The 121,896-nt window shown below is 45.8% G+C and overlaps 1 protein-coding gene and 1 long non-coding RNA gene across 3 annotated transcripts in view; one reads left to right on the forward strand and one right to left on the reverse strand.

Moving 5' to 3' along the window:
- Positions 1–40,244, reverse strand: part of KANSL1 (KAT8 regulatory NSL complex subunit 1) — a 225,147-nt gene extending 184,903 nt beyond the window's left edge. Inside the window, exon 1 of one of the 2 annotated variants that reach the window (XM_068263655.1) lies at positions 40,126–40,244. The gene's annotated coding sequence lies outside the window, so the exon portion shown is untranslated. Of the gene's footprint in view, positions 1–29,195; positions 29,301–40,125 lie in introns of those variants that run through there. The other variant, XM_068263656.1, reaches the window with a different exon arrangement.
- A 16,062-nt stretch (positions 40,245–56,306) lies between these two features.
- Positions 56,307–113,994, forward strand: LOC137542090 (uncharacterized). The gene is made up of 3 exons (XR_011025352.1): positions 56,307–56,679; positions 101,771–101,886; positions 113,775–113,994. It is a non-coding gene; the product is annotated as an uncharacterized lncRNA (long non-coding RNA).
- The last annotated feature ends 7,902 nt before the right edge of the window (positions 113,995–121,896 follow it).

Below are 121,896 nucleotides of genomic sequence, written 5' to 3' on the forward strand. Positions count from 1 at the left end.
TTGTGACTCCCCAGCGGTGCATGTTTTGCAGGCAACCTCACTTATGCACAGGTGGGGTAATTAGTGTCTCAGCTACATGGAATCCACCTAGCTGATACTAATGACCCCACCTGTGCATAGGGGAGGCTGCCTGCAAAACATGCACTGTTGGGAGTCACAAGGACAGGTGTTAGGAACACTGCCTTAAAGCAAACCTGAAGTGTAAATTAAAAGTCAAAACATACACACATCATACTTATCTCCCGTGCAGTCTACTCATCAATCTCTCCTCTCCTGGGTCTTGTTTGCCCACTGATCAACGGAATTCTCTGTCCTCCATTTTGAAAATGGTCAACAGCTTCCTGGTCAACAACACACGGTTAAACTGGAATATCGCCCACCTGAGCCATAGGGAAACATGGACATTACCTTGCTCATCAGTTCTTTCAGTTTATTCAGTGTTCCCCAACCCTGTGATCAAGATCCACCAACGCTACAGGTTTTGAATAAATCCACAGAGGTAGTTAATCAGCTCTGCTGCAACACTAATTACTACGCCTGTGATTGTGTGCTATTATCTTCAAAACATGTACTGTTGGTGGGCCTTGATGACAGGGTTGTGGAACTCAGAGTTATGACTGCTGGTGTTGTATAACTGGCATCAACTGATCTATTTCAGTTCTGACAAAATCTTGTCAGAACTGAAAGGGATCACTCTGTAAGAAGAAAATGTTGAGCTTCTGAGAGGAACTGACGGTGAGGTTAGTATGTAATATTCATTTGCAGCTACGTCATGTGTTTATTTTAAATTGAGCTCAACACAGGTTCACTTTAAAGTGAAGCTGAAATGTAAGGCCACATTCAACGCAGTTTTTTGCGGAGCAGTCTAATGGCCACTTTATAATGCGGCTTACTGCAACATTATGCAACATTCACATGGTGGCGGATGCTTTGCGTTACAACAGATAGCAGTATAGTAATGCACTGCATGCAATGAGTTACTGCTAAAAGTGAGGCCTATCGAGATGCAATGCGACCGCAACGTGCAGTACGACTCAGTTGCGTTCCTGTTACACAGGGAACATAGCGCAGTGTCCTACTGTGAATGTGGCCTTAGCAACTGATCTAGTGAAAAAGGGCCCTGTCAGAACTGAAAGGACAACTGATGTGCAAGGTAATGCCTATGTTTTCCTATGGCTTCAGCAATATTACTGTTTAACAAACTGCTGACCTGGAAGCGGTCACGGGTTCATGGCCATTTTTGAAATGGAGGATGGAGAATTCCACTGATCACAGTGGACAAACAGAACACGGGAAAGGAGAAAGATTAATAAGCAGGAGCAAAGTATGATGTGTTGATTTACAATTTTATTTTTCGGGTTCAGGTTTTCTTGCCCTATACACACAGGGATTGAATTGCAATTCACTTCATCTCCTATGTCAGGGGTGTCAAACACAAATACAAAGTGGGACAAAATTGTATGCTGGGACGGGCCTACCATAATATCTAGTGGCCACCTCACTCCCTTATACTGTAAAGTTACCAGGTGACTTAGCCGCCCCCACTCCTATCTCAATCCAGCTCCCTGGTGTCTAGAGACCCCCACCCTCCCCTATACAGTTTCCTGGTGTCTAGAGACTCCACCCTCCCCTATACAGTTCCCTGGTGTCTAGAGTTCCCCCCCCCCCCTCCCTCCCACATATGCCTTCCCTGATGATCAGGGGCTTCACCTCCAATATAGCTTCCCTGGAGGTCTAGAATGGGCCACACAATGCATAGTGGGAAAACCATTTGAGGGTCAAATTTAATGGCTCTAAGGGCCGGATTTGGGTTGTGGGCTGGAGTTTGACATGTATGTCCTAGGTGAGATTTAACTCGTTAATAAAATGCCCTTTGAATCAGCAACAAGCAGGAAAATAATTTAAAAAAAAAATAGTACTTTTTATCTAATTTTTGGTACTTTTTTGATTACAAAATGTTAAAAAAAAAAAAAAAAGTTATTTTAAAAAGTAGTGTTATCTCCTAGGAGAAAAAAAGTGAATTGCATATGGGCCTGGGTGCTGTATGCTTTGCAAGGCTACAGCTGTTGCTATGATGGGAAGAGGGACTGTGGTGCAGCACATGACAGACCAGCTTCCAGCAGGAAGGATGAGGAGAATAATGCTCTCAGCCGAGGAGTCAGAGCAGCAGTATACAATACATGCCAAGATTCTCGGATTAAATTGCATACAATGCTTTACTCCCCCCTCCTTGTATTGCAGTGAGAAGACAGCTAGCAGCATGGTCATGCGACTCCTAAATCAGAGGCATGCTTTCCAGTGGGCAGCTCAAATACGTGTACGTGAGTGAGTGAGTGAGTGGTGGCGCAGGATAGGTGGCACTAGTCTACTTTAGGGGACCCAGCAGAAAACCCTATAAGGTAATTTATCTAACGACTGGTTGGACAGCGCCCTCTCAAAACAGCTAGGTTTCAGATAGGTTGAAGTAAACTCCGCCCACACTATTTGTCCAATCACAATGCTTTGTGCAGTAGGAGGGTACTATGATTGGAGAAGTGTTCCCTATAAGGTTACCCACTGGGTCCCCTAAAGTAGACTAGAGCCAGATAGGTTTCGCTATTAGCTGCAGATTAAACGCACTTCAATAACTAGACTCCTACTGAAATATGCATTCACAACTGCATACAAAAAAAACAAAAAAAAAAAAACTTAAAGGACACCAGAGGCGAAAATAAACTAATGAAAAACAATTGTATACATCTCCCTTCTCCTAAAAATGACTAAGATATTCCACATTTTTATTTTCTATTTAAATCTACTTTTTAAGTTTTAACTGGTTTATTGTTTTTGCTCAATGACACATTCATTAAAATATGCCAGAGCTAAAATCATTAACTAGTGACCCTTTTAATCTCTTTCCTGCTCTCAGAAGCCATTTTCTGCTGGGAAAGTGTTTTATAGTTAGACAGGAAGTGACTATAGTGTGACCCTCACTGATAAGAAATTCCGAGTCAGGACTGAGTCAGCCACTTACATACCTGATATTTAACTTTCAGGCAGAGGGGGAAAAAAAAAAAAAGGAATACAGACATGTGTACTTACAGCACCTAGCACACTAATAACTATGCTATCTCATGTCACTTTGGGTATCCTTTAAAGTACTTTTACTGCATTCCCAAGGAATAAATCAAACATTTGAAAAAACGGTACTTATCCGTTAGCCGGGCGCATCCGGCAGGTGGCGCTGTTGATGATAATTCCAAATTACTTCACGTCAACCTGTGAATGTAACCGCCGGATGCGCCCGGCTTAACAGATCAAGCCGCCGGCTTGCTTCGTGTCTCACTCTTCTCCCCCTCTTGCCCTCTCTCCTATAGAACACTGGGGAGGGGACATGCGTGTCCCCCCAGAGTCGTTCGTAGCAATGCCGCGACGAACGACTCTGGGGGGACACGCATGTCCCCTCCCCAAGGCTCATACGAGAGAGGGCAAGAGGGGGAGGAGAGCGAGACACGAAGCAAGCCGGCGGCTTGATCTGTTAAGCCGGGCGCATCCGACGGTTACATTCACAGGTTGACGTGAAGTAATTTGGAATTATCAACAGCGCCACCTGCCGGATGCGCCCGGCTAACGGATAAGTACCGAAAAAACAGTTCATACAGGGATGGGGGAAGAACACAGAAAAAAACCACAACTTTTAAAAATGCCAGTTGCCGGGGTGACCTGTAGTGCTCTGTGCAAGCGCCACAGTATAAACATACGCTGCATTCATGCTGAGGTCGTATTTTATGTGTTATTTTCCAGGAAGCCATTGGAATTGAATAGAACATACAGCGTTCAGAAAAGTGCCACACATCCTCGACTACCAGCAGCCATCAGGGCATACAAGACTATACAAATAGTGGGAAGCCTCAGGCACAGTATACACAAGTCTATAGGAATAGTGCTTGGAATGTATTGGTAAGACTGTTGCCTTTGGTGCTCTTTGACCAGGGTTCGCATCCCGGCTCGAGCCAGTATGTAAAACAGTAAGGAGTCTATGGGCAAGGCTCAACAATGAACTTTGTAACACGTAGAGCACACCTTAAAGAGACACTGAAGTGAAAAAAAAAAATATGATATAATGAATTGGTTGTGTACTATGAATAATTACTAGAAGATTAGCAGCAAAGAAAATATTCTCATATTTTTATTTTCAGGTACATAGTGTGTTTTCTAACATTGCATCATTCTATAATATGTGCAGATTACACAATACTCTGCATTCAAAATGATTCTTTCAGAGCAGTATATGAACTAATGACCTCTCCTCTGGCAGAGAAAAAGAAAACTGTTCACTTATAGTTGAGATAATAAAAAAAGTCAGAAAACAGCCCGCTCCATGACTTTGAAAGTCATAGAGATTAATGGCTTTTTTGCATAGAGATAACTGGAGTTTCTTATCTCTTCCGGTACTGGAAACAATTACACTGATGTATCTGATCTTAATGTTTTATTTCTTAGCTGTACTACACATACAAATCATAACATATTTTTTTTTCGCTTCAGTGTCTCTTTAACTGGCTGCAGCCCTGGAGAAAAGCACAATATAAATGTTCAGCTTCCACAGGCAAATCTTGAATTATTGGATATTTTATGTATCCCCTCTGCTCAGAAGTATTTTTCTCAGCCACACAGGAGTTTTATGACCTGCGAGTAGTCACCAGTGAGAGAGAGTTATGTGAAGTCAGAAACAGCATTTAGAGCTCTGGACAATTATTACTTACAATAAGAAAAAAAAACAAACAAAGCCCAGACTAGTTCTAAGTAGCACTATACATCCACATGTACAGGTTTCTCATGTTATATAATGTGCTCAAAGGGACCCTGAAAATATATATATATATATGTAAACTGTATTACATGATAAAAGGCATTTCATTTCTGTTCCACCAACCCTGCAGTTCAGATATCTCATCCACAGAGCACACACCACACTGTTCAGTTCTCTGCAGCAAAGCAACAGCACCTGGGAAAAGGCTTTCACAGCATATGCTGTGTGTCCAAAATAAAGCTCGGCAAACCAATTGCCAACGCTCTCCACCACCACAACTCACAACTGAACCCACTAGCAGTGTTCCCCCAACCCTGTCCTCAAGGCCCACCAACAGTGCATGTTTTGTGGAAATCCACACAGCTAGGTAATCGGCTCTGCTGAGACACTAATTACCCCACCTGTGACTGTTTGAGGTTTTCTGCAAAACATGTACTGTTGGTGGGCCTGGAGGACAGGGATGGGGAACTCTGCACTACAGGACCAACTGACATTTACCAGCATGCCCAGTAAGGCCTCTTTTCCACGGACAGTTGGACTGTGTGCTCAGCAAGCAGTCACCAGGCAGCAGTGAGCAGTTGTGAGAGTTCGAGAGGCATTTCACTGCCTATCAACAGTCCGTGGAAAGGAGGCCTCACTCAACATAAAACATGGAACATCTGACCATTCAGATCAAACTGTCACTTGAGAGTGAATATTGGCATGTGTGCATTAGGCCTTATAGTGGACATGAACTCAGAACATCCTCTCTGCTCTATAAGATACAAAACAGCATAATAACCTTTAAGGAAAAACATTCCTTTGTTACAGCTGATACAAATCCTGAAATACATCTGCTGTTTGTCTACTTCCTGCTTTCATGGAAGCAGACATATTGTAAACATCCTGTGTTTACCTATTGTTTCTGCGCTGTGGCAGCCAGCTGACACAGCCGAGGGATCAAATTACAACTTGTGATTAGTCACAGGTAAGGGGAAATTAGACAGGCTAAACTTACTAAATACATACAGGGTGCATTTCTCTGTGGTTTCCTTCTGACCTCTGCAAGAGTTCAGGTCCACTTTAAAGGGAACCTGCAGCGAGTACAATTAATTAATTAAAATAAACACATGACGTAGCTGCAAATGATTACTACAAACTAACCTCACCGTCAGTTCCTCTCAGAAGCTCACCATTGACTTCTTACAGTGATTCCTTTCCTTTTCAGACAATATTTTGTCAGAACTGAAATATACCAGTTGCTGTCAGTTATATATCAGCAGCTGTCAGTTACAACTGAATATGCAAGGTAATGCCCATGTTTCCCTATGGCTCAAAGGGGTGATATTACAGTTTAACCTGCTGGGCATTCTGATTCCCGCGGCCGTGCGAGGGTTTTTTTTTTCCGCCCGACTTTTCTTTTTTATCATGTAGCTAGCCTAGCGCTCGCTACATGATTCTCCCCTTCCTGCTCCCTCCCTTCCGATCGCCACCAGCGATCATGCCCATAAGGAAATCCCGTTCTGAATGGGATTTCCTTTAGGGCTTGCCCCGTCGCCATGGCATTAACTGTTTTGTGTACGAGGCAGTAAGGTCATGTCACACAGACAAGTAGACCTTTATACACATTTAAAGTGGATCCGAGATAAACTTTTACTCATTGCATAATTGTGTTCCTTACATATAGTTTATAGGGCATTCCTCAAGCCAAATACTTTTTTGTTTTGTTTAAAAAATCTAATTCCCTATAAACTAAACAAGCCTCGCCCACAGCTCCTTTTGTGCCTTGGCACTGTAGCAAGGGCTTATGGGAGCTCAGTCTGGGCAGGAGGAGGAGGTCACTAGCCAGAGATTTCAGAGGCAGAGGGGAGGGGGGAGGAGGAGAGGGGAGTGAATTTACACACAGGCAAGCTGATAGCATCTCCAGCCCTCAGCCTGTGACAATGTGAAAAAACAGAACATGGCTGCCCTCATTGTATCACAGGAATAAATGATCAAACTGTTGAAGCAATTTGCAGCTAGATATGCTTTGTAAATGTGTAAAACTTTAGATATATAGACAAGTTATGCTGGGCATACACGGCTCGATATTGTGCCGATCGTTTTCCGCACTCGATTCTGCAGGCGATTCTATTTTCTTCTCGATTGTCTTATCTTTTCCCATTGTCCTCCATGCAGAATTGAGCGCGGAAACGATCAGGCCGGAGATCGGAAATTCTCTATTGAGCCGTCTAAATGGCTCAGAATCGAGCCGTGTATTTCCAGCATTACTTGTTAAAGTTAGTTTTTCATCTCAAAACCACTTCAAGACATTGCCAGAGACTGCAACTAGTTACTATAATTAGCGCCCAACTGCTACTGACTCTTGTGACATCGTTCTAGAAAAAAAAAAAAAAAAAAAAAAAAAATGGATTAGCTGTTCTGCGATAAATGCATTCTCCGTATCATTCAGTGTTCTGCCTGAATGGGCTTGTATACACATTAATATTAGCCACACTTCAGAGCTGGACAACTCCCAGGAGCCATGCAGCCAATGTGCCTTACAAATTACAACTGACACCCATCCTTTGAGCTTCTCGTTATCATAGCAACTGGCTCCAAAAATGTCTTACGGGTACCTAAAATCTCAGTACATCTCCCTGCTACACGTCGTCACACATCTGTTCTGTAATTTTATTTTAAATAATTGCGCCTGCTAATAAAACAAGATTAAAGATTGGCCTGTAATTAAACAGAATCTGACACCTGGGAGGATTTTATGACTTGTTTAAAGGTTGCCCCGTCAGGCCTAGTTTTTGGTTAGGAGTCTGTTGCGAGCCGCCCATGTACAGCAATGTACTGACTTCCTCTTTCTAGTGCCAACCACAATCTGTAGCTTGGGAAGGCTGGGAAGCGTTATAGCTTTTATTACAGTCTGTGCCTGCTGGATAACATTTTCATGTCTTAGCCCAGTTTGCTACAGATTAATATGAATGTGATCTTGAAGGGGACAAAGAATAATCCCCACTATGAATGTGATGTACCCAAATACATGAAGTGAAGTAAAGTAAAGAAAAAGACCAAGACATTAAAAGTTTGTAGGGGGGGGGGGGTGGCCATTTAATGTCCTGGAGTACTCTGCCAGCCAATAAGGAACAGGAATAGTCATTTTAACAGGACTGTACATCCACTTCCTGCTCTTCCCATTAGTCTTTCCAGGGTCATGCCCTTTCAGAGCAGCTGCAAATTGGCAGTTACCTACAGCAAAGAAGTCTGCTACCCTCTAGAGCAGTGGTCCTCAAATTAAGGCCCGCGGGCCGAATGTGGCCCCCAGAGGCTTTTTACCCCCCCCCCCCCCCCCCCCCCTTACACACACACAAAATGTATTATAGATGCGGTCAGCTACCTCTTTAAATATTGGTGGTCTGCTCATAGAATAGCAGTGCTGGCACCACCCATCCACATGGAAGCCAGAAAGCAGTAATTCGCTGGTTTCCAATCAAATTCCACATCAGGTGACACTGCTGTCCAATTGATCTTCAGGTTGTCGCCTGGGTATGCTTCAAAGACTTTTACATCATTACATCATTTACATCAGCACTCTGAAGTATGGTGACCCGGCCCTCGACCCAATATGTTTGGGGACCTCTGCTCTAGAGTGACCTTCTACAAGACATTCGGTTGATGATCATTGACTACTGAAAGTGCATACACACGCAAGATCACTGTCACCAGCAGGGATCGGTACCTTATGTACAGACAGACGTAATGCTAACCTACAAGCTAGCGATGCGTAATGTGTTCTGTTGCAGGGGGGCAGAGGATAGTGGCACAGCACACAATGAAACAGGGCGGATAAGGAGGACAATGCCACTCTCCACATATCGGAGCCACACCATACACAGAGTAGATTCTCAAGAACACCTTGAGAAAGTCTGTGCCAGTCACTATGGATTATCAGTGAGATGCAAATGGTTTTGAGTTGTTGCAGAATTACAGAATTTTTTAATAGAAATTTATTGAGCTTGAAAATAGACCAGTGTTCTCTCCAGAATTTTTTCCAGCCGGGTGGCATGAAAAAGTAGCTGGGTGGGGCGAGATGAGAGAATGCAGGGCAGGCGCTTCTCTACTGCATAGAAGGAGGTGAGCAGATGATAGCCGGGTGGTCACCAAAACTAGCTGGGTGGAGCACCTGGCTAAAAGAGCCTGGGGAGAATACTGTAGACTAATCGAATCCAACAGCTTAATTTAATTGGTCTATTTTCGAGCTGCAGAAAGGTGTATAAAAATGCATAGGATTCTGCATCAACTCATAATTGTTGGCATTGTATAACAATCGCCCAGCATTAGTGGGATACAGGCACAGAATAATTGATGAAAAGTGAATCAAAGGTTTCTATTGTTTCTTTCATGTACACATGGAGATATAGAATTCTAGGTAGATTTGATCATAAAAATCAAATGTTAGAATTAGTATTTATCATTTGGTTTTATGTAAATGTCAATTCTGATAGTCGCCAGTTAATGATAAAGGGACTCCCCTGTGCTTCCTGTGTCATCTCTGTCCCCTTCTCTGCCACAGTTAGTTATTTGGGTTGAAAAAAAAAACAGACATACGTCCATCGAGTTCAACCAGTATAAAGTAAAACACCAGCCTGCTCCCTCACATATCCCTGTTGATCCAGAGGGAGGCGAAAAAACCCTTACAAGGCATGGTCCAATTAGCCCCAAAAAGGGAAAACAATTCATTCCCGACTCCAGATGGCAATCAGATACAATCCCTGGATCAACATCACTGGGCATTACCATAGTCATGGACGTCTTCCAAGCTAGGAAAGTATCTAGGCTCCCCTTAAAGGGAACGTCCGAGCACTTCAAAAATCAAATATCCACTTACCTGGGGCTTCCTCCAGCCCCTGGCATCCATCCTGTGGCCTCGCCGTGGCTCCCGTTCCCCTCTGGTGCAGATGGCGACCTTGCCAGGTCAGCTTCTGGGTCTGCTCCTCCTGCGTTCCAGCACGCGGCTCACTAGTCTAATGCACCTGTGCAGTACGGATGAGGTCAGTGCCACTCATACAGGCGCTATGGACATCCGGCACCGGAGGGGACCCCGGGCCACAGACCGTGAATGGAGATGTGGCGAGGGCACAGGACGGATGGCAGGGGCTGGAGGAAGCCCCCAGGTAAGTGGATTTATTTATTTATTTTTACTTGCTCGGATGTGTCCTTTAAATGCAGATATAGAACTTGCCATAACTACTTCCTGTGGCAATACATTCCACATATTTGAATCACTCTTACTGTAAAGAACCCTTTCCTAAATAAAATGGCTAAAACTTTTTTTTTGCGACATACGCAGATCATGTCCCCAAGTCCTCTGCAAAAGCATAGGGACAAAAAGCTGTTCTACCAAGCTTTTATATTGCCTCCCGATGTACAGTATTTGTACATGTTAAATTAGATCTCTAAGGGAGTCTTTTCTCCAGGCTAAAAAAAGCCCAGTTTCTCTAACCTTTCTTGGTAAGCAAGACCTTCCATCCCTCAAGTCAATTTTGTTTGTCTGCACTGGTTCTAAAACTGCAATACCTTTTCTGTAATGCCACCTCTGAGCTCCCCCCCCCCCCCCCCTGCACCGTATTATCACAGCAAAATTACAGTACATTTTACCAGTTTAAAGAATTCAAAGCAAAAGTTTTTAAAGGGAACCTTAACTGAACGGGGAGTAAAGAGTTTCACTTACCTGGGGCTATTACCAGCCCCCTGCAGCAGTTCCCTACTGCAATTAGCGCTGTTGCGGACCGCAACACATACAAAAATATGCGTTGTCACATTCCACACGCGTAGATATGCGACAACGCGTCCGCAACAGTGCTAATTGCAGTAGGGAATGCGTCCAATAATACGCATGGCGGCCGGCCGACTGGTGAGTCGACAAAAACGAAACTAAGTGCCAGCGGGGGACCGGAGGATTCCAGAGCGGCTCCGAGGGCACAGGACTGCTGCAGGGGGCTAGTAATAGCCCCAGGTAAGTGAAACTCTTTACCCCCCGTTCAGTTAAGGTTCCCTTTAAGATTGGTAATTTAGAAAAAAGAAAAATACATTTTGATTTGGTACCGCAGACTTACATTTTCAAGCTGTTCTTATCGGCGGATCGCTGTAAGTCAGGGACTACCTGTACATTTTTGGGTTAAAAGTTAATATTTTGGAATAGCGAGCAAAATGCCAAATCTGTGCTTTGTGCTTGAATGATAGAAATTCCTGAAGACCTGCCACGTGTGCGGGTACAGTAACCATGCAGACTGCATCATGACTGCAGGCACAGAAGTTCCATAAACACCGGGTGAGCAGGGAATGCCCATAATAGCTGAAGCATCAAGGATAATAAAGATCAACTTTACTTCTGAGATACCCCAAGAAAAGACAATTCACCATTCAGGAAGTGTGACCGGCCTAATATGGCAGCTGCTTGCCACAAGGGAGCAGTGTTCACTGCTGGAGGATTGTAAACAGAGAACTGTCTGTTTGTAGTATACACACAGGCAAGACAATGGCACTGCCCTGGGTGTGGGACTCTACAAAGGCCACACACCTGTACAGCATTACAGCACACCCTGGGAATGCTAATCACCCTGGACTAACCCATAGTATATGGCTATGCATCACATAAAATACATGCCTGACAGCTAAACACACCTTAGACTTTCATTGGCGAATAGTAACTACAGCCTTCACTAGAGTGAAAAGATAACACATGCATTTAAAAAGGACCGCTATCACAAAAAAAAAAAAAAAAAATCACTTTTAAATACATGAACACACAAAAAAAAAAAAAAAAAAGAAAAAAAAAATGCATTACTCCCAGACTATAATATGCACTATAAATTACCTGTCTCTTATCTTGTCACTTACAGTAGGTAGTAGAAATCTGACGGAACTGACAGGTTTTAGACTAGCCCATCTCCTTATGGAGAATTCTCAGGATTTTACAGTGGCTTGCAAAAGGTATTCGACCCCCTTGAAGTTTTCCACATTTTGTCATATTCCTGCCACAAACATGTATCAATTTTATTGGAATTGCACATGGAAGACCAACACACATGAGTAGTGGAACGAAAATCATACATGATTCCAAACATTTTTTACAAATAAATAACTGCAAAGTGGTGTGTGCATAATTATTCAGGCCCCTTTGGTCTGAGTGCTATCAGTTGCCCATAGACATTGCCTGATGAGTGCTAATGACTAAATAGAGTGCACCTGTGTGTTATCTAATGTCAGTACAAATACAGCTGCTCTGTGATGGCCTCAGAGGTTGTCTAAGAGAATATTGGGAGCAACAACACCGTGAAGTCCAAAGAACACACAAGACAGGTCAGGGATCAAGTTATTGAGAAATTTAAAAGCAGGCTTAGGCTACAAAAAGATTTCCAAAGCCTTGAACATCCCACGGAGCACTGTTCAAGCGATCATTCAGAAATGGAAGGATAATGGCACAACTTTAAACCTACCAAGACAAGGCCATCCACCTAAACTCACAGGCCGAACAAGGAGAGTGCTGATCAGAAATGCAGTCAAGAGGCCCATGGTGACTGATCTACAGCTCAGGTGGGAGGCTCTGTCCATAGGACAACTATTAGTCATGCACTGTACAAAGTTGGCCTTTATGGAAGAGTGGCAAGAAGAAAGGCATTGTTAACAGAAAGCATAAGAAGTCCCGTTTGTAGTTTGCCACAAGCCATGTGGGGGACACAGCAACCATGTGGAATAAGGTGCTCTGGTCAGATGAGACCAAAATGGAACTTTTTGGCCAAAATGCAAAACGCTATGTGTGGCAGAAAACTAACACTGCACATCACTCTGAACACACCATCCCAACTGTCAAATATGGTTGTGGCAGCATCATGCTCTGGGGGTGCTTCTCTTCAGCAGGGACAGGGAAGCTGGTCAGAGTGGATGGGAAGATGGAGCCAAATACAGGGCAAACTTGGAAGAAAACCTCTTGGAGACTGCAAAAGACTTGAGACTGGGGCGGAGGTTCACCTTCCAGCAGGACAATGACCCTAAACATAAAGCCAGGGCAACAATGGAATGGTTAAAAACAAAACATATCTAGGTGTTAGAATGGCCCAGTCAAAGTCCAGATCTAAATCCAATCGAGAATCTGTGGCAAGATCTGAAAACTGCTGTTCACAAACGCTGTCCATCTATGCTGACTGAGCTGGAGCTGTTTTGCAAAGAAGAATGGGCAAGGATTTCAGTCTCTAGATGTGCAAAGCTGATAGAGACATACCCTAAGGGCTAGTTCACACTACAAGAACTTTTCTAAGCACTTTGTGATTTTAAAAGCTCGTTCCAATGTTATCCTATCTGTGTGTTCTCACTAGAGCAATGTGATTTTGTAAAAATCCCCCATAGTATTGCATTAGCAAGAGCTTTTCAACTCCACTAGCGCATAAAAAACCTCTTGTAGTGGGAACAAGCCCTAAAAGACTGACAGCTGTAATTGCAGCAAAAGGTGGTTCTACAAAGTATTGGCTCAGGGGGCCGAATAATTAAGCACACCCCACTTTGCAGTTATTTGTAAAAATGTTTGGAGTTATGTATGATTTTCGATCCACTTCTCACATGTACACCACTTTGTATTGGTCTTTCACGTGGAATTCCAATAAAATTGATGCATGTGTGTGGCAGTAACGTGACAAAATGTGGAAAACTTCAAGGGGGCCGAATACTTTTACAACCCACTGTATTTTCAAAAGGACTTGGTGAATGGCAGTTGCTCGGTCCAACTGCCAGAATAGTGTGCAAACAGGTAGAGAGGGCAGCCTTCACCTTTGTATAGATCATTTCCATGGAGTGTTTTTGTAAAGTTCCGTCAGATTTCTACTAACTACTATAAGTGACAACATAAGAAACAGAGAAAAGAAATTCATAGCTCAGTTTACTCTGGAAGAAACATTTGGTTTGTATGCATGGTGGGTGGTCAATTACATGCAAATAATTTGGAGTCTGTGGTCTCAAACTGAGGAGTTGGATAAATTTTGTTCCAACTCAACAGCCCTGGTAAGAATTGGTCTGAAGAGTTGGAGCAATTTTGGGTACCTGGAGTCGAAGTCGGTGGTTTCGTAAACTGAGGATGATTTCTGTACTGACTCCACAGCCCTGCAGGAAATGCTAGTGTTTTTACTACTAATAAAGGCCTACAAGATCAGATCCAGTTTGGAACAGATCAGGTTCAGGATGCTTACAATTTGCTTGCTAGAACTGCTACTTTCTTATTTACAAGCCGCATTAATAAAAAGGTCACAAGGATGGTAGTTCCTCCACATTGTGAGCGCCCACATCAATGTATTCCGTTGCTTCCACTGCAGACTGCTGACAGGAGCACTATGCTGGCCAAACATTTAATGTTCAGAGGGAAAGGCATGTTCAAGCAGCCAAATACCAAGGCAAAGGAGACTCCCTTGCAGTACCTTCAGTTGCACAAATTATTCAAGCTTAATTACAGTAAGTGAATAGGCATTTACAGCAAGACTGAGTGTGCAGATCTACATGCCCCCCCTGTCCCTGCACTCCCAATGCCTACATCTGCCCCCCCCCCGTCCCTGCCCTCCCAAGGCCTACATCTGCCCCCCCCCCCCGTCCCTGCCCTCCCAAGGCCTACATCTGCCCCCCCCCCCCCGTCCCTGCCCTGCCAACATCTGGCCCAGTCACTGCCCTGCCAAGGCCAACATTTGGCCCAGTCACTGCCCTGCCAAGGCCAACATTTGGCCCAGTCACTGCCCTGCCAAGGCCAACATTTGGCCCAGTCACTGCCCTGCCAAGGCCAACATTTGGCCCAGTCACTGCCCTCCCAAGGCCAACATTTGGCCCAGTCACTGCCCTCCCAAGGCCAACATCTGGCCCAGTCACTGCCCTCCCAAGGCCAACATCTGGCCCCGTCACTGCCCTCCCAAGGCCTACATCTGGCCCCGTCACTGCCCTCCCAAGGCCTACATCTGCCCCCCCCCCCCCGTCCCTGCCCTCCCAATGCCTACATCTGGCCCAGTCACTGCCCTGCCAAGGCCAACATTTGGCCCAGTCACTGCCCTCCCAAGGCCAACATCTGGCCCCGTCACTGCCCTCCCAAGGCCAACATCTGGCCCCGTCACTGCCCTCCCAAGGCCAACATCTGGCCCCGTCACTGCCCTCCCAAGGCCTACATCTGGCCCCGTCACTGCCCTCCCAAGGCCTACATCTGGCCCCGTCACTGCCCTCCCAATGCCTACATCTGGCCCCGTCACTGCCCTCCCAATGCCTACATCTGGCCCCGTCACTGCCCTCCCAATGCCTACATCTGGCCCCGTCACTGCCCTCCCAATGCCTACATCTGGCCCCGTCACTGCCCTCCCAATGCCTACATCTGGCCCCGTCACTGCCCTCCCAATGCCTACATCTGGCCCCGTCACTGCCCTCCCAATGCCTACATCTGGCCCCGTCACTGCCCTCCCAATGCCTACATCTGGCCCCGTCACTGCCCTCCCAATGCCTACATCTGGCCCCGTCACTGCCCTCCCAATGCCTACATCTGGCCCCGTCACTGCCCTCCCAATGCCTACATCTGGCCCCGTCACTGCCCTCCCAATGCCTACATCTGGCCCCGTCACTGCCCTCCCAATGCCTACATCTGGCCCCGTCACTGCCCTCCCAATGCCTACATCTGGCCCCGTCACTGCCCTCCCAATGCCTACATCTGGCCCCGTCACTGCCCTCCCAATGCCTACATCTGGCCCCGTCACTGCCCTCCCAATGCCTACATACCACAATTACTCTGTCTCCATCCTCTTCATTACAACAAAGCATGGGGCAAAGCTTCACTGGAGTCTAGTAGACTCGATGCACACGTACATTAGCCAGGATTATGATGCCAGGACAAGGGGGAGAGGAATGAGGTGCAAGTAGCAAGCCCCACATAGAGTGAAAAAAGCACATCATACACATTCAGGCTTTTTTTTGTTTTTTAATTACTGAGCCACATTGTTAGCATTCATATTAAGTGTGCTATTGAGATGCCCTGGGTGCTAAAAATGGTGTTTGGTTCATTTTAACCTGACATTGTGAACGTGCCATTACACTATTATTATTATTATTATTATTATGTATAAAGCGCCAACATATTCCGTGGCGCTGTACAAAGTAAGAAACAAACATGGGGTACATAATACAAACAAGGGTGTACACCAAAATACAAGATACACAATTAGTGACAAAATACAAAGAATGATACAAAAACAAATTATAGAATTGGTAATGACAGTGATAAAATTAACATGATGAATAAAATGTATAATGGTTACCAAGACACAAAAGGGGAGAGAACCCTGCCCTTGCAAGCTTATAATCTAAAGGAAATGGGGAGGGGGAACAGAAGGAGGGGTAGTATGCAGCAAATATAGAAAGGCTGTGTGTTTTAGGATACCTAGTAGGAGTGCAATTTGGTCTTAGGACAAAGGGAAATGGCCTACAGTAGCGCATATGCTTGTCGGAACAAGTGTGTTTTTAGAGAGCGTTTAAAGGCAACAAAGGTTGGCGAGTGACAGATGTGTTGTGGGAGGGCATTCCAGAGGAGGGGTGAAGCGCGTGCGAAGTCTTCTAAACGTGAATGTGAGAATTTAAATCTATAGGAGGACAACAGAAGATCATGTGCCGATCTGAGATTGCGATTGGTTTTGTATCTGAAAATTAGTGAGGATATGTACTGGGGGGGAGAGATTGTGGAGAGCTTTGTAGATTAGGGTTAGGAGTTTGAACTGAATCCTCTGGTTAATTTGCAGCCAGTGAAGAGCTTGACAAAGAGGGTCGGCAGAGGAAGATCGAGAAGAAAGATGAATGAGACGAACAGCTGAGTTCAGTACCGACTGGAGCGGGGCCAGTCTGTTAGAAGGTAGTCCACAGAGTAGTATGTTGCAGTAGTCCAGACGAGAAATTAAAAGAGCATGTATTAACATTTTAGTTGTGTCTTGAGTGAGAAAAGGATGGATGTGAGATAGGTTTTTGAGTTGGAGATGGCAGGAGCTGGTTATGGAGTGAACATGAGGAATAAAAGAGAGATAAGTCGAATATCACCCCCAAGCACCGAGCTTTGGGAATTGAAGTTATGGGAGTGTTATTAACATTTATTGTTACTTCAGGCAGGGAGGTGGACAGAGACAGTGGAAAAATTATTAGTTCAGTTTTACTCATTAAGTTTTACGAAGCGAGAGGACATGAAGGAGGATATAGCAGACAAGCAATCAGGAACACGTTTAAGGAGGGAGTTAAGGTCTGGGGCAGAGAGGTACAGTTGTGTATCGTCTGCATAGAGGTGGTATTGAAACCTGAAAGTTGATTACATCACCAAAACCGTGCATGTAGATGGAAAAGTGGAGAGGACCAAGGACAGAGCCTTGGGGAACCCCGACAGACAAAGCATTAGGAGAAGAGATTTTATCTGAGTAGGAGACTGTAAAGGACCTTCCAGAGAGGTAAGAAGATAACCATGTGAGAGCAAGGCCCTTTATTCATACATTTGAAAGTATTTGTAGGAGTAAGGTGTGGTCGACAGTATCAAATGCTGACGACAGGTCAAGAAGGACGAGTATGGAAAATCGACCTTTGGATTTGGCTGTAAGAAGTTCATTGGCCACTTTGGTAAGGGCTGTTTCCGTGGAGTGGTTAGAGCTAAAGCCAGACTGGAACTGATCAAGTAGGGAGTTAGCAGATAAATAATGGCTTCATTCTGCATGTATATGACGTTCAAGTAGTTTGGATGCAAATGGGAGACGTGACACTGGGCGGTAGTTGGCAAGTGTGGTAGGATCTAGAGAAGGTTTTTTAAGTAGTGGTGTCAACAGCTTTTTTGAGTGGGGATGGAAATATGCCAGTAGAGAGGGGCAGGTTAAATAGCGTTGTTAGTGCAGGCAAGAGAAATGAGGATAGCTGCGGAATGAAATGGGAGGGAATAGGATCCAAAGAACAGGTGGTTAGATTAGCTTTGGCAATTACAGAGGAGAGAGAGTGTTCGGAGAGTGGAGAGAAGGCAGTTAGAGGTCAATGAGAGGTGTGGAGGTGGGATTTGAGGGCTGCATGGAGAATTCACTTCTGATTTTGTCAATTTTATCAGTGAAGTATGTTGCAAATTCTTCAGCTGATAAGCAAGATGAAGGAGGAGGAGGAGGGGGATGGAGAACAGAGTTGAAGGTGCTGAACAAGCGTTTTGGATTGTGTAAATGGGCAGATATTAGAGAAGAAAAATAGGACTTTTTTGTCACAGAGTGCATTTCTGAAGTTGTTCAAGGCAATTTAATATGAGATGAAGTCCTCACTTGTGTCACTTTTCCTCCAGCGCCGTTCAGCTACTCTAGAGCATCTTTTTAACTGTTTAGTGGTTTTGGTCATCCAGGGTTGGCGACAGACACGGTGAGGGCGGGCATTGACGAGGGGGGGCGAAGTCATCCATGACTTTTGTAATGGAGCTGTTGAATAGAATTGCTTTGCATTTGTTATGCAGTTGTCTGAAGCAATGTGTCCTTATGAACTACCGTATATACTCGCATATAAGCCGACCCGCATATAAGCCGACCCCCCAACTTTTCCCTGAAAAAAACAGGGAAAAATGATTGACCCCCATATAAGCCGGGGGTAGGGAATTCTGGATTGGTGCAGCCCCCCAGTGTGTCCCAGTATAGCTAGTATAGTGCCCAGTATAGGTAGGTAGTGCCCAGTATAGCGCCCAGTATGGGTAGGTAGTGCCTCAGTTTGGCCAGTATAGTGCCCAGTTTAGCCAGTATAGTGCCCAGTATAGTGCCCAGTTTAGCCAGTATAGTGCCCAGTTTAGCCAGTATAGTGCCCAGTTTAGCCAGTATAGTGCCCAGTTTAGCCAGTATAGTGCCCAGTTTAGCCAGTATAGTGCCCAGTTTAGCCAGTATAGTGCCCAGTTTAGCCAGTATAGTGCCCAGTTTAGCGCCCAGTTTAGCCAGTATAGTGCCCAGTTTAGCCAGTATAGTGCCCAGTTTAGCCAGTATAGTGCCCAGCATAGGTAGGTAGTGCCCCCCCCCCCCCCCCCGCTATTACCTGCTTAGGCAGCGGCCGCTTCCTAATCCGCGTTCCTCTTCTGAACTTCCAGCGTGTATCACAGCAGCGCGCCCGGCGCTGCTGCTGTGACGATGCAGAGTACAGGAAAGAGCGTGGCTCCCTATAGCGGCGATCTGTATCGCCGTTACCAAGGGAACCGCTCTTTCCTGCCCCTGCATCGTCACAGCAGCAGCGCCGGGCGCGCTGCTGTGATACACGCTGAAAAGTTTCAGAAGAGGAACGCGGATTAGGAAGCGTCCGCTGCCTAAGCAGGTAATAGCAGCGGCGGCCGCGGGGGAAGCGGGGAGGGGGGGGGAGCGGGGCGCGGACCACCCACCACTAGACCACCAGGGAAGACTCGCATACAAGCCGACCCCCCAACTTTTGACCCCCTTTTTGGGGGTCAAAAATTCGGCTTGTATGTGAGTATATACGGTAAGCCTTAGGTCATACACACATCAGACCATAGTCTTTGGAAAATGAAAGATCACAGACCAATTTTACCCCCTTCCATGTAGTATGAGAGCGATACGCTACACAGTCTTTTCTATGGAGCTGAACTCCCCATCAGATTGAAATCTTTGCAATATGCTGCACACACAGATGTTGTAGACATGCAAAAGGATCCGTTCCTGCAAAAAGAATTCATAGTCTATATCTGCAGATCATCATACACACCTTGTTTAACAGACATTCATCTGCAGATCAGATCCACCAGGATGGATTTTCAGATCTGCAGATGATTGTCTGTTAAACAAGGTGTGTATGAGGTATGATGTGTAGATCTCAGACTATGAATGCATTTTGCAGGAGCGGATCCTTTTGCAGGAGCGGATCCTTTTGCAGGAGCGGATCCTTTTGTGTCTGTACAGCATCTGTGTGTGCAGCATCTTGCAAATATATTTTTATCTGATGGGCAGTTCGGCTCCATAGAATAGACTGTGTAGGTATGGCTCTCATACTACATGGAAGGGGGTAAAATTGGTCTGGGATCTTTCATTTTCAAAAGACTATGGTCTGATGTGTGTATGAGCCTTGAGGCCTGGAACCCACTAGCAGCACTTTTCTGAGTGTTTTGTGATTTGAAAAGCTCTTGCTAATGTAATGCTATGGGTGTGATCCCACTTGAGGGATGTGATTTTATAAAAATCCCCCATAGCATTGCATTAGCAAGAGCGTTTACAAATCACTAGCGATTAGAAATTGCTGTTGGTGGGTTTCAGCCCTAAGGGTGGATACACACAAGCGCTTGTGTTTGATTAGTGCTTGCTGAGAGCTTGGGAAAAAAAATAAATAAAAAAATAAAAAAAGAAGTACACGACTAGAGTATTAAAACAAAACAGAAAAACTATTTGGCTTGAGGAATGCCCTATAAACTATATGAAAGGAACACAATTATGCAATGAGTAAAAGTTTCTCAGATCCACTTTAATTTAAACACAGCCAGGAAGGTGGGCGGGGCTGTGACTACTGTATTTGGTTTGAACAAGTGTGAAAAACGGAAGGATGAAAGGCCTGTTCAGTGCTAGAGTAGTAATGTGATCTTGTTAGTAACCACCTCAGGCACAGATACTTAGATCTGTGTAGGCTCTCCGTTACTGCTAGTTCACACTGGGTGATTTTTCAGTGATTTGCTGATCACTGGCTATCAGGGCTCTTTCACATTAGGGCAGATTTTCTGCGTTTCAACGCAAAGGGTAAAGTTTGCATTACCCAAGGTGAAATGAAAGTCCATAAACTTTCATTTTAGCTTTCACATATAACGCAGCCATTTTGTGCGTTACGTTACACTGCACCCAGGCGCAGTTTTTCGGCCGACGCTAGCTTTATGCGTTACAATGTTAGTCAATGTAAAACGCACACTATGCGCGTTTTTAATCCGTTAACGCAGGCAATCAGTCCCAGAATGCAACAGAGGAACAATGTAGAAAGTTGAAAACTAAAAGAAAAAAAAAATTACCTGCGTTTTTCTATGTGCAGTAACGCATTGAAAACGGATTAAAAACGCACACTCACTGCAGTGCAACGCATATCAAAACGCAGTAAAAGGCATACAACAAAACGTATGCTTTGAGTGTTCTCCAACGCAAGCTCTGATGTGAAAGAGCCCTCAGCAAAATGCTGCTGCTAATGCAAGTCAATGGTAGTGTTCACACTGTAGCGATCGCCAGTGATTAGCGATTGACTGGTGCATGCAGCATTATTGTAATGATTGCATGTCAATGTTATAGAATCACAAAACTCAATCACTCCTAAATTGCTTTCCTGTACAGTGGGAAAAAAAAACTTTGTATCAAAAAGTTCTTTTGGAAAAACAAAATTCACAAATCTTCAAATAGATTCATCTTTGTAACATCCCATTATTGGATACAGAAAACATATGGTGAAGTATGCAATTCTTTAGAAAGGCCTTTCTAACTAAGATTTGTGAACTGTTTCTACAAAATAACCTTTTGATACATTATAGTTTAAGATCATCTTGAAACTGTCTCTTCAAAAATATTTTCTGCTATACATCCTTGTTCTTACATGGTTCCAACTCAGACTCCTCAGTTTATGAAACCACCAACTCCAGGTACCCAAAATTGCTCTGACTCCATAGCCCTGTTATCTACACCTAGCTTTAAAAGGATACCTAAAGTGACATATGACATGATGAGATAGACATGTGTATGTACAGTGCCTAGCACACTAATCACTATGCTGTGTTCCTTTTTTCCTTTCTCTGCAGAGTTAAAGAGACACTGAAGCGAAAAAAAAATATATGATATAGTGAATTGGTTGTGTGCTATGAATAATTACTAGAAGATTAGCAGCAAAGAAAATATTCTCATACTTTTATTTTCAGGTATATAGTGTTTTTTCTAACATTGCATCATTCTATAATATGTGCAGATTACACAACACTCAGCATTCAAAATGAGTCTTTCAGAGCAGTCTGTGAAGTAATGACCTCTCCTCTAGCAAAGCAAAAGTAAATAGTCCAGGAACAGTTGAGATAATAAAAGTCAGATAACAGCCCTCTCCACGACTAACTTAGTCGGAGAGCTTAATGGCATGTTTGCATAGAGATAACAACTGGAGTTTCTCAACTCTTCCTGTACTGGAAACAATTACACTGATGTATCTGATCTTAATGTTTTATTTCTTAGCTGTGCTACACATACAAATCATAATATCATCATTTTTTTTTCGCTTCAGTGTCTCTTTAAGCATCAGGTATGTAAGTGGCAGTTCCTGTCTGAGTCAGCTTACAGTGTGAACCTCACTGATAAGAAATTCCAACTATAAAACCCTTTCCTAGCAGAAAATGGCTTCTGAGAGCAGGAAAGAGATAAGAAAGGTCAAAAGATTTTAGCTCTGGCGTACTTCAATGAATGTGTCATTGAGCAAAAACAACAAAACAGTAAAAAAATATAAAATAAAACTGGAATATTTTAAAAAGTCATTTTTAGGAGAAGCAAAAATAAATGGTATCCTGATTTAAAACTTCTTGCTTTTACTGAAGGCTAACACGGTACAGTACCCTACTGCTACCACTATTTTTAGGAGAAAGAAGATAGATACAATTGTTTAGTTTATATTCACCTCGGGTGTCCTAAAACATTGGAGACTGAAGCAGATAAGACAATTGCAAAATCAAGCTGAAAAAAGGCCGCTTTTTTTAGTCGAGGCTCATTTACAATTATAAGTTGGAGCATACAGCATTGCTGTATATCAGCATTTTAGAAGGGATAATGAAAGCTTTTAAAAGGGGCCGTGTGGTGAATCCAAATTGACAAATCTACTACAAGATCCAGAAAGATTATGGTTTAAAGGGACTCCGAGCTAAAAAAAAAAAAAAAAATTAAAAAAAAAATAAATAAATGAAAATTGCACTCACCTTGGGCTTTCTGCAGCCCAGTGTAGGTCAGGAGGTCCCACGACGGCATCCTGGCTCTTCTCCCAGAGATGGCTGGCCGGCGGCTTCAGGCGACACTGGGCCGAGTGTCTGGCTCCTGCTTCTGCATACGACACGTGTGACAATCACGCCGGCCGCCTCGCGTCATCACGGCGCATGTGCGGTTTAATTGCGCATGTGCCGTATTGTCACGCCGCCCGCTGTGATGACGTCACACGTGTCGTATGCAGAAGCAGGAGCCCGACACTCGGCCCGGAAGCCGCCGGCCAGCCATCTCTGGAAGAAGAGCCAGGATGCCGTCGTGGGACCTCCCGTCCTACACAGGGCTGCAGAAAGCCCAAGGTGAGTGCAATTTTCTTTTTTTTTAAGCTCGGAGTCCCTTTAAAGGACATCTGTAATGAGTTATATGGAGGCTGCCATATTTATTTCCTTTTAAGCAATATCTGTTGCCTGGCCATCATGCTGATCCTCTGCCTCTAATACTTTTAGCCATAGCCCCAGCCCCTGAACAAGAATGCCGCAGATCAGGCGTTTCTGACATTATCGTCAAGTATGATAAGATTAGCTGCATGCTTGGTTCTAGTTTGATTCAGACACTACTTAAGGATATTAATTTTTCCTTTTAAAATACTACCAGTTGCCAGACTCTCCTGCTGATCTTGTGTCTAATACTTTTAGGCTGGTTTCACAGTGGGACATTGTGTTTTAGGGGACGTTATGGTCGCATAACGTGCCCCTAACGCAACGCCTGGTGGTGTTGGAGCAGGACGCTACCAAGAGCCGCGTTACAAGCAGCTCTTGGTGCGCCTGCTCTGTCGGAGGCACTGCGGAGACCACGTGAGCGGAGCTCTCCGCATCACGTGGTCCCGCCAGCCAATCCGCGGCCGCTCCAGGATGTAAACACTGCAAGTGCAGTGAATAATAAGTAGCCATGTGCCTCGCTACGTAGCGGCCTCTCCCCGCCTCCTCCACCCATGAAATGAAAAAAACAACCCCTACTGAGCATGTGCAAACCGTCTAAAGCGGCTTAGCCGCGTGTAAAGTACTGCATGCAGTACGTTATGTAGACGTGCTGCGTTACATCATAACGCAACGTGGGCACTGTGCATAGCCCATTGATTTTTCATTGCTGTGCGTTACAGGCTGCTCTAACATGCGCCTGTAACGCCCCACTGTGAAACCAGCCTTATGGTGTGTACACACTTGAAAGATGAAAGATATCAGACCAATTTTACCACCTTCCATGTAGTATGAGAGCCATACTCTACACAGTCTGTTCTATGGAGCTGAACTCCCCATCAGGTAAACAAGGTGTGTATGAGGATCTGCAGATATCAGACTATGAATGCATTTTGCAGGAATGGATCTTTTGCAGATAATGATCTTTTGAATGTGTACAGCGGTCTTTGTAAGCAGCATCTTGCAAAGATTTTTACCTGATGGGGAGTTCAGCTCCATAGAATAGACTGTGTAGACTTGAGTATGGCTCTCATACTACATGGAAGGGGGTAAAATTGGTCTGATAGCTTTCATTTATCTTTCAAGTGTGTATGTAGCATTAGCCACAGCCCCTAAACAAGCATGCAGATCAGATGCTCTGACTGAAGTCAGACTGGATTAGCTGCATGCTTGTTTCAGGTCTGTAATTCAACCACTACTGCAGTGAAAGATCAGCAGGACTGCCAGGCAACTGGTATGGTTTAAAAGGAAACATCCATATCCCTCTCAGTTTAGGTTAATATGGCTGCATCCATATTGCTCTCACTACAGTTGTCCTTTAAAAGTATTGTTACTGTTTATCATGTAAACCAGCCAGCTGAAAACTTAAAATTGGACCACAGCATGGCCCTCTGCCCTGAACCAACCGATTTGGGACCTTGCAGTGTCAGTTGGGCGCAGCACAAATTAGTTAAAAATAAATACAATACAATTTAGCCGCCTCGAGTTGCTACAACTTGAAGTGCGAAAAGTAATCAGCATGGGCCTGGAGTCTGTACCCTGGGCCGATAATGAATAAGACGCCTCTGACCAGCCCCCCCCCCAACTCCCTTATGCCTGGTACACACCATGCAATTTCCTGTCAATCGGGTCAAATCGATTTTGTAAACAAGTGATCAGAAAAATGAGTGGAAATCAGATCAGACCTATCGTGAAAATATTGATTTGCCCCATCCATCAGATGGGAAATTGCATGGCGTGCACCAGGCTTTACTTCAGATGAGTTACGCTGGTAGTGTATGAAGACAGCACTGAACTCACAAAGCAGCTGTCTTGTCTCCACATACATGCAAAAGCAGACAGTATAACTGATCAGCTGAAGGGGGAAAGAGGAGGGCAGAGCAGCAGATCAGAACATGCCGTGGTCTAACAACATTTTCCAGCTCTTTGGATTTGGAAGAGGTGTAAAGAGCAACAGTACTTACACGTCTTTCAGAACACAGCTACATTTTGCCCATGTACATGCATTTCCCTTACAAAACCACTCAGGTCAGTCGGACAATCTATGAATTAAAGAAATCCTGTACTAAAAAAAGACCTCCGCTGGGGATGTACTCACCTCAGGTGGGGGAAGCCTCCGGATCCCATTGAGGCTTCCCCCGTCCTCCTTGGTCCCACGGCGATCTCGATGTGCCCCTCCGAACAGCGGGATGTAAATATTAACCCTCCCGGCGCTACCGCAGGCACAACAACAAACTGCAGGGACAGCAAGGATGCATTCACACTGCCCATAAAACAGGCAGCATTGTCATGGACCGTATTTGACGAAATGCACACCCTACGGTACAGTGCGTTCCTGGATAAGGTGCATTAGCGAGCATGTTAACACACAGCAAACTTTGTGCTATGTAAAATTAAACTTTGACCTGAGGAAACGGAGGCTGATCCTCCTTGAAATGCTTTGTCTGTACCCTCCCCTTACCTTGTATGCCCAATAAATCTTTCCAAGCCACCTAGCATTTCCCGCTGTTTGAATATGTCAGTGGCGGCGGCACTGCCCAGTAACTGCATAATGCTCATCACCCTGCCTACAGCTGCTAACGGCTATAGCTTGGAGGACGCCGCTCCCCATTACTGACACACTTGGGTTGAGTCGGCGTCCCCTATACATACCTGGACCAACGCCATCCAACGAAGGAGTCTGTGCTGCCTCCCCTGGGAGACTCCACATCTGGCCACCTCCGTGAGAGCCTGGTCCCTGGCTGGCCTGAAAGGGACATATGCCTTCTCTGGCTGGTTTCTGCAAACAGCCACAATTGAATCAGGTGAGACCTGTCCTGGACAGGACAATATACAGATTGACATAGCTTTCATAGAGTGCTCTTTTTATGCCTTTTATCTACATAGCGGAATATAGAGCTGCCTATATTGGGACTGCCTGATCGCACCTCTAAAGGGGACCTTTCCAAAATCCCATCATTTAGGGCAGCACGGTGGCGTAGTGGTTAGCGCTCTCGCCTTGCAAGCACTGGGTTCCGGTACGAATCCCAGCCAGGGCACTATCTGCAAGGAGTTTGTAAGTTCTCCCCGTGTCTGCGTGGGTTTCCTCCGGGCATTCCAGTTTACGCCCACGTCCCAAAAAAAACAGATAAGTTAATTGGCTTCCCCCTAAAAAAATTGGCCCTAGACTACAATACATACACTGCACGAGACACACAGACATAGGACTATGGTAGGGATTAGATTGTGAGCCCCACTGAGGGACAATCAGTGACAAGACAATATATACTCTGTACAGTGCTGCGTAATATGTTGGCGCTATATAAATACATAAATAAATGTAAAGTAACAGGCACGTTATAACGTGAAGAGTGTTATCTGCATTATTCCTACACTATAGTGTTGACTTTCTGCATCACACTGTAAGCGTAACCTATGACTACATCCAAGTAGCCCAAGGCTTGGATCACACCAACACACCATTTTTGACCATTTCGGCAGATCGCAATCAACGCAGAAGTCAACAGACCCAATGTTATTAATAGGATTAGTTTATCAGTTTGCAATCGATCAGTTGCAGTCAGCGGAAATGCAAAGTCCTGACCTGCACAGGTGCATGCATTTCCCATAGAAGCCTATGGCAGAAACAGGTGCCTCCAATGGCCCACTGAAGCAGATACTGCAGTGTCTGCTCTGGCCAGCTGTTGGAGATTTGGCTAAAGCGTGTTGACCAGCTGACTTGGCCAAAATCAATCCAGCATGTATAAGAGGCTGCTGTACTTCTGTGAGTGTGCAGTCATTGCACAGAGCAGGTCAAGTAACAGCCTAGCTAAGCTTCTCCAGCACTTTTACCTCACGCTGCACTAATCAAAGAGCAAGAGAGCTCATAATATTGGAGGAGGCGGATTGTTGGGCCACAGCATTGAAGTAGGAGAGAAGACTGTGCTAGGAGACAGCAGCTTCCATGGTTTGCTCAGGCGAGTATGCTTCCTTCTCATTACTACCCCCCCCCCCCCCCCCCAATATCCCCCAATATCAGGCACATTGCATTGGACCTGTAAGTACTCAGTAAACAAAACACTTATAAGGACTGGAACCCACTTGAGCGATTTTGAGCATTTACGGAGCGATTAAAAACACTAGAGATTTCCCTAAACGCTCAGCTAATGTTAATGGATAAGCCAAATTCCAGTGGAGCAATTGCGATTACCAAAATCGCAAACGAAGGACATGCAGCATTTTTAGCATTTCTGCAATGTAAAGTTTATAAACGCTGGCATAAATCGCGCGTCAAAACCTACACAGAGCAATTTTGAAATGACCACCCACTGTAAAAAAAGAAAAAAAATTGAAAGGACCAATCAGACTTAAAAACGCTACTCGCTACACAATCGTTGGCAAAACGCTAACACTTTAAAATCGCTACCATAATCAACAGAAAATGCTCATTAAACGCTTTGTAGTGGGTTCCAGGCCTAACTCCAGTGTAACTTGGCTCTTAGATTGCAATAACGTCCTACTGTCGTCACCAATTCGGACACACATAAATCGCACTTAATAATTCCCTCCAAAGAGAGCGATACAAAATATTTATCAAAGACAAACAGGCTCGAATGCATGGCCACACACGTGCTGTCGAAACAAGTCTGGAAGCACATTGCAGTGGGTCCTGACGCTCCGGTGACTCATTCTAATACAGGCAGATGTCACACCGCCTGACAACCGAGGGGAGACATCTGTCCGTCTATACCCAGCCTCAGACTATGAACTAAACAGGCTGATTTGATCCTCTAGTCTGTCAGATCCCTTTACATCACTCAAGGCTGCTCTGATCATTTGCTGAAAATAATTATCTTTTCTAGGTGCGCGCCTAGGTGTCCTCGCACTCTGCGGGGGAAGATAAACATAAGCGCGCTGCCCCCAGCTCTGATCATTTGACATGGAAAGCCCAGTACAGTGTGCCACCCAAAACAGGCAGCCACGAGGTCACAGTGTAACAGGCACAGGCTCAGCCTTGCGCCACTGATCTGTAGTCAATATGTTAATTTATGCTACCAGGAAACTGCATGGCTACGTCTAATCCAACTGCTATTTATAACAAGCCAGGGGGAATAAAATAAAGAAAACCATGCTTCCAGTTATATTACAACTGGGTTACATAATACTTTCCCTGCTCTGTGACTGCAAATACTGCAGTCACAACACAGCATGTCCAAAATAAAAAGAGTCAGTCTGTAAAAAACTGATCTGTTACTATCTGGCATCTGTTGGAAAACCAAATCACAAACTATCACGCTATGCTATCTTTTTTTTTTTTTTTTTTTTTTTTTTTTTTTTAAATTGAAAAAAGATGACGATATTTGTACGACTCTCTGATCGGTTCACCTGCCAAAGCCATAAACAAGGGGCTCTCACGTGCCCCGTTCTAAAGAGTGCAGATGGGAAACTCCTCATTACTGCAGCAGGGGGAGTGAGACTGGAACGTGAGGACGAGCTTCAATTATGGCATGTGGAATCGGAACTGTTTACATCCACTCAGCTAACAAAATCAGTTTTAAAGTGAGCAAAAAAAAAAAAAAAATTAAACTCTGTAATAAAATTAAATATACCACAACAAAATAAAAAAAAAAAATATAAAAACCTGTCTTTCCTTGTGTTAGGCCAAAGCAAAGCATGTCATGCTGCTTTAATGTCAAACAAAATCAGACTACAAATCCCATAATGCTCTGGGAGTAAAGTTACATAAATCAATAGATTTGATTCTCTATAATTCATCCATTCCAAAATCACAGAGGGTGGGTGAGAAGGGAGACTTTATAGACAAAAGGAAGAAGGTGTAGACTGCAGAGCTAGCACTTTGCAGGAAAAGCATGGTTAAAAGAGGAGGGGGGGAAGGGGAGGGGGTGTATTTTGCATGGCAAGCTGACATGGAGGGAAATTCCAAAACAATAGGCAGTGGGGCAGCATGGCTGCAGAGGAGAGGGGGAGGCTTAAAGGACAAAGCATTGTACTCACAGTCAGCCAGTAATGAGATCCTGAGCAGAGAGGAGAGAGACGCTGCAGATCTCAGCATAGGCAGCTCACTGATCATTGCTGCTGCCTCTCAGCCATATTCCAGCCTTGTACTAACACAAGCTGCACTAATGTGAGCTCTGCAGCCCTCCCTGCCCGGGGATCAGTCCATTGCACACCTCGGAGAGGGGGGGGGGGACATCTCCAGCCCTGCAAGCCACACACACCACACGGCGGCGGTCACAGCTCAGGGCTCTCCGCACTCATCTACCTCCACCCGAACTGACGGCAAGCGGGAGGGGACGGAGAATGACGAGAAAACAAACCCTCAATTGAAGTTGGGCATTTCTCTCCCCCCCCCCCCCCCCTCTCCAGAGCGGAGGACTTGGTACGTCTAGCCGCTGCTTGTTTCAGGAACGCGCGGTAGCGGCGTGTGGCCACAAGAGGGCGACAGATGCAACACAACGTGTCATCGGCCGGATTTCACGGAACATCAGCCGTATATGCAACAGGCAGTGCTGAGCGAGCTGCTGCTGTACCCCGGCCAGCCACAGGCAGCGCAATGCTGCATATACAGCCCCTTCCATACCTCCTGTGCTGGCCAATCTCATTCCATGAGTTCAGTCACTACTCACTGACTACATGATGCAGGCACCTGACTTAAAAGGGGAACTGAACTGAAGTAAGAGGTATACGGAGGCTGCCATATTTATTTCCTTTTAATCAATACCAGTTGCCTGGCAGCCCTGCTGCTCTATTTCTCTGCAGTACTATCTGAATAACACCAGAAACAAGCATGCAGCTAGTCTTGTCATATCTGACTTTAAAGTCTGAAACACCTGATCTGCTGCATGCTTGTTCAGGGGCCATGGCTAATAGTATTAGAGGCAGAGGATCAGCAGGGCTGCCAGGCAACTGGTATTGCTTAAAAGGAAATACACATGGCAGCCTCCATATACCTCTCTCTTCAGTTCCCCTTTAATATCTAGAGTGGTCTGACTACACACAAGCCATTCAGCCAAAGTTACAAAACGTTAAAAAAAAAAATTTGCAAAACCCCCACCAAGGGGTTTTAAGGGGCGCTATTCCTGATACTACAGATCTCCTGTTAACCCCTTGTTTGCCTGATGAAGCAGGCTTGACCTGCGAAACGCGTTGCATTTCCTTTTGGGGTATCGTATAATAAATGTGTTTATTTATATATAAACAGGATGTCTGGTCTGCTTTTGGGAGGCAAGCCCACTACTTCCTCCTAGCAATCTTTTAAAATTTTTATGAATTTTTACCCTGCTGGCGCCTCTGTACAACATACAAATACATTGCGTCCACTCCTGGTGGATGGGAGTGCTATCTCCTTTTTCCCAATTCTACAGAGAGCGACTTCTTAGCCCTGAGTGAGGACAGGCTTTATCTCCTCACCTGCCTTTATAGTGGTTACCTGGACGGTAACCCATGTTTGTGAGTATAATCATTCTCACTTTATCATTTTATCAAACACTCTTGACATACTACACTATATTGGGCTCTCGGTTTTTCCTTTTCAAAACCCCCACCAAAGTCTACTTGTACTCTAGATAGATTTTTAAAAATAAAATGTATTTACACATTCTCTGAAGTACGATCAACTTCTACACACAATTTAAAGTGAACCTTAAAGGGGCCCATACACTTACCGATTTTCCCGCTGATACACAGCCGATTCGATCACTGTGATCGAATCGGCTGTGATATCGTCGCGCAAATGCTGACCGAATGATCGATTTCCGTCCAAAATCGATAATTCTCGTCGATTCTCATTGTTCCTGTCCGTGTAGAAGATTTTGCTCGAACGCCAAGGGGGTCGGGAGTGCGTCGATAGCTGCGGTCGAATGCCCGACGACCGATGCAATACAGCGGCAATACATTACCTGTTCCACCGGCGCGAGTCCCCGCTGTCACTGTTGTCTTCTCCGCTCTTGGCTCCAAGTCCGGCAGGCTTCACTTCTTCCTGTCCCGGCAGGAAGTTTAATCAGTAGAGCGCCCTCTACTGTTTAAACTTCCCCCGGCAGGAAGTAAAGTGAAGCTGGAGGAGGCCAGAGCGGAGAAGAAGACAGCGGAGACTGGGGGACTCGCGCCGGCCGGATCAGGTAATGTATAGCTGGCGGGGGGCGGCGGCAGCAGCAGCTCCACAGATGGTGAATCGATATCATGCTGAAATCGATTCACAATCTGTTTGCAGTAAAGGCAGCCATACGGTCCCTCTCTGATCAGATTCGATCAGAGAGGGATCAATCTGTTGGTCGATCTGCTGGCAAATCGACCAGTGTATGGCCACCTTAACTGAGTCTGGAAAAAAAAGTTTTACTAACCTGGTGCTTCCACGGGCCCCCTGCAGACCTTCCTACCAGCGCCAGGACAAACCGATCCTCGGGTCCCCCAAAGTGAGCCAGTTGTTGGGCCACTGCGCCTCTGCTGCCCTGGCCGCAAGCACCCTCAGTCGCTCTCCCATGCCGTGGCTGTCCTGCGCAATACAACCACGGTGATGGAAGCGTGATTGAGGACGTGCGCAATGGCCCGGCGACTGGCCGGTCGATGAAAACTGGCTCCCTGCTTGGGGTGGGGGGGGGGGGGGGGTGAGGATTAGTTTGTCTAGGCGCGGGCACGGGGTGTCTGCAGGGGTCGGAGGAAGCTCAAGGTAAAATGAATTTTTTTTTTTTTAGACTCAGTTAGGGCCCATTCACACTTAAAGAGAGTCTGAAGCGAGAATAGATCTCGCTTCAGACCTCATAGCTAGCAGGGGCATGCGTGCCCCTGCTAAAACGCCGCTATAGCGCGGCTTAACGGGGGTCCCTGTCCCCCCAAACCCCCTCCGTGCAGCGGGGGAGCGCTTCCTGGTTGGGGCAGGGCTAACCGCCGCAGCCCTGCCCCATGCGCGTCTGTCAGACGCGTATCTCCGCCTCTCCCCCGCCCCTCTCAGTCTTCCTTCACTGAGAGGGGCGGGGGAGAGGTGGCGATGCGCGTCTGATAGACGCGCTGGGAGGCAGGGCTGCAGCCGTTAGCCCTGCCTCCAGGAAGAAGAATACGAGCGACCATTTTCCGACCAACTTTTGCGGGGGGTGGGTTGGGGGTGAAGGGACCCCCGTTAAGCCGCGGGATAGCGGCGTTTTAGCAGGGGCACACGTGCCCCTGCTATATATAAGACCTGAAGCGAGATTTAGTCTCGCTTCAGTGTCTCTTTAAAAGTGTAAAACGCCAGCGTTTTGCAGGAGTGATTGTTCCGTGATTTCACACGGAAAAATCACTGGAAAGTGCAGCGATTTCTCCGCAATCGCGTTTAGCGCCTCTATAGCACTGAAACGCGATCGCTGGGAAATCGGCTGAAAATGGTGCAGGCTACGCGTTTGCATTCCGGATTAGCGCAAATCGCCCAAGTAAGAACGGGCCCACAGGGTTTTATTACACTAGTGCTTTCAAAAGCACTTGCGTTTCAGCGTTTTGCCGAAATCGCCGGCAAAACGCTCAAGTGTGAATGGGGCCTTAAGGTTTAATTTAACCTCCTTAGCGGTAACCCTGTGCTACATACGGGGTGGCCGCCGCAGAGGATCACATGGCCCCAGGACTTAAAAAAAAAAAAAAATGGTGCAATACGCTTTAGCTAGCGGTCCGCCAGCTAAGCATATGCACAAAGTTGCTCCGGTCCACCGCGATCGCCTGTAATAGCCACCGGTATACGTACCTACCAGCGTTCCCACGCCGACGCAGCGATGACAGCGATCGGGATTGCGGCTGACGTCATGACGTAATTTCCGATCATCGCCATGGCAACACCGGAAGCCGATCAGGAAACTGCGCTTTGCGTGGGATCGTGGCGAGGTATGTATAGCCGGCGGCGATCGGCGGGCATGGGGGGGGGGGACCGGAGCAACTTAATACATACGCTTAGCTAGCGAAATGCTAGCTAAAGCGTTCAAAAAAAATTTGGGGGGCAAAAAACCTCCTGGCGGACGCAGCGTCAAACTGCGTACCGCCAAGGGGTTAAAGAGACACTGTAGTGAAATAGACATAATGAATAAAATTGCTTATTGTTTACAGTATTCATTTAAAGATTATATAGTCAGTGTTTGCCCATTGTAAAATCTTTCCTCCTCCTGGTTTACATTCTGGAATGTATCACAGGCAGTGACATCTTTAGTTCTGCCAGGTGATCTGTATAGAATGTTTGTTACTGAGAGTTCTATGCACAGAGGGAGATGTTGCTTGCTTGCCCGTATAACGGGCCGACTGCGATCGGCTATTTCCGCCCATCTCCGAGCGGAGAGCCACTACTACGCCTGCGCTGGAGGCGGGAAGGTAAATATTTACATCCCCGCTGTTCTGAGGGGCACAGCGAGACCGCTGTGGGACACAGGAGAAGCCTTGATAGGATCCGGAGGCTTCCCCACCCGAGGTGAGTACACCCCAGGGGAACTTTCTGTTGTTACAGGTTTTCTTTAAAGCCACCGGGGATTTGAGCGGCAGCAGGGTGAGCGGTCATTCTGCTCACCCTGCTCCCTGCTCACCGGCTGTGCACCAATATGTATGCCTCTCTAGTACCAGGGAGAAATCTCATTGGTTCACGAGTGGGCCAATTAGACTCCAACCTGCTGATAGGTAGGATTCATTGATCTTTTACAATCTAATGGGAACCCTATGCTTTTGTCCCCAAGCCCAGCAGCCATGTCAGTAGCACGGAGGGCCCGAATGGCAATGGCAGGCCGGATACACAACAGGGGTGAGTGTGACCATCTCCCCGGATGCTGCAGCGGGGCACAGCGCATCCACTCATGCTGAAAACACATCATTGTGCATCCGGTGTACTGTGGACCTGGCCTGATTTAGCCATGAAGCTTTTGCATGCCAGTGAGAGGACAATGACCATGAGGGATGTATAGTTCATGCGGCTGAACCTCACACTCAGTGACGGGTCATCTCCAAGGCAAACCTAGGCAGCTGCCTAGGGCCTGGAGAGAGTCTAGGGGCATGGCAGATGCTAACTCCCACCAAATCTTACTAAAAAAGCCAGGTGATGAAACCACGTCCTGCTGGTGGCTCTGACAGGACATAGATGCCAACTGATCACCACGCCATCCTTGCCGCTGTTCTGTAGCAGCACCCGCAAGCTCTGCAGTCTAAGTGACAGCAGAGCCACTGCATCTCAGTTACTGGCTCCTGACCCCGTGATTACTGTGAACCAATCAGAGTAATCACATAGCGCAAAAGGGAAAGGTCAGGAAAGAAACTAATGCAAAAAAAAAAAATTAAACAAAAAAAAAAAAGGGGGAGTGGCCACAGGAATACAATGCTCGTCCTGCACACAGCCTTCAACAGAATGTGGCAAAATGTCTGCAATTTGCCCAAGTGTGCTCCTAGCTGGAGTCTTTAACCACTTTAGCCTACAGTGTTGTTTCACCTTATGCATCCGATCAACTTTCACCTCCCATTCATTCGCCAATAACTTTATCACTACTTATCACACTGAAATGATCTATATCTTGTGTTTTCCGCCACCATTTAGGCTTTCTTTGAGTGGTACATTTTGCTAAGAATTATTTTATTCTAAATCCATTTTAACAGGAAGATTAAGAAAGAAATGGAAAAAAATCATTATTTCTCAGTTTTTGGCCATTATAGTTTGAAATGAATGCATGCTACCATAATTAAAACCCATGTATTTTATTTTCCCATTTGTCCAGGTTATTACACTGTTTAAATTATGTCCCTATCACAATGTATAGCGCCGATATTTTATTTGGAAATAAAGGTGCATTTTTTGCAATTTGCGTCCATCACTATTTACAAGCTTATAATTTAAAAAAAAATATAGTAATATACCCTCTTCACATGCATATTAAAAAAGTTCAGACCCTTAGGTAACTATTTATGTTTTGTTTGATTGTAATTTTTTTTTTATTAAACATTTAATTTGGGTAATTTTTGGTAAATGTAATAAAATGTGTTTAAAGCAGTATCGTCAGCATAAAAATCAAATTTCAACAGCAACTGGTCTGAGTGTATTAAGTGATAAAGATGCTAATCCTGCATTCAAAATGTTCAAACGTTTTTCTGCTGTTAAGATTTGGAGTTATCACATACTTAAGGAACACTGGCCCTCTAGTAGTCGGTGCCAAAGAATTGCATGCTGGGGGTTCTTTTCATCTATAATCTATTCCTCCTCTTCCTTTTATTTCCCTGCTAGCTTCTTATCTGAAACCTGATCCCCTACTCACTTGTGTTTACAAGCAAGGCTGAGGCGACTCAGCGATTGGAGGAGACAAGAAAAAAAGTAAAGGGCAGAAATGACATCACGAGTTAGCCTTAACTGTGGGCAAAAGACATAGCCCCCACCAGGAACAGAATTCTCGTAATTTACTATATAACATTCACTGAAATCAAAATGTGGACAGTACAATACATGTGTTATGTAAGTAGATCAAGTATTTATCTACTTATATATGTGTTTTTTTCCCTGGCATAGTATGGCTAATCCTAATAAAAAATGTATGTGGATGTAGTTTTACTACTTGGCCACAAAATGGCCACAGTCAAAAACATTTTTTTTTAGTCCTGTTTTTTTCCGTGCTTCCAGGAAGCATAAGGAGGACAGGAAACTTTTTTTTTTGCTCAGAAAGACCGCTGCCTCTGATAATAAGCCGTCAGTTTTTCTGCCGGGGACTTAGATCAATGAATGGGAACAATGTTCCCATTCATTGATGTCGGGGCTAACAGAAGGCGGCAGGAGCAGTCGCGCGCCCGGGGCAGTGGCAGCAGGGCAGGCTATCTGGACGGATATATCCTTCCAGATAGACCTAAGTGATTAACCACTTCCCAACTGAGGGGTTTTACCCCTTCAGCATCCGAGCAATTTTCTCCTTTCAGCGCTCCTTACATTCATTCGCCTATAACTTTATCATTACTTATCGCAATGAAATTAACTATATCTTGTTTTTTTCGCCACCAATTAGGCTTTCTTTAGGTGGGACATTATGCCAAGAATAATTTTATTCTAAATCTGTTTTAATGGGAAAATAGGAAAACATATGGGAAAAAAAACATTATTTTTCAGTTTTCGGCCATTATAGTTTTTAAATAATGCATGCTACTGTAATTAAAACCCATGAAATGTATTTGCCCTTTTGTCCCGGTTATAAAACCATTTAAATTATGTCCCTATCACAATGTTTGGCGCCAATATTTTATTTGGAAATAAAGGTGCATTTTTTTCAGTTTTGCGTCCATCCCTAATTACAAGCCCATAGTTTATAAAGTAACAGTGTTGTACCCTCCTGATATAAATATTTAAAAAGTTCAGTCCCTAAGGTAACTATTTATGTATTTTTTTTAATTGTACATTTTTTATTTTTTTTTTAATTACAAAAAAAAAAAAAATGGGGAGTGTGGGAGGTAATGAGTTAATTTTTTTTGTATAAGTAATGTATGTGTGTGTGAAAAATAGTTTAGGGTGTAGTTTACTATTTGGCCACAAGATGGCAACAGTTTAATGCGACCTCCAAGCTTCCTTCCGGAAGCTTGGAGGAAGTACAAAGAGGCTGGTATTTTTTTTTTTTTTTTACAATGATCGAGCTGCTTAGCGAAAGCAGCAGATCATTGCGGGGGCAGAGATCAACGAACGGGAATGTATTTTCCCGTTCATTGATCTCCGGGCGAGCGGGCAGCGGCGTGCACAATCGCGGGAGTGCGAGCGGGAGAGCGGACATCGGCGGTAGCGGCGGTAGCGGCGGGGGGTGCGTATATCTACGCTCCGGGCGGGGAAGTGAAGTCCAAAGGAGCGTAGATATACTGTACGGCGGCGGGGAACCAGTTAAAATGGCATGTGTTATCGGGGTCTAAGGGATCCATGTGAGGTGTGTAATGTGCAGGGCTGCTGCAGATCTATCTAGTGGTATGATTTTTAGGGTCTAAAAGCGTGTGAAAACAATTGCACCGCTTTCAGACACTAAATTCCGTAAATAAACATAGCGCAAGAGAGGTTAAAAATGGCTTTTTTTTTTTTGCATTGCAAAAACGCAATCACTAAGCACTTAGCAATTGCATTTTGTAGTGTGAACTGAACTAAGCCTGTGAGTTCATGCTTGTTTGTTTTTTGTAAAAAGAAAAAAAAAAGGGGGGGAAATAAATATTGTTTAAAAAAAAATAAACTACTAACCACTAAACAGCGATGATGCAAACTTTGCTGTGCTTCTCATTGACCTACACTGTTTAGTTCTACATGTCATAAAGACTAGTGATGCTCAAATCCGGATCCGGGAGACACCCGGATAGTTGCTATCCGGATATCTCCCAGTAAACCTGTGCAGGGTGGGCGGGGGGTCAATCTTACCTGTCTGACATCTTCTTCGTCCGTCCCTCCGCCTCCCACGATGCGGTCCACACAGCGCATTGTGGGAAGGAGGAAGTGTTTGTAGTCACGTGACCGCCGCTTGGACCGCATCGTGGAAGGCGCCAGGGACGGATGAAGAAGATGTCAAACAGGTAAGCTTGACCCCCCCCCGCACAGGTTTACTGGGAGATTTCCGGATAGAAACTATCCGGGTGTCTCCCGGATCCGGATTTCAGCATCACTGATAAAGACAGCACGTCACTGGATCTCATCTGTTACCCCAACCAATACTGTAGATTGATTTCTATCTATAGGTGTGCAGCCAATCCCAATCAGGCATGCAGCCTTATGTGACACTGTAGAGCTTTGCTCCAACCCAAGATTTGCAAAATCGGTTAGTTTGGGTGCACAGCCCATTCCTTCAATTCGTTCCTTAAAATCCCCCACCGTTGCGTTTCAACCCTGTTTGACAACAGAATGCAACTCCTCAGTGTGAAAGTAGCCAAATGACCAAATATGTAAACAAATCTTACAGAAATATAGACCCACAAAAAGCTGTACATCCCTATGGATGAAACATAACACTAAAAAGAATCCATATAGTGAAAGACCTATACTCTGTACGATATGTCAATAAGAGTAATCTTTATTTGAAGACAAGCATGCTATTAAAATCGTTTAAAACCATCCATACAGCATGGGCATAAGATAAATAGCAATAATGGACAAGTTGTAAATGTATATCAGTAACACTAGAGTAAGCAAATACAGCAATGCAAACAGCCACCATACACGAACAGTCTAAACTTAGCCCAAAAATGTATGAAAACAAGCAGGAAGGCTGGTCCTGAAGTACAACACTGCCTCTAGCACTGGTCCCTAGATAGAGTTCCTATACAGTGACGCTGATCTTCCAAAGTCTATAGTCAATGTTGTAAAAATTCTTACCACAAGTGTACCGGACAATGCAACCCCACGCTGTACCTCACGTGTATTGCAGCCCCTGCTGCTTCATCAGATAATCATTTTAATGATTTTTAATAGCATGCTTGTGTTCAAATAAAGATTACTCTTTTGACATAACAGAGAGAGCATAGGCTTTTCAGGAACCTTTCACTACATGGATTTTTTTTTTTGAGAGTAAACATGTAAACAAACGCAAACAACACATTAAATTGTTATTTCAGAAATCGTTCAAAATACGCCTCCATTTTCTCCACCTGAGCAAAGCAGATAAATAGTGAGCCTTAGAATGGAATCACATGCGATTTCTCTGCATGTGAATGTACATTAAAGGGAATCTGAAGTGAGAGGAAGACGAAAAATGACATATTTATTTCCTTTTAAACAATGCAAATTGCCCGGCTGTACTGCTGATAGTCTTCCTCTAATTCTTTTTAGCAATGCTAATACTCTGCCTCTCAGGGCTTGTTTACACACCAGGCGTTCTCAGCTTTTTTTTCGCCCGCGTGCGATTTTTAAAAACTCCCCCTGACTACGTGGACAATGCTTGTCTATGAGAAGGTTCATATCAGCGCGGGTCGTGCACTGTGCGGCTAGCAAAGCGGTGCCTGGACCATTTTTTAGGCGATTCCGTCTCAATGGAAAGTACAGGAGAAGCGCAAAACGCTCACAAAACCGCTTTGTGTAGCGATTGCGTTTGCGTTTTTAAGAATAAATACATTGTATTTATTATTTTCCGGGTTAAAGAGTTCACTTCCTGACTTGCGTCAGGGAGTGAATTAAAAAAACACTCGGGAAAAAACGCTTAGAAAACCGCTAAGCACAAAAAACCGAATCGCCCACCCAAGCGCCGGGAATCGGAAAAAAAAGACTTCTCCAAAACAGCCCAATGCGGACGGACACGAGATGTGAACAAGGCCTACAGGTGCCCATACATCAGATTATTTATGGGCAGATCGACATCGACCAAGAGACAGATCTCTTCCTGATCTAATCTGATTAGAGAGAGATCTCTCGCCTGCCCATATACCGCAAGACGATTCCCGATCGTTTTCTGCATGAAATCTCTTGCAAATGGGGCTTGTGACGCCGCATCCGCTGCCTTGCTCCATAAAGGCGGAGGATCAGCAGGACAGCCAGGTAATATGCATGGTAAAAGGAAATATATATTACGGCCTCTATATCCCTCTCACTTTAGGTTTTACTTTAAAATAAGATATATCTCACTTGTATTAAACATTAATATTAAAAGTTGATTTGCTTTGCAGAGAGCAGGGTAAGAAAAACTCAAATGTAAACTCAACATTTCAGGCATTGCTCCCTGACTCCAATGCTATGGACTGGCCAGTAATGTACAGGTTGCAATATAGTCAGATTAACATGAGGGGAAGGGGGCAAGCGGCCAGTTCATAGGATCTCCGAGGGCCAGCAGATGCATCAAAGACCAAACAGAAGTGTCAGACTAGTAAGTGAGGCAGTGGGTTATTCAGCATGGCACTTGGTTTGGATGTTTTTGGCAGCCTACACATGCTTTGAAATTAACCTGAATACTCCCAAACACCAAATAGTCTTATACCAGATATAACATAATGCAACCTTTTCACATTTGGTTACCTGGATACAGAAGACCCCATGGAGGTGAGAAGATTGGTACATTCCAGCTGTAGTCCTATCATCCCAGCCATGACTGAAAGCAGTACAGAAAGGAAGATATTCATTCTGCAGTACATCCCCTGTGGACAAGCCAGAAAACCCAACTTAGTAAGAAACACAGTAACAGGTCTAAACATATATATATACCATAATAATTGTGATCAATTATAGATACAACTGAGGATATATATTTTAAAGCTTTTATAATTTAGTTCCCAGTGCCCAAAACTATTCCAAAACCGTAGAGTATACCTGGCTCAATGTGCTACCCTAGGTTCTCAACGCACCAGTAAACCCCAGATTTTCAAAAGAGTCGCAAATCTGAACCACTGATTCTCAAAAGAACTGCAAATTTGCTGGCATTGTGGAGTAGAGAACACTGACTGTTGGTACTGTGGAGTAGAGAACACTGACTGTTGGCACTGTGGAGTAAAGAACTGACTGTTGGCACTGCGGAGTAGAGAACAATGACTGTTGGCACTGTGGAGTAGAGAACAATCACTGTTGGCACTGCGGAGTAGAGAACAATGACTGTTGGCACTGTGGAGTAAAGAACAATCACTGTTGGCACTGCGGAGTAGAGAACAATGACTGTTGGCACTGTGGAGTAAAGAACAATGACTGTTGGCACTGCGGAGTAGAGAACAATGACTGTTGGCACTGTGGAGTAGAGAACAATCACTGTTGGCACTGCGGAGTAGAGAACATTGAGTCCCGTTTCTACTTGAGCCGCACAAATCTGTGAGACGCACGGAGGAACTTTTGGGCCTGCGGCTATGCAGACGAATCCCATCAGACGTGCCATGCACAGCTATAGGATTCGCAACCTTCCACACCATTTTGGATGGCAAGGTTGGCCGAATCGCTAGCGCAAGCGGTTCGGCCGGCGGTGACATTGTACCGTATGGCAGCGTTTCCCCGCACGATTTGCCTACGGGGAAACTGAGGATTCGGAAACAGGCCCTGACTGTTGGCACTGTGGAGTTGAGAACATTGACTGTTGGCACTGTGGAGTTGAGAACATTGTCTGTTGGCACTGTGGAGTTGAGAACATTGTCTGTTGGCACTGTGGAGTAGAGAACATTGACTGTTGGCACTGTGTTGTGGGCGGCAGTTTAGTTAGTGTGGTCTGCGACAGTTGTGTTGTGCACGCATGCAGGCTTTGGTGTGTGCGCGTAGGTGCATCCGTACATAATTACAGTACTTGTTTCGTATAAAGGATGGTGCATAATATTACATTCAGGGAGTACTTGAACTTGAATGGTCTATTACAGTAAGTCTGGATATTTAAATAATGATAAACCATTTATAAATATGAATGAATAACTATTTTTAGCCAATTAAAACCATAATGGATTGTTTGAAACACATTAATACACCCTTTATACAGCAGTCCTAATAAATACACACATATCAAGGGATACCTGATATAACATTTTTCACAAAAGGAGGTATTTGGCAAACACCAGCTTTCATAAGCTGGTGTTTGTCATCAGCTACCCTCCCTCCCAGGGGCGTGGTCTAAGTGAAATCTCACACAAGCTGAGATCACCTCCCCTGTGACATCATCAGCAGCAGCCTGTGTTTTGTTTTTTATCTCCTCCTCCAGTCTGCCGGGTTTCTCTCCCGGCAATATGAAAGGAAGGGAGGTTTTCCTTCAATAAATGTAAAATATTTTATATTTGTCATCATGCAGCTGAAAAAAGGCTGCTATTTATTATTATAAGTTAGAAAATAGATTTTATTTCTGAAATCTTGTATTTTTAATTTGGGCCCACTTTATGGGCTCTGCCTCTGACACAGGAGACCAAGGTTCAAATATCAGCTCTTCCTATTCAGTAAGGAGACCTTGGGCAAGACTCCCTAACAAGGTGCTTTGAGTCTTCCAGGAGAAAAGTGCAATATAAATGTTCAGTGGGGTTACATGCCATAATAATGCTGAGAAACTGCTAGGCCACCCTCTCATCCTGTGGTGCTGGGGATTATGGACACTAATAAAGACACAATTCAGCGATGTACTCCCTTTATTGAAAAGACATCTCTCCCCCCATTCTGAAGATGCTGCAATCTGTCTGTAATGCCTAACCTCTAGCTGTAATGCATTCTGAGTCATCCCCCTGCAACAAACAAGCAGGGGGGGGGGGAGCCAAACCACCTGATCTGCAGACGTTATATCCATGTGAGTCATTTTGTAAAGATTATTAACCAAGCAGAAGTATCTGTATCTATTTAACCACTTGAGGACCACAGGCTTACACCCCCCTAGTGACCAGGCTATTTTTTACAATTCTGCACTCTGCAGCTTTAACCTCCTTAGCGTTCTGGACGAGCCGAGCTCGTCCAGAGACGCCGGAGGCTGCCGCTCAGGCCCTGCTGGGCCGATTTTCACAAAATAAAAAGGAGCACACGCAGCCGGCACTTTGCCAGCCGCGTGTGCTACCTGATCGCCGCCGCAGCGCGGCGCTCCGCCGCGTGCACCGGCGAAAGAGGGTCCCCCCAGCCGCCCGAGCCCAGCGCAGCCGGACCAAACAGTTCCGGCCAGCGCTAAGGGCTGGATCGGAGGCGGCTGACGTCAGGACGTCGGCTGACGTCCATGACGTCACTCCGCTCGTTGCCATGGCGGCCCTTCTTGTTACTTTTGAAGTACGCATTAGGAGCGCCCTCTAGTGGGCTTTCATGCAGCCAACTTTCAGTTGGTTTATTGGTTTACTGATTCCCATTGGTCTATTGCAACCAATGGGAGCCTGAAATGCTTCTGTTGGGGTCTTGGATCGGTATACAGCACCGGCGTTTTCAGCTACAGAGATAACTGAACAAAGCAAATGTGCTCATTACGAGAGTCCTGTGACTGCAATAAAAGCGCTACAAGCATTGGAAGGGGACAAATGATTTTCAGTAGGGATGATCAATGGAATGCTCATTTTTCCAAAATTATGCAATTTTGTATGCAAATATATACAGTTTGAAAACGGACGAATCAATTAAAAAACCCAGGTTTAAATTGATTGGTCCATTTTCGAAGCTGCATATATTTGCATAAGAATTTGCATCAACTCGGAATAATTTGCCGAACTGTGATTATCCCTAATGTTCAGTGGGCACTGCTCATTTATAGTAATCTGTGCATAGGGAATGCACTGACACACCAAGCAGTATAAGGGCCCATCCACACTTAAAAGCGCAAAACCGTTTTGCGGGAGTGATTTTTCCGCGATTTCACACGGAAAAATAACTGGACACTGCAGCGATTTTTCCGCGATCGCGTTTAGCGCTTCTATACCACTGAGACGCGATTGCCGGGAAATCGCCTGAAAATGGTGCAGGCTACACGTTTGCGTTTGGCGATTTGCGTTAATCACCCATAGGTTATTATAGCACTGGCGCTTTCAAAAGCGCTAGAGCTTGAGCGTTTTGCCGAAATCGCCGGCAAAACGCTCTAGTGTGAGTGGGCCCTTAGCCTATAGAGAGGCACCCAGAGTCTCAGTGTAACAGAAGCCTAGCTCATATATTCTGTAGTACAAGTCACCAGCTAAACTAAGCAACTGAAGCAATCATATCCTATTACAAAATAAAGCTATAATGAAATACTTGTGAAATCATACTTACACTACATATAACAGCTACATACTGTGTTTTTCACACTTCCCAGAACATTTTAAATTCCTGGTTCTCCCTTACAGAGGTTTCATTATTAGTAAAGATAAACAGAGGCCTATGCCATTACTCACACAAGTTCAGAGATGGAGTAAGGCCTAGTGCACACCAGAGCGGTTCTGCTGCGGTTTGCGATCCGCTTGCGGGTGCGGATCCGCTTGGGTAATGTATTTCAATGGGCTGGTGCACACCAGATCGGGAGGCGTTTTGCAGAAACGCATACTCCCGGGCTGCGGCAGATTTTGGATTGCGGATGCTTTTCTGCCTCAATGTTAAGTATAGGAAAAACGCAAACCGCTCTGAAAAACAGCACTTCAGAGCGGTTTGCCAGGCGTTTTTTGTTACAGTAGCTGTCAGTACCAGCTTTACTGTAACAATACATGAAATCTACTACACCAAAAACGCTTCCCAAAACCGCAAAATTCTAGCTGAAACGCTACAGAAAAAGAAGAAAAAGCGTTTCAAAATCTGCTAGCATTTTGCGGATCTGCTAGCGGTTTTTGGTGTGCACTAGGCCTATGATGTAATCAGGCCCTAGCGCTGCTGGAGAGATACACAAACAGCGCACTTCTCCTGCGTAGACTTGAGCCGACTGACGGAAGTGCGGGGAGCCGGTTCCCGAAGCTGCGGGCAGCGGCGTGGGAGTGATTGGAGCGGAAGGCGCTGGAGGAAGCCCCAGGTATGTATATTTTTTTTACTTATTTGAGCTCTGGTACACTTTAAGGTTCCCTTTAGGCCTCTTTCACAGTGGGACGTTGCGTTTGATGCGACGTTAAAGTCGCATCAAACGCAGTAGGTTATGAAATTGGACATTATTTTGCACTGCACTGTCTCTCGGTGCGCCGTTTTCGTTGCATACTAATGGAACAAAACAGCGCATGCGTTACATTTTTTTGAACAAAAAAAAACCTTACTGAACACACATAAAGCAGCAAATGTATTGCTAAACGAACAGCATGCAGCACTTTCTAAATATTGCTACACGTTACACACAACGCAGCGTGTGCACTGTGAATGTCACACAGACTTTGTATTGCTGTGCGTTAGTCTGCGTTATAAAATTTTCTAACGTGCGACTTTAACGTCGCACTGTGTAAGATATACACTGTACAAGCAGCTATACACTACAAACTATTTTTAGTAAGTGTAAAACTCAATATTACTATTGAATGTAATGAAAATGAAAACATTGATATTATGATTGAGGGCTGTTTTCCACTGATAAACGCAATCGACATCTTTATTGTGCACGGATTTGATCATACTTCTATTTTCAACTGCAGAGATTGCGCTGTTATACCACCGCGATCCGAAAGGTCCACAGGCGCGATCAAGATGCATTTGTGATTTATGACAGGAGGGGGAAAATTGGGGTGGTAAAATATTTTGAAGTTCAAAATAACTAAAAAAAAAAAATCGCATAGTGGCGCGATAGCTATGCATGTATCCTGTGCTTCTGTACTTTGTATAGGAGGCCAATTGCATAAAAAATGCAGCAGGCACAACAATTGCGATCGGGGAAAATAGCATTGCAAACAAAGAACACTAATGAAAATATCCCTGCATGGTTTCCATAAAGCTGGGCCCATTTCAACTAGCCGCATTGCCGCGGTCATCGCAGCCCGCCACGAGTAGTTCCGGACGCGGTGCCTTTCGGCACGGCTCAATACTACCGCTATGGGACTTGGATGAGTGCTGCGGGAAATTGCAGCATGCTATCCATAATTTTAGCCGCATTGCATCGCAATGTAAAAAATTTGCGTCAATGGAAGCTATTCCATTGACTTGCGTGAGATGCAGTTTGCATGCAGTGAACATGTGTAGTGGAAACAGGCCCTAAAAGTGTACCTCACATTTTGTGATCCCATCACAAAACGCACTTAGTAAACTAATACTGGTCCGCCTTGCCCATTATTTGCCCAATTTAAAGATGGCAGGTAAAGGTGGCTAATGCAAATGAAAATTCAATGCAAGTTGGAACTGGGACAAGCAAATGCCCTTCCAGTCAATTTGCATTAGGAAAACATCAAACAGTTTCCATAGAAATGCTTAGATTTGTACTGCATCACACAGTACTAAGCTACCCGCTGCGGTGGGAAGGTTTCTGCTAATATACCAGTGTTTACAGTATATATATATATATATATATATATATATATATATATATATATATAAGCTTATGCCACTGGACATGTCTGGAGAAAGAGTGTGTGTGTGTGTGTGTGTGTCTGTGTGTGTGTCTGTGTGTGTCTGTGTGTGTGTGTGTGTGTGTGTCTGTGTGTGTGTGTGTGTGTGTGTGTCTGTGTGTGTGTCTGTCTGTGTGTGTCTGTCTGTGTGTGTATGTGTGTGTGTCTCTGTGTGTATGTGTCTCTGTGTGTGTGTGTGTGTGTCTGTGTGTGTGTGTGTCTGTGTGTGTGTCTCTATGTGTGTGTGTCTCTGTGTGTGTGTGTGTCTCTGTGTGTGTGTGTGTGTGTGTCTGTGTGTGTGTGTGTGTGTCTCTGTGTGTGTGTGTGTGTGTGTCTGTGTGTGTGTGTGTGTTGGTCTAACATCTCCACACTGGTCCATACATGCTGCATTGCAATTTAGTTTTTTTTCTGCTGGCGATCCCTCCACACTGAGCTTTTAAGCCCAATCTACACGATAGGATTCTTTGTACGATTCGATTAAATCCAACATGTCTGATCCTGATTCGATTCAATTTGATTTGCCATTACAAAACAATGGCAAATCAAATTGAATCAAATCTCGATCGGACATGTCGGATTTAAGCAGATCGTAAATAAAACCGTAATCGAACCGCACAAAGAATCGTATCGTGCAGATGGGGCTTAACTGAATCACTGATCTCGCCAGTGCTGTACTCCGCACTGCAATACAAATATGGCCACTGACCTTCGCTTACCCCCCCCCCCCCCCCAATCCAAGGCAGCCACAATGCTCTATTACCTATAAACTGTCTGGAATCAACTAGATATCTATGGACAGGATATGTTGGAGACATTAGATCACCGGCAGCTTCAATCACAGTGATTGAACCCAAAGAAATGTCAGCCTGTGTACTGACACTATATTCTGCTGCTTGGCCCCTCCTGCTTCCCCAGATTGACATGCTACCGATAGGCCCCTCCACCTTGACCAGACATAGGTCCTCTACACTAGTGCTGAGAACACTGTGGAAGTAGCAGTCCCAGACTATTCACCTGCGTACTGCAATGACATCATTACATACATAGGGCTTGATTCATACTACACCAGGTTCCTAACTTGGATGATCACAGCAAATTCAATGTACGCTGTGCCTGACCATCATTTTGTGCTATCCATTAAAAAGAACACTTGATATATACTATGCCATTACTTAAAGCGACATTGTCACCATAAAAATCAAATTACAACAGCAACTGGTCTGAGTGTATTAAGTGATAAAGATGCTAATCCTGCATTCAAAACTTTTTCTGCTGTTATGATTTGGAGTTATTACATAAGGAGCACTGGCCCTTTAGTAGTCAGTGCCAAACAGTTACATGCTGGGAGTTATTTTTATCTATAATATATTCCACCTCTTCTATTTATTTCCCTGTCTAGATGCTTATCTGAAACACGATCCTCTGCTCACTTGTGTTTACTAGCAAGGCTGAGGTGACTCAGCGATTGGAAGTGAAAAGAAAAAAAAGTAAAGGGCAGAAATGACATCAGGATTTAGCCTAAACTGTGGGCAAAAGACATGGTTTCCACCAGGAACAGAATTCTCTTCATTCACTGAAATCAAAACGTGGACAGTAAAATACATGTGTTATGTAAGTAGATCAAGTAGTTATCTACTTATATATGTTTTTATTTTCCCTGGCATAGTATGACTAATCCTACCACTTTAAATAATAGAAATCTACTTTAGAAGTCAGTCTCATGACCCAGAGATCATCATCTGACCCCACCTACCAGCTCTATCTGCCTCTTCCTGTGGAGTACAGGAAGGAGATGGGCAGGGCCAGCTTTGTGTTCTCAGGAAAAGGCTGGCGCCCCCTCAGCTCCTCCCCCACTACCTCCTCACGGTGTTGATGGGATATGGGGAGGGTATATGAACACAACACAGGAAGCAGTTCAGTCTAACCAATCCATATCTGACACAGCACAGGAAGTCAGCACTGCAAACATGTTTTTTGTACATTGTACAATGCACAAAACTTCATGCATTGCAAATAATACTGTATATTCCACACAATGGCGTATATGCACAAAAGGTTGGTAAACTTAACGTGTGAACACAGTGCACATTAAGCTTACTGGGATTTCACAACTAACATAGCTAGTTATGCAAAGGTTGCAACTGGCATTATACATGGAGCGCTTACATTACCTGTTATACAACCTGAGGCCTGGAACACACTAGAGCGATTTTTTGAGAGTTTAGGGAGCATGAGAAATCGCTAGCGATTTCCCTAAACGCTCTGCCAATGTAAATGGATGGTGCAAATTCCATAGAAGCGATTGCGATCAGCAGAATCGCAAACGCAGGACATGCAGCATTTTGTTAGCGGTTGCGCTTCAATGTAAAGTATATAATCGCTGGAGTAATCACTCATCAAAACTTGCACGGATCGATTTTGCTAGCGTTTTGAAGTTAACCTCCTTAGCGGTATGGACGAGCTCAGCTCGTCTATTACCGCCGGAGGGCGCCGCTCAGGCCCCGCTGGGCCGATTTTGCTAATTTTTTTTTTAATCACGCAGCTAGCACTTTGCTAGCTGCGTGGGGGATTCGATCGCTGCCGCTCGCCGCTGATCCGCCGCTACCTGACGCGAAAGGAGCCCCCCCGCATACTCCGTGCGCAGCCTGTCCAATCAGTGCCAGCCAGCGATGTGGGGTGGATCGGGACTCCGGATGACGTCACAGCGTCGATGACGTCATCACGATCATCGCCATGGCGACGGGGGAAGCCCTAAAGGAAATCCCGTTCAGAACGGGATTTCCGGACGGGCTAATGCGCCGGCGGCGATCGAAGGGTAGGGAGGGACGCCGCAGGGAGGGGGGAATCATGTAGCTAGCGCTAGGCTAGCTACATGATTTTAAAAAAAAAAAAAAAAAGCAAAAAATAGTGCTGCGCTGCCACCCTGGCGATGTTGATAAAACGCCAGGGTGGTTAATGCACACTGTAACAAAATTAAAATGAATAGAAAGGACCAATCAGACTTTAAAACGCTAATTGCTACACAGCCGCTGGCAAATTGATATACTTTTTAAAATCGCTCCCTAAAACGCTCACGGAATCGCTTACAAACTGCTCATACGAAATGCTAGCGATCGCGATTAGCGATTGCATTTTGCAGTGGGTTCCAGGCCTCAGTGTTGCATGTTAAGCGACATACGCCATTTCCATAATCTGCTATGAAATGGATGGCTGGATAGTGTAATGGTTAAGGGCTTTGCCTCTGACACAGGACACCTGGGTTCAAATTTTAGCTCTGCCTGTTCAGTAAGCCAGCACCTATTCAGTAGACCTTGGGCAAGTCTCCCTTACACTGCTACTGCCTACTAAGTGCACCCTAGTGGCTGCAGCTCTGCCGCTTTGAGTCCGCCAAGAGAAAAGCGCAATATTCTGTCTAGTCTTGTGTACATTTTAGCAATTCGGACATGCTGCATGATGTTATTTCGACACGCTCGATCAGGAGCGCGGCAGTAAGGGCATGCGATAATCAAACAACGAATGCAATGGAAATCTCTGGCCGCTGTCCTACCTAGCATACATGTACCCCCCCCCCCCCCCCCCCCCGGCCACATGCATCAATACCTTACCTGCCACACCATCCCGCCGCTCCACTTCTGGGTTAGGGCTCCCCATGGTTGCTGGCATTTGATCTGGCAACCATGTGGGGCACAAAACTGGAATAGGAGTCTGGGCACAGCGGCAGGCAGCATGACAGGTAAAGAATTAATGCAGGGGCACCAGGAGAGTACATGCACACTAGGAGGGACAGTGGTTGGGGGCATCGAGGCGACATCATGAGGCCGACTGCCAATAGATTTCATGCTGAAATTTGTGTCTCTCCAATCAGAGAAAGATCTGTCTATTGGTCAATCTGCCGCCAAAATCAGTAGATGTATGGGCACCTTAAAGAGAACCTGTAACAAAAAAAAGTTCCCCTGAAGGGTACTCACCTCGGGAGGAGGAAGCCTCCGGATCCCAATGAGGCTTCCCCCTCCCCTGTAGCTGCAGGCAGTCCAGCGCTGGCTCCCGCGAAGTGTCCAGCAATCCTCCCTTGACAAGCGCCGATTTATTTACCTTCCATGGCTCCAGCGGGGGGAGCTGTTGTGGCTCTCAGCTCGGATATAGGCGGAAATAGCCGATCTCTGTCGGCTATTTCCACCTATCTCTGAGCGAAGAGCCGATACTGCGCCTGCGCTGGAGCTGGGGAGGTAAATATTTACATCCCCACCGTTCCGGGAGCTGTATCGCCGCCGCCGTGGGACCGAGGAGGATGGAGGAAGCCTCAATAGGATCCGGAGGCTTCCCCCACCCTAGGTGAGTACCCCCCAGGGGAGGTTTTTTTTTTTGTTACAGGTTTTCTTTAAGTTAAATGACTTTTCATGCATATACCCAAACATGCATTCATAAAACACAAGCATGAACTACCTGTACCTGAAGCGAATTTTAAGATAAAAATTAGATACCTCAATAGAACTGTAGGAAGCTTCTGGACAGTCTGGAGGCTTCCACTATCATCCTTGAGACCACATTTCCAGCGCTCAGAACACAGTGTTCTCCCCAGAAATTTTTTCCAGCAGGGTGGCATGAAAAAGTAGCTGGGTGGGGCGTAACCAGGGGAATGCAAGGGCGGTGCTTCTCTGCGCAACTCTGCTTACAGCATAGGAGGTGGATTAGGAGGCAAGCAGATGACAGCCGGCTAGCCATCAAAATTGGATCACCCGGCTAAAAGAGCCTGGGGAGAACACTAGAGCATATTCAACAAAATCTTGTCAAATATGCACCTGTGGCCGCGCTCCCATCCATCTATGAGCGGCTCCATACCGTGCATGCGCAAGTATAGTCTGTGCAAGCCCAGTAGAAAAAAGCTGCTCATACACAGCCTTTTTTCTCTGTGCACCCGCCACTTCATTCTACTGGGCATGTGCAACACATATTTGTGCATGCCCAGTATGAAGAAGCTGATCCACGAGCAGGAGCAGAGCCAGGAAGCAGCGGAGGACTCGATAAGGATCTTCGAAGCCTCTGGGTCATACAGAGGTTTCCCACTACTTGGGTAAGTATCCATGTTTTAAAGTTTTAATCCTTACATGTTTTCCCCACGCTGAGCATGACTGCCATTTTAAAGAGAGTCTGAAGCGAGAATAAATCTCGCTTCAGACCTCATAAATAGCAGGGGCACGTGTGCCCCTGCTAAACCGCCGCTATAGCGCGGCTTAACGGGGGTCCCTTCACCCCCAAATCCCCCTCAATACACCCGGGGAGCGCTTCCTGGTTGGGGCAGGGCTAGCCGCCGCAGCCCTGCCCCACGCGCGTCTGTCAGCGCGTATCTCCGCCTCTCCCCCGCCCCTCTAAGTCTTCCTTCACTGAGAGGGGCGGGGGAGAGGCGGCGATGCGCCGCTGACAGACGCGACTGGAGGCAGGGCTGCAGCCGTTAGCCCTGCCTCCAGGAAGCAATAAATCACGACCAAATCTGCGACCAAGTGTCACAGTGGTCGCTTTGGGGGTGAAGGGACCCCGTTAAGCCGCGCTATAGCGGCGGTTTAGCAGGGGCACACGTGCCCCTGCTATTTATGAGCTCTGAAGCGAGATTTATTCTCGCTTCAGAGTCTCTTTAAAAAGGTGCTAATAGTCACTTTTTTTTCCCAATAACTGTCAGAAACAGTGTCAGTCATGGGACTCATCATAAGGGCTCGCTTGAACCTAAGCGGGAATTGTGCAATTCCCGCTAATCGCTAACGGTTTTTAAAAACGCTAGTGCTATTTTAGCCTGTGGCAGTGTTCACACCTGAGCGATTTGTGATAATCGTGGGCATTCCGCAATTATCGCTAATCGCAGGCGTTCCGCGGTTATCGCTAATCGCAAAAGTGTTACATGTAGCATTTTTCCAGCGATTTTGGAGCAATCACCATTAGTTTATATGTCATCGCTAATCGCGTTTGCTCCAAAAACACGAATTAGTCCAGTGATTTTTCTGCGTTAAATCGCGGAAAAATCCAGGGCTGTGGAGTCGGTACAAAAATCTTCCGACTCCAACTCCGACTCCTCAGTTTATGAAACCACGTGTCCGACTCCAACTCCGGGTAACCAAAATGGCCCGACTCCGACTCCTTAGTCTAATATTTAACAGGGCTGTGCATTTTGTACAAAAAAAAATAATCACCCGACTCCGACTCCTCAGTTTATGAAACCACGACTCCGACTCCAACTCCGACTCCGGGTGCCCAAAATTGCCCCAACTCCTCAGCCCTGGAAAAATCACCTGCGGAAAACGCGACCGCAAATCGCTAGTGGTTAGCGATTTTAGGTGTGAACGAGCACGAAGGGTTCTTTGCTGGCATTAAACGAAAGCCGCATCGTTACTTGCTTAAGCGCTTTCCATTCAAATTAATGGACAGCGCCGCTACTGTTGTATACCATCCTCTGCGCAAACGATGCGCTCGATCCCTTCGCTTACCATCATCTCATTTTATCCTGGACTCGCCTAAAGCGCCGTGCTTCTGTACCCCCCAGCGGGGGTTAAAAACGACAGAGAACAAGAAGCGCTGTTGCTTGCTGACGCCCATTTGAACCAGTCCTAAAAGTGACAATCGCATAAGCTAAATGACACTTTTACAAATGTGGTTACCGGCTGATCTTGAGAAAAGTGCTGTTATTTTTGCAGAAATTATGTCACTTTCTGGGAATCAGCTAATCACCTGCTTTGTAAATAAGCCCCTAAATGTATTTGCCATTCTAAAAAATACAGTAAAAAAACAACCCTGTTACATATTAACACTTACCTCCCCATGATAAAGAGAACTGGTCTCCCTCCAACTATATAGGGCAACGCCTTCATTTTCTTTACCTCCAGTTCCACACATCGGGTCCTCCTGCAAATCTGACATTGAGCATCGCCTACTCAGCATGGCGTTGTTATTTCCCCTTTACCGATTCCAGCCCCTCCCATAAACTGACCTCCATTTTGAACAACAATGTGGCGTATTCTTTCATTTAGTCGTTAATTGTTACAAAAACTTCTATAGGATTTTATCCATATTTGTCCTGCTCCATCTTAAAAGGATCGCTCTTTAATTATCCTCCTTTTTGATTTACAGGAACATTCATTAAACCTATTCATTACATTTTTTTCGGCAAAACGTAAAATTAGATACATAGAAAATTAACATATGTTATGCAATGGGCTTGAAAACCAACACAGTATTCAATAATAATAATAATAATACATGAAAAACTAGAAACTTTTTCAATCGATTTTAACCAAACGAATCGACTGAACATTGTGGGGTAAAAAAAAATTTCCTTTATCAATTGAGCACAAACAGGTGCCAATCGATGCCCATGTAATTCTTTACTGAATAATGCATCTTCCATCGTTTTTTTCGACCATTTTTGTTGAAATCTTAAAAAATATTGAGTGTTGGCACGCAGTGAAATGCTCGATACTCCCCAGTCAGAGAAATATCAATCATTTCCTGCATCTAGTATATACATTGTATAATGCAGGGGTGCCCATTAGGTAGATCACAAAGCACTTCATGGTGGATCCCGACCAGACTACAGTTTCCATTCTGTATATGCAAATGTGCTTCTTAAATTGTACAGAGGTAGATCATTTTGACTTGCTAATTTTTTTAAGTAGTTCAGAAGCCGAAAAAGTGTGGGCACCTCTGGTATAATGCATGCCTCAACCCTAACCAGAGGCGTAGCAATAAGGGTTGTAGAGGTTGCAACCGCATTGGAGCCCTTGGGCCAGAGGGGCCCCGAAGGGCCCTCCCTGAACTTCAGTATTAGCTTTCTATTGGTCCTCTGCTCATAATAATCCCTTCTATAGATAATTTGACTGATAGTAATCATTAACAAGCTGTTCCCCATCCCCTTCTTGCATCTCTGACACTGTAGTTGCCATTGGCAGGTTTTGGTGCGCCGTATCAATTGTTATGTATAGAGTGCTTGGGGGGTCCCAATGTAAAACTTGCATTGGGGCCCACCGCTCCATAGCTACGCCACTGACCCTAACCTCTGATCAAAAATAAATAAATAAATATCCCTTTAAGTGATCAGGATTTTCTGCACGAGTGTCATTGCCCTGAAATGTAGAATTCTTTGCAAGTTAAAGGATACCTGAAGTGACATGTGACATGATGAGATAGACATGTGTATGTACAGTGCCTAGCACACAAATAACTATGCTGTGTTCCTTTTTTTCTTTCTCTGCCTGAAAGAGTTAAATATCAGGTATGTAAGTGGCTGACTCAGTCCTGACTCAGACAGGAAGTGACTACAGTGTGACCCTTACTGATAAGAAATTCCAACTATAAAACACTTTCCTAGCAGAAAATGGCTTCTGAGAGCAAGAAAGAGGTAAAAAGGGGAATTTCTTATCAGTGAGGGTCACACTGTAGTCACTTCCTGTCTGAGTCAGGACTGCGTCAGCCATTTACATACCTGATATTCACTTTCAGGCAGAGAAAGAAAAAAAAAAGGAACACAGCATAGCTATTTGTGTGTAAGGCACTGTCTATATACCCATGTCTATCTCATCATGTTACGTCAGTTCAGGTATCCTTTAACCCCTTAACCTCTGATCAAAAATAACTATCCCTTTAAGTGATGAGGATTTTCTGCACAAGTGGCAATGCCCTGAAATGTAAAAATCATTTTTGCAAGTTAACCCCTTAACCTCTGATCAAAAATAAATAAATAAATAACTATCCCTTTAAGTGATGAGGATTTTCTGCACAAGTGTCATTGCCCTGAAACGTAAAAATCATTTTTTGCCAGTTAACCCCTTGGTGGCCAGTGAGTGCCCTGCAGTCCAGCTGAGGGGGGGGCTGCAGGAGGGCACTGGTGCTGCCCCAGGATCACAGCCCAGCTGATCATACAAAGTTCCTCCAGTATCTGGCCTGTGTCTGGCTGCGGAGCGAGAGAAGGGACCGGGCTGCAGCCCTTCTCCACTTCCAGCCTCCCCCCCCCTCCCCCAGTGCCCCCCTGCATGCCCAGGCTGCACCCCCTGTGCCCCCAGCCATTGCCACCTGGTGCATGCACCCCACTTCCCAGCACCCCCTCAGCCTGCACCTACCTGCACAGCTCAACCAGGGCTGCTGGCTACGGCCTCACCCATCTCCCTCCCCCGGAGGCCTCTGATTGGCCGAGCGCGCTAGCGGATTGGCCGAGCGCACGTCAGTCAAGCGATTGTGGGCGTGGCGTAGGGCCGTTACTGTGTCCGCGGCTTCAGGGGGAAGAAGGGGGGGAAGGGACCATGGCATGAGTGTCACCCCTTTAACTGTAACCACCACAATGCCCAGCATGCCCAATGCAACTTGTCTGTGCTGAGACACCCCATGCCACAGGCATAGGATAGCAGGCAGCCTCCCTCCCTCTGTACCTGTGGCACATCCCTCCCAGACACAGCTGTGCCCCTAGTGTGCCAGGGTGCCCTGGGTTCAGGGGGTAGCTGCACTTTAGTGATGCCTGGGGTGGAGAGCCAGGCATTGTGTCCCTGGAGAGGGTCCCCTGAGGGGACACTGAAAGTACAAGAGGCCAGAGGCAGCCTGTCAGGCCTGTGTTTACATGTCTGCTGCCCACTGCCTTCCTCATGTTCAGGCTGCTGGTGCCCATTCCAGTTGCTCTCCAGCTCTGTGCTGGAATTGGAGGGAGGCCAGGCAGCTGAAGCATGCCATCCATATTACAATCACATTTTATGCACTTATCTTATCTTGTTTATGAATGGATATGCACTCAACATTTATTTATATTAGGGTCGTTTCTTGGGCAGGGCGACTGCCCTGGGCGCAGAGAGGCAAATAGAAAAAAGGGGCGCAGGCAGAAGGACTTAAAGGAATACTGTAGGGGGGTCGGGGGAAAATGAGTTGAACTTACCTGGGACTTCTAGTCTTCTGGGTCTGAAAACCACTGCGCCTGTCCTTGCTCCCGCTGATGTCACCAGGAGCACAGGGACAGACCACACTGGGCCTGCACAGTACGCTCCTGGTGAAGTCAGCGGGAGTGAGGACGCGGCAACGCAGGCGCAGTGGTTTTCAGACTTTAAAGTCTGAAATTTCAGAAGTGAACCGGAGGCGGGGCCGGGGCATCGGTGAGTGGCTGCGCGGGCACAGGATGTCTGCGGGGGACCATTAGAAGCCCCGGGTAACTTCAACTCATTTTCCCCCAACCCCTCTACAGTAGTCCTTTAACCTCTAGGGAGCTGGTGACACGCAGTGCAGCCAAATGGAAGAAAAAGATTACCAGTATGATGAGGGGGGGGGGGGGGGGGGGTAATATTAGATATGCTTTATGTGACATTTGGTGCAGGCTTTACATAGTACACATTGAAATGCATCAGTCATGCCATTAACTGTCCCCAAGAGGAGATCATAATCTGTCATTGTTATGCATTGATAGTACAGTGACATCTTCCAACACTTTACAAAGTACAGAGTTATGTCACAGAGGCACTTTCAATCTAATTTCTGACATAGCTATGATCTAAAGTTCCTGCCATAATCTAAGGCCATTTTCTTTAGGATGATTAACTTAGTCTAGTCCAGGGGGAAATTACAGTGCTCAGAGGAAACCCGCAAACACAAGGAAAACATACAAACTCCATGCAGATTCTGTCCTGGCTATGATATGGACCTGACTCTCTACTGCTGCAAGGTAAGAGTGCTATCCACTATGATACCCTGAGCCCTATTATATTTCCCACAATGGGCTCTATTCATAAAAAATTTGTGGCGGAAAAACTCCTGGAGGGAAAATACCGCAGCGGTATTTTAGACTTCTGGGTGGTCATTCATAAAAATGTTGGCAGCTGCGATGCAAGTGCGGAGATCTCCCGCTGAAGGCTGGCGGTAAGCTGTCGGAAGGCATGCGGAAACACTTACGCCGGCAGAGTCCCTCCGTGCGCTGCTCTCTCTGGGAGGTCTGTCCCATTCACTTGTATGTAATCCGCAGGCTTTGAGGAAGCGGTATTTCCCGTCCACATACCGCTTCCTCTAATCTTTATAAATGGCCATTTTGTTACTTTTTTCTAGATAAATCTAGAAAAACACAGCAGAAGGCGGAAATTTCTCGCTCTGCTGGGGGATTGTAGATTTTCATGCGGGAACAGCTTTTATGAATGCTTACTTTGCTAAATGGTCGGAAAAGTCCGCTGTTTTGAGCGGAAAACTTGCGGTAACGGTTTATGAATAGAGCCCACTGTGTGTCCCTCAGTGGCATAGCTCTGGGCCCCAGTGCGAGTTTACATTGAGCCCCCTCAGATGTTCTATACTGTACAGAACAACTGATATGGAGCACCAGAACCTGCCAAGGAAAGCCGCAGTATCAGAGAGACTAAGGGCTGGGACCCACTAGAGCATTTTTGGCAGCGTTTTGGGATCGCTTTCAATCGCTAGCAATTTCCCAACTGCTCTGCACAAGTGAGTGGATGGAGCAGACCCCACTGGAGTGATTGCAATTAGGGAAATCGCAATCACAGGACATGCAGCATTTGGGGGGGCATTCCGCATTTCCATTCTACTGTATTGTAGAAACATGGCTTGTTGAAGGCAGTGCTGGGCACTATGTGCATATTCTGAATTTTTGTTACCGGGCACTTGAGCAAGCGCAGTGATCTATTGGATACATTCTAATGTATTGTATAGGAGCAGGGAAAACGCTTACAAAGCGCTACCACACATCACTAGCGATTGCGATAGCTTCTTGTCGTGGGTCCTAGGCCTCAGGCCTCGTTTACATGGGAGCCTGAATTACGCACTTGTCGGGCAGGTCAGTTCTTCCCCCACATCTGCCACCCACAACTGCCATCTCGGTGCAATTAAAGTGCAGGCAAATGGCAACGTTTGTAACACGTGTCAGCATTTGACACGCAGTGGTGTGGTGTTACCCGGCAGCAGAGAACCATGACATGTCGTGTCTGAACGCAGCTGCGAGCGCGACCACGCTCAGATGTGACTCCATGGGGGGCTGCCTGTCCAGTGTCAGTACTGATTGCCAACATCTCCCGGTCAGGGCACCAGAGCGGCTGACAGGCAGTGAATTCACTCCCTGCTGCTGCTTATATGAAAGTGGTCTTTTGTCTCCAACTGTGTGCCACCATTATGTTTCCCAATGTTCATTCCATTATGTCTTCCCATTATGTCTTCCACGTTGCGTACTGCCATTATGTCTCCCACTGTGAACCTCATTATGCATCCAACACTATGTGACGTCATTGTGTCGCCCACTATGTGCCTTATGGCCCATACTCACGGGCAGCAAATGTTGCCTGTCGCCAGCACACGTGAGCGTGTGGGCGACAGGCCGGCGACAGCTCCTCGCCAGGTCCCTCCGCGTACACACGCAGAAGAGGGACCAGCGGCATGACGGAAGCTGTCGCCGACGTTCCTCCTCCCTCCGCCGGAAGCTCTTCATACCTCAATGGAGGTTGCTGTCGCTAGTCCGCGTACTCACGCGGACTAGCGACAGCTGCGGCGGAGTTGCGGCGGCGACTGTCGCCAGGCGATTGAACTTTTCAATCGCCTAGCGACATCAGCGACGGGCGACAGTTCGGGGTGCGCGCCCGTTGCGGGCGACAGTTCGGGGTGCGCGCGGCCCATACTCACGGGCGACCTGTCGCCGCAACACGCGCGCGCCGCGTGTTGAGGCGACAAAAGTCCCTCGTGAGTATGGGCCATTACGATATCAACCACAATGCGCCCTCATAATCTCTCCCTCAGTGTATCTCAAAATATCTACCACACTGGGCCCTCATTATTATCTCTCCCACTATGTACCCCACTATAGTCCAATGAAACCACAGAGTTGAGGACAGCTTCTCTTGCAATTGGCCGTCTGCAGTCCCTGGAGTCGGAACAGAGAAAGCTGGGCGAGAAAGGGCAGGAGGGCTTGCGTAGGAGACTTGTCGTGGATAAATAGAGTGATCAACAGTTTGCAAACCAGCTGACAGACTGGAAGGCAACTCCAGGTACAGGTTGCCCCAGTAACAGTGGCAGAGGCCGCAGGAACAGCAGAATTGTCAGAAACAGCAAGCCAGGGGCCGGCAGCAATGGTACAGGAGTCGGCAGCAGAGCGGTTAGTTGGAAGTAGCAGGGGTGAGCAATCAATCAGGTTCGTAGATAAGCCAGGGTAGGTAACAGAGCATGTAGTTGGACAAAGCAAAGTTCAGCAACAGATCGGGTTCCCATACTAGGCTAGGTCAGCAGGAATCAGGACAGGCAACAGGTCACGTCACGGGGGAACGCACACAAGCTGCAATACTACAGCAACATTCTGCTGGCACTCCCCAATTTAAAAAGGCCTTTTGGTGCGTACGTACGCAATGCCGGCGCACGTGCAGCAAACCCACACCCTTTGACCCAGTCCCGCTAAGCACACACCAAGCGCGCGCACGCTGCTACGCACCGCCACTACGCACCGCCACTACAGAGATGCGTACGCATGGGCACCCGTCTGTTACAGCCGCCATTACCGAGCACATAAGTGACCATGACACTACAACATTGTGCCCACATTATCTCTCCCTCTGTGTACCCCTCTATTTCTACCACACTGCGCCCCATTATGCCTATGTGACATCATTATGTTTCCCACTCTGCCCTCCTATTACAGTGATGGCTAACCTTGGCACTCCAGCTGTGGTGGAACTACAAGTCCCATGAAGCAATGCAATACTCTGACAGCTCTAAGCATAGCTCGGGGAGGCAGAGGCATGATGGGATTTGTAGTTTTGTCACAGCTGGAGTGCCAAGGTTAGCCATCACTGCCCTATTATCTCTCCAACCTTATGAGCCACAATTATGTCTTCCATTGTATGTCCTATCATGTCTCCTACACTGTGTGCCCCATAATGCCTACCGCACCACAGGGTTGATTCATTGTGAGCAGTGCGAGTTGTGCGCACGGTTCGTGCGGCAGTGCTGCGCAGCGTGCACTGGTAACTTACGTGCGCTCCATTCGCTTAACGGCCGCTCCACTCATCCCACCCTGTGCCCGACGGGTCCAGTGGCTTTCCAGGACACGATCCCCGCACTTTGATTGGCCCAATAGACTGCCTGCCACTTGACATGCAGCCTGCCACTTGACATGCAGCCTATTAGGCCAATCAAAGCGCCAGGATCACATCCTATAAAGCCATGGGACCCGTCGGAGGCTCAGGGTGGGATGAGTGGAGCGGCAGTTATTTGGGAGGAGCACGCAAGTTACCAGCTGCACGTAGCATGCGCACAACTCGCACTCCTCACAATGAATCAATCCCTATGTGACATCATTATATCTTCAACTATATTCACACAATGTATTTCACACTGTGTGCCCCCATTATGTCTCCCAATGTGTGACCTGTTATATTTCCCACTTTGTGCCCTCATTATGTCTTCCAGTGTGTGCCGTTATATTTCCTACTGTGAGCGAACACTGCTATTCCAGCGCAGGAGACTTGGGCGCAGCTGGCGCCACCATAGGCCGTAATAGGAATTACGGCTATAGCTGCACACGGAGTAACTTCGCTGAAGTTACTTTTAAAACACAATAATTCGGCCTCCAGCAATTGCAGGAAGCCGAATTATTTCATTCCCCACCATCCATGGCGGCCTGGAGGGGGAATAGTATTTAACGTCGCCGGGAACTTGTGCAGAAGCAGGATCAGCCATATACCGGCTGTATAATCCACCCAAGTCTACCGCGCCGATTCCTCTTGTACGCACTGTGAGCCCCATGCTATGTGCCACCATTGTGTCTACCACACTGTGTTAGGCTTGGTTCCCACTTGCTGCAAAAACATACCCGTTCAGCCCGATTTTTTGCAGCTCAAAGCAAATCCTATTGTTAAAAATAGGATCCACTTCCACTAGTGAAAATTAAACAGATCCATTTGATCGAACCATTGAATCCGTTTTATAGAATGCAGAGTTCTGACCTGCTCCGGTTTTACAGATGGCTATAGTGCAATGCATCCACCCTGCGACCATAAAACTGAGTGGAGCGGGGACTGAACCCGTCTGCTCTGCTTTGTGCCGGACACACAGTTAGCAATGGGAACCGAACCTTATCCATTATTACTCCCACACTGTGCGCTTATTATCTCTCTCACAGTTCATGCCACCATTATGCCTCCCATGCTGTGTGCAACATTTGGGCTTGATTCACTAAGACAAATAGCATGCCTTATCCGAGTTAACACTCCTTATCAGAGAAAACACGCCTTATCCGAGTTAACATGCCTTATCAGCAGGGCCGGCCTTTGACCTGAGCGACCGGTGCGATCGCTCAGGGCGCCGGCTTCCAGGGGGCGCTCCTCTCCCCTGGCTGCGTGTTTTTGCGGCCCCGGCTGGGTACTCCCGCTCCGCCCCCTGGTGCCGCTGCTGGGGGTGATGTGCGTGCGCCGTGATGGAGGGGGGAGCCGCGGGGAGGGCAGCCTGACCTCTCCCTCCCTTCCTCTCCGGGCCATCCTCTGTGCTCCCCCCTCCGATGCAGACTGCAGCAGAAAGAACTCACCTCCCTGGTTCCGATCGCCGGCGCCTCACACTTGCCGCTGGTATCTTCTACATTAGTTACTGATGCACACTAAACTTCCTGCTTAACAGGAAGTTTAGTGTGTATCGGTAAACTATGTAGAAGAGAGTAGACCAGCGGCAAGTGAGAGGCGCCGGCGATCGGAACCAGGGAGGTGAGTTCTTTCTGCTGCAGTCTGCATCGGAGGGGGGAGCACAGAGGATGGCCCGGAGAGGAAGGGAGGGAGAGGTCGGGCTGCCCTCCCCGCGGCTCCCCCCTCCACTATGCGGGGGGGCACCTACCTACCTTATACTGGGGGCAGCTACCTATCTAACCTATACTGGGGGCAGCTACCTATCTAACCTATACTGGGGGGCACCTACCTAATCTAACCTACGCTGGGGGGCAGCTACCTATCTAACCTATACTGGGGACGGCTACCTATATAGCCAATACTGGGGGCACCTACCTATACTGGGGGGCACCTACCTACCTAACCTATACTGGGGGGCAGCTACCTATCTAACCTATACTGGGGGCGGCTACCTATATAGCCAATACTGGGGGCACCTACCTATACTGGGGGGCACCTACCTACCTAACCTATACTGGGGGCAGCTACCTATCTAATCTATACTGGGGGCAGCTACCTATCTAACCTATACTGGGGGCAGCTACCTATCTAACCTATACTGGGGGGCACCTACCTATCTAACCTATACTGGGGGCAGCTACCTATCTAACCTATACTGGGGGCAGCTATCTAATCTATCTAATATATACTGGAGGCAGCTACCTATCTAACCTATACTGGAGGGCACCTACCTATCTAACCTATACTGGGGGGCAGCTACCTATCTAACCTATACTGGGGGCAGCTACCTATCTAACCTATACTGGGGGGCACCTACCTATCTAACCTATACTGGGGGCAGCTACCTATCTAACCTATACTGGGGGCAGCTATCTAATATATACTGGAGGCAGCTACCTATCTAACCTATACTGGAGGGCACCTACCTATCTAACCTATACTGGGGGGCAGCTACCTATCTAACCTATACTGGGGGTGGCTACCTATATAGCCAATACTGGGGGCACTTACCTATACTGGGGGGCAGCTACCTATCTAACCTATACTGGGGGGCAGCTACCTATCTAACCTATACTGGGGGCGGCTACCTATATAGCCAATACTGGGGGCACCTACCTATACTGGGGGGCAGCTACCTATCTAATCTACACTGGGGGGCAGCTACCTATCTAATCTACACTGGGGGCAGTTACCTCATCTAACCTATACTGGGGGGCAGCTACCTATCTAATCTACACTGGGGGCAGTTACCTATCTAATCTATACGGGGGGCACCTACCTATCTAACCTATACTGGGGGCAGCTACCTATCTAATCTATACTGGGGGGCAGCTACTTATCTAATCTACACTGGGGGCAGTTACCTATCTAACCTATACTGGGGGCAGCTACCTATCTAATCTATACTGGGGGCATCTACCTATCTAATCTATACTGGGGGCAGCTACTTATCTAATCTATACTGGGGGCACCTACCTATCTAATCTATACTGGGGGGCAGCTACTTATCTAATCTATACTGGGGGCAGTTACCTATCTAACCTATACTGGAGGCAGCTACCTATCTAATCTATACTGGGGGCATCTACCTATCTAATCTATACTGGGGGCAGCTACTTATCTAATCTATACTGGGGGCACCTACCTAATCTAACCTATACTGGGGGCATCTACCTATCTATTCTATACTGGTGCAGCTACCTATCTAACCTATGTTGCAGGTACCTACCTATCTAACCTGTACTGGGGGCACCTACCTATCTACCTACACACTACTAAGCCCCCCCCCCCATTAGTGTATGTGTGTGGTGCGCTCACACGCGAAGAGGATGAATGGGGGGGGCACCAAAATCTGGTTCGCTCAGGGCGCTGTGAAACCTAAGGCCGGCCCTGCTTATCAGGGATAACACGCCGTATCAAAGTCAACATGCCATATCAGAGTAGCATAGCGAGCGCTACCAGCCCGCAGGGGCTCAGGGCAGGACGAGTGGAGCTCTCGTCATTGCCAATTAGCAGGCATAAGTTTGTAGTGCTCGCTGTGCTACTCTGATAAGGCGCATTAACTTTGATAAGGAGTGTTATCTCTGATAAGGTGTGTTGACTATGATAAGGCATGCTATTTGTCTTAGTGAATCAAGCCCAATGTCTTCTACACTGTGTATTGCCATTATGTCTTTGGCATTGTGTGCCCTCATTATGTTTCCCACTTTGTGCCCTGTAACAAAAAAAAAGTTCCCCGGGGGGGGGGGGGGGGGGGGGGGTACTCACCTCGGGAGGGGGAAGCCTCCGGGCCCCAATGATGCTTCTCCCTCCCCTGTAGCTGCAGGAAATCCAGCGCTGGCTCCCCCGAAGCGTCCCGGAATCCTTCCTCCACAAGCGCTGACAAGGCTTGCTATGTTTACCTTCCCTGGCTCCAGCGGGGGCGCTGTTGCGGCTCTCAGCACGGAGATAGGCGGAAATAGCTGATCTCTGTCGGGTCCGCTCTACTGCGCAGGAGACTTACGCCTGCGCAGTACAGCGCCCTGACAACGATCGGCTATTTCAGATTATCTCCGAGCGGAGAGCCGATACTGCGCCTGCGCTGGAGCCGGGAAGGTAAATATTTACATCCCGCTGTTCTGGGAGCTTTCTCGACGCCGCCTTGGGACAGAGGAGGGCGGGGAAAGCCTCAATAGGATCCGGAGGCTTCCCCCACCCGAGGTGAGTACCCCCCAGGCATGGCCGGTTCAAGTAACAATTGGGCCGTAGGGCAATATTAGCCTGGGGCCCCCCCAACAGACACCCCCCGACCAAAAAGCGTCATTAGAGGCCCTTTGTTGAAGCCAAATTTTCCTCCTGAGCCCAAGAGCTGGCTGCTGACCCTCCCCCAATCACCTCCTAACTTAACAGACTCTGCAGAGTCCCTGGGGAGCAACAGTTAAGATGGGGGAGGGACACCTTTGGGGCCCCTACAGGCTCTGGGGCCCTGAGGCAATTGCCCATTTTTTCCTATGGTAGCTCCGGCCCTGCCCCCAGGGTAACTTTTTCTCGTTACAGGTTTTCTTTAAATCTCCCACAGTGTGTGCGTATTACCACTACTACACTGTGTTGTACATCATTAGGACTCCCCCACTATGTGCCACCATTGTCTCTCTCCCACTGTGTGCTTCCTTATGTTGCCCATGCTGTATGCCCCCTGTATGTCTTCCACACTGTGTGCCACCATTATTTCTCCTACGGATTTTGCTTTCCAGGAAGCAGAAAAATCCACTCGACCGGCTTCTCCCTGAAAGCAAAACTTTATTTGTTCATCAGATATAAAAAATAGCTTATGTGTATCGGGCGCACGTCAGCCCTTAGGCCCAGTGGCGTAGCTAAGGAGCCGTGGGCCCCCAAGGACTCTATACATAACAATTGATACGGCACACCAGAACCTGCCAATGGAAACTACAGTGTCAGAGGTGCAAGAGGGGGATGGAGAGCAGCTTGTTAATGATTACCACTATTCAAAGTATCTTTAGAAGTGAATGAGCACAGGACCAATAGAGAGCTAACACTGCAGGTGAGGGAGAGCCCTTCGGGGTCCCTCTGGCCCAAGTGCCCCGATGCGGTCGCAACCTCTGCAACCCCTATTGCTACGCCTCTGCTTAGGCTTCATTTCCATAGTGCGCTTCTGTTGGTATTTTATCAGCACATCAGTGTTACAGATTGATACATGTTACTGAAAAGCAGACAGAAGCGCACAGATGGAAACGAGGCCTCTGACTATTGACAGTTATTGGAATGCTCCCATTTTTCCGATCACAAAGGCACCATGATTTAGGGCCTGCACACACGAAGAGCACAGTTGCAAACGCAGTGCGATGCAATTGCGTTTTATTAATCAAAATTCTACTTGCGATTTTTGTGGGTTTGCGATGTGATTTTGCTGAGGCTATCTTTTCCTGGTTTCCTGATTGTTTACCTAAAAAACACAATGAAAATTGCATGCATTGTGTTCTTCCTGCACTTCACGAATGCAAGTGCTCAAAAAACGCTGCAGGCACTGCGAATACAATTTGCTAAAATCCCATTGCACCACTCTGTACAGCGCCTTGCGTTTTGCTTTATTTTCATGAAGGGCTTTGCGATTGAAAAAAATCACATGCGATTCTAAAATCGCCGACCAATGCAGCCAGTGTGTACAGGCCCTAACATGTTAATTGCAGTACCCCTTTTCCACTGGTTGCGATTCATTCTGTGGCGATTCGTGAAAGTGCTGCATGCTGAATTTTTTACGCATTTGCGGCTGGCCTCTATAAACTTTTTCAATAGCTGCAAAAAATCACAGCAATAAACAAACTTGTTTAAATTAAGAAAATCGCGATTGCAGCGCATTTACAATGGCAATCGCTATTAGTGGTGAAAAAGGGGATACATTTGAAATCGGCGCCGGTAGACTTGGGCGCAGGATACAGGCAGTATATGGCTGATTATGCTTCTGCACAAGTTCCCGGCGACGTTAATTACTATTCCTCCTCTAGGTCCACATGGATAGTGGGGAATTATATCATTCGCCTTCCAGCTATACAGGGGCGTAACTAGGAATCGCCGGGCCCCCCTGCAGAAATTCTGAGCGGGCCGCCGCTGCCTGCCGCCTGCATATGCACTATTCAATGCTGGAGGGGAGCGCAGAGGGGAGAGCCCGAGGTGAGGGAGGGGGGGCGTCCCCCCTCACCGCCGATGTACTGCCAAGCTCTCCCCTCATGCTGCGACCCCTCCAGCCCCCGAAAAACGTCCCTGAGCAGGCCCCATGGGGGCCCGGGCCCCCCGCTAGAGCAGGGGCTGCTTCCCCTATTGTTATTACCATACAGCAATTGCTGGAGGCCAAATTATAGTGTTTTAAAAGTAACTTCAGTTCCGACTTCTGACGGCGCCGAAGTTACTCAGTGTGCGCCGCTATAGCTGTAATTCCTATTACGGCCTATGGTGGCGCCGGCTGCGCCTGAATCTTCTGACGGCACCGAAGTTACTCACTGAGCACCGCTATAGCTGTAATTCCAATTACGGTCTATGGTGGCGCCGGCTGCGCCTGAATCTTCCTGCTCTGAAATGCACTGCTCCGGTAAAAGGGCCTTAAGGGCTCATAGCTATTCTTTGTACAGAATCTGATGAAAAAATAAAGTTTTGCTTTTACGTAGAAACCGGTGCAGAGGATTCCTTATCTTCCTGTCTGACTACACCTGTTTCCTGCTCCTGGCTTTTATGCAGCAGTAGTGCAGTGCATTTTATGTTGTAGTTTTGTGTTTCCATTACATCTTCCATACTGTTTGGGTACCCCTTGTCTCCCACAAGTACTAGCTGTAAGGCTCCCCTCACTAAGGACAGGGTAACACTGCACAGCCACTGACAAAGTGCTGTTTTATTGGCATACATGATAAAAAAGCACTTGGAAAAAAGAGCGCAGAGGATTGCCGCCAGTAGAATATCGCTACAATTAACGCGATTCCACTGCTGGATTCCGATAGTAAAATGTCAGTAATGTTTACCAATATTTTACTATGGCTAAACCTAACCCTACTCTCACACAGAACCCTCCCTCTACCGGTGCCTAACCCTAAGACTGTATTAGTGCCTAACCCTAAGCAGCTATCGGGCGCAAAATGTACTTTCATTGACGCTAATCAGGTGCCTCCATGCTAGTGATGCTCGGATACCCCCCATCACGGATACAACTGAATTCGGCCGTGGCTAAATCAAAATCCGGATAAGTCGTGATTTTGATCTGGATTTGAAATGGACTTCTGGATTCGACTCGATGTTTGCCGTGATTGCCTCTAAAATCCAAGATTACGGCCGTGATCCGGATTTTCATTTAACGTTCATAGCAAAACCCCCATACATGCTACCATCACCAAAATGGCTACATTCACCAAAATTGCACGGATTAAAAAGGTGATCAGTGGCTACAACTTAAATTTTATTTTTAAAGACTTTATAGTTTTTGAGAAAATCGAATTTAAAGTTTCCAATGAAAAAGTATTTGTAATTAAATCCCGCCAAATTTAGCGATTAATAGCAAAGCCCCCTTACATGATATAAACACCAAATTTGCAAGCAGGGCCGGAGCTACCATAGGAAAAAATGGGCAATTGCCCCAGGGCCCCAAAGCATTTAGGGGCCCCCAAGGTGTCCCTCCCATGTTAACTGTTGCTCCCCATGGTCTCTGCAGTGTCTGTTAAGTTGGGAGGTGATTGGGGGAGGGTCAGCAGCCAGTTCAGGCGCCCAGGAGGAAAATTTGGCTGCAACAAAGGGCCTCTAATGATGCTTTTTGGTCAGGGGGTGTCTGTTGGGGGGCCCCCAGGCTAATGTTACCCTAGGGCCCAATTGTTACTTGAACCGGCCCTGTTTGCAGGATATGTTAAGTAGAACAGTGGGAACAAGGGAAAACATTTTTTCCAAAAAGACCTTATAGTTTTGGAGATAATCAATTTTAAAGGTTCAAAGGAAAATAGCATACATTTAAATGTGGTAATGACAGTTAATGTATTTACTGCTTTACATGCACTGGCGCACGGCAGGGGGTGTTCCGGGTGTCTGGAACCACCCCCTCGCACTGAGACCGGAAGTGCCTCCTGAATCTGAGCAGCGGCAGCCATGGATGTTATAGTGCAGCTGCCACCTGCTCATGTGTGTGCGCTGGGGATGCAACCTAGACTGACCAGATGTCCTCTTTTCCCCAGACAGGTCCTCCCAGGTTTTTGAAATGTCTCGGGTGAAGACAGCCGGTGAAGAGAGCCGTGAATCAGAGGAGCCGATTGAAGAGAAAGAGAGCCGAACAGCCAAGACTCAGTCCAGTGTTTTCCCCAGAGCTTATCAGCTGGGCAGTAGTGTTGTCCGGATCATGAACGATTCGGATCTTTTTTAGTGAGTCGAATCATCCGGATCATTATGTTCATTGTAATGATCCAGATGATTCGACTCACAAAAAAGATCTGGATCAAAGATCCGAATCGTTCATGATCCGGACAACACTACTGCCCAGCTGATAGGCTCTGGGTAAAACACTGGACTGAGTCTTGGCTGTTCGGCTCTCTGTCTCCTCAATCGGCTCTTCTGACTCGCTCTGTGTTCGGCTCTCTTCACCGGATACATTTCAAAAACCTGTGAGGACCTGTCTGGTGAGTGATTTAGTTTTTTTTCACAGGTACATTTTTTTTTCTGGTGCCTGCTGCCCACATTGCAATTTTCTGGTAACTGCTGCCCACATTACGATTTTCTGGTAACTGCTGCCCACATTGCAATTTTCTGGTAACTGCTGCCCACATTACGATTTTCTGGTAACTGCTGCCCACATTGCAATTTTCTGGTAACTGCTGCCCACATTACGATTTTCTGGTAACTGCTGCCCACATTGCAATTTTCTGGTAACTGCTGCCCACATTGCAATTTTCTGGTAACTGCTGCCCACATTGTGATTTTCTGGTGACTGCTGCCCACATTGCAATTTTCTGGTGTCTGCTGCCCACATTACGATTTTCTGGTGACTGCTGCCCACATTGCGATTTTCTGGTGACTGCTGCCCACATTGCGATTTTCTGGTGCCTGCTGCCCACATTGCAATTTTCTGGTGTCTGCTGCCCACATTACGATTTTCTGGTGACTGCTGCCCACATTGTGATTTTCTGATGACTGCTGCCCACATTGCGATTTTCTGGTGCCTGCTGCCCACATTGCGATTTTCTGGTGACTCCTGCCCACTTTACGATTATTTTCTGATGACTGCTGCCCACATTACGATTATTTTCTGATGACTGCTGCCCACATTACAATTATTTTCTGGTGACTGCTGCCCACTTTACGATTATTTTCTGGTGACTGCTGCCCACATTGCGATTTTCTGGTGAATGCTGCCCACATTGCGATTTTCTGGTGACTGCTGCCCACATTGCAATTTTCTGGTGTCTGCTGCCCACATTACGATTTTCTGGTGTCTGCTGCCCACATTACAATTTTCTGGTGACTGCTGCCCACATTACGATTTTCTGGTGTCTGCTGCCCACATTGCAATTTTCTGGTGTCTGCTGCCCACATTATGATTTTCTGGTGACTGCTGCCCACATTGCGATTTTCTGGTGTCTGCTGCCCACATTACGATTTTCTGGTGACTGCTGCCCACATTGTGATTTTCTGGTGCCTGCTGCCCACATTGCAATTTTCTGGTGTCTGCTGCCCACATTACGATTTTCTGGTGACTGCTGCCCACATTGTGATTTTCTGGTGACTGCTGCCCACATTGCGATTTTCTGGTGAATACTGCCCACATTGCGATTTTCTGGTGAATGCTGCCCACATTGCGATTTTCTGGTGACTGCTGCCCACATTGCAATTTTCTGGTGTCTGCTGCCCACATTACGATTTTCTGGTGACTGCTGCCCACATTGCGATTTTCTGGTGACTGCTGCCCACATTGTGATTTTCTGGTGCCTGCTGCCCACATTGCACTTTTCTGGTGTCTGCTGCCCACATTACGATTTTCTGGTGACTGCTGCCCACATTGTGATTTTCTGGTGACTGCTGCCCACATTGCGATTTTCTGGTGAATACTGCCCACATTGCGATTTTCTGGTGTCTGCTGCCCACATTACGATTTTCTGGTGTCTGCTGCCCACATTACAATTTTCTGGTGACTGCTGCCCACAATACGATTTTCTGGTGTCTGCTGCCCACATTGCAATTTTCTGGTGTCTGCTGCCCACATTACAATTTTCTGGTGACTGCTGCCCACATTGCGATTTTCTGGTGACTGCTGCCCACTTTACGATTATTTTCTGGTGACTCCTGCCCACATTACGATTATTTTCTGATGGCTGCTGCCCACATTACGATTATTTTCTGATGACAGCTGCCCACATTATGATTATTTCTGGTGACTGCTGCCCACTTTACGATTATTTTATGGTGAAATGCTGCCCATTTTACGATTATTTTATAGGTAAATGCTGCCCAATTTACAATTAATTTCTGGTGAAATGCTGCCCAATTTACGATTAATTTCTGGTGAAATGCTGCTCAATTTATGATTAATTTCTAGTAAAATGCTGCCCACTTTACGATTATTTTATGGTGAAATGCTGCCCAATTTACGATTATTTTATAGGTAAATGCTGCCCAATTTACAATTAATTTCTGGTGAAATGCTGCCCAATTTACGATGAATTTCTGGTGAAATGCTGCTCAATTTATGATTAATTTCTAGTAAAATGCTGCCCACTTTACGATTATTTTATGGTGAAATGCTGCCCACTTTACGATCATTTTATGGTGAAATGCTGCCCATTTTACAATTCATTTCTGGTGAAAAATTGCTGCATTTGGATTATTTTATAGTGAAAATCTGCCCATTACGATTATTTGGTGCCTATGGGGAGGGCCCCATCCTCATTTTCACAGGGGGACCCAGTGATTTCTAGTTATGCCCCTGGGGGAGGGTCCCTCTGACTGGCGGTATGAGAGCGGGGGTACTAGGGGGGCGGCACAGAGATGCATTACCTTTCTCGGCGGCGGTGATGGCGTCCCAGGTCTCCATGGCTAGTTGGCTACCTTTTATCCTGGCTCTAACATGACATTACCACGCCATCCAGCCGCAGCGGCCGCGCTCCTCCCCCTGAAGGCCATTGGACATCAGAGTATGCGTCCATGGAGAGAGAAGTACTGCTGCTGGATGAGCTGGAGTCTGGATAAGGCAAGTGCAGCCAGGGCTCACTGAGAGGCAGGGCGGGGGGATGTTTGGAAGCCAGCCAGACAGCCATTCCATGATCCACCATATGTGAGAGGGAGACGGGGGGGGGGGGGGGTGAGGGGGGAGTTCATCTGGCTATATATACAGGGGGGATCTGACTATATACACTGGCTATATGCAGGGGGATCTGGCTATATACCCTGGCTATATGCAGGGGGATCTGGCTATATACACTGGCTATATGCAGGGGGATCTGGCTATATACACTGGCTATATGCAGGGGGATCTGGCTATATACACTGGCTATATGCAGGGGGATCTAGCTATACACACTGGCTATATGCAGGGGGATCTGGCTATATACACTGGCTATATGCAGGGGGATCTGGCTATACACACTGGCTATATGCAGGGGGATCTGGCTATACACACTGGCTATATGCAGGGGGATCTGGCTATACACACTTGCTATATGCAGGGGGATCTGGCTATACACACTGGCTATATGCAGGTGGATCTGGCTATACAAACTGGCTATATGCAGGGGCATCTGGCTATATACACTGGCTATATGCAGGGGGTCTAGCTATATACACTGGCTATATGCAGGGGGATCTGGCTATATACACTGGCTATATGCAGGGGGATCTGGCTATATACACTGGCTATATGCAGGGGGATCTGGCTATATACACTGGCTATATGCAGGGGGATCTGGCTATATACACTGGCTATATGCAGGGGGATCTGGCTATATACACTGGCTATATGCAGGGGGATTTGGCTATACACACTGGCTATATCAGAATCAGAATCGCTTTTATTTTGCCAAGCACGACTGAGTCGTGCCCAGAATTAGGCTTGGCACATGAATACAGGGCATGTACATAGAAACATATGGGACAACAGAACATAGGACATAATAGACATCACTCCATCACATAATAGTATACAAAAATATACATAAACCACATTTAGCCATACTAACTGGGTTGCAGGCAGAAAGTCTAAGGGGGGAGAGCATGGGCAGAGTTTATAGAGTTCAGCAAATCTACCGCTGTGGGGAAGAAGTTGTTTTTGTGTCTCGTGGTCTTTGTAGCGATAGACCGATACCTCAGGTACCTCCGCCCCAAGGGGAGCTGACTGAAGAACTGGTGGCCAGGGTGTGAGGGGTCCTTGGCAATCTTCAGTGCTCTGGAGTGTAGTCCGGCATTGTAGAGGGAGTCCAGGGCAGGGAGTGTGTGCCCGATTATCTTTTCTGCTGACCTGATGACCCTCTGTAGTTTGCGCCTGTTGCTTTCGGTGGAGCCAGCATACCAGACAGTGATGGAAGAACAGAGGACGGATTCGATGGTTGCGGTATAGAAGCTTGTCAGGAGTTTCAGGGACATGCCGAACTTCCTCAGTTGGTGGAGGAAGTAAAGCCTCTGCTGGGCTTTCCTCTGAGTGCAGACAGTGTTATCCTTCCACTTTAGGGTGCTGGAGATGGTGGTGCCCAGGAGGCGGGCACCGGGCACTTTTTCTACCAACAACCCTCCAATGTGCAGTGGAGGTGGGGGGGGGGGTCCTGCTTCCTAAAGTCGAAGATGATCTCAATGGTTTTCGCGTTGTTATATGCAGGGGGATCTGGCTATATACACTGGCTGTATGCAGGGGGATCTGGCTATATACACTGGCTGTATGCAGGGGGATCTGGCTATATACACTGTCTGTATGCAGGGGGATCTGGCTATATACACTGGTTATATGCAAGGGGAGGCATCTGGCTACATACAGTGGGTATATGGCTATATACAGGGGGGGGTCCCTGGCTATATATACAGGGGATCTGACTATACACACTGGCTATATATACAAGGGGGATCTGGCAAAATACAAGGGGGAATGTACTGAACGGGGAGTCATCTGGCTATATACTATAAATGGGGATCATGTGGTTACCTATCCTAACTGGGGGGGGGGGCTCATCTGGCTACCTGTGTGATAAATGGGGGTCATCTGGTCACCTATATTAAAGAGGGGTGGGGTAATTTCGTTATCTCTAATATAGGGGGGTTATCTGGCTACTTAATCACTGCTACGTTATATATATTTTGGCGAAACACTACTGCATCATGTGTATTTTGTAGGGAAACACTGCGCATTGTGTGTATTTTGTGGAGAAATGCTGTGCATCATGTGGATTTTGTGGGCAAACGCATGCGCGGTAGTGTGCGGCTTGCCAAAAGAGACCTATCAGGAATCCCCTCCCCCCCCCCCCTTGAAAATCATGGATTTGCCCCTGACATGTATACTTTTTTCCTTTGAAATTTCCTTTGAACCTTTAAAATCGATTTTCTCAAAAAGTATAGGGTCTTTTTTTCCCCTTGTTACCACTGTTCTACTTAAAGGATACCCGAACTGACATGTGACACGATGAGATAGACATGTGTATGTACAGTGCCTAGCACACAAATAACTATGCTGTGTTCCTTTTTTGCTTTCTCTGTCTGAAAGAGTTAAATATCAGGTATGTAAGTGGCTGACTCAGGTCCTGACTTTTTATTTGAATGTTAGCCTTTTAGGTACAATAGTGGTGGCGACAGTGTGCCTGTCTTCCCGCTGATTTAGTGGGCAGCCCTCAGCTAGATCTGTATAGTCAGGATCATCGATTCTTGTACACCGTGGTTTTTCAGCTTATAGGTGTGGACCTGGTTGTAACATTTGTATAGGTATGTCCACCAATCCCTTGAACAGCAGCATTGGGAATTTTGTCTATCCACCATGAATTTGGTGCACGCAGTATAGTGCACACCAGTGGACGGAAATATACCGACATATATTAGAATTGTTGTATCCATTGGGATACTGATATGCACGGGGCATGAGTATGTCCCATCCCCAGTTTTTACCATTTACTGTTTTTATTTCAGCATACCTCATTTTGGATGCCCCATATACATATCTTTTAGAATTTATGTATATTTTTTAGAATTTCTATGTTCTCTTGTTTTAATTTGAGTGTTTGTTTTAAAGTGCCCATAAACGGGTCGTATTGCCTTTTTTATCGATTTCACCAATTTTGATTATTGTATAAATTAAATATGTATACATTAGCTGTTTTACATGAGAGCGAGCAGCGCTCTGTGAGCCAGCATCGCCTAGTGCGCGCCTATCTCCAGCCCCTATTCGTTGCCTAGGACGCTCTCTGTCCGTCCTTCTTTGCATGTGTTAAATAAAGCTTTGTATCTCTTCCCTTTATGTCATGGCTTCATGGTTGCCATGACAGCAATCGGAGGTTTGACTATAAACTTTCCGCATTGCGTGCATGTGTCATCTGACGAAGGCGCAGAGCACCGAAACGCGTAATGACGCTGCACGCCTACTGAGCTTCAGCCACGCCTACCCCGGCAGCGAGACTGCTCTCCCCAGCCACCGGAACTCGCGCTGCTGGCCACAATGCGTTGCTGCCGCCCTGTCTGGGAGTATAAGCGGTTGGCTTCACCGCTGAGAAGCGCTGTTTTATCCAAACTCTTGTGAGTATAATATTTATATTACGAATAAAAACCATATAGGTAATGCACTATAGTGCGCTCCATTTTTTCTATAGATACTTTCCTTGCTCTACTGTTTGGAGCAGCACAGCGCATTAGCCTCAAAAGCTAAGAAGATTTGCAACTGTGTATGTGTGACTGCAGCCTCCAGGGAGGAGCGCAAGAACGTTTGTTGCTTTTGTCAGACAGGAAGTGACTAGAATGTGACCCTCACTGATAAGAAATTCCCCTTTTTATCTCGTTCCTGCTCTCAGAAGCCATTTTTGGCTAGGAAAGTGTTTTGTAGTTGGAATTTCTTATCAGTGAGGGTCACACTGTAGTCACTTCCTGTCTGAGTCAGGACTGAGTCAGCCACTTACATACCTGATATTTAACTCCTTCAGGCAGAGAAAGAAAAAAAGGAGCACAGCATAGTTATTTGTGTGCTTGGCACTGTACATACCCATGTCTATCTCCTCATGTCACATGTCACTTCTGGTATCCTTTAACCACCTTAGCCGTATGGACGAGCTCAGCTCGTCCATTACCGCCAGAGTGTGCCGCTCAGGCCCTACTGGGCCGATTTTAATGAAATAAAAAGCAGCACACGCAGCCGGCACTTTGCCAGCCGCGTGTGGTGCCTGATCGCCGCCGCTCTGCGGCGATCCGCCGTGAGCAGCGGCGAAAGAGGGTCCCCCCAGCCACCTGAGCCCTGCGCATCCGGAACAAATAGTTCCGGCCAGCGCTAAGGGCTGGATCGGAGGCGGCTGACGTCAGGACATCGGCTGACGTCCATGACGTCACTCCGCTCGTCGCCATGGCGACGAAGTAAGCAAAACACGGAAGGCCGCTCATTGCGGCCTTCCGTGTTACTTCTGGCCGCCGGAGGCGATCAGAAGATCGCCTCCGGAGCGCCCTCTAGTGGGCTTTCATGCAGCCAACTTTCAGTTGGCTGCATGAAATAGTTTTTTTTTTTTATTTAAAAAAAACCCTCCCGCAGCCGCCCTGGCGATCTTAATAGAACGCCAGGGTGGTTAACATAACCTGCAAATTTGGTGTTTATAGTATGTAAGGGGGCTTTGCTATTGACCGGCGCTTGCTCACGTGCAATGTCCTTGTCCTTGCAGGATATTGCACGTGAGCAAGCGCTGGTCTGGCGTGAAACGGCTGTAGTGCCGTCCTGTTCATCCCCTGGTCACCCTTCCCCGCTCACCAGACACCCTCTACCACTCAGGTTTGATGTATCTTTGCTTTTTGTCAAACTGTCGTATTTGTGGCTGTATGACTGAATAAAAGGTCTTAAAGAGTCAGGTGCACAGTCATCTCTTTATGTGCTGTATGTCTTTTAGTTGTGCCCTGCACTGTTTTGTACTTGCTGCACGTCTCAAAGCCTGATATCCACAGCCATTGGAGGAGTGTGTGAACTTGGTGAAGATTTTGCTATCACGTTGTGCGCAGGCTTGCGCAAAAAGGCAGATCCTCTTAAGAACCAGCCGAGTGCAACTTTTCACTTTAGTGTACTAATACATACATATCACCTGGCCTGGCATGTGTTAGGCATCACATGACACTTGGAATTCAGGTGATGCTGTAGATATGAAGTGTGGAGGTAACATTCAAAGAAGCCTAAATGTAACTACAGCAACACTACTTTGCTACATTTGTGGAATAAAAAGTGAGGCCAGCCTGAATTTGTGGGAACAGTGTTGAAAACAGCCCTTGTGGCACCCCTTCTGTAACGCTAAGGTTACAGCTATACCACCCCGCTCTAAGGCCAACCCCCCCGATCCACGCTACAGTAGGGGGTTGGCCCTAGAGCTGCGCAGCCGCACTCGCGGCTGTGCGGACTGCGCAGCCGCGGCCAGCTCCGGCGGCCATATTGGCAGAGGCAGGACAGCCCGACCCGGCCGTGCGGTCGTGACCGGCCGGGGGGGCTATTGAGCGGCGTGGACCTGGCGGAACGACTCGGAGGGCGCGGATGGCGTCCTCCGTGTGTTTGAAAGAGATGCAGGTACTTAACTTTTTTTTTTTAGATTTAGGCTTCGTAAGTCCTTTAACCTCCTCCCCCACCCCCGAAATGCTTCTACATCTGCAGCAGAGAGAAAAAGCAGTCATCAACTTCTTCACCAAATACAGTAGTTCTGTTTCAGTTTCCTTGGTCATTGGTTTTTCTTCTACTGTATATTCTGGCGTATAAGACAACTTTTTAACCCTAGAAAATCTTCTGCAAAGTTGGGGGTCATCTTATACTCCGGGTGTCATGGATAAGTGATGCTGATGCCCAATGCGCGTACGCGACATGCTGATGTTTAATTACCGGGTGCTAGAGATTCTTCGGTCGCCGCATATGCTGGGGTGGAGTTCATCGTTCACGCTGCAAGGTCCATACTCAGGGTATGGAAGAAAGAGATTGCTCTGTGCCCATAAAACACACCTCTTCCACCCGTCTGGCCAGCCCTATCCTGTTACCGCATGTGAGAGATCTGAGAGGCAGAGGAGGAGGTAAATAGGACACAATGGCGGGGCTAGAAGGGTGAAAGAGGCGTGTTTTATGGGCACAATCTATTCTTCCATACCGCTCTGATAAACAGCAAGACAGGTAGAGCTGACCAATCCACTTAGGGAGAGGGAGAGCTGACCAATCCACTTAGAGAGACAGGGAGAGCTGACCAATCCAACCAGTCAATCACCTGTGTACTGTTATTTACTGGGTACCACATACAGTACAGCATTAGTATTTGTTCATCCATAGCACCTGTATATGTTTTTTTTTTTTCATTTTTATTTGGTGTGCATTGGAAGAGGGGTAGTCTTATACGGCGAGTATATCCCAAACTCTATAATTTAGCTGGATAAGTTGGGGGTTAGTTTTATACAATAAACAAGGCCGGTATTCGTACAGGAAAAATAAATCATGCAACACAGGAGTCAAGATCTGACTCAAGGTTCCTAAAAATGTACTCGAGTGGTGTCGTAGTTCACACCACCTTGTTGTCACAGGTCTACTGAAAGACTACTACATCCTTTATTTACAATACTCATAGGATTTAAAATATATGTTGGTGCATAGATTGCAGACCAACGCGGGTTTCTTTGCCTATCCCCCCCACAGTTCACTGTCAGAATGTGTGAACAGTTAGCTGGTCTGAGCGCACAAGCTGTGGGGTGTGGCTAGCCCTGAAAACTTTGGTTGCACAGCACTATTATTTCTTTTATAAAATCAAAACAGTATTGTGTGGGGTGTACACTTGGACTACCCTGCAGCGGCTTATACAAGTGCAATAGATATGCAATAGAGCTGTCCAGAATGCTCAAATATGACAGCTCTTTGCATCTAAAGGGTCGCTGCAGGTCTCCCTCACACAGCTACTGAAAACAAGCCAGGGGAATAGTACAAGGATTACAGGGGCAAATCCAGGATTTCCAAGGGGGGGGGGGTCCTGAAAGCGGCGTGTGGGCGTGGCGTAGCCAAAACATGGTGTGGGTGGAGCCAAATACGAGCAGTTTATAGGCTAAATTGCATCCAGGGTGAGGGCGTAAAATGCGCCCCCAACGTGGAGACAGGTATAGGTGCTTGCAGTATAGGTAGCCAGCTATAGGTCCCCCCCCCAGTATAGGTAGCCCATATAGTTGCACCCAGTATAGGTTAGATAGGTTTATGCCCCCAGTATAGCTTAGATAGGTATATGTCCACAGTATAGATTAGATAGGTATATGTCCCCCAGTATAAATTAGATAAGTATATGCCCAGTATAGATTAGCTAGGTATATGTCCCCCAGTATAGGTTAGATAGGTATATGCCACCAGTATAAGTTAGATAGGTATATGCCCTCAGTATAGGTTATAGGCATATGCCCCTAGTATAGATTAGATTGGTATATGCCCAGTATAGATTAGATAGGTACAGTGGAGGAAATAATTATTTGACCCCTCACTGATTTTGTAAGTTTGTCCAATGACAAAGAAATGAAAAGTCTCAGAACAGTATCATTTCAATGGTAGGTTTATTTTAACAGTGGCAGATAGCACATCAAAAGGAAAATCGAAAAAATAACCTTAAATAAAAGATAGCAACTGATTTGCATTTCATTGAGTGAAATAAGTTTTTGAACCCCTACCAACCATTAAGAGTTCTGGCTCCCACAGAGTGGTTAGACACTTCTACTCAATTAGTCACCCTCATTAAGGACACCTGTCTTAACTAGTCACCTGTATAAAAGACACCTGTCCACAGAATCAATCAATCAAGCAGACTCCAAACTCTCCGACATGGGAAAGACCAAAGAGCTGTCCAAGGATGTCAGAGACAAAATTGTAGACCTGCACAAGGCTGGAATGGGCTACAAAACCATTAGCAAGAAGCTGGGAGAGAAGGTGACAACTGTTGGTGTGATTGTTCGAAAATGGAAGGAGCACAAAATGACCATCAATTGACCTCGCTCTGGGGCTCCACGCAAGATCTCACCTCGTGGGGTGTCAATGGTTCTGAGAAAGGTGAAAAAGCATCCTAGAACTACACGGGAGGAGTTAGTGAATGATCTCAAATTAGCAGGGACCACAGTCACCAAGAAAACCATTGGAAACACATTACACCGCAATGGATTAAAATCCTGCAGGGCTCGCAAGGTCCCCCTGCTCAAGAAGGCACATGTGCAGGCCCGTCTGAAGCTTGCCAATGAACACCTGAATGATTCTGTGAGTGACTGGGAGAAGGTGCTGTGGTCTGATGAGACCAAAATAGAGCTCTTTGGCATTAACTCAACTCGCTGTGTTTGGAGGAAGAAAAATGCTGCCTATGACCCCCAAAACACCGTCCCCACCGTCAAGCATGGGGGTGGAAACATTTTGCTTTTGGGGTGTTTTTCTGCTAAGGGCACAGGACAACTTAATCGCATTAACGGGAAAATGGACGGAGCCATGTATCGTGAAATCCTGAACGACAACCTCCTTCCCTCTGCCAGGAAACTGAAAATGGGTCTTGGATGGGTGTTCCAGCACGACAATGACCCAAAACATACAGCAAAGGCAACAAAGGAGTGGCTCAAGAAGAAGCACATTAAGGTCATGGAGTGGCCTAGTCAGTCTCCGGACCTTAATCCAATAGAAAACCTATGGAGGGAGCTCAAGCTCAGAGTTGCACAGAGACAGCCTCGAAACCTTAGGGATTTAAAGATGATCTGCAAAGAGGAGTGGACCAACATTCCTCCTAAAATGTGTGCAAACTTGGTCATCAATTACAAGAAATGTTTGACCTCTGTGCTTGCAAACAAGGGTTTTTCCACTAAGTATTAATTCTTTTATTGTTAGAGGGTTCAAAAACTTATTTCACTCAATGAAATGCAAATCAGTTGCTATCTTTTATTTAAGGTTATTTTTTCGATTCTCCTTTTGATGTGCTATCTGCCACTGTTAAAATAAACCTACTATTGAAATGATACTGTTCTGAGACTTTTCATTTCTTTGTCATTGGACAAACTTACAAAATCAGTGAGGGGTCAAATAATTATTTCCTCCACTGTATATGCCCAGTATAGATTAGATAGGTATGTGCACCCCAGTATAGATTAGATAGGTATATGCCCAGTATAGATTAGATATGTATATGCCCCCAGTATAGATTAGATAGGTATATGCCCAGTATAGATTAGATAGGTATATGCCCCCCAGTATAGATTAGATAGGTATATGCCCAGTATATATTAGATAGGTATATGCCCCCAGTATAGATTAGATAAGTATATGCCCAGTATAGGTTAGATAGGTATATGCCCTCAGTATAGGTTAGATAGGTATATGTCCTCAGTATAGGTTAGATAGGTATATGTCCTCAGTATAGGTTAGATAGGTATATGCCCCCAGTATAGATTAGATTGGTATATGCCCCCCAGTATAGATTAGATAGGTATATGCCCAGTATAGGTTAGATAGGTATATGCCCCAGTATAGATTAGCTAGGTATATGTCCCCCAGTATAGATTAGATAAGTATATGCCCAGTATAGATTAGATAGGTATATGTCCCCCAGTATAGGTTAGATAGGTATATGCCCCCAGTATAGATTAGATAGGTAAATGTCCCCCAGTATAGATTAGATAGGTATATGTCCCCCAGTATAAGTTAGATAGGTATATGCCCAGTATAGATTAGATAGGTAAATGTCCCCCAGTATAAATTATATAGGTATATGCCCAGTATAGATTAGTTAGGTTAGGCGGGGGAGCGGGGAGAGAGGAGTTTCCACTTACCTGTCTTCATCCTGCACGCAGCTTCTATCTTCATCCTCTCCCGGCGCGCGGCGCATCGGGTAGACCCCCCTGTGATGACATGCGGTTACGTCATCACAGGGGGCGCTGTTACCATAACGACAGACGCCGGCCGGGACAGGATGTAGATAGAAGCTGGCAGGATCGAGGAAGGTAAGTGGAAGGTCTTCTCCCCGCAGCTCTGGTGCCCGTATGCCAGCAGCAAGCGAGGCCCCCTGCAGCGTGAGGCCACGGGTGCCCCTGCTTGTGCTGCCAGTCAGACGGGACCCTCGGCCGCACACACAAACGGCAGCCCCACTTCCGGTCTCGGTGCAGGGGGGGTGTTCCAGACACTCGGAACACCCCCTTCCATGCGCCAGTGGATTAGGGAGTGCAATACATATATACAGTGCTAACAGTGCTCGACGTGTTTCATCTTAAACAGATTTCATCAGGAGCAAGATAAAGTGCAAAAATAATAAATAGAGAACCCCCAGCATCAAACGGCTCAAGTCAGAGCTGAAGTGCCCATCTATACAATGGGTTTAAATATGTTGTGGAGGCTGGGACTGACCTACCCCTTCCAGGCGACGCCTTCACACATCTCCACCCATTCCATTAGCTCATGCAGAGATGTTAACTGTGAGTGTGCTGGCTGGCTTGTAGTCCTAACCTGCGCCCTGTATAATTCAAATGGCGCTGGCTACACAACGCTGTGTGTGATTAGACGCCAGTAGTCTCACCTATTAGTGGCCGTCAAGTACCACTGCTGAACTTCCGGTTCCGTGTGACGTCAATTCCGCACACGGTCGGGTTCAATGCGTACATACGTATGCGGCCCGCTATGGCGGTTACCATGGTAATGAGAAGCTTTTGCCCGTGATCAGGCTAATGCTACTAATTGGATGTGGCGGATTATGTAGAAATGTGCGCCTCGTTTAGATCGCTAGGACTACACATGCCCTGTGGGCGCACTACAGATGGAGTGTAGTAATATTACTCTGGCCCTAAACATGCATATGTATGCATGTTGTACGACCACATCGTCGCATGCGCCTGTGTTTGTAGAGCTGTGGGAAAATCTCCATGCGATGTGAATGCACAATATAAACAGCAATGCGCAATACTCATGCATATTCCTACCATTGTGGATGCGACCATATCATCGCATATGTCCACATCGGTTAGGTAAAGGGCTCACTGACCCATAATCAGAAGGTACCCTTGTTAGTCACAGTATATCTCTCCATTGGGTGCAAATTTGGGTCCACAGTGGGTTAGCATCATAACGTGGATAGGCATACATAGGTTTCTGTACATAGATGAGGGGAGGGGAAGGGAATAGAAGAGTCCAGTTGACAGACCACAACACTGTGATAGAATAGGAGCAACGTCCTGGGGATACAGATTCAGCAATACACGTACAATGCAACTGTTACGTTAAATGAATTGGTTCATATTACATGCAGGGATGCTCGAATGTACCCAAATTCGATTTGAGTACATTCGAATTCGGGTCAAATTCGGATTCGGCTGTGATCACGACTATAGAATTCAATTTTAATTTGAGTCGTGATCAGTAATTGAATTCGGGTAATAGTCGTGATCACGAATTCGGATGGCCTTAAAGCTATTTTTTTTAAAAGGGAAATCACAATTAAAGGATACCCGAAGTGACGTGTGACATGATGAGATAGACATGGGTATGTACAGTGCCTAGCACACAAATAACTATACTGTGTTCCTTTTTTTCTTTCTCAGCCTGAAAGAGTTAAATATCCGGTATGTAAGTGGCTGACTCAGTCCTGACTCAGACAGGAAGTGGCTACAGCGTGACCCTCACTGATAAGAAATTCCAACTATAAAACACTTTCCTAGCAGAAAATGGCTTCTGAGAGCAAGAAAGAGATAAAAAGGGGAATTTCTTATCAGTGAGGGTCACACTGTAGTCACTTCCTGTCTGAGTCAGGACTGAGTCAGCCACTTACATACCTGATATTTAACTCTTTCAGACATAGAAAGGAAAAAAATGAACATAGCATAATTATATGTGTGCTAGGCACTGTACATACCCATGTCTATCTCATCATGCCACTTTGGGTATCCTTTAAATAGGTGTAATTTAAAAAGAAATGCTGGAAAACTTTTTTTCTGCATTTGCTTGTTTATTCTTCTTCACCGTCTTCACCTTCTTCTTTCCATCTTTTTCTTCACCGTCTTCTTTTTCTGTTTTACCATCTTCTTTCTCATCTAGGGTTGCCAGGTCGGCTGATGGAGAAAACCGGACAGGGGGTGGAGTTAGGGGCGGAGTCAGGGGCGGAGTCAGAAGCACACTTTTATGTAGAGTGGGGCTAAGCAATGGGCTTTTTAAAAAATGTTTTTTACAGTATTTATATCGCACTGACATCTTCTGCAGCACATTACAGAGTACATAGCCATGTCACTAACTGTCCTCACCAGTACATGCACATAAGAGACCACTTTTCACCAGTAAATGCACATAATAAGAGACCGCTTTTCACCAGTAAATGCACATAATAAGAGACAGCTTTTCACCAGTAAATGCACATAAGAGACAGCTTTTCACCACTAAATGCACATAAGAGACATCTTTTCACCACTAAATGCACATAAGAGACATCTTTTCACCACTAAATGCACATAAGAGACAGCTTTTCACCAGTAAATGCACATAAGAGACAGCTTTTCACCAGTAAATGCACATAAGAGACAGCTTTTCACCAGTAAACGCACATAAGAGACAGCTTTTCACCAGTAAATGCACATAATAAGAGACAGCTTTTCACCACTAAATGCACATAAGAGAAAGCTTTTCACCACTAAATGCACATAATAAGAGACAGCTTTTCACCAGTAACTGCACATAATGACATACAGCCAGTTGTCCCCAGTATATGTAGCCAGGGATATATGTGCCCAGTATATGTAGCCAGAGGTATATGTCCCCAGTATATGTAGGCAGGGGAATATGTCCCCAGTATATATAGCCAGCGGTATATGGGCCCAGTATATGTAGCCAGGGTGTATATGGGCCCAGTATATGTAGCCAGGGTGTATATGGGCCCAGTATATGTAGCCAGGGTGTATATGGGCCCAGTATATGTAGTCAGGGGGTATATATGCCCAGTATATGTAGGCAGGGGAATATGTCCCCAGTATATATAGCCAGGGTGTATATGGGCCCAGTATATGTAGCCAGGGTGTATATGGGCCCAGTATATGTAGTCAGGGGGTATATATGCCCAGTATATGTAGGCAGGGGAATATGTCCCCAGTATATATAGCCAGGGTGTATATGGGCCCAGTATATGTAGCCAGGGTGTATATGGACCCAGTATATGTAGTCAGGGGGTATATATGCCCAGTATATGTAGGCAAGGGAATATGTCCCCAGTATATATAGCCAGGGTGTATATGGGCCCAGTATATGTAGCCAGGGTGTATATGGGCCCAGTATATTTAGCCAGGGTGTATATGGGCCCAGTATATGTAGCCAGGGTGTATATGGGCCCAGTATATGTAGCCAGGGTGTATATGGGCCCAGTATATTTAGCCAGGGTGTATATGGGCCCAGTATATGTAGGCAGGTGTGTCCCCCCCCCCCCAAGAGGGAAGCAGTCAGTGCAGAGAAGAGGGAGAGCGGTGAAGAAGGGGGCCATCTCCCCCCCTTCGCTCACCTTAGGGTCCTCTCCCTCCCTCGCTGTCTGCTCCGATCGGTGTGTGCGGTGGCTCCGTGGCTGGCAGAGGGGCAGAACTTACCTTCCGTGTCTCCTCCGTCTGGTCTCGTCGCAGGCGCCGCGCGGGATGAGTTGCCACTACTCTGGTCTGATGCAGACCAGAGCAGCGGCTGCAGCACCAGAACTTCCGGCCGGCGCTTGGAGCGACACGGAAGGTAAGTCCCGCCCGCTGCCAAGCGCCACCGCCAGTCAGAGACAGCCACACACAGATCGGAGGAGACAGCGAGGGACGGAAAGCATCTAAGGTGAGAGAAGGGGGGGAGATGGCCCCCTTCTCCGCCGCTGCCCACCGCTTTCCCTCCACTGCGCTGCTCTCCTCCTGCTACAGGCGGCTGTCAACACTGACAGCCGCCGGAAAAGGCATAAAACCGGACATCTTAATTGTCCGGTTTAACATGCCTTTTTGCACCGGACACAGCGGCCAAAAACCGGACTGTCCGGTCTAAAACCGGACACCTGGCAACCCTATTCTCATCACCATCATTTTCTTCTTCACTGGCACCTGGTTCTTCTTCTTCTTCACCATCTTTTTTTTATTTTTTTATTTATTTATTTTTGTGTTCATATTCCTCCTCTTGTACCTTCTTCTATCTTCTTCAACAGCATAGCTAAATTTGTGGCGTAATAGCTAGTGGCGCATGGCAGCAGCGCATAATTCTGTAGACCCTGGCGGTGGGAACACGGACAGCAGGAGGTTAAATACAGCAGCATGAGGAGGAGTCTTGTGTCTCTAATACTTTTAGCTACCACCCCTGAACAAGCATACAGATAAGATGCTCTGACTAAAGTCAGACTCCCGGTGGTCTCCGGTGGCCGACCCGACCTGGCCAGGCCGGGCTCTTCTGCGCTCCAAGGCCCGGAACTTCTGCGTCCCACGCCGGCGCGCTGACGTCATCGGACGTCCGCCGGGCTGTGCTGCGCAGGCGCAGAACTACTGCGCCTGCGCAGTACAGCCCGGAGGACGTCCGATGACGTCAGCGCGCCGGCGTGGGACGCAGAAGTTCCGGGCCTTGGAGCGCAGAAGAGCCCGACCTGGCAGCCGGCCTGGCCAGGTCGGGTCGGCCACCGGAGACCACCGGGAGCCTGCGGAGCGGCGGCGAGGGCACCTCCTGCCTGCCACGGGCTGGAGGAAGCCCCAGGTAAGTGGAAATTGATTTTTATTTTTTACCCACCCTCCCTGAACCTTCCCTTTAAGGTGTGCGATTCAGCCACTACTGCAACCAAAAAAGATCAGCAGGAGTGCCAAGCAACTGGTATTGTTTAAAAGGAAACATCCATATATCCCTCTCAGTTTAGGTTCCCTTTGAACGATACCAATTGCCTGGCTGTCCTGCTTATCTATTTGGCTGCAGTAGTGTCTGAATCACACCAGAGATAGGCCTGCAGATAATCTTGTCAGATCCGACAAAAAATGTCGGAAACACCTGATTTGCATACTTGTTCAGGGTCTATGGCTGAAAGTATTCAATTAATCAGCAGGATAGCCGGGCAACTGGTATTGCTTAAAGTGTACCTCAGATGTCTAGAATTGGGGTATTTAATAATTACGCACACGCCACTTTGCAGTTATTTATTTGTAAAAAATGTTTGGAATGATGTATGATTTTCGTTCCACCTCTCACATGTACACCACTTTGTGTTGGTCTTTCACGTGGAATTCCAATAAAATTGATTCATGTTTGTGGCAGTAATGTGACAAAATGTGGAAAACTTCAAGGGGGCCGATTACTTTTGCAAGCCACTGTATCAATGCATAATTGTACATTTCAAGTAATTTACCAAGCTGCAGTGCACTGAGGCTACGTTCACAGTAGGACGTTGCAGTGCTTTGTTATAAATTCTTATAACGCAGCTTACCGCAGTGCAATAAAAAGTATCCGCGACATTCACAGTGCGACGTTAACATAGCACGGTAACACGTAGCGTTATGGTAACGCACTGCTGCAGTACGTTACCTGTAAATGCACACGTTACCAGGTACAGGAAAGCATACTTTCCATTGACTGTCTGCTTTATTCTGCTTTACCACTTTTATGTCGTGTTGCATTGTAATGTTGTGTTGCAACTTCACAGCGCAACGTCCTACTGTGAACCTAGCCTAACATATCTGTGATTACTGTGATGTTTGTCCTGATCTTTGCTTCCATGTGCTGGGAAAGCAGCCTTGTATGGCTGAGCTCTGTCTAAAGGTGGCCACACACATCATACAATTTTTTAAATATCTGTTCAATTTAAAAATTGCAATCAATTTTTCTGACTGATTGTAACATTTCAAAAATATGACCAATGTACCACACACCTATGTTAAAATTTTCCCCAATTATGATAAAAATGATTGGATTCTCTGACAAAATTGCTAGGGCGTGTATATTAATAAATTGGCAATCTAACACACACCATACAATCTTTAGAAAGATTGAAGAAAAATATCTGGCATTCCGGATCGATAAAAATTGAAGAAAACGGGAAATCCGATCGGATTTTTCAGTCGAATGAAAAAAAAGCTTTCGATCTGTTCGGGAGATCCGATCGTTTTTATCGAATTACAGTAAAATCGGACCATTTTATTGTATCGTGTTTGGCCACCTTTAGTTGATAGTGATCACCCTGTGAAATATGAATAGGAAAAAATAGCTAAGCTGTAAGGATGCAAAGGGAGAAATAAATACCACTTCCTGCTTTAAGCATCACCAAGTGGAACAAGCGGAGAGGGGATTTTCTGGGTATCTGCAACACAGGCAGCACGGTGGTGTAGTGGTTAGTACTCTGTCCTTGCAGTGCTGGGTCCCCGGTACAAATCCCAGCCAGGTCAACATCTGCAAGGAGTTTGTATGTTCTCCCCGTGTCTGTGTAGGTTTCCTCTGGGCACTCTGGTTTCCTCCCACACCCCGTAAACATACAGATAAGTTAATTGACTCCCCCCTTGATTCACACTAAAACAACACCAGCAAACATATCTAGGCGACAAATTGTCGACCTAATCACTTGGTTAAAGTGGACCCAAACTAAAAATACAAGATTTCAGAAATAAAATCTATTTTCTAAATTATAATAATAAATAGCAGCCTTTTTTCAGCTGCATGATGACAAATATAAAATATTTTACATTTCTTGGAGAAACCCCTCCCCTTCCTTTCATATTGCCGGCAAATAATCCGGCAAACTGATGGAGTAGATGGTGTCCAGCAAAGGAGAAATTGCTAATGGCTGCCACCTGTATAACCCTAGTAATGCAAAGAGGAGGGTGAAAAGCATGCACTGAAATGCTCATAGGCTTGAAGGAGTGTTTATTTATATTTGTATGTGTCATAGTGGTGCAACTAAATATTTTGAATTAAAAAAGTGTTTGGTTTGGGTCCGCTTTAAGTATTTATACTGGGGGAGTAGGTCACCGACCTAAAATTACATACTAACAAAAAAGAAAAGACAAACTGAGACCCCCTTCGGTTATATTGTAATAATTGGCTTAAGGCGGTAGCTAATATGTGGCTCAAGACACCTAAATCAGTGAAAAAATCTTTATTCAAAACCAGCTCGGCAGCTTCGGCGGAACTAGTGGGGCAGCGTGGGTAGCGCTGTGCAGCCATTCCTGTGTCTGTTTACTGGTATATTGGGTGAGTCTTGTGTTTGTCCTCTCTGCTAATTTATCACACTTTCGGTTACTTTATTGGCATGTGGATCGCTGCCATCTTCGTTCAATTGTTGTCTTATTTATCTTATTTTGATTCTGTTTACTTGCTTTTTCTTTCTCTACTTCATTTTTGGACATATATACTTTTCAGTGGTAATAATTGATATTTCTTTTACTTCATCCGCCTCATTGGTGTTCCCTTTTGGGGTTCTCTATACCCTTTTTTCACGGCATCTTTTGATAATAGGTTGTTTATATTTATTGATGTTTTGTATTTATTCAATATTTGCACTTTAGATATTGTGGAGATTTTTAGGATATTCAATCATTCAGCTCAGCACAGGATGATAAGCACTGGCACTTTATGTTTAGCAGGGAATTTTTTATAAGAGATTATTATACGTCTGTATATCATCATGTACTTCTCCTGGGATATTGGTTTGTGAAGCAGATGTCTCTAGCATCATACTTATATTTTATATAAATCTTGGGACACTGCCATTCTATTAATCACAGAGATACCCAGGAGAATTATTGATTTATCTTTGCTATACTATACACTTGACTCAATTATGTACTTTTGTTATTTAGGGGCCTGTGTACCAGGTCTGGCTGCTTGTTTTGTTTCTTTGTGCTGGTTTTGAATAAATATTTTTTCACTGATTTAGGTGTCTTGAGCCACATATTAGCTACCGCCTTAAGCCAATTATTACAATATAACAGAAGGGGGTCTTAATTGACTCCCCCCTAAATTGGCCCTAGACTACGATACATACACTACACGATACATACATAGACATATGACTGTGGTAGGGATTAGATTGTGAGCCCCTCTTGTAACGATTGGTGTCAGCAACACAGATTTGTCTGATCATTGGTGATCTACAGTATCACCAATAATACAGACGCTATACCTGATTATGTGGTGATCTGCAGAATCACCAATAATACTAGTATAGCTAGACACAGGACAACCAATGTAGAGTAGTGTTTTGGTGCCTCAGTAATGAGAAGAGGAGATCCAGGGAGATTCAGATAATACTGCAGCCAAGAATCCCCTGAGGAGCAGGGGATTCAGACTGTACTGCAGCCAGTGGACACCTGAGGAGCAGGGACCACTGACTGTGCTGCAAGGATGATCACCTGAGGAGCAGGTGATTGTAGAAGAACTATCAGCCAGGGATCCCCTGAGCAGCAGGGGATTCAGACTGTACTGCAGCCAGTGGACACCTGAGGAGCAGGGGCCAGTGACTGAGCTACAAAGATAATCACCCGAGAAGCGGATGATTAAGACTCTACTGCAGTTAGCAGACAGTTGAGGAGCAAGTGTTGCAAACTGTACTTGCAAGACTGATCACCTAGAAAGTAGGTGCCAGCTCTTAGCAATTCCTCACTAGTGGCTTACCCACTAGTGAGAATAGGAAGGTCAGACAAGCAGGGTCAGTAACACACGGACAGATAAGGTACAAAGACAGAAGACTGATTCAGAGTGAGGTACAGGCAGTGTCGGCAACAGTAATCAGATAGGCAGAAGTACCGAATCAGCAAACAGGAGATTAGTCAGGAAAGCAGAGGGTCATAACAGATAATAATAGCAATATAGCGATATCCTAGTCTAGGTGTGAAGTCCTTGGTTTCAACACCTGGGATCTAGACTTAAAGCATAGTACACAAATATAACAATACAACTAGTACTTTAAGCTATCAACAGAAACTGGCTAAGTGTGAATTCCCAGCTCCGGCTGGTTCTAACACACTGTAGGATCTGACTAAGGTCTGTGCGCTAGCACGTTAGCGTTTGCAACAGCAGAAAACCAGCAACTGACAGGCTGATCCTATAAATACTCAAAGCGCTCCACAGCGCCGCCCCAGTCACTCAGCCAATCCGAGCACAGCTGGAGTCAGCTGACTGGCTGATCAGCTGACTCCCCTTCTACTTGCATAAAGGTCCTGTCGTCTGGCACGCGCGCGCGGGTAGCTCTCAATCTACGTGCACTAGAAGGACCAGGCAAAGCAGCAGCATGTAGCTGCGCGGCAGAGGCTGCCGGCTGATACGCGGAGATAGCCGACATGCCGCTTGGCCATGCGGCGGCATCTCCGCTATCCTTTACACCTCTGAGGGACAGTTAGTGACACGACAATATACTCTGTACAACGGTGCGTAATATGTCAGGGCTATATAAATACTTAAATAAATAAAAACTGTATACTATTGCCAAGGTTTCCAACAAGCTTACATTAAAAAAAAGTACTTTTACAACAGCTACAGAGTGAATTTTAAATATAATATTTAAAGACATTCAGTTAAAAAGTTATGTCCATAGCCATGCATTATATAGATTTTTGTTGTGAAGCAGATTAGCTCTTTAAGAAATTGAATGGAATAACTCAGAGGAACACTCAAGTTCTCATGAGCTGTTTGGTTGATTTCTTGAGGAGTTCAGTCTGCTAGTAGATAGGTGCTTGTAAAGTATACATATATTTGCAAATCTATATTGTGGCCAAAGTACAGCTCTACTTTTCTTAAAGAAACAATAATTCAGATTATACACTGAGTGGCAAGAAAATTAGAGACACCCTCTAATAACAAGTTGGTCCACCTTTAGCTCTGATCAACGCCGATATTCTACTTGGCATGGACTCCACAAGATGCTGATACCGTTGCTGAGGAATGTTGGCCCATGCTGACATAATGGCAGCTCTAAGTTGGGTCAGATTGAATGGTGGCGTTGCCAAGCTTTGAAGTGATCTTTCAACTTTGTCACACAAATGCTCAATAGGTCAGGGGACTGAGCTGGCCATGGAAGCAGGTTAAACTCTGATTGATGTTCCTATCCTCAAACCAATTTGAGATTGATCAAGCCTGGTGACAAGGGCCTACAACTGGTATCTTTTCCTATACCAAACAAAGACACTCTTGATGGTCTCCTGCTGCTAAAGCCCATCCTTCGCATAGTCCGTCTTGTTATGCGTTGGGATATGCTTTGTGATGCACCTGCTTTGAATTCCTCTGTAATTTGTCATGTTGTTGCCTTTATGTTGCTGTGGACTATGCGTGCCACTCGTCTTTCACCTCTCTCGTTCACCAGCCTTTTTCCACCAGAATAGTCCTTATTGCTTGTAGTTTTTTTTTTTTCTCAGCTACCACTTTCTAAACACCCGAGATACTGTTGGGCGAGAAAATCCTAAAAGAGTCGTTGTTTCAGAGATGCCAGCACCAGGTCTTCTTGCACCCGATCATACCTCATTCAAAGTCACTTAAATCTTTCATCTTACCCATTGTGACAGTAACTTCTGTGATAAATACGTCGTTGGAAGCTGAGCGATCCTTATATAGTCTGCGTTGTTACGTCACTCTTGGACTGGTTTACTTTCAAATACGGCATGTCTCTAATTTTATGGTCACTCCATATATCATTTATACACAAGCCTTTTTAGACTAGAAGGTCATTAAAATGACCTTACCATGGATGATGAGGACTGGGAGGATGTTTGGCTTAGGCCATTTGAATATCTGATTGCTACTAGAGACAAACTGATACAATTTAAGATCATCCATAGAGCCTACTTAAAGGGAAGGTTCAGGGAGTGGGTAAAAAAAAATAAAAATCCATATCCACTTACCTGGGGCTTCCTCCAGCCTGTGGCAGGCAGGAGGTGCCCTCGCCTCCGCTCCGCAGGCTCCCGGTGGTCTCCGGTGGCCGACCCGGCTGCCAGGTCGGGCTCTTCTGCGCTCCAATCTGCGCCTCACGGGGGGCGCGCTGACCTCATCGGATGTCCTCCGGGCTGTACTGCGCAGGCACAGTACAGCCCGGAGGACGTCCGATGACGTCAGCGCGCCCGCGTGGAACGCAGAAGAGCCCGTCGTTGGAGCGCAGAAGAGCCCGACCTGGCAGCCGGCCTGGCCGGGTCGGCCACTGGGAGCCTGCGGAGCGGCGGCGAGGGTACCTCCTGCCTGCCACGGGCTGGAGGAAGCCCCAGGTAAGTGAATATGGATTTTTATTTTTTTTACTCACTCCCTGAACCTTCCCTTTAACTCCATATAAATTAATTAAGTTTGACCAGTCTGGCTCCGGTCTCTGCTGCGAACACTGCCATTCCAGCGCAGGAGACTTATGCGCAGCAGTGAGTAACTCCAGGACCGTCAGAAGACGGAGCTGAAGTTACTTATAAACAGGGCACCCATCGGGGAGGGACAACTGACACTGCAGTGAGGGGCCCAAGGCTTCTGGGGGCCCTGGGTGCCCCCCCCCCCCCCCCAAAGCGCTGGAAGGGCCTCATGTGCTGGCTGCGGGCCTGTGGCTCATTAACCAGCACACCACTTTCCAACACTGAGAGAAGAGTGACATCAGTGCTTGAATGTGGGGAGCAGATGAGTGAGTCCGCTGCATTGGACTTTCTATACTGGAGCACCACCTATATCTGGCTACAGGCTACCTATACCTGGCTAAATATACTGGGGCTGGAACCATCTATACCTAGATACCTATACTGGGGCACCACCTATACCTGGCTACCTATACTGGGGCACCACCTATACCTGGCTACCTTTACTGAGGGCACCACCTGTATCTGGCTACCTATACTGGGGTACCACCTATAATTGGCTACTTATACTGGGGCGCCTATAGCTTTCTAACTATACTGGGGGCACCTGTACCTGGCTAACCTATACTGGTGCACCACCCATACCAGGCTACCTGTACTGGGTGCAACTATACAAGGCTACCTATACCGGGGCACCACCTATAGTTGAATACCTATACTGGGGCACCTGTATTTTACTGGCCTATACTGGGGCACCAGCTATACCAGGTTACCAATACTGGGGCATCACCTATAGCTGGCTACTTATACTGGGGAACATATACCTGGCTACCTATACTGGGGGCACCTACACCTGGCTAGGGCAGGGGGGCGAGCTGAGACAGAAGGGGACAAGAGGTAACACAGGGGGATAAAAGAGGCACAGGGGGAACAGAGGCGGACAAAAGAGGCACAGGGAGAAGAGAGATGAGATGGGAACATGAGGTCACACAGAGGGATACAAAAGAGGCACAAACTGAGGTGAGACAGAGGGGGACAAAAGAGGCACAGAAAGAAAAAAGGGGGACAAAAGAGAATGGAAAAAGAATACGAACAGACCTACAAGTCGCTATCTCATTTGTTAACCGGGGACTACCTGTATTTTGCTAGTATCTGGCTCCACCCACAACTTGCCATGGTCACACCCACTTTTTGCCCAATCACGCTGTGCACGTTGCTTTCTTCAGTGTAAGAGCCATGAACATTTTTCGCCGCAGCACACTTTGCGCACGGACACGGGGAGGGGTGGCTAGTGGGCGGGCACAGCAACCAGTGGGTGGGCCCAGGGAGGGGGGGCCCAGGCCTGATGATGTGTGAGGGGCCCCACAATTTCTGATGGCAGCCATGCTTATAAAACACTAGACTTCGGCCTCCAGCAATTGCTCGAAGCCGAATTATTTCATTCCCCACCATCCATGGCGGCCTGGAGGGGGAATAGTATTTAATATCGATAGGAATTTGTGCAGGAGCAGGATCAGCCATATACTGGCTGTATCCTGCACCCAAGTCTCCCACGCCGATTCCTCTCGTACGCCTCTGCTGGCGCTGTGGTGCTGCCTCGGCTGACTTTGACCACATACTCTGGTTGTGCCCTAGAATAGCAACTGAATGAGAATGAGATATGTAAAACTATTACGGCTGTCACAAAAACCCCTGTTTCACCTGAGCCAATATATTGTGTTTTGGGAAATGTGCATACCCCTAGCTCCAACAAGAGCTCAGAGAGCTTTAATCGGCCTTCTCTTGTACTAATATAGAAAGGCTATCCTATTGCATTGGAAGCAATCTGACCCACCAACTATTCAATATTGGAAAAAATTAATTAATAATTCCTTACACCTTTACAAAGCAGCATATATTGCCAGAGGGTGTGCATCAAAATGTAAGAAGGTGTGGGGCCCATGGATCTCTAATAAAGACAGAACATAAATACCCCAGTAGCAACAATGCCTTATATCTTGGTAGCTAATCATATAGGATCACTATATTATACCCCTTGTATTGTTCTTGACTCAAATGCATTGCTCTATGGATGTAATATTACAGCTGTGTTTACCATACAAAGAAATATTGAATAGTGCTTCACAGAATATGATGAATGTTGGTGGACGTCGGACGTGTACGAGAGCAATCGGCGCGGGAGACTTGGGCGCAGGAGAGGAATAGGCGTGGGAGACTTGGGCGCAGGATACAGCCGGTATATGGCTGATCCTGCTGCTGCTGCACAAGTTCCCTGTGATGTTAAATACTATTCCCCCTCCAGGCTGCCATGGATGGTGGGGAATGAAATATTTCAGCTTCTAGCAATTGCTGGAGGCCGAAATATTGTGTTTTATAGGTAACTTTAGCTCCATCTTCTGACGGCGCTGAAGTTACTCCCTGTACGGCCTATGGTGGCGCCGGCTGCACCCAAGTCTCCTGCGCTGGATTAACAGTGTTCGCACCGGACACCTTATTTCTTCTTCTGTAATTACGCAAATGTACACTGCATATTTTTGTGACATGTTTTTTGTTTCTCTCTCTCCTCACCTGTGTGTGCTGCAGAGCGGTTTGCTATTGTTTAGTTGAGTAACCTCTTTTTAAATTTGAAAATCAATAAAAATAATCTTCACAAAAAAAAAATTACCTTACCAGCCCAGTCAGCTGTTATTTTCTGAATTATGCGCACTCACAGCCATGGCAACAGTTGACAAGTGGATGCAGCCTCTCCAATTTTTTATTTTTGCATCCTCATTTCCCTTTGTACAGTTTCATTCAGGTAACTAGGGCAACTCACGTCTGCAGGGAAATGACCGTGCCTGCTGTGTGCTCCCTGCCCATGTGCAGCGGCATATGGCAACTCCCTATGGCGTATTTGTGAGCCAGGAGAGGCAGATAACAAAAGGAAAACAGGTAACCTGCCTGTAACAACATTATATAGGAGAGAACAGAGGCGCCAAAAGGATAAAAAGGGTTTTAAAGGAGCTTAAAAGCCAAAAATTTGGTAATTAGAGGAGGCAGTGGTGGACTTATTTCCTCCAAGCAGACACAACACGACTGTACATTCAGTCTATTTATTAACGAACTCCAGATAAAACAAAGCAACGCGTTTCACAGGTCAGCGCCCGCTTCCTCAGGCAATAGAAAAAGGAGTTACAGCATCTAGCAAAACAAACAACATTCGGCGCCTCTGTCACAGACTGAATGTACAGTCGTGTTGTATCTGCTTGGAGGAGGTAAGTCCACCACTGCCTCCTCTAATTACCACATTTTTGTCTTTTAAGCTCCTTTAAAACCCTTTTTATCCTTTTGACGCCTCTGTTCTCTCCTATATAATATTGTATCCACCCTGGGTGGAGGGTTGCGACCCTTTTCCACTATCTACAGAGAGCGACTTCTTATTCCTGAGTGGGGTCAGGAAAATCTCCCCACCTGCTTTTACAGTGGTTGCCTATTGGTGACCCATGTTTGTGAGTATAACAACTATTACTCTTTGTCATTATCCCCTTTGTCAATACATACTACACTATTGGGGCTCTTGGTGTTCCTCTGTTTATCTCATTTGCCTGTAACAACAGATCTGAACAGAGCTACAATGAAAGGAATTTTGCCATAAAAATGTTTTTTGTATTTTGCATGAAAGTCAATTTACATGTTAAAATTTTTACTCTTATATATTTTTTCTTTAAACAAATGTACGGGGTGAGTGTTGCGCGTGGTCACATACTTTTGGCTAGTGTAGGTATATCATGAGCAGAGTGTGGTGAATATTCTATGTGGCATTAAAACAAAACTAATTCATAAAAAAAACAGGTACTACTTAAAGTAAACCTGCAAGGAAAAAAGTGCCCCGGTGGGTACTTACCTCGGGAGGGTGAAGCCTCTGGAGCGTACATTAAAAAAGGGCGTCGGGAAAAAAGGGCGCGGGGTGTAAACGATAAGCAGTAATACCGTTTATAAAAATATTGTGCTGTATTTCGCTTACAAATAATGTTTTACAAATTTAGAAATCATTCAATAATGTGTATGAAATCGCCAATTGTGAAAACGTATCTTCCCTGTTTCAAAAGTGAAACTTATAATTACGTTTGTTAAAAAAACGATAATATGTTTATAATAATAAATAATCTGTTTAATTACATTAATATGTTTAATCGTTATAATTGTATATTATTGTGAATAACCTTCATTTATCATTTCTTCTTATAATAAATATATATGATATAAATATAACTACGTTCGTAATAAGTGTTGTAAAACATTAGTAAGTATTACTAAAATGTTACTAAAACAATACCTAACCCTACTTTCACACAGAACCCTCCCTGTACCTATCCCTAACCCCTAGAACCCCCTGGTGGTGATGCCTAACCCCAAGACCCCCCTGGTGGTGGTGCCTAACCCCAAGACCCCCCTGGTGGTGGTGCCTAACCCCAAGACCCCCCCCCCCCCCTGGTGGTACCTAACCCTAAGACCCCCCCTGGTGGTGTATATTGTACTGTAACTATACCTAACCCTACTCTCACACAGAACCCTCCCTGTACCTATCCCTAACCCCTAGACCCCCCTGGTGGGGCCTAACCCTAAGACCCCCCTGGTGGTGCCTAACCCTAACCACCCCCCTGGTGGTGCCTAACCCTAACCACCTCCCTTACTGATTGCTTTATTATGTGGATAATAATGTTTTACAAATAGTGACTGTAGAAAATATATTGCAATGTATGTTACGTACTAACACAGTACAATACCCTACTGCTACTGCTTTATTTTGTGAATAATAATGTTTTGCAAACAGTAAGGGATAACATTTTAAAGAATGTTTTAGTTAAATACGATAAATATGTTTAGTATTTGTATACACGTTATTCGTCACAGGCTCATTTTCTAAACTTAAAGAGGAGCTGTTAGGTATAAGGTCTCAGAGAAAATAAACACATATATCAGTAGCTAAAGATTGGCTGTACATACATTACATATGCATTTCACTGTCCACGTTTGGATTTCACAGAATTTGTATATAGTATATGCAGAGAATGATGCTCCTGACAGCTCATGGCAGGTTCCATGTTTGTGAAGCCAAATGTGTCGTCATGTCCTGCCTGCTTCTGATCACAGAACAGCTCATACTGAATAACACTAGTTTGCAGTGAATATTAATGAGCCATGTGGCTAGGAACAATAGCGGACTCCTGCAGTGTACGCTGCCCCGAGATTTATCTGTGCTGTGGCTGGACTGAGTTTTAGAAGCTGCTGAAACTTGATCCCGTCTTCTCCTTAGCAGCCGAGGGGAGGGCCCCAGAATGCTTTGCAGTATGTTATGCGGCTTGCGTCCTGCTTAGGTCTAAGCTTTGCTGATAAGCATACATCAAAGGTAAGAGAGATCTTTATCTTCAGTAATGTCTTTTTGGCTTCCTTCTAAACTGTTTAACACAGGAGACTAGAGGTTTAAATTAGCTTCTGCAGCCTGACAGTTACTCTTTAAATCACCACAAGCTCAGTTATAAAACATTAAAAATGTCCAGGCGCCGTTTGTAAAACGTTATTAATCTCCTTTTTTCCTGTTCGGCGCCCATTAAACGATATTTATTATGGGAGTGAATGGCAGCACCCTTTTTGTCCACTAGCTGCCAGCGCCCTTTTTTTCCTGTTACCGCCTCTGGATCCTAATGAGACTTCACCCATCCTCCCAAGCCAGCCAGGTCCAGCGACGAGACCCCAAATACTGGAGAAGTAAATATTTGCATGCGCCTGCCTGCGCAGACACACTAGCTGCTCTCTGCTCGGGCTCTGGCGCAAATAGCAAAGCCCGGTTGGGTCGCTCTAGCGTGCAGGCGACTTGCACCTGCCCAGTAGAACTGACCCGATCGGGCTTGGCCATTTCCGCCTGAGGGGAAGCTGATACTGCCCATGCATGAGGCTTCCAACAAGCATATAGTCAAGATCCTAGCGCTGGATCCTCTCTGGTGAGAAGGACGGGGGAAGCCTCTTTAGGATTCAGAGGCTTTCCCCTCCCAAGTTTAGTACCCCCTAGGGGCACTTTTTCCCCCTCATTTGCATTTTAAAGAGACATTTTTCTGAATAGAACAATGTTAAAAAACAATTAAAGGACACCCGAAGTGAAAATAAATAAATGAAAAACGATTATATCTATCTTCCTTATCCTAAAAATGACTTTTTAAGATATTCCACAGTTTTATTTTATGTTTAAATCTACTTTTTAAGTTTTAACTTATTGTTTTTTGCTCGTTGACACATTCATTGAAGTATGCCAGAGCTAAAATCTATGAACTATTGACCCATTTTATCTCTTTTCTGCTCTCAGAAGCCATTTTCTGCTAGGAAACGGTTTTAGTTGGAATTTCTTATCAGTGAGGGTCACAGTGAAGTCACTTCCTGTCTCAGTCAGGACTGAGTCAGCCACTTACATACCTGATATTTAACTCTTTCAGGCAGAGAAAGAAAAAAAGGAACACAGCATAGTTATTTGTGTGCTAGGCACTGTACATACCCATGTCTATCTCATCATGTCACACGTCACTTCGGGTATCCTTTAAAATTGCTTATTTGTTACAGTATTACTTTAGAAATGATTTAGTTAATGTCTGCAGATTGTCATTTTTTTTTCACCTATTCACATCCTTAAATTTATCAGAGGTGGTGACATCTTTACTGCTGGCATCATGCATCACTGCGGAATGTCTGTTTTGTTCCGAAGTGAGGAGAAACAACGCCTGATCTCCCAGAGTGCTTTGGAGCAGAAGGTTTTTGACATCATAGCAACATACCAATATACTGCAATATATAGATATGGGAAGTGTTTCTGCTGCTGAAACCAGGATAATTAACATACAATTCAGTATCCTGAACAATGCATTTTATTCTACTATACAGGATGTCGTTATGGTGCCTCTTTACCCTCTTTGTGCCGAGGTTACAGTATATTCACATCGTTTCTGGCACCCGATTTGCCAGAACGACGTGAATGTTAGTATGCAGTTTAGATGATCACAACAAACGTGACTAGCACCCAGGGACGGATTTACTATAAGGCAGTGTAGGCACAAGCCTACAGGCACCGGATGATGAAAAGGCGGCTCACTCTTCTCCAGACCACCTGCCTCCTTTCCTATGCAGAGTCCTGATGAGAGTGTAAATGAGAGGTTACTCAGCCTGCTCTCTGCATTCCATTGACGGGATCTCCCTTCAGTCAGGGGCGCCTCTGGCTACATAATACTGAGGTTCCTCCAGCTACCTAATACTTGGGACACATCTAGCTACTTAATATTGAGGGTACTTCTGACTACCTAATACTAAGGGACACCTGTAGCTACCTATGACAAGCAAGGACTGGGCCAGTGTGGTTCAGTGGGGGTTTGTAGGCTCATGGAGGGCGGAGTCTAAGTTGCTAGGACACCTGTGCCTACAGGCTCCTGTGAGGTAAATCCGTGCCTGTGCTAATCACCCAGGGTGATCTCTGCTCTCCACACCCTCCAGACTCCTGCAGTGATCAGCTCTCTACTCTTCTCACTGGCACCGCTGGTTTCTTCTGTCTGCATGTATCAGGTCTCGGCATGAAGACGTCAGCCGGAACCCGGCACATGCGGTCATTAGAGGAATACCACCAGACACCAGGGAATTCTTAAAGGGGAAGGGGGATACCACTGGAAACCAGGGGATGCGTAAAAAGGGAAGGGGGTTTATAACTACCAGGGAATCCTTGCAGCGGAAAGAAAGGGTGGCACCATATTAGAGGAATGACCACTAGGCGAGAAGGGGGGGGGGGGGGGAACTACCTTAGAAGCATACATTGTAGCACCAACAAAATGCAAGTTATAAAATAAATTGGATATATAGCCAAATTTAATTTGGGTTTATTAACCAAAGTAGCACTTACTGTATTATCTTAAAATAATAGGTGAAAACTAAGAAACTGCATGTCTTTGATTTTTTTTTTTCAATTAAAATGCATATGAAATTGAAATTACATAAATCCTGAGATAAGAAAATCAAAAAGTCAATGTATATATCACAGGGCCGGGCAGAGGCAAGAGAGGCTCCAGCCTCAGGGCGCAGTGTAGGAGGGGGCGCACAACTCACTCAGCTATCATTCCCCCATTGTGTTTGAAGCAGAGAGAAATAAGAAAAAGGGATACATGGCAGTGACCGCAAGCCAGATAACTAGAGATTAAGGTGTTGGGGGCCCTGGGGCGCCTCTTAGTCTAATAGCAATCAGTGTGTGACGGCTGGGTGGGAGGGATGGAGGGGCACACTTTGGTGTCTCAGCCTTGGGTGCTGGAGGTCCTTGTCCCGACTCTGATTTATCATATGTATAAAGTTATTGCTGATTTAATAGGGGCATAGCTAAAACACCCTAACTGCTATAGGTAGTATTGGTATTGGTATGGTACTGTACAGCACATGTGAAAGCTAATTTCTCATAGGTGCCTAAGTAGTCAAATGATTCACCTACTTGTCATAATTTACTTGTTCTGCGTTTACTTGTTTGCATTTGCAGAATGCAGGACTGTAAAAACCTCAGTCTACCACAAGGTGGCAGAGGAGCTCTTATACAAAACTGGAACCATCCGTATCTGATATTAGTGTAATCTGGAGCTTCCTATGCAGATGTCTTTTTAGGTGTTATAGGTTAATTCGCTAGAACCAGGGGCGTAGCAATAGGGGTTGCAGAGGTTGCGACCGCATCGGGGCCCTTGGCCCAGAGGGGCCCCGAAGGGCCCTGCCTTAACTACAGTATTAGCTCTCTATTGGTCCTGTGCTCATAATAATCACTTCTATAGATACTTTGGATAGTGGTAATCATTAACAACCTGTTCCCCATCCCCTTCTTGAACCTTTGATACTGTAGTTGCCATTGGCAGGTTTTGGTGCGCCGTATCAATGGTTATGGATAGCGTGCTTGGGGGGCCCCATTGTAAAACTTGCACCGGGGCCCACACCTCCTTAGCTACGCCACTGGCTAGAACTGTTGATTCAGAGGATGTCTGTAGCCAGCTTTGTGGGGCTTGGGCAGGCATTGAGCTGTGACATTGCTCTTTTGGAATGTCACTGTAAAGTCACAATGAGTTAGCATTTTCTAATTCAGTTTCCACAATCTACCAGTGACAAAAGATGCTTATAAATGATTTGCATGCAGATTTAATGGAGATTGTATGGAGTTTTGAACCGGACCATGGACCATTAAATGAAGCTTTCTACTGTACCCGCAATGCTGACTCTTCCGCTATTATGCAGGGGCAGCAATACTATCACTATCATCAAGGAAGCGCAACAGAGGATGTGCCACCCACGGTAGCTGAAAAACGAAGGGTGCAGTTCTATAACATGGGGGACACAGACCATGCGCAGAGGTATGTGGATCCAGTATGAACATACCCCCCTGTGCTTATCTTAGGTAGCTTTGCCTGGGTTCAGGTGTGCTTTAAAGTGACCTGAGATGAAAGCCATCTCTACTTCTATACTTATCTGGGGCTTCCTTGAGGCCCCTTTGGGGTGCTCAGTCCCTCGCTGTCTCCCCAGGCCGGAAAGCCTGGTCAAGTCGTGCTTCGTTGCGCATGTGCAGCCTGCCCAAGCCCAATCCTGTTCCTGGGAGTGTCCTATGCCTGTGCAGTAGTAATGCGCAAGCGCAGAATGCTCCCATCCACTGGAGCGGGACGGGGTAGCGCGTCTGGTTGGGGCCACACATCCCGGTCTCGGCCAGGCTTTCAGGCTGTATTGCGGGGGACTGAGCAACCTCAAGGGGGCTTAAGGAAGCCCTAGGCAAGTATAGAACCTGAGATGGCTTCAGAGGCGCAGCTAGGGTTTTCAGCGCCCGGGGACAAAGACTATTAACCCTCCTGGCAGTCTATTAAAAACCGCCAGGGGGCAACGCAGCCGTTTTTTTGATTTTTTTTTTTTAAATCATGTAGCGAGCCTAGGGCTCGCTACATGATAGCCCAGTGCAGCGGCATCCCTCTACCCTCTTCGATCGCCTCCGGCGATCAGGAAATCCCGTTCAAAGAATGGGATTTCCTGGAGGGCTTCCCCCGTCGCCATGGCGATGGGGCAGGATGACATTACCGACGTCATGGACGTCGTGACGTCTAAGTGAGTCCTGATCCACCCCTCAGCGCTGCCTGGCGCTGATAGGCCAGGCAGCGCACGGGGTCTGGGGGGGCTCTGCGGCGCGGCAGATAGCGGCGAATCAGCGCGGGGCGGTGGCGATCGGTGTGCTCACGCAGCTAGCAATGTGCTAGCTGCGTGCAGCAAAAAAAAAAAATTGCGCAAATTGGCCCAGCAGGGCCTGAGAAAGCCTCCTGCGCGGCTTACCCCGAACTACGTTTGGAGTTACCGCCAGGAAGGTTAATGCGCTCCCCAAGGTGAAGTTTGCGCGTGCCGTGCCAAAAAGGGGCGTGGCCACATAATAAATGTGAGCGTGGTTATGGGTGGAGCCAAATGTACATGGAGGTTAGCAGGCTCACACTCACCCACCCTCCCTCAGTATGTACCTTTCAGCATGTTCCAAAACAAATTCAGCAATCATGAGCCCCCCCCATCAAGACAAATTCAGCAATCATGAGCAAACATGAGGCCCCCAACATGACCAACTCAGCAATCATGAGGCCCCCAACAAGACAAATTTAGCAATCATGAGGCCCCCAACGAGACAAATTCAGCGATCATGAGGCCCCCAACAAGACAAATTCAGCAGTCATGAGGCACATAAATAGACAGCATTTCACATAAATAGGCAGAATGCCCCCTTAATATGGTAGACACCTCTCACCTGGCAGCAGTTCCCCAAAATACACTCAATCTGACAGCAGTGGTTCCCCAATAATAGGTAGCCCCAGGTCTATAGGTGTCTCCAGAATAGGTGGCCAGCAGTATAGATGTCCCCAGAATAGGTGGCCAGCGATATAGATGTCCCCAGAATAGGTGGCCAGCGATATAGATGTCCCCAGAACAGGTAGCCAGGGGTAGAGATGTCCACAGAACAGATACCCAGGTGTATATGTGCCCAGTATATGTAGGCAGGGGTATGTGTCCCCAGTATTTGTAGTCAGGGGTATATGTGCCCAGTATATGTAGCCAGAGGTATATGTGCCCAGTATATGTAACCAGGGGTATATGTGCCCAGTATATGTAGCCAGGGGTATAATGTGTGCCCAGTATATATAGTCAGGGGTATATGTGCCCAGTATATGTAGCCTGGGGTATATGTGCCCAGTATATGTAGCCAGGGGTAAATGTGCCCAGTATATGTAGCCAGGGGTATATGTGGCCAGTATATGTAGCCAGGGGTATATGTGGCCAGTATATGTAGCCAGGGGTATAATATGTGCCCAGTATATATAGTCAGGGGTATATGTGCCCAGTATATGTAGCCAGGGGTATATGTGCCCAGTATATGTAGCTAGGGGTATAATATGTGCCCAGTACATGTAGCCAGGGGTATATGTGCCCAGTATATGTAGCCCGGGGTATATGTGCCCAGTATATGTAGCCAGGGGTATATATGCTCAGTATATGTAGCCAGGGGTATATATGCCCAGTATATGTAGCCAGGGGTATATGTGCCCAGTATATGTAGTCAGGGTTATATGTGCCCAGTATATGTAGGCAGGGGTATATATGCCCAGTATATGTAGCCAGGGGTATAATATGTGCCCAGTATATGTAGGCAGGGGTATATATGCCCAGTATATGTAGCCAGGGGTATATGTGCCCAGTATATGTAGCCAGGGCTATATATGCCCAGCATATGTAGCCAGGGGTATATGTGCCCAGAATATGTAGTCAGGGTTATATGTGCCCAGTATATGTAGGCAGGGGTATATATGCCCAGTATATGTAGTCAGGGTTATATGTGCCCAGTATATGTAGGCAGGGGTATATATGCCCAGTATATGTAGCCAGGGGTATAATATGTGCCCAGTATATGTAGGCAGGGGTATATATGCCCAGTATATGTAGCCAGGGGTATATGTGCCCAGTATATGTAGCCAGGGCTATATGTGCCCAGTATATGTAGCCAGGGGTATATGTGCCCAGTATATGTAGCCAGGGCTATATGTGCCCAGTATATGTAGCCAGGGGTATATGTGCCCAGTATATGTAGCCAGGGGTATATATGTCCAGTATATGTAGCCAAGGGTATATATGCCCAGTATATGTAGCCAGGGGTATATATGCCCCGTATATGTAGCCAGGGGTATATATGCTCAGTATATGTAGCCAGGGGTATATATGCTCAGTATATGTAGCCAGGGGTATATGTGCCCAGTATATGTAGCCAGGGGTATATATGCCCAGTATATGTAGCCAGGGGTATATGTGCCCAGTATATGTAGCCAGGGGTATATATGCCCAGTATATGTAGCCAAGGGTATATATGCCCAGTATATGTAGCCAGGGGTATATATGCTTAGTATATGTAGCCAGGGGTATATATGCCCAGTATATGTAGCCAGGGGTATATATGCCCAGTATATGTAGCCAGGGGTATATGTGCACAGAGTAGATAGCCAGGTTTCCCCCTCCCCAGCAGGAGGGGAGCAGCGCAGAGAAGAGGGAGAGCTGCTCTCCCTCCCTCGTCCCCTCCATTAATGTCCGGGTGTCTGGCGCAGCGGGCAGAACTTACCTCTGTCTCGTCGCAGCGCCGGATGGACTTGCCGCTATTCGGTCTGGTCCAGACCAGAGCAGCGGCTGCGGCACCCGAACTTCCAGCACTGGAGCGAGACGGAGGTGAGTTCCGCCCGCTGCGCCAGACACCCGGACATTAATAGCGGGGACAGCGAGGGAGGGAGAGCACCCTAAGGTGAGGGAAGGAGGGGGAAGATGGCCCCCCTTCCCTACCGCTGTTCACAGCTCTCCCTCTTCTCTGCGCTGCTCCTCTCCCCAGAAAAAAACAAAAAACAAAACAAAGCAGCTCAGCTGGGCGCCCTTAGGGACCCAGCGCCCGGGGGCACTTGACCTACCCCGACCCGCTTTCATCTCAGGTACACTGAGGCACTTACAAGCCGCCTTTGTATTACTCAGTCTTACCTCTAATGTCCTTAATAGGGCAAATGCTAATTCTGTGACATGCTTATGAACCAGACTGAGGGCTGGTACTTGTCTGGGTTCAGGGCCGGTTCAAGTAACAATTGGGCCCTAGGGCAAAATTAGCCTGGGGGCCCCCCAACAGACACCCCCCGACCAAAAACCGCCATTAGAGGCCCTTTGTTGCAGCCAAATTTCCCTCCTAGGCCCAAGAGCTGGCTGCTGACCCTCCCCCAATCACCTCCCAGCAGTTAAGGAGCAGAAGTTAAGATGGGGAGGGACACCTTGGGGGCCCCTACAGGCTCTGGGGCAATTGCCCATTTTTTCCTATGGTAGCTCCGGCCCTGTCTGGGTTGCGGGCTTCAGTTTGGTTCATAGGCAAGTCCTGAAATTAGTAGTGTTTGTAGTGTTCATTTGGGTTCTGCAGCCAGTTTTGGCAGGACTGGCTTCCATTCTGGCATGCTTATCTACAATGCATGTCTTGCTATTAAGGACATTAATGGTAAGACCATCTGAAATACTCAGGGGGGTTGTAAGTGCTCCCATGGCTTTAATGTACTTTGCCTGTGCGTTTAATGATTATTAGAGACAAGTATTGTAGCAACCAGCTGAGACCCTCCTGGAGTTTCTGTGTTTGGAGGAATGTCACTTTAAATGAACCCTGGTGTAGCTGCCAGAAGATAATATGAATTTGTATGGAAAGTATAGTTACTGGGGCCTCAGTGGCAAGGTCAGCATCCGTAACTATAACTGGTGCTCTGCAGCTCTGCACCATGCATACTATGATCAACCAGTGCAGAGAAACACAACCAGGAGGCATAGTGTCACATGATCATTAGGTCATTTATCCCAATTCCTGGATGCTTTTCCCTAGACAAAATCCTCTTATACAACTTGCAGCTACTTAAAGAGAAACTCCCACCAAGAATTGAACTTAAGGCTGGTTTCACAGTGGGACGTTACAGGCGCACGTTAGAGCAGCCTGTAATGCACCCCAACGCACAGCAATGAAAAATCAATGGGCTGTTCACAGTGCCCACGTTGCGTTACATAGTAACGCTGCGCCACCAGACAACGTACTGCATGCAGTACTTTCTAAGCGGCAGAGCTGCGTTAGACTGCTTGCACATGCTCAGTAATGTTGGGGAGAGCGGCCAGGCACATGGCTAATTAATATTCACTGCACTCAGTGACGTGCAGTGTTTACTTCCTGGAGCGGCCGCTCTGTGCAGTGATTGGCCGGCGGGACCACGTGATGCCGCATGCGCACAAGAGTACGCATCACGGCATCACGGACGCCAGAGTGAGCTGCACAACGCGATGCAATGCCTGGGAGCACCAGGAATTGCGTTAGGGGCACGTTATGCGACCATAACGTCCCCTAAAACGCAACGTCCTGGTGTGAAATTAGCCTTATTCCAATCAGTAGCTGATGCCCCCTTTTACATGAGAAATCTATTCCTTTTTACAAACATACCATCAGGGGGCACTGTATGGCTGATATTGGGGTAAAACCCCTCCCACAAGAAACTCTTGAGTACGTACTTCTGGCAGTTTCCTTTCTGGGAACCTTGTTGCATTGTGGGAAATAGCTGTTTACAGCTGTTTCCAATTGCCAAAAAACCATGCAGCAGCTACATCACCTGCCAACAGTAAAAATGTCACCATATTTTACTGCTATAAATAAATGTCAGAATGTGAATCAGGGATTTAAAAGATTTTACAATGGGCAAACTGACTTAATAATTTATACATAAATATTGTAAAAAATGAAGCACTTTTTTATTACATTATTTTCACTGGAGTTCCTCTTTAAAGAGACACTGAAGCGAAAAAAAATGATGATATTATGATTTGTATGTGTAGTACAGCTAAGAAAAAAAACATTAAGATCAGATACATCAGTCTAATTGTTTCCAGTACAGGAAGAGTTGAGAAACTCCAGTTATCTCTATGCAAAAAAGCTATTAAGCTCTCCGACTAACTTAGTCGTGGAAAGGGCTGTTATCTGACTTATTATCTCAACTGTAATTGAACTGTTTACTTTTCCTCTGCTAGAGGAGAGGTCATTACTTCACAGACTGCTCTGAAAGACTCATTTTGAATGCTGAGTGTTGTGTAATCTGAACATATTATAGAGTGATGCAATGTTAGAAAAAACACTATACACCTGAAAATAAAAATATGAGAATATTTTCTTTGCTGCTAATCTTCTAGTAATTATTCATAGTACACAACCAATTCATTATATCATATATTTTTTTCGCTTCAGTGTCTCTTTAAGATACAGCAAAGTCTCTGTTTATCCATAACTCAGGCAACTGGAAGTCTCAACTAACCGGCATGCCTGATGGATAACGTGAACTATTGTTTTGGGGGGTTTGGAGTAGGTTTGGAGACATTGAAATACTTACCAGGCCTCCAGTGACGTCTTGTAGCCTTCATGCAGCGTCTAGCAGCTTTCTGGAGCCATGCACGGAAGCCTGCAGGTCACCTGATGCGGGTCAGGTGACATGCCAGCTTGCATGCAAGGAGGATGCCGGAAAGCTGCTAGGAGCTCCAGAAAGGCTACAAGATGTCGCTGGAGGCTCGGGTAAGTATTAAGGGGTGGAGTTTTGTGCTTCTTTGGCTGGTTGCTCAAGTACATGTATCCGGCGTCAGGTGATCCCCGCCATTTCCAGATCCCAGGACCTCTGCTGTGTTATTAAAATGGTTTTCTAAAAACTTAATGATTTAACCACTTAAACCCCCGCGGTACGAATTTCTCTGTCCCATTTTTCCCCCCTAAAAAACCAGGGACGGAGAAATCCGTACCTTCCGCGCTACCGCCGCTGTCCGCGCTCCCGCCGCTCATGCGCGCGCACCCGCCGCTCGTGCACGCCGCCGCCTGCTCGCACGGAGATCAATGAACGGGAAAATCCATTCCCGTTCGTTGATCTAAGCCCCCGCAATGATCGCGCTGCTTCTATTAGAAACAGCGCGATCATTGTGATTCTCCAGCCTCCTACTGCTTCCTGTAAGCGTCCGGAAGGACACTTACAGGTCGCATGTAAACAAACACACTGTGGCCATCTTGTGGCCAAATAGTAAACTACACCCTAAAAGCATTTTACATAAACAAACATTACATTTACACAAAAAATTAACTCATTACCTCCCACACTCCCCAATTTTTTTATTTTTTTTTTGTAATTAAAAAAAAAAAAATACAATAATAAAAAAAAAACATAAATAGTTACCTTAGGGACTGAACTTTTTAAATATTTATGTCAAGGGGGTATAACACTGTTACTTTATAAACTGCGGGCTTGTAATTAGGGATGGATGCAAAACTGAAAAAAATGCACCTTTATTTCCAAATAAAATATTGTCGCCAAACATTGTGATAGGGACATAATTTAAATGGTTTTATAACCGGGACAAATGGTTAAATACATTTCATGGGTTTTAATTACAGTAGCATGCTTTATTTAAAAACGATAATGGCCGAAAACTGAAAAGTAATAATTTTTTCCCACATTTTTCCTATTTTCCCATTAAAACACATTTAGAATAAAATAATTCTTGGCATAATGTCCCACCTAAAGAAAGCCTAATTGGCGGCGAAAAAAACAAGATATAGTTCATTTCATTGGGATAAGTAATAATAAAGTTATAGACGAATTAATGGAAGGAGCGCTGAAAGGTGAAAATTGCTCTGGTGTTCAAGGGGTAAAACCCCTCAGTGGTGAAGTGGTTAAACATTTGGAACCTTTTTATGCTACACCTGTAATACTAGATGAAAAACTAACACTGGCTCCTGGAGCTTTGCATTCATTTCCTAAATGAATAAAAACTACTATCTACATGGAAATGTGGATCAATAAACCAAATAAATATCCCCTGGGACACTTTTAAAAGATTACTTTTTTTGAATTATCACATCCTTAAAGTGAACCTGAAGCGAGGAAAATTATTTAAAATAAACACATGATGTAGCTGCAAATGAATATTACATACTAACTTCACTGTCAGTTAGAGCTGGTCCATACTAGGTCCGGAAACGTATCCGTGGCTGCATTTTTCAAACCTGATGAAAAACGGAGTCCCGGATACTAATGTTCAAAGTAGCAGCCAGCCTCACCCAAGTAAAAAACGGATCCGTCTGCGTTTGCAGGGACCCGTTTTCAAAACCTGAACGGAAGGTTCGGATCTGCTGCATTTTCACGCAACGGATCAGGACCACGGATACACGCAGGGGTAGTGAAAAGCAATGAGAAAACGCATCTCCAGCTCCACAGGCAAAAAACTGATGTGAAAACGGATAGCCTGAGCTTTATGATTGGCCCAAAAAATCCTCCCACTCCTTCCTAATGATAGAGACGTTTTCTGTCAGGGAAAAACCTGAACAGAAACTGATGCAAAACTGATGCACTTTCATCAGTTTACAGTACGGGGGGTACTTCCCCTAATCTTCCCCTGATCCGGACTGCAGTGTCCGTCCTGCAACTGTGTCTAGTGTGGACCTAGCCTTACTCTCAGAAGCTCACCATTTTCTTCTTACAGTGATCCCTTCCAGTTGCTGACAGTTATATATCAGCTGTCAGTTACAACGAAGGCTACTTACACAGTGGGACGTTGCGTTTTATGCGACGTTAAAGTTGCACAACGTGCCCCTAACACAGTGCATGTAGGTTATAAAATTGGACATTATTTTGCACTACGTTGTGTCTCTTGGTGCGCCGTTTTCGTAGAATACCGATGGAACGAAAACGGCGCATGCGTTACATTAAAAAAAAAAACATTGCAACGCAGCAAATTTACTGCTAAACACACAGCATGCAGCACCTTTTAAATATTGCTACACGTTACACACAACGCAACGTGTGCACTGTGAATGTCGCACAGACTTTGTATTGCTGTGCGTTAGTCTGCGTTATACATTTTTATAACGTGCGACTTTAACGTCGCACTGTGAAAGAGGCCCTAATGTGCAAGGTAATGTCCATGTTTCCTTATAGCTCAAGTGGGTGATATTACAGTTTAACAGTGTGCTGACCAGGAAGCTGTTAGGGGTAATGTCCATTTTTAAAATGGAAGACGGAGAAATCCATAGATCACAGTGGACAAATGGGACGCAGGAGAGGAGAAAGAGATTGAGTAGTAGACTACACAGGAGGTAAGAATGACCTGTGTATGGTTGTTTTGACTTTTTATTTTCAGTTCAGGTTCTCTTTAAATGTTTCACAAAATATATTAACTACTTCACAGCTGAGGGGGTTTTACCCCTTGAGCACCAGAGCAATTTTCACCTTTCAGCGCTCCTTCCATTCATTCGTCTATAACTTTATCATTACTTATCGCAATGAAATGAACTATATCTTGTTTTTTTCGCCACCTATTAGGCTTTAGGTGGGACATTATTCCAAGAATTATTTAATTCTAAATGTGTTTTAATGGGAAAATAGGAAAAAATGTGGGAAAAAAATATTTTTCAGTTTTCGGCCATTATAGTTTTTAAATAATACATGCTACTGTAATTAAACCCATGAAATGTATTTGCCCATTTGTCCCGGTTATAAAACTGTTTAAATTACATCCCTATCAGAATGGTGCCAATATTTTACTTGGAAATAAAGGTGCATGTTTACAGTTTTGCGTCCATCCCTAATTACAAGCCCATAGTTTATAAAATAACAGTGTTATACCCTCTTGACATAAATATTTTTTTTATTGTAATTTTTTTTTATTACAAAAAAATAATAATTGGGGAGTGTGGGAGGTAATGAGTTAATTTTTAGTGTAAAACTAAGGTATTTGTATATGAAAAATGCTTTAGGGTGTAGTTTTACTATTTGGCCACAAGATGGCCACAGTAACTTTTTGTAAACACTTAAGGCCAGGTAGTCAGCTACCTGCCGGTCCAGGCATTGGTGGAGGGTGGATCCCGAAGGGCTACGGCAAGGCATTGGGACTTAAGAATGTCTGCATGTCCGACAGAACTATGAGATCGCTGGAGCGTCTTGTCCTTGCCTGCGTGGACATGGGAGGAGGATTACTGGCAGTGGTACCTCTATTGCGTTGTGCTGTGACATCACCCTTAAACGCATTTTGTAAATGTGTCCTGCAAGCGTACAGGAAGTATGCTTGCAGGAAGTTCAGGGAGGCTGGGAAACGTTTTTTTTCACAATGATCGCGCTGCTTCTCATAGAAGCAGCTGATCATTGCGGGGGGCTTAGATCAACGTACGGGAACTGTTTTCCCTGTTCATTGATCTCCGGGCGGCGGCATGCACAAGAGCGGGAGCGCGCGCACGAGCGAGCGGGAGCACGGGAGGTGCGGATATTTCCGACCCTGGGGGGGTGAAAGGATGGAAAAAGTGACGGAGATATCCGCACCATTGGGGGTAAAGTGGTTAAAACAAAAATGGAATACTGTACACTTCCTGACTTAAAACAAAGTGGCCAGATGGTCTCACCACAGTACCTACAGAGTTCTAAGGTGGGTATCCTGATTGAATAAATTAAAAGCCATAAATGGAAACTGAAGCAGGAGGAACATGGAGGCTACCATCTCCTTTCCCTTATAAGCAATGCCAGTTGCCTGGCTGTCATGCTGAGCTTTAGGACCTGTTTCCACTACACACAGATTCTGGATGCAGAAAACTGACTCCAATGAATGCCTATGAACACATTAGTGGAAACAGGCCCATAGGCATTCATTGGAGTCAGTTTTTCTGCATCCAGAATCTGCGTGTAATGGAAACATCTGAGCCAGTTTTCCACATTTTTTAACACAAAGTCAAAACTTTGCCTTAACCAAGGTAGAACAAAAGTCTTTCCTTTTACCTTTCACTCGGCATTTTGGTGCTTTGCAATTGACGCACCCGAGAGCTTTCAATCATTCGGAGCCTGCGTTTTCCCGTCGGGTTGAAGCTATCGCCGCTGATTGCGTCGCACCGCAGCATCTTGACGACACGCCGTAGGCCATATAACGTGTGCAGGAGAACGGTTCTTGCACGCATTCTAGATGTGAAAGAAGCCTTACGGGGGCCACAAATGATACAATAAAATGATCCGATTTCACGGCCATTCGATAAAAAAGATCGGATCTCCTGAAACAATCAAAAGCTTTTTTTCATTCGACTAAAGAATCCGATAGGATGTCCCGTTTTCTTCGATTTTTATCGATCCGGAATGCCAGATATTTTTCTTCAATCATTCTATAGATTGTATGGTGTGTGTTAGATTGTCTATTTATTGATATACACACCCTAACAATTTTGTCAGAGCTTCCAATCATTTTTAGCATAATTGGGGAAAAATTGAACATAGGTGGGCGGTACATTGGTCATATTTTTGAAATGTTACAATTAGTCACAAAAATTGATTGCAATTCTTAAATTAAACAGATATTTTAAAAAAAATTGTATGGTGTGTGGTCGGCCACCTTTGGGCTTTAGTTACACCAACAACATGCCAGCAGCCAGTGGAGTCAGACCAGAGTCAAAGCATCTGATTTGCCCACTCATTTTGGGCCAGTGACTTTAGAGATAATGCATTAGCAGCAACAGAAGTTAGGCAATTAGTGTTGCTTATTAGAGAATGAAGATGGCAGCCTCCATATTTCTCTCACTTCAGGTAGGAGTCATCAGCCCATTTACTTGCCTGGGGCTTCCTCCAGCCCCTTGAGCTGACTGTCCCACGCAGACAGCTCCGGCCTGGGGTCCCTGCACGGTGCAGAGAACGACCTCGAGTTTAGACGTGCTGCTGTCAATCAAGTCCACGCTGTCCGTGACGTACTGCACAGGCGCAGTAGTTTTGTGCAGTACGCCACGGACGTGTGCTTGATTGACAGTGGCGCTTTCCGCAGGCACAGTAAGGACGACCTCGAGGTCGTCCTCTGCACCGGGCGGAGATACAAGGCTGGCGGTTGCGAATGGACCTCTCTGCGTGGGCAAGTAAATTGGTTGTATTTAAGTTTGCTTGATGACTCCTTTAAAGCGGTATCATCACCATAAAAATGAAATTTCAACAGCAACTGGTCTGAGTGTATTAAGTGATAAAGATGCTAATCCTGCATTCAAAACTTGCAAAACGTTTTCTGCTGTTATGATTTGGAGTTATCATATACCTTAGGAGCACTGGCTCTTTAGTAGTCGGTGCCAAAGAATTGCATGCTGGGGTTTCTTTGTATCTATAATATATTCCTCCTCTTCCCTTTATTTCCCTGCTAGCTGCTTATCTGAAACCTGATCCCCTAATCACTTGTGTTTACAAGCAAGACTGAGGTGACTCAGCGATTGGAGGAGACAAGAAAAAAAGTAAAGGGCAGAAATGACATCACAAGTTAGACTTCACTGTGGGCAAAAGACATAGCCCCCACCAGGAACCGAATTCTCATCATTTACTATATAACATTCAATGAAATCAAAACGTGGACAGTACAATACATGTGTTATGTAAGTAGATCAAGTATTTATGTACTTCTATATGTGTTTTTTCCCTGGAATAGTATGGCTGATCCTACTGCTTTAAAGAGGACCGGTAATGAAATCAATGTAATGAATAAAATTGTTTTGTTTTTTTTTTACAATATTTATTCATAAGTTAGGGCTGGTTCAGACGGACGTTTGGAGGCGTCACGTTCGTTGGCGTCATGGCGGCAATGCGTTCGGGCTTTCAGCAGCGTTCGCGTTGCGTTCGGATGCGGTCGCGTTTTTTCTTCCCCTAGGGGGACATTATCTTTCGCGGTTAACCGCCCCTGGAAGCTACATGTAGCTTCCAGGGGCTCCTTGAACGCCAGGGAAAATCGGGACCCGAACGCCACGTTCGTGTAAACGCGCATGAAAGCTTGGTACAAACGCTCCCATTCACTTGAATGGGAGCCTTTAACGCCAAGCCCCGAACGCTGGCAGTAAATGCTCCACAAGCATCCATCTGAACCAGCCCTTAGTCAGTGTTTGCCCATTGTAAAATCTTTCCTCGCCCGATTTACATTCTGACATTGATAACAGGTTGGGGATATCTTTAGTCCTGCCAGGTGATCTCTATGCATAGAACTCTCAGTAAACTAGCATTCTGCAGAGGGAGATGCTGGTTGCTTGGCAGTTAGAAACAGCCATTATTTCCCACAATGTACCGAGGTTCCCAGACAGCAAACTGTCAGGACCATGGTCATGACATCACACTGGGAGAGGTTTCGCCACAATGTCAGCCACACACCAGACCCCCCGGATGATCTATTTGAGAAAAGGGAAAGGGGGTATCAGCTACTGATTGGAATGAAGTTCAGTCCTGGGCTTAAAGAGACACTGAAGTGAAAAAATATATGATATAGTGAATTGGTTGTGTCCTATGAATAGTTACTAGAATATTAGCAGCAAAGAAAATATTCTCATATTTTTATTTTCAGGTATATAGTGTGTTTTCTAACATTGCATCATTCTATAATATGTGCAGATTACACAACACTCTGCATTCAAAATGATTCTTTCAGAGCAGTCTGTGAACTAATGACCTCTCCTCTAGCAGATAAAAAGAAAACGGTTTACTTACAGTTGAGATAATAAAAGTCAGAAGACAGCCCTCTCCACGACTTTGAAAGTCGTAGAGATTAATGGCTTTTTTGCATAGAGATAACAACTGTAGTTTAACTCTTCCTGTACTGGAAACAATTACACTGATGTATCTGATCTTAAAGTGAACTTCCAGACTAAAAATCGACTCAGCAGCACTGAAAAGGCCTGGTGTTTCTTTAACAGTTTCACAGCATCAGAACTTTGTTTTTCTTATACAAGCCTCATTTTTAGCTGCATAGAAAAAAACTGCCCGGGCAGTTTTCCCATTATGCTGTGCAAAGCATGATCGGATTTCTGATGTTGTTGTTCTCGTTCTGCTGTTTTGGTGCAATTTTTTTTTTTTACATTTTGAATTTGACATTTGAAGCCTAGTGTGTGCAGCTGTGAGGGGTTATCAGGACACAGGACAGTTGGAACTGTGTCTCATGCTCCCTGTCACCTCCTTTCAACCAAAAAGATGGCTGCCCCCATGACAAAGATGGCAGCCCCCATGAATCACAAACATTTGCCTGTTCTTTTAAAACAGGGTGGGTAAAAGATTATATTACCTATCTATTCTAATTAACATAACTAATATAACTTAATAACAATATGTTTGTTTAAGCTGAAGTTCCCCTTTAATGTTTTATTTCTTAGCTGTGCTACACATACAAATCATAATATCATAATTTTTTTTCGCTTCAGTGTCTCTTTAAGTTTCCCTTTAAGTGGATGCCTGAAAAGGGAGAGAGAATTTTGGAGAAAAAAAAAGTGGAATGCAAAGGATTGGGGGGGGGGGGGTTTGGGAAGACAGGGAAAATGAAAAAAGATAAAGATGTAGATGGACTGAAGGAAAACTGGGACAGGTGTGAGAAAGAGGAAAGGATGGTTAGAAACACAAAGAAGACTGGAGAAAGGGAAAAAGGAGATGGGAAAGAGAAGATGGCAAGGAGAAGAGAAAGAGAGATAGCAGACATTATAGCCTCCATGTCGCTTGCATGTCACTTCCGCTTCAGCACAAGGCTGATGGTTCCATTTAATTGGAACAAATGTTAAAACTAAATTTCATAAAGGAATAAAACTAAATGGGATGAAAAATGCAGAAGTGTAACATACTGCTCAAAGCTGCCTGCAGCAACATTTGTGTAATGATCTTCCTACTTTTGACAGTCTTCACAGCTTTGGGTAGGTAGAAAAGGCGTGGCAGGCAGGAGATGCAATATTTCATGTTATTTGAGTTATTCACATGCCTTGTTTTAAAAAGTTCTAGAGTTACCTGTTCTGACTGCTTCAGGCAGGTGGAAGCAGAGTTTGCACAAGGCAAATATCGAGCCCGCATTAGTGTCAGTACTTATAAGTAATGTACCTTGTGTTTACACAGCCAGCATTTTCCAGTGAGCTCTCGGAGTGCTGGGATAAGCCCTCAAAATGGCCGACCAGGTCTGCCTGCACAATCATAATGCACGAAGCCCACATTGCGCCAAACCACAGAATCCCAATCAAAGATCATTTTGTGTTTGCAACGAAAAGGCGTTTTGAGATTTCTGTACACGAAAGTCATACCTAACTTAAACTGCTGTAACCAGTAAGCACCAGATCCATTCTTATTCATGGTTTCAGTCAACAAAATATCATGGAATAATTCACTGAAGGCCTCATTTATTAAAAAACATATTCTAAACTGAAACGGTTTATCACCCCACAGTAATGGTCTAAAAAAATAAAAATCAGGTTGCGAATGGGGTCTGACAGAGGTTTGCACTGCAAAACCTAAGTCTAGCAGATATTGTTTTATAAAGCATGTCCCATGTCCACCCAACAATTATTATTTGTCTACACTGAATCAGTGCCTTGTTTTGAAATTTGCCTCACCACTTCCCGCAATGCACACTTCTGTGACTAACATACTTATGAGCATCTTCAGAACTCTGACTAATAATAAAGGTAGAAGTCTTATGCTGGGAATACACGGTTCGTTTTTGCGGTGATTAGATGGTTCCATAGATAATTTCCGACATGTCCGATCTCCCTTTCGATTCCTGATAGAAGTGAATTGAAAAAAAGATAAAAACGAGCAGAAGATAAATGAATCGACTGCAGAATCTAGCGGCAAAAAATGTATTCCCAGCATTATACTGGGTTAGGCAGACCCAACCGGGGGAGGGTGCTGCAGAGCTATCTTGGACCCACCAGCAACCAGAAATGTGTGGAGCAGTGAAGGTTAGAGATGGTCAATAAGATGCCAATTAAATGTACTGTATGTTATATTGTAGTCGAAAGACACTTGACCTGAATGTCTGCACTAGTGAATGTAGAGTGAGCATAACTACTCATACCCACTCACATTGTGGTCATCAAACAATGAAGGAGGAGCAACAGGCAAAAGGTAAAATATTACACATTAATTTATATTGCCAGGAAAGAGACACTTAGACAGCAGGGGGAGTAAGCCCCCCTTACCTCAGCCATGTCCCTGTTCTGTATATCAACGACTGTAAGGTGAGGATTGACAGCTTGTTCCCAGCTATCTAGGCTCCTCTTGACCAGCAATATTAAGTGTGCAATATTTTACTCTATGCCTGTTGCTTCTCCATGGAGCACATTGGATAACTGGTACAGTTACTTGCATGGCTGCTCATTGGCTTCTATTCTAAAGACCCTAATCTGTGGTCTACCAAAGAACAGATTAACATCTCTCCAGTTCCTACTGAACTCTGCTGCGCGTCTCATCCACGTCTCCTTCCACTCCTCTGATCCTGCCCCTCTCTCTATTGGCTACCAGTCACCCAAAGGATGCAGTTCAAACTCCTAACGCTATCATAAAATGTTCTACATTCAGTGGTTTGCAAAAGTATTGGGCCCCCTTGAAGTTCTCCACATTTTGTCATATTACTGCCACAAACATGAATCAATCTTATTGGAATTCCACGTGAAAGACCAATACAAAGTGGTGTACACATGAGAAGTGGAACGAAAATCATACATGATTCCAAACATTAAAAAAAAAAAAAAAACTGCAAAGTGGGGTGTGCATAATTATTCAGCCCCCTGAGTCAATACTTTGTAGAACCACCTTTTGCTGCAATTACAGCTGCCAGTCTTTTAGAGTATGTCTCTACCAGCTTTGCACATCTAGAGACTGAAATCCTTGCCCATTCTTCTTTGCTAAACAGCTCCACCTCAGTCAGATTAGATGGACAGCGTTTGTGAACAGCAGTTTTCAGATCTTGCCACAGATTCTCGATTGGATTTAGATCTGGACTTTGACTGGGCCATTCTAACACATGGATAGGTTTTGTTTTAAACCATTCCATTGTTGCCCTGGCTTTATGTTTAGGGTCGTTGTCCTGCTGGAAGGTGAACCTCCGCCCCAGTCTCAAGTCTTTTGCAGTCTCCAAGAGGTTTTCTTCCAAGATTGCCCTGTATTTGGCTCCATCCATCTTCCCATCAACTCTGACCAGCTTTCCCTGTCCCTGCTGAAGAGAAGCATCCCCCAGAGCATGATGCTGCCAGCCACCAACAAATTTGACAGTGGGCATGGTGTGTTCAGAGTGATGTGCAGTGTTAGTTTTCCACCACACATAGCGTTTTGCATTTTGGCAAAAAAGTTCCATTTTGGTCTCATCAGACCAGAGCACCTTCTTCCACGTTTGCTGTGTCCCCCACATGGCTTGTGGCAAACGGGACTTCTTATGCTTTTCTGTTAACAATGGCTTTCTTCTTGCCACTCTTCCATAAAGGCCAACTTTGTACAGTGCACGACTAATAGTTGTCCTATGGACAGTCTCCCACCTGAGCTGTAGATCTCTTCAGCTCGTCCAGAGTCACCATGGGCCTCTTGACTGCATTTTTGATCAGCGCTCTCCTAGTTCGGCCTGTAAGTTTAGGTGGACGGCCTTGTCTTGGTAGGTTTACAGTTGTGCCATATTCCTTCCATTTCTGAATGATCGCTTGAACAGTGCTCCGTGGGATGTTCAAGGCTTTGGAAATCTTTTTGTAGCCTAAGCCTGCTTTACATTTCTCAACAACTTTATCCCTGACCTGTCTGGTGTGTTCTTTGGACTTCATGGTGTTGTTGCTCCCAATATTCTCTTAGACAATCTCTGAGGCCCTCACAGAGCAGCTGTATTTGTACTGACATTAAATTACACACAGGTGCACCTCTATTTAGTCATTAGCACTCATCAGGCAATGTCTATGGGCAACTGACTGCACTCAGACCAAAGGGGGCTGAATAATTACGCACACCCCACTTTGCAGTTATTTATTTTTAATGTTTGGAATCATGTATGATTTCCGTTCCACTTCTCACGTGTACACCACTTTGTGTTGGTCTTTCATGTGTAATTCCAATAAAATTGATTCATGTTTGTGGCAGTAATATGACAAAATGTGGAAAAACTTCAACGGGGCCCGAATACTTTTGCAAACCACTGCAGGCCATCCCCCTCCATACATTACATGTCCTTATTAATATCCAGATATCCATCCTGGAACCTTCACTCCTCCGAAGATACCCTCTAGTTGTCCAGCTTGTTTACCTCCTCTCACATCCAGGACTTCTCATGAGTGTCACCTCACCTTTAGAACGCTCTACCACAGCCGATCCGGTCAGTGGCATAGCTAGAGATAATGGGGCACCATAGCTAAACTTTCATGGCGCCCACAGATGTAGGCACTCTTGAGCAATTCCGCCTGCCCCTACCCTATGGATGAGTTACCGTAATTGGGCAATTTACATTCTCATGCAGTCAGCATTGCACATAGTTCATGGGCTTTGAGACAATGTCAGAGGGTGGAGAAACTCAAAGTTAAAGGATACCCGAAGTGACGTGTGACATGATGAGATAACCATATGTACAGTGCCTAGCACACAAATAACTAGGCTGCGTTCCTTTTTTTCTTTCTCTGTCTGAAAGAGTTCAATATCAGGTTTGTAAGTGGCTGACTCAGTCCTGAGGAATTTATTATCAGTGAGGGTCACACTGTAGTCACTTCCTGTCTGAGTCAAGACTGAGTCAGCCACTTACATACCTGATATTTAACTCTTTCAGGCAGAGAAAGAAAAAAAAGGAACTCGGCATAGTTATTAGTGGTGGCTACAGTGGCTGGATAGTGAACTGGTTAAGGGCTCTGCCTTTGACATGGGAGACCAGGGTTCGAATCCTGGCTAGGTCAAGTACCTATTCAGTAAGGAGTTCAAGGCAAGACTCCAACAGTGCAGGGTGGCCTCTTGCGCGCATCCCAGTAGCTGCAGCTCTTGAGTCCGAAAGGAGAAAAGTACTACACAAATGTTTGGATTATTAGTGTGCTTTGCACTGTACATACACATGTCTATCTCATGTCACTTTGGGTATCCTTTAACGGTGAATACATCAAGTATCACCTGGGAACCCCTCTGCTCCAGGGCCCCATAGCAGCTGCTATTGCTATTGCTGCGCTATCCATCATGGTTATCCATCATGCTCCAAGCCTGGACATTTTCAAACGTATCCTCGAGACTCACCTCTTCAGAGAAGCTTATCGTTTGCTATAACTACAATTTAAAGCTCACTGCCTCATCTGCTAACCCCTTAGTCTTATCGCCCTCTGTCTGAACCCCACTACCCTCTAGATTGTAAGCTCGCAAGGGCATGGATCTCCCCTTTTTGTTTCCTATTTCTGTGAAATGTATCGAATGAACATGTATCAGCATTGGTGAGGTTATTACACCTCAATTTTATGTATTGATACTTGTGTCACTGGTTATCCTGATTGCAAAGTATGTTATCTATGCTCCCCATTGTTGTATGGTTTGCACGTTGTACAGCACTACGGAATCTGTTGGCACTCAAAAATAGTAAAAATTCTTCAGTCGTCATGCTCCCTTCCATGCATTCTGTGCTGACAAGCACGATGGTCAAAGGTCACATGACCATGTCATTTGTGAACACGCACCATGTGTTTCAACTGTTACCATTGATCTGCATTAGTGTGTTTTCCTGAGCCCTGGCCACACCGGATGCAGACCAATAGGAACAGTTGAGACACATGGTCATGTGACTGGAATCAGACTATCAATCATCATTATTATTCTGGATTCATATAGCACCATCATAGTCAGTGGGTTATTTCCATTTCCTGTTTTGTACTGTTACTGTTTGAGGCAGAGCTTAGGGCTGTAGCTCTGCCTCTTCGCGCATCAATCCCCACTGATCGCCGCCTCTCCCTGCCCCTCTCAATCTGCCTTCACTGAGAGGGGTGGGGAGAATCGGAGATCCGCGGGCAGACTGACACACATGGAGGCAGAGCTACAGCTCAAAGCTCTGCCTCCATGGGCAGCTAAATCCATGACCAAGAAAGTCGTGGACTTAGCAGGGGGGATTTGGGGGTATAAACCCCTTGTTTTGCCGCGGGGATGCAGTAGTTTAGCACTAGCTATAGTGCTTAACATTAATAAAGTGCATTTAGACTCGCTTCAGAGTCTCTTTAAGCCATGCTCACACTGGTGCGTTGAATCAGACAATATAATAATCCGAACATTTGTATAGCGCTTTTCTCCTGTCGGACTCAACGCGCTTTGCCTGCACGGTGCATTCACATCGGTGCATTAGCACACTAGCAGTGCGGTGCAACTTATCTGTTGGCGTAATGGGAGGCATGCTGTGTATTACCCGGCAGGTTGCATGTTTTCAGTTTTAGTGAAGCACACCTGTCATTAACTGCATGTGTTGCATTGCAAGTCCCTAAAATACAGGCCAGCTAGCATATCTGGTGGACATATGGGAACCGCACTCATCCAACCACTGCTTAAGTTACG

Source organism: Hyperolius riggenbachi, chromosome 12 (assembly GCF_040937935.1).
Source record: "Hyperolius riggenbachi isolate aHypRig1 chromosome 12, aHypRig1.pri, whole genome shotgun sequence".
Classification (NCBI taxonomy): domain Eukaryota; kingdom Metazoa; phylum Chordata; class Amphibia; order Anura; family Hyperoliidae; genus Hyperolius; species Hyperolius riggenbachi.